General features: G+C 62.3%; 32 pseudogenes; all 32 read left to right on the top strand.

Moving 5' to 3' along the window:
- The first annotated feature begins 772 nt into the window (after window positions 1–772).
- Window positions 773–891, top strand: LOC142876685 (uncharacterized; annotated as a pseudogene).
- A 3,858-nt stretch (window positions 892–4,749) lies between these two features.
- LOC142876684 (uncharacterized) lies at window positions 4,750–4,868 on the top strand (annotated as a pseudogene).
- Window positions 4,869–8,701: 3,833 nt separating this feature from the next.
- Window positions 8,702–8,820, top strand: LOC142876683 (uncharacterized; annotated as a pseudogene).
- A 3,856-nt stretch (window positions 8,821–12,676) lies between these two features.
- On the top strand, window positions 12,677–12,795 carry LOC142876681 (uncharacterized; annotated as a pseudogene).
- A 3,859-nt stretch (window positions 12,796–16,654) lies between these two features.
- On the top strand, window positions 16,655–16,773 carry LOC142876680 (uncharacterized; annotated as a pseudogene).
- A 3,892-nt stretch (window positions 16,774–20,665) lies between these two features.
- On the top strand, window positions 20,666–20,784 carry LOC142876679 (uncharacterized; annotated as a pseudogene).
- A 3,855-nt stretch (window positions 20,785–24,639) lies between these two features.
- Window positions 24,640–24,758, top strand: LOC142876678 (uncharacterized; annotated as a pseudogene).
- A 3,883-nt stretch (window positions 24,759–28,641) lies between these two features.
- On the top strand, window positions 28,642–28,760 carry LOC142876652 (uncharacterized; annotated as a pseudogene).
- Window positions 28,761–32,600: 3,840 nt separating this feature from the next.
- On the top strand, window positions 32,601–32,719 carry LOC142876677 (uncharacterized; annotated as a pseudogene).
- A 3,847-nt stretch (window positions 32,720–36,566) lies between these two features.
- Window positions 36,567–36,685, top strand: LOC142876651 (uncharacterized; annotated as a pseudogene).
- A 3,851-nt stretch (window positions 36,686–40,536) lies between these two features.
- LOC142876676 (uncharacterized) lies at window positions 40,537–40,655 on the top strand (annotated as a pseudogene).
- Window positions 40,656–44,511: 3,856 nt separating this feature from the next.
- LOC142876675 (uncharacterized) lies at window positions 44,512–44,630 on the top strand (annotated as a pseudogene).
- Window positions 44,631–48,486: 3,856 nt separating this feature from the next.
- Window positions 48,487–48,605, top strand: LOC142876674 (uncharacterized; annotated as a pseudogene).
- Window positions 48,606–52,448: 3,843 nt separating this feature from the next.
- On the top strand, window positions 52,449–52,567 carry LOC142876673 (uncharacterized; annotated as a pseudogene).
- Window positions 52,568–56,454: 3,887 nt separating this feature from the next.
- LOC142876672 (uncharacterized) lies at window positions 56,455–56,573 on the top strand (annotated as a pseudogene).
- Window positions 56,574–60,480: 3,907 nt separating this feature from the next.
- LOC142876670 (uncharacterized) lies at window positions 60,481–60,599 on the top strand (annotated as a pseudogene).
- A 3,858-nt stretch (window positions 60,600–64,457) lies between these two features.
- Window positions 64,458–64,576, top strand: LOC142876669 (uncharacterized; annotated as a pseudogene).
- A 7,831-nt stretch (window positions 64,577–72,407) lies between these two features.
- On the top strand, window positions 72,408–72,526 carry LOC142876668 (uncharacterized; annotated as a pseudogene).
- Window positions 72,527–76,378: 3,852 nt separating this feature from the next.
- Window positions 76,379–76,497, top strand: LOC142876667 (uncharacterized; annotated as a pseudogene).
- A 3,854-nt stretch (window positions 76,498–80,351) lies between these two features.
- LOC142876666 (uncharacterized) lies at window positions 80,352–80,470 on the top strand (annotated as a pseudogene).
- Window positions 80,471–84,324: 3,854 nt separating this feature from the next.
- LOC142876665 (uncharacterized) lies at window positions 84,325–84,443 on the top strand (annotated as a pseudogene).
- Window positions 84,444–88,299: 3,856 nt separating this feature from the next.
- On the top strand, window positions 88,300–88,418 carry LOC142876664 (uncharacterized; annotated as a pseudogene).
- A 3,894-nt stretch (window positions 88,419–92,312) lies between these two features.
- On the top strand, window positions 92,313–92,431 carry LOC142876663 (uncharacterized; annotated as a pseudogene).
- Window positions 92,432–96,286: 3,855 nt separating this feature from the next.
- LOC142876662 (uncharacterized) lies at window positions 96,287–96,405 on the top strand (annotated as a pseudogene).
- A 3,884-nt stretch (window positions 96,406–100,289) lies between these two features.
- Window positions 100,290–100,408, top strand: LOC142876661 (uncharacterized; annotated as a pseudogene).
- Window positions 100,409–104,323: 3,915 nt separating this feature from the next.
- LOC142876659 (uncharacterized) lies at window positions 104,324–104,442 on the top strand (annotated as a pseudogene).
- A 3,895-nt stretch (window positions 104,443–108,337) lies between these two features.
- LOC142876658 (uncharacterized) lies at window positions 108,338–108,456 on the top strand (annotated as a pseudogene).
- Window positions 108,457–112,315: 3,859 nt separating this feature from the next.
- On the top strand, window positions 112,316–112,434 carry LOC142876710 (uncharacterized; annotated as a pseudogene).
- A 3,859-nt stretch (window positions 112,435–116,293) lies between these two features.
- Window positions 116,294–116,412, top strand: LOC142876657 (uncharacterized; annotated as a pseudogene).
- Window positions 116,413–120,272: 3,860 nt separating this feature from the next.
- Window positions 120,273–120,391, top strand: LOC142876656 (uncharacterized; annotated as a pseudogene).
- A 3,859-nt stretch (window positions 120,392–124,250) lies between these two features.
- Window positions 124,251–124,369, top strand: LOC142876655 (uncharacterized; annotated as a pseudogene).
- Window positions 124,370–128,226: 3,857 nt separating this feature from the next.
- Window positions 128,227–128,345, top strand: LOC142876654 (uncharacterized; annotated as a pseudogene).
- The last annotated feature ends 210 nt before the right edge of the window (window positions 128,346–128,555 follow it).

Raw genomic sequence — 128,555 nt, 5'->3', positions numbered from 1 at the left:
GAGTCCACACGCCAGGGTGGTTGGGGTCCAGTGCAGCCCCGGCCAGGTCCAGGCCCCTTGGACTGGGCCACAGGAGGACAAAGAGGAGGGTCCCGGCCCCCACGGTAGGTAGAGGTGCGGGCAGTTCTCCAAGGGCTTGGGTGTTTTCCAGAGGGAGGAGATGGAGGGGACTGATTTCTTCAGCGCCCCACAAACCACGCCACCCCACCCCACCCATGGGACACATCCCGAGAGAGAGAGAGAGAGAGAGAGAGAGAGAGAGAGAGAGAGAGAGAGAGACGCCCCATACACTGGCTCCCCTCCCCCGTGCGCTGTGCCCCAGCCCTGGCCCGGGGGAATAGGCGGCCGCCGGGCCACAGGGTGGGGGGCGCAGCTGAAAGGGGTTGTGGGGGAGGGCCGCCCCTGGCTGGGGTCAAAGGGCGAGCGCCCCGCCCCTCCCGCCCGTGCGCTGGGGGTGGGGGGCGGGGAGGTGAAGGAGGCCAGGCAAGGAGAGGAGGGGGGCTTGAAGGTCTCCACCTTGGCGGGTCCAGCCGTGGAGGCGCATCTTGTGTGAGTGTGAGTGAGTGAGTGAGTGTGAGTGTGAGTGTGTGTGTATACAGAGACAGCCCCCAACCCCGGCCCGCCCCGCCTGTCACCCCCGTCCCTCGGAGCCCGCGGGACCCGGCCGGCGAACTCAACAGGCCCGACCCGGCGCGGGGCCTGGGGCGGGAGGCGGCGGCGGGGAAGCGCAGAGAGGCTCGGCTTCTTGAGCGGGGCAGGGGCGCCCTCCGCCGTCCACGGCCACACCACCCCGAACGCGCCCGATCCCGTCTGGTCTCGGAAGCTAAGCAGGCTCGGGCCTGGTTAGAACTTGGATGGGAGACCGCCCGGGAATACCGGGTGCCGTAGGCTTCTTCTTTTTTTTTTTGCCTCTGGTTCTGTCGCGTTTCTGGGAGTGCGGGGGCGGCCCGGGGTGGGGGTGACCCCCACCCTCAGCGTCCGCCGCGGTGCCTGGCGCGCCCCAGCCCGCACCGTGGGGCCTCCTCTTGTCCCGAGCCGCGACACCGCCGCCACGCGGCAGCATGCGTGGCTTCTGGACAGTCAGGTCTCAGACCAAAGGTCTGCTCTGTGGGAGCCGACACGCTGGAGTAAACCTTGAGAGTCTGAGAGGGGAGGGAGTTCCAGAAGAAGGCCAGGATGTCATTTTGAGGGAGTATGTGACCAGAACTCGTCCCGTTGCTTTTGGGGTTCTATGGGCTACACGTAGGAATCTTTGGTGGTGGCACCTGATGTTGGGGGATCCGGAGTCACACCCAGACCTGCTCCACAGGCCTCCTTTTACTTTTCTCTTCGGATTCATTTTTTTTTTTTTTTTTTGAGACAGAGTCTCGGTTTGTTGCCCAGGCTAGAGTGAGTGCCGTGGCGTCAGCCTAGCTCACAGCAACTTCAAACTCCTGGGCTCCAGTGATCCTTCTGCCTCAGCCTCCCGGGTAGCTGGGACTGCAGGCATGCGCCACCATGCCCCGCTAATTTTTATATATATATCAGTTGGCCAATTAATTCCTTTCTATTTATAGTAGAGACGGGGTCTCGCTCTTGCTCAGGCTGGTTTTGAACTCCTGACCTTGAGCAATCCGCCCGCCTCGGCCTCCCAAGAGCTAGGATTACAGGCGTGAGCCACAGCGCCCGGCCGGATTCATTATTTTTAAAAAGTGTCTCTTATCTCTATTATTGCATTTTCTTTTCTCTCTCTTTTCAAGCAGATGATGGGAGTCCAAGTATTAAGGTGACATGTGTTGCCCGTGCCCCCCTCCCCCCCCCGTGTTCTTATTCATTTACCTCTCATGTTGCTCCAGCATATTGTGGGGGCACCAATGTTAAGGTCGGGTGCGTTGCCCTCTCCCAGCCTCCCCCCTCGGGTCAGAGCTTCAAGTGCGCCCATCCCCCAGTCGGTGCGTACCCACCCCATTCCTAATGGATGTGTATGCCCATCCCCTCCCCCCACCCGCCCGACACCCACCCGAAGAAGGTGATTCCTCTGTGTCCACTTAGGTGTCCATCGGTTCGTACCCATTTGCTGGTGAGCGCGAGCACGTGGTGCTCGTGTGTCCATTCTTGGGATACTTGGCTTACTGGAACGGGTTCCAGCTCTGGCCAGGAGAACCACGAGAGGTGCCCCCTCACCGCTGCTCCTCATAGCCGAATAGCACTCCGTGGTGTCCACGCGCCACATTTTATTTACCCACTCGTGGGTCGATGGGCACTCGGGTGGCTTCCAGGTCTTTGCGATTGTGACTTGTGCCCTGACACTAACCCTAACCCTTACCCAGCCCGTCTCCTCCACGGCCCCTGCCTGACTGACTCCTTCCTGCCCGGCCTATCACCTGTCACCGTCCTCTGCCCCTGCCTGACACGCTCCTCCCCGCCCGGGCCGTCACCGTCCTCGGCCCCTGCCTGACGGGGCTCCTCCGTCGCCTGGGCCTTCCAAGGGCTTGGTGTGGACGCTGGTTCCAGGACGCCCTCCCAGGAACCCGGTAGCAGGGCGGCCGCAGCGTCTCGCGCAACCCAACCGTCCGCCGGCTGGCCGCCATCGCTAAGTGGCCTGCGGGGGACGTGCTCCCGCTGTGCCGTGGGGGCCCAGCCTGGTGTCTTCTCTGAGGCCCCGCGGCTGCCGCTCCCCGCAAGGGGATAGCCGCGGAGGTGGGGACCGCCTCCTCATGGGGACGTACACCCAGCTCTCCACGTCGGATTCCGGGGCTCTCTGTCCTGCCAGAAGGCCCAGCTGGCCTGCGGGTCCTTAGAGTGGCAAAAACATCCGAAAACTGAGATTGAGGGTCCGGTGGGTGTCTGCACTTTTGTGCTGGGCACCCCAGGGAGGCCCGGTGGCTGGCTGGACAACGCGGTCTGCTGGGCTGGGGGGGGGGTTTGGAGGAGCAACTGATGCCCTTTGCACTTTGGGTAGCAAGTGTCTGAGGTGTCTCTGGGCCCTGTGCCATGTGGGGGCGGGGGCGGGGGCGGGGTGGGAGGAGGAGGAGGAGGAGGAGGAGGAGGAGGAGGAGGTGGGAAGGGCCGTGGCCTGCAGTCGTGTTCCCCGGGGTGGCACAGCATGTGGCTTCTTCCACAGGCTGCTTGGCCTGGGCTCCCTGCACCTGGGCCTTTGGAGGACTGGCCCTGTGCTTGCCAACACTTCCTGCAGGGACCCAGAGCTGGGAGGTTGCATCTCTCAGCCCTGGGTCGGGCAGAGCCCCAGCGGGCCATGCCCACAACCTCTCTCAGCAGGGGTCCCCCAGAAGGCTCCTTTGGGACCAGGATTCTCTTGCGGGTGACTCTTTAAGGTCTGGCCCCTGGATGGAGGGGCACCAGGAGTAGAGGAGCAGGAAGGGGAAGGGGGTGGCCATGCGAGGGGACACTTTCAGGCCAAGTCCCAGCTTCAGTCTGATCCTCCTGGGAACCCCGGGGTGGACATCACACCTCCTGGTTGCCCCGCTCTGAGACAAGGAGCCGGGCTTCGCATTCCCACAGCAGCCAGTCGTGGGCTGAGGACACCTGGGGCGTTGGGAACTCCCTGGCTTCTCCTTGGTTTAACATCTGGAGCTGCTTGTGAATTGTGCCGCCACACACACCCGAGTGCAGGTGTCTTCTGCACAGACTGCGGGCCTCGCTCTTCTGAATGCCGCTAGCTCGCGACCCACCCACGGGAGAACCTGGTCAGGGTACTTTCTCTCAGGGGCAGACTCTGATCCGGGCGGGCTACCGGTGTCTCTGTTTGCTCCTTTCTTTCTTCCACTTCGGGAAAGGCTTCCTTACTGGGTGTGGAAATCTCCTATGCCTTTCCTCGCCTATTCTGTCAGCTCTAAAATTCTCTTTCGGTTGCCACCCTCACAGATGGATTAGGAAACTCTTTGCGGTGCACTCATTAGTGAAATGACCTCAATGACGCTGGAATCCAATATCTAATCGCCGATTTTTAGCGAGTCCACACGCCAGGGTGGTTGGGGTCCAGTGCAGCCCCGGCCAGGTCCAGGCCCCTTGGACTGGGCCACAGGAGGACAAAGAGGAGGGTCCCGGCCCCCACGGTAGGTAGAGGTGCGGGCAGTTCTCCAAGGGCTTGGGTGTTTTCCAGAGGGAGGAGATGGAGGGGACTGATTTCTTCAGCGCCCCACAAACCACGCCACCCCACCCCACCCATGGGACACATCCCGAGAGAGAGAGAGAGAGAGAGAGAGAGAGAGAGAGAGAGAGAGAGAGAGAGAGAGAGAGAGAGAGAGAGAGAGACGCCCCATACACTGGCTCCCCTCCCCCGTGCGCTGTGCCCCAGCCCTGGCCCGGGGGAATAGGCGGCCGCCGGGCCACAGGGTGGGGGGCGCAGCTGAAAGGGGTTGTGGGGGAGGGCCGCCCCTGGCTGGGGTCAAAGGGCGAGCGCCCCGCCCCTCCCGCCCGTGCGAGCTGGGGGTGGGGGGCGGGGAGGTGAAGGAGGCCAGGCAAGGAGAGGAGGGGGGCTTGAAGGTCTCCACCTTGGCGGGTCCAGCCGTGGAGGCGCATCTTGTGTGAGTGTGAGTGAGTGAGTGAGTGTGAGTGTGAGTGTGTGTGTATACAGAGACAGCCCCCAACCCCGGCCCGCCCCGCCTGTCACCCCCGTCCCTCGGAGCCCGCGGGACCCGGCCGGCGAACTCAACAGGCCCGACCCGGCGCGGGGCCTGGGGCGGGAGGCGGCGGCGGGGAAGCGCAGAGAGGCTCGGCTTCTTGAGCGGGGCAGGGGCGCCCTCCGCCGTCCACGGCCACACCACCCCGAACGCGCCCGATCCCGTCTGGTCTCGGAAGCTAAGCAGGCTCGGGCCTGGTTAGAACTTGGATGGGAGACCGCCCGGGAATACCGGGTGCCGTAGGCTTCTTCTTTTTTTTTTTGCCTCTGGTTCTGTCGCGTTTCTGGGAGTGCGGGGGCGGCCCGGGGTGGGGGTGACCCCCACCCTCAGCGTCCGCCGCGGTGCCTGGCGCGCCCCAGCCCGCACCGTGGGGCCTCCTCTTGTCCCGAGCCGCGACACCGCCGCCACGCGGCAGCATGCGTGGCTTCTGGACAGTCAGGTCTCAGACCAAAGGTCTGCTCTGTGGGAGCCGACACGCTGGAGGAAACCTTGAGAGTCTGAGAGGGGAGGGAGTTCCAGAAGAAGGCCAGGATGTCATTTTGAGGGAGTATGTGACCAGAACTCGTCCCGTTGCTTTTGGGGTTCTATGGGCTACACGTAGGAATCTTTGGTGGTGGCACCTGATGTTGGGGGATCCGGAGTCACACCCAGACCTGCTCCACAGGCCTCCTTTTACTTTTCTCTTCGGATTCATTTTTTTTTTTTTTTTTTGAGACAGAGTCTCGGTTTGTTGCCCAGGCTAGAGTGAGTGCCGTGGCGTCAGCCTAGCTCACAGCAACTTCAAACTCCTGGGCTCCAGTGATCCTTCTGCCTCAGCCTCCCGGGTAGCTGGGACTGCAGGCATGCGCCACCATGCCCCGCTAATTTTTATATATATATCAGTTGGCCAATTAATTCCTTTCTATTTATAGTAGAGACGGGGTCTCGCTCTTGCTCAGGCTGGTTTTGAACTCCTGACCTTGAGCAATCCGCCCGCCTCGGCCTCCCAAGAGCTAGGATTACAGGCGTGAGCCACAGCGCCCGGCCGGATTCATTATTTTTAAAAAGTGTCTCTTATCTCTATTATTGCATTTTCTTTTCTCTCTCTTTTCAAGCAGATGATGGGAGTCCAAGTATTAAGGTGACATGTGTTGCCCGTGCCCCCCTCCCCCCCCGTGTTCTTATTCATTTACCTCTCATGTTGCTCCAGCATATTGTGGGGGCACCAATGTTAAGGTCGGGTGCGTTGCCCTCTCCCAGCCTCCCCCCTCGGGTCAGAGCTTCAAGTGCGCCCATCCCCCAGTCGGTGCGTACCCACCCCATTCCTAATGGATGTGTATGCCCATCCCCTCCCCCCACCCGCCCGACACCCACCCGAAGAAGGTGATTCCTCTGTGTCCACTTAGGTGTCCATCGGTTCGTACCCATTTGCTGGTGAGCGCGAGCACGTGGTGCTCGTGTGTCCATTCTTGGGATACTTGGCTTACTGGAACGGGTTCCAGCTCTGGCCAGGAGAACCACGAGAGGTGCCCCCTCACCGCTGCTCCTCATAGCCGAATAGCACTCCGTGGTGTCCACGCGCCACATTTTATTTACCCACTCGTGGGTCGATGGGCACTCGGGTGGCTTCCAGGTCTTTGCGATTGTGACTTGTGCCCTGACACTAACCCTAACCCTTACCCAGCCCGTCTCCTCCACGGCCCCTGCCTGACTGACTCCTTCCCGCCCGGCCTATCACCTGTCACCGTCCTCTGCCCCTGCCTGACACGCTCCTCCCCGCCCGGGCCGTCACCGTCCTCGGCCCCTGCCTGACGGGGCTCCTCCGTCGCCTGGGCCTTCCAAGGGCTTGGTGTGGACGCTGGTTCCAGGACGCCCTCCCAGGAACCCGGTAGCAGGGCGGCCGCAGCGTCTCGCGCAACCCAACCGTCCGCCGGCTGGCCGCCATCGCTAAGTGGCCTGCGGGGGACGTGCTCCCGCTGTGCCGTGGGGGCCCAGCCTGGTGTCTTCTCTGAGGCCCCGCGGCTGCCGCTCCCCGCAAGGGGATAGCCGCGGAGGTGGGGACCGCCTCCTCATGGGGACGTACACCCAGCTCTCCACGTCGGATTCCGGGGCTCTCTGTCCTGCCAGAAGGCCCAGCTGGCCTGCGGGTCCTTAGAGTGGCAAAAACATCCGAAAACTGAGATTGAGGGTCCGGTGGGTGTCTGCACTTTTGTGCTGGGCACCCCAGGGAGGCCCGGTGGCTGGCTGGACAACGCGGTCTGCTGGGCTGGGGGGGGGGTTTGGAGGAGCAACTGATGCCCTTTGCACTTTGGGTAGCAAGTGTCTGAGGTGTCTCTGGGCCCTGTGCCATGTGGGGGCGGGGGCGGGGGCGGGGTGGGAGGAGGAGGAGGAGGAGGTGGGAAGGGCCGTGGCCTGCAGTCGTGTTCCCCGGGGTGGCACAGCATGTGGCTTCTTCCACAGGCTGCTTGGCCTGGGCTCCCTGCACCTGGGCCTTTGGAGGACTGGCCCTGTGCTTGCCAACACTTCCTGCAGGGACCCAGAGCTGGGAGGTTGCATCTCTCAGCCCTGGGTCGGGCAGAGCCCCAGCGGGCCATGCCCACAACCTCTCTCAGCAGGGGTCCCCCAGAAGGCTCCTTTGGGACCAGGATTCTCTTGCGGGTGACTCTTTAAGGTCTGGCCCCTGGATGGAGGGGCACCAGGAGTAGAGGAGCAGGAAGGGGAAGGGGGTGGCCATGCGAGGGGACACTTTCAGGCCAAGTCCCAGCTTCAGTCTGATCCTCCTGGGAACCCCGGGGTGGACATCACACCTCCTGGTTGCCCCGCTCTGAGACAAGGAGCCGGGCTTCGCATTCCCACAGCAGCCAGTCGTGGGCTGAGGACACCTGGGGCGTTGGGAACTCCCTGGCTTCTCCTTGGTTTAACATCTGGAGCTGCTTGTGAATTGTGCCGCCACACACACCCGAGTGCAGGTGTCTTCTGCACAGACTGCGGGCCTCGCTCTTCTGAATGCCGCTAGCTCGCGACCCACCCACGGGAGAACCTGGTCAGGGTACTTTCTCTCAGGGGCAGACTCTGATCCGGGCGGGCTACCGGTGTCTCTGTTTGCTCCTTTCTTTCTTCCACTTCGGGAAAGGCTTCCTTACTGGGTGTGGAAATCTCCTATGCCTTTCCTCGCCTATTCTGTCAGCTCTAAAATTCTCTTTCGGTTGCCACCCTCACAGATGGATTAGGAAACTCTTTGCGGTGCACTCATTAGTGAAATGACCTCAATGACGCTGGAATCCAATATCTAATCGCCGATTTTTAGCGAGTCCACACGCCAGGGTGGTTGGGGTCCAGTGCAGCCCCGGCCAGGTCCAGGCCCCTTGGACTGGGCCACAGGAGGACAAAGAGGAGGGTCCCGGCCCCCACGGTAGGTAGAGGTGCGGGCAGTTCTCCAAGGGCTTGGGTGTTTTCCAGAGGGAGGAGATGGAGGGGACTGATTTCTTCAGCGCCCCACAAACCACGCCACCCCACCCCACCCATGGGACACATCCCGAGAGAGAGAGAGAGAGAGAGAGAGAGAGAGAGAGAGAGAGAGAGAGAGAGAGAGAGAGAGAGAGAGACGCCCCATACACTGGCTCCCCTCCCCCGTGCGCTGTGCCCCAGCCCTGGCCCGGGGGAATAGGCGGCCGCCGGGCCACAGGGTGGGGGGCGCAGCTGAAAGGGGTTGTGGGGGAGGGCCGCCCCTGGCTGGGGTCAAAGGGCGAGCGCCCCGCCCCTCCCGCCCGTGCGAGCTGGGGGTGGGGGGCGGGGAGGTGAAGGAGGCCAGGCAAGGAGAGGAGGGGGGCTTGAAGGTCTCCACCTTGGCGGGTCCAGCCGTGGAGGCGCATCTTGTGTGAGTGTGAGTGAGTGAGTGAGTGTGAGTGTGAGTGTGTGTGTATACAGAGACAGCCCCCAACCCCGGCCCGCCCCGCCTGTCACCCCCGTCCCTCGGAGCCCGCGGGACCCGGCCGGCGAACTCAACAGGCCCGACCCGGCGCGGGGCCTGGGGCGGGAGGCGGCGGCGGGGAAGCGCAGAGAGGCTCGGCTTCTTGAGCGGGGCAGGGGCGCCCTCCGCCGTCCACGGCCACACCACCCCGAACGCGCCCGATCCCGTCTGGTCTCGGAAGCTAAGCAGGCTCGGGCCTGGTTAGAACTTGGATGGGAGACCGCCCGGGAATACCGGGTGCCGTAGGCTTCTTCTTTTTTTTTTTGCCTCTGGTTCTGTCGCGTTTCTGGGAGTGCGGGGGCGGCCCGGGGTGGGGGTGACCCCCACCCTCAGCGTCCGCCGCGGTGCCTGGCGCGCCCCAGCCCGCACCGTGGGGCCTCCTCTTGTCCCGAGCCGCGACACCGCCGCCACGCGGCAGCATGCGTGGCTTCTGGACAGTCAGGTCTCAGACCAAAGGTCTGCTCTGTGGGAGCCGACACGCTGGAGGAAACCTTGAGAGTCTGAGAGGGGAGGGAGTTCCAGAAGAAGGCCAGGATGTCATTTTGAGGGAGTATGTGACCAGAACTCGTCCCGTTGCTTTTGGGGTTCTATGGGCTACACGTAGGAATCTTTGGTGGTGGCACCTGATGTTGGGGGATCCGGAGTCACACCCAGACCTGCTCCACAGGCCTCCTTTTACTTTTCTCTTCGGATTCATTTTTTTTTTTTTTTTTTTGAGACAGAGTCTCGGTTTGTTGCCCAGGCTAGAGTGAGTGCCGTGGCGTCAGCCTAGCTCACAGCAACTTCAAACTCCTGGGCTCCAGTGATCCTTCTGCCTCAGCCTCCCGGGTAGCTGGGACTGCAGGCATGCGCCACCATGCCCCGCTAATTTTTATATATATATCAGTTGGCCAATTAATTCCTTTCTATTTATAGTAGAGACGGGGTCTCGCTCTTGCTCAGGCTGGTTTTGAACTCCTGACCTTGAGCAATCCGCCCGCCTCGGCCTCCCAAGAGCTAGGATTACAGGCGTGAGCCACAGCGCCCGGCCGGATTCATTATTTTTAAAAAGTGTCTCTTATCTCTATTATTGCATTTTCTTTTCTCTCTCTTTTCAAGCAGATGATGGGAGTCCAAGTATTAAGGTGACATGTGTTGCCCGTGCCCCCCTCCCCCCCCCCGTGTTCTTATTCATTTACCTCTCATGTTGCTCCAGCATATTGTGGGGGCACCAATGTTAAGGTCGGGTGCGTTGCCCTCTCCCAGCCTCCCCCCTCGGGTCAGAGCTTCAAGTGCGCCCATCCCCCAGTCGGTGCGTACCCACCCCATTCCTAATGGATGTGTATGCCCATCCCCTCCCCCCACCCGCCCGACACCCACCCGAAGAAGGTGATTCCTCTGTGTCCACTTAGGTGTCCATCGGTTCGTACCCATTTGCTGGTGAGCGCGAGCACGTGGTGCTCGTGTGTCCATTCTTGGGATACTTGGCTTACTGGAACGGGTTCCAGCTCTGGCCAGGAGAACCACGAGAGGTGCCCCCTCACCGCTGCTCCTCATAGCCGAATAGCACTCCGTGGTGTCCACGCGCCACATTTTATTTACCCACTCGTGGGTCGATGGGCACTCGGGTGGCTTCCAGGTCTTTGCGATTGTGACTTGTGCCCTGACACTAACCCTAACCCTTACCCAGCCCGTCTCCTCCACGGCCCCTGCCTGACTGACTCCTTCCCGCCCGGCCTATCACCTGTCACCGTCCTCTGCCCCTGCCTGACACGCTCCTCCCCGCCCGGGCCGTCACCGTCCTCGGCCCCTGCCTGACGGGGCTCCTCCGTCGCCTGGGCCTTCCAAGGGCTTGGTGTGGACGCTGGTTCCAGGACGCCCTCCCAGGAACCCGGTAGCAGGGCGGCCGCAGCGTCTCGCGCAACCCAACCGTCCGCCGGCTGGCCGCCATCGCTAAGTGGCCTGCGGGGGACGTGCTCCCGCTGTGCCGTGGGGGCCCAGCCTGGTGTCTTCTCTGAGGCCCCGCGGCTGCCGCTCCCCGCAAGGGGATAGCCGCGGAGGTGGGGACCGCCTCCTCATGGGGACGTACACCCAGCTCTCCACGTCGGATTCCGGGGCTCTCTGTCCTGCCAGAAGGCCCAGCTGGCCTGCGGGTCCTTAGAGTGGCAAAAACATCCGAAAACTGAGATTGAGGGTCCGGTGGGTGTCTGCACTTTTGTGCTGGGCACCCCAGGGAGGCCCGGGGGCTGGCTGGACAACGCGGTCTGCTGGGCTGGCGGGGGGGTTTGGAGGAGCAACTGATGCCCTTTGCACTTTGGGTAGCAAGTGTCTGAGGTGTCTCTGGGCCCTGTGCCATGTGGGGGCGGGGGCGGGGGCGGGGTGGGAGGAGGAGGAGGAGGAGGAGGAGGAGGAGGAGGAGGTGGGAAGGGCCGTGGCCTGCAGTCGTGTTCCCCGGGGTGGCACAGCATGTGGCTTCTTCCACAGGCTGCTTGGCCTGGGCTCCCTGCACCTGGGCCTTTGGAGGACTGGCCCTGTGCTTGCCAACACTTCCTGCAGGGACCCAGAGCTGGGAGGTTGCATCTCTCAGCCCTGGGTCGGGCAGAGCCCCAGCGGGCCATGCCCACAACCTCTCTCAGCAGGGGTCCCCCAGAAGGCTCCTTTGGGACCAGGATTCTCTTGCGGGTGACTCTTTAAGGTCTGGCCCCTGGATGGAGGGGCACCAGGAGTAGAGGAGCAGGAAGGGGAAGGGGGTGGCCATGCGAGGGGACACTTTCAGGCCAAGTCCCAGCTTCAGTCTGATCCTCCTGGGAACCCCGGGGTGGACATCACACCTCCTGGTTGCCCCGCTCTGAGACAAGGAGCCGGGCTTCGCATTCCCACAGCAGCCAGTCGTGGGCTGAGGACACCTGGGGCGTTGGGAACTCCCTGGCTTCTCCTTGGTTTAACATCTGGAGCTGCTTGTGAATTGTGCCGCCACACACACCCGAGTGCAGGTGTCTTCTGCACAGACTGCGGGCCTCGCTCTTCTGAATGCCGCTAGCTCGCGACCCACCCACGGGAGAACCTGGTCAGGGTACTTTCTCTCAGGGGCAGACTCTGATCCGGGCGGGCTACCGGTGTCTCTGTTTGCTCCTTTCTTTCTTCCACTTCGGGAAAGGCTTCCTTACTGGGTGTGGAAATCTCCTATGCCTTTCCTCGCCTATTCTGTCAGCTCTAAAATTCTCTTTCGGTTGCCACCCTCACAGATGGATTAGGAAACTCTTTGCGGTGCACTCATTAGTGAAATGACCTCAATGACGCTGGAATCCAATATCTAATCGCCGATTTTTAGCGAGTCCACACGCCAGGGTGGTTGGGGTCCAGTGCAGCCCCGGCCAGGTCCAGGCCCCTTGGACTGGGCCACAGGAGGACAAAGAGGAGGGTCCCGGCCCCCACGGTAGGTAGAGGTGCGGGCAGTTCTCCAAGGGCTTGGGTGTTTTCCAGAGGGAGGAGATGGAGGGGACTGATTTCTTCAGCGCCCCACAAACCACGCCACCCCACCCCACCCATGGGACACATCCCGAGAGAGAGAGAGAGAGAGAGAGAGAGAGAGAGAGAGAGAGAGAGAGAGAGAGAGAGAGAGAGAGAGAGACGCCCCATACACTGGCTCCCCTCCCCCGTGCGCTGTGCCCCAGCCCTGGCCCGGGGGAATAGGCGGCCGCCGGGCCACAGGGTGGGGGGCGCAGCTGAAAGGGGTTGTGGGGGAGGGCCGCCCCTGGCTGGGGTCAAAGGGCGAGCGCCCCGCCCCTCCCGCCCGTGCGAGCTGGGGGTGGGGGGCGGGGAGGTGAAGGAGGCCAGGCAAGGAGAGGAGGGGGGCTTGAAGGTCTCCACCTTGGCGGGTCCAGCCGTGGAGGCGCATCTTGTGTGAGTGTGAGTGAGTGAGTGAGTGTGAGTGTGAGTGTGTGTGTATACAGAGACAGCCCCCAACCCCGGCCCGCCCCGCCTGTCACCCCCGTCCCTCGGAGCCCGCGGGACCCGGCCGGCGAACTCAACAGGCCCGACCCGGCGCGGGGCCTGGGGCGGGAGGCGGCGGCGGGGAAGCGCAGAGAGGCTCGGCTTCTTGAGCGGGGCAGGGGCGCCCTCCGCCGTCCACGGCCACACCACCCCGAACGCGCCCGATCCCGTCTGGTCTCGGAAGCTAAGCAGGCTCGGGCCTGGTTAGAACTTGGATGGGAGACCGCCCGGGAATACCGGGTGCCGTAGGCTTCTTCTTTTTTTTTTTTGCCTCTGGTTCTGTCGCGTTTCTGGGAGTGCGGGGGCGGCCCGGGGTGGGGGTGACCCCCACCCTCAGCGTCCGCCGCGGTGCCTGGCGCGCCCCAGCCCGCACCGTGGGGCCTCCTCTTGTCCCGAGCCGCGACACCGCCGCCACGCGGCAGCATGCGTGGCTTCTGGACAGTCAGGTCTCAGACCAAAGGTCTGCTCTGTGGGAGCCGACACGCTGGAGGAAACCTTGAGAGTCTGAGAGGGGAGGGAGTTCCAGAAGAAGGCCAGGATGTCATTTTGAGGGAGTATGTGACCAGAACTCGTCCCGTTGCTTTTGGGGTTCTATGGGCTACACGTAGGAATCTTTGGTGGTGGCACCTGATGTTGGGGGATCCGGAGTCACACCCAGACCTGCTCCACAGGCCTCCTTTTACTTTTCTCTTCGGATTCATTTTTTTTTTTTTTTTTTGAGACAGAGTCTCGGTTTGTTGCCCAGGCTAGAGTGAGTGCCGTGGCGTCAGCCTAGCTCACAGCAACTTCAAACTCCTGGGCTCCAGTGATCCTTCTGCCTCAGCCTCCCGGGTAGCTGGGACTGCAGGCATGCGCCACCATGCCCCGCTAATTTTTATATATATATCAGTTGGCCAATTAATTCCTTTCTATTTATAGTAGAGACGGGGTCTCGCTCTTGCTCAGGCTGGTTTTGAACTCCTGACCTTGAGCAATCCGCCCGCCTCGGCCTCCCAAGAGCTAGGATTACAGGCGTGAGCCACAGCGCCCGGCCGGATTCATTATTTTTAAAAAGTGTCTCTTATCTCTATTATTGCATTTTCTTTTCTCTCTCTTTTCAAGCAGATGATGGGAGTCCAAGTATTAAGGTGACATGTGTTGCCCGTGCCCCCCTCCCCCCCCCGTGTTCTTATTCATTTACCTCTCATGTTGCTCCAGCATATTGTGGGGGCACCAATGTTAAGGTCGGGTGCGTTGCCCTCTCCCAGCCTCCCCCCTCGGGTCAGAGCTTCAAGTGCGCCCATCCCCCAGTCGGTGCGTACCCACCCCATTCCTAATGGATGTGTATGCCCATCCCCTCCCCCCACCCGCCCGACACCCACCCGAAGAAGGTGATTCCTCTGTGTCCACTTAGGTGTCCATCGGTTCGTACCCATTTGCTGGTGAGCGCGAGCACGTGGTGCTCGTGTGTCCATTCTTGGGATACTTGGCTTACTGGAACGGGTTCCAGCTCTGGCCAGGAGAACCACGAGAGGTGCCCCCTCACCGCTGCTCCTCATAGCCGAATAGCACTCCGTGGTGTCCACGCGCCACATTTTATTTACCCACTCGTGGGTCGATGGGCACTCGGGTGGCTTCCAGGTCTTTGCGATTGTGACTTGTGCCCTGACACTAACCCTAACCCTTACCCAGCCCGTCTCCTCCACGGCCCCTGCCTGACTGACTCCTTCCCGCCCGGCCTATCACCTGTCACCGTCCTCTGCCCCTGCCTGACACGCTCCTCCCCGCCCGGGCCGTCACCGTCCTCGGCCCCTGCCTGACGGGGCTCCTCCGTCGCCTGGGCCTTCCAAGGGCTTGGTGTGGACGCTGGTTCCAGGACGCCCTCCCAGGAACCCGGTAGCAGGGCGGCCGCAGCGTCTCGCGCAACCCAACCGTCCGCCGGCTGGCCGCCATCGCTAAGTGGCCTGCGGGGGACGTGCTCCCGCTGTGCCGTGGGGGCCCAGCCTGGTGTCTTCTCTGAGGCCCCGCGGCTGCCGCTCCCCGCAAGGGGATAGCCGCGGAGGTGGGGACCGCCTCCTCATGGGGACGTACACCCAGCTCTCCACGTCGGATTCCGGGGCTCTCTGTCCTGCCAGAAGGCCCAGCTGGCCTGCGGGTCCTTAGAGTGGCAAAAACATCCAAAAACTGAGATTGAGGGTCCGGTGGGTGTCTGCACTTTTGTGCTGGGCACCCCAGGGAGGCCCGGGGGCTGGCTGGACAACGCGGTCTGCTGGGCTGGCGGGGGGGTTTGGAGGAGCAACTGATGCCCTTTGCACTTTGGGTAGCAAGTGTCTGAGGTGTCTCTGGGCCCTGTGCCATGTGGGGGCGGGGGCGGGGGCGGGGTGGGAGGAGGAGGAGGAGGAGGAGGAGGAGGAGGAGGAGGTGGGAAGGGCCGTGGCCTGCAGTCGTGTTCCCCGGGGTGGCACAGCATGTGGCTTCTTCCACAGGCTGCTTGGCCTGGGCTCCCTGCACCTGGGCCTTTGGAGGACTGGCCCTGTGCTTGCCAACACTTCCTGCAGGGACCCAGAGCTGGGAGGTTGCATCTCTCAGCCCTGGGTCGGGCAGAGCCCCAGCGGGCCATGCCCACAACCTCTCTCAGCAGGGGTCCCCCAGAAGGCTCCTTTGGGACCAGGATTCTCTTGCGGGTGACTCTTTAAGGTCTGGCCCCTGGATGGAGGGGCACCAGGAGTAGAGGAGCAGGAAGGGGAAGGGGGTGGCCATGCGAGGGGACACTTTCAGGCCAAGTCCCAGCTTCAGTCTGATCCTCCTGGGAACCCCGGGGTGGACATCACACCTCCTGGTTGCCCCGCTCTGAGACAAGGAGCCGGGCTTCGCATTCCCACAGCAGCCAGTCGTGGGCTGAGGACACCTGGGGCGTTGGGAACTCCCTGGCTTCTCCTTGGTTTAACATCTGGAGCTGCTTGTGAATTGTGCCGCCACACACACCCGAGTGCAGGTGTCTTCTGCACAGACTGCGGGCCTCGCTCTTCTGAATGCCGCTAGCTCGCGACCCACCCACGGGAGAACCTGGTCAGGGTACTTTCTCTCAGGGGCAGACTCTGATCCGGGCGGGCTACCGGTGTCTCTGTTTGCTCCTTTCTTTCTTCCACTTCGGGAAAGGCTTCCTTACTGGGTGTGGAAATCTCCTATGCCTTTCCTCGCCTATTCTGTCAGCTCTAAAATTCTCTTTCGGTTGCCACCCTCACAGATGGATTAGGAAACTCTTTGCGGTGCACTCATTAGTGAAATGACCTCAATGACGCTGGAATCCAATATCTAATCGCCGATTTTTAGCGAGTCCACACGCCAGGGTGGTTGGGGTCCAGTGCAGCCCCGGCCAGGTCCAGGCCCCTTGGACTGGGCCACAGGAGGACAAAGAGGAGGGTCCCGGCCCCCACGGTAGGTAGAGGTGCGGGCAGTTCTCCAAGGGCTTGGGTGTTTTCCAGAGGGAGGAGATGGAGGGGACTGATTTCTTCAGCGCCCCACAAACCACGCCACCCCACCCCACCCATGGGACACATCCCGAGAGAGAGAGAGAGAGAGAGAGAGAGAGAGAGAGAGAGAGAGAGAGAGAGAGAGAGAGAGAGAGAGAGAGAGACGCCCCATACACTGGCTCCCCTCCCCCGTGCGCTGTGCCCCAGCCCTGGCCCGGGGGAATAGGCGGCCGCCGGGCCACAGGGTGGGGGGCGCAGCTGAAAGGGGTTGTGGGGGAGGGCCGCCCCTGGCTGGGGTCAAAGGGCGAGCGCCCCGCCCCTCCCGCCCGTGCGAGCTGGGGGTGGGGGGCGGGGAGGTGAAGGAGGCCAGGCAAGGAGAGGAGGGGGGCTTGAAGGTCTCCACCTTGGCGGGTCCAGCCGTGGAGGCGCATCTTGTGTGAGTGTGAGTGAGTGAGTGAGTGTGAGTGTGAGTGTGTGTGTATACAGAGACAGCCCCCAACCCCGGCCCGCCCCGCCTGTCACCCCCGTCCCTCGGAGCCCGCGGGACCCGGCCGGCGAACTCAACAGGCCCGACCCGGCGCGGGGCCTGGGGCGGGAGGCGGCGGCGGGGAAGCGCAGAGAGGCTCGGCTTCTTGAGCGGGGCAGGGGCGCCCTCCGCCGTCCACGGCCACACCACCCCGAACGCGCCCGATCCCGTCTGGTCTCGGAAGCTAAGCAGGCTCGGGCCTGGTTAGAACTTGGATGGGAGACCGCCCGGGAATACCGGGTGCCGTAGGCTTCTTCTTTTTTTTTTTGCCTCTGGTTCTGTCGCGTTTCTGGGAGTGCGGGGGCGGCCCGGGGTGGGGGTGACCCCCACCCTCAGCGTCCGCCGCGGTGCCTGGCGCGCCCCAGCCCGCACCGTGGGGCCTCCTCTTGTCCCGAGCCGCGACACCGCCGCCACGCGGCAGCATGCGTGGCTTCTGGACAGTCAGGTCTCAGACCAAAGGTCTGCTCTGTGGGAGCCGACACGCTGGAGGAAACCTTGAGAGTCTGAGAGGGGAGGGAGTTCCAGAAGAAGGCCAGGATGTCATTTTGAGGGAGTATGTGACCAGAACTCGTCCCGTTGCTTTTGGGGTTCTATGGGCTACACGTAGGAATCTTTGGTGGTGGCACCTGATGTTGGGGGATCCGGAGTCACACCCAGACCTGCTCCACAGGCCTCCTTTTACTTTTCTCTTCGGATTCATTTTTTTTTTTTTTTTGAGACAGAGTCTCGGTTTGTTGCCCAGGCTAGAGTGAGTGCCGTGGCGTCAGCCTAGCTCACAGCAACTTCAAACTCCTGGGCTCCAGTGATCCTTCTGCCTCAGCCTCCCGGGTAGCTGGGACTGCAGGCATGCGCCACCATGCCCCGCTAATTTTTATATATATATCAGTTGGCCAATTAATTCCTTTCTATTTATAGTAGAGACGGGGTCTCGCTCTTGCTCAGGCTGGTTTTGAACTCCTGACCTTGAGCAATCCGCCCGCCTCGGCCTCCCAAGAGCTAGGATTACAGGCGTGAGCCACAGCGCCCGGCCGGATTCATTATTTTTAAAAAGTGTCTCTTATCTCTATTATTGCATTTTCTTTTCTCTCTCTTTTCAAGCAGATGATGGGAGTCCAAGTATTAAGGTGACATGTGTTGCCCGTGCCCCCCTCCCCCCCCCCGTGTTCTTATTCATTTACCTCTCATGTTGCTCCAGCATATTGTGGGGGCACCAATGTTAAGGTCGGGTGCGTTGCCCTCTCCCAGCCTCCCCCCTCGGGTCAGAGCTTCAAGTGCGCCCATCCCCCAGTCGGTGCGTCAGAGCTTCAAGTGCGCCCATCCCCCAGTCGGTGCGTACCCACCCCATTCCTAATGGATGTGTATGCCCATCCCCTCCCCCCACCCGCCCGACACCCACCCGAAGAAGGTGATTCCTCTGTGTCCACTTAGGTGTCCATCGGTTCGTACCCATTTGCTGGTGAGCGCGAGCACGTGGTGCTCGTGTGTCCATTCTTGGGATACTTGGCTTACTGGAACGGGTTCCAGCTCTGGCCAGGAGAACCACGAGAGGTGCCCCCTCACCGCTGCTCCTCATAGCCGAATAGCACTCCGTGGTGTCCACGCGCCACATTTTATTTACCCACTCGTGGGTCGATGGGCACTCGGGTGGCTTCCAGGTCTTTGCGATTGTGACTTGTGCCCTGACACTAACCCTAACCCTTACCCAGCCCGTCTCCTCCACGGCCCCTGCCTGACTGACTCCTTCCCGCCCGGCCTATCACCTGTCACCGTCCTCTGCCCCTGCCTGACACGCTCCTCCCCGCCCGGGCCGTCACCGTCCTCGGCCCCTGCCTGACGGGGCTCCTCCGTCGCCTGGGCCTTCCAAGGGCTTGGTGTGGACGCTGGTTCCAGGACGCCCTCCCAGGAACCCGGTAGCAGGGCGGCCGCAGCGTCTCGCGCAACCCAACCGTCCGCCGGCTGGCCGCCATCGCTAAGTGGCCTGCGGGGGACGTGCTCCCGCTGTGCCGTGGGGGCCCAGCCTGGTGTCTTCTCTGAGGCCCCGCGGCTGCCGCTCCCCGCAAGGGGATAGCCGCGGAGGTGGGGACCGCCTCCTCATGGGGACGTACACCCAGCTCTCCACGTCGGATTCCGGGGCTCTCTGTCCTGCCAGAAGGCCCAGCTGGCCTGCGGGTCCTTAGAGTGGCAAAAACATCCGAAAACTGAGATTGAGGGTCCGGTGGGTGTCTGCACTTTTGTGCTGGGCACCCCAGGGAGGCCCGGTGGCTGGCTGGACAACGCGGTCTGCTGGGCTGGGGGGGGGGTTTGGAGGAGCAACTGATGCCCTTTGCACTTTGGGTAGCAAGTGTCTGAGGTGTCTCTGGGCCCTGTGCCATGTGGGGGCGGGGGCGGGGGCGGGGTGGGAGGAGGAGGAGGAGGAGGAGGAGGAGGAGGAGGAGGTGGGAAGGGCCGTGGCCTGCAGTCGTGTTCCCCGGGGTGGCACAGCATGTGGCTTCTTCCACAGGCTGCTTGGCCTGGGCTCCCTGCACCTGGGCCTTTGGAGGACTGGCCCTGTGCTTGCCAACACTTCCTGCAGGGACCCAGAGCTGGGAGGTTGCATCTCTCAGCCCTGGGTCGGGCAGAGCCCCAGCGGGCCATGCCCACAACCTCTCTCAGCAGGGGTCCCCCAGAAGGCTCCTTTGGGACCAGGATTCTCTTGCGGGTGACTCTTTAAGGTCTGGCCCCTGGATGGAGGGGCACCAGGAGTAGAGGAGCAGGAAGGGGAAGGGGGTGGCCATGCGAGGGGACACTTTCAGGCCAAGTCCCAGCTTCAGTCTGATCCTCCTGGGAACCCCGGGGTGGACATCACACCTCCTGGTTGCCCCGCTCTGAGACAAGGAGCCGGGCTTCGCATTCCCACAGCAGCCAGTCGTGGGCTGAGGACACCTGGGGCGTTGGGAACTCCCTGGCTTCTCCTTGGTTTAACATCTGGAGCTGCTTGTGAATTGTGCCGCCACACACACCCGAGTGCAGGTGTCTTCTGCACAGACTGCGGGCCTCGCTCTTCTGAATGCCGCTAGCTCGCGACCCACCCACGGGAGAACCTGGTCAGGGTACTTTCTCTCAGGGGCAGACTCTGATCCGGGCGGGCTACCGGTGTCTCTGTTTGCTCCTTTCTTTCTTCCACTTCGGGAAAGGCTTCCTTACTGGGTGTGGAAATCTCCTATGCCTTTCCTCGCCTATTCTGTCAGCTCTAAAATTCTCTTTCGGTTGCCACCCTCACAGATGGATTAGGAAACTCTTTGCGGTGCACTCATTAGTGAAATGACCTCAATGACGCTGGAATCCAATATCTAATCGCCGATTTTTAGCGAGTCCACACGCCAGGGTGGTTGGGGTCCAGTGCAGCCCCGGCCAGGTCCAGGCCCCTTGGACTGGGCCACAGGAGGACAAAGAGGAGGGTCCCGGCCCCCACGGTAGGTAGAGGTGCGGGCAGTTCTCCAAGGGCTTGGGTGTTTTCCAGAGGGAGGAGATGGAGGGGACTGATTTCTTCAGCGCCCCACAAACCACGCCACCCCACCCCACCCATGGGACACATCCCGAGAGAGAGAGAGAGAGAGAGAGAGAGAGAGAGAGAGAGAGAGAGAGAGAGAGAGAGAGAGAGAGAGAGAGACGCCCCATACACTGGCTCCCCTCCCCCGTGCGCTGTGCCCCAGCCCTGGCCCGGGGGAATAGGCGGCCGCCGGGCCACAGGGTGGGGGGCGCAGCTGAAAGGGGTTGTGGGGGAGGGCCGCCCCTGGCTGGGGTCAAAGGGCGAGCGCCCCGCCCCTCCCGCCCGTGCGAGCTGGGGGTGGGGGGCGGGGAGGTGAAGGAGGCCAGGCAAGGAGAGGAGGGGGGCTTGAAGGTCTCCACCTTGGCGGGTCCAGCCGTGGAGGCGCATCTTGTGTGAGTGTGAGTGAGTGAGTGAGTGTGAGTGTGAGTGTGTGTGTATACAGAGACAGCCCCCAACCCCGGCCCGCCCCGCCTGTCACCCCCGTCCCTCGGAGCCCGCGGGACCCGGCCGGCGAACTCAACAGGCCCGACCCGGCGCGGGGCCTGGGGCGGGAGGCGGCGGCGGGGAAGCGCAGAGAGGCTCGGCTTCTTGAGCGGGGCAGGGGCGCCCTCCGCCGTCCACGGCCACACCACCCCGAACGCGCCCGATCCCGTCTGGTCTCGGAAGCTAAGCAGGCTCGGGCCTGGTTAGAACTTGGATGGGAGACCGCCCGGGAATACCGGGTGCCGTAGGCTTCTTCTTTTTTTTTTTGCCTCTGGTTCTGTCGCGTTTCTGGGAGTGCGGGGGCGGCCCGGGGTGGGGGTGACCCCCACCCTCAGCGTCCGCCGCGGTGCCTGGCGCGCCCCAGCCCGCACCGTGGGGCCTCCTCTTGTCCCGAGCCGCGACACCGCCGCCACGCGGCAGCATGCGTGGCTTCTGGACAGTCAGGTCTCAGACCAAAGGTCTGCTCTGTGGGAGCCGACACGCTGGAGGAAACCTTGAGAGTCTGAGAGGGGAGGGAGTTCCAGAAGAAGGCCAGGATGTCATTTTGAGGGAGTATGTGACCAGAACTCGTCCCGTTGCTTTTGGGGTTCTATGGGCTACACGTAGGAATCTTTGGTGGTGGCACCTGATGTTGGGGGATCCGGAGTCACACCCAGACCTGCTCCACAGGCCTCCTTTTACTTTTCTCTTCGGATTCATTTTTTTTTTTTTTTTTGAGACAGAGTCTCGGTTTGTTGCCCAGGCTAGAGTGAGTGCCGTGGCGTCAGCCTAGCTCACAGCAACTTCAAACTCCTGGGCTCCAGTGATCCTTCTGCCTCAGCCTCCCGGGTAGCTGGGACTGCAGGCATGCGCCACCATGCCCCGCTAATTTTTATATATATATCAGTTGGCCAATTAATTCCTTTCTATTTATAGTAGAGACGGGGTCTCGCTCTTGCTCAGGCTGGTTTTGAACTCCTGACCTTGAGCAATCCGCCCGCCTCGGCCTCCCAAGAGCTAGGATTACAGGCGTGAGCCACAGCGCCCGGCCGGATTCATTATTTTTAAAAAGTGTCTCTTATCTCTATTATTGCATTTTCTTTTCTCTCTCTTTTCAAGCAGATGATGGGAGTCCAAGTATTAAGGTGACATGTGTTGCCCGTGCCCCCCTCCCCCCCCCGTGTTCTTATTCATTTACCTCTCATGTTGCTCCAGCATATTGTGGGGGCACCAATGTTAAGGTCGGGTGCGTTGCCCTCTCCCAGCCTCCCCCCTCGGGTCAGAGCTTCAAGTGCGCCCATCCCCCAGTCGGTGCGTACCCACCCCATTCCTAATGGATGTGTATGCCCATCCCCTCCCCCCACCCGCCCGACACCCACCCGAAGAAGGTGATTCCTCTGTGTCCACTTAGGTGTCCATCGGTTCGTACCCATTTGCTGGTGAGCGCGAGCACGTGGTGCTCGTGTGTCCATTCTTGGGATACTTGGCTTACTGGAACGGGTTCCAGCTCTGGCCAGGAGAACCACGAGAGGTGCCCCCTCACCGCTGCTCCTCATAGCCGAATAGCACTCCGTGGTGTCCACGCGCCACATTTTATTTACCCACTCGTGGGTCGATGGGCACTCGGGTGGCTTCCAGGTCTTTGCGATTGTGACTTGTGCCCTGACACTAACCCTAACCCTTACCCAGCCCGTCTCCTCCACGGCCCCTGCCTGACTGACTCCTTCCCGCCCGGCCTATCACCTGTCACCGTCCTCTGCCCCTGCCTGACACGCTCCTCCCCGCCCGGGCCGTCACCGTCCTCGGCCCCTGCCTGACGGGGCTCCTCCGTCGCCTGGGCCTTCCAAGGGCTTGGTGTGGACGCTGGTTCCAGGACGCCCTCCCAGGAACCCGGTAGCAGGGCGGCCGCAGCGTCTCGCGCAACCCAACCGTCCGCCGGCTGGCCGCCATCGCTAAGTGGCCTGCGGGGGACGTGCTCCCGCTGTGCCGTGGGGGCCCAGCCTGGTGTCTTCTCTGAGGCCCCGCGGCTGCCGCTCCCCGCAAGGGGATAGCCGCGGAGGTGGGGACCGCCTCCTCATGGGGACGTACACCCAGCTCTCCACGTCGGATTCCGGGGCTCTCTGTCCTGCCAGAAGGCCCAGCTGGCCTGCGGGTCCTTAGAGTGGCAAAAACATCCGAAAACTGAGATTGAGGGTCCGGTGGGTGTCTGCACTTTTGTGCTGGGCACCCCAGGGAGGCCCGGGGGCTGGCTGGACAACGCGGTCTGCTGGGCTGGGGGGGGGGTTTGGAGGAGCAACTGATGCCCTTTGCACTTTGGGTAGCAAGTGTCTGAGGTGTCTCTGGGCCCTGTGCCATGTGGGGGCGGGGGCGGGGGCGGGGTGGGAGGAGGAGGAGGAGGAGGAGGAGGAGGAGGAGGAGGTGGGAAGGGCCGTGGCCTGCAGTCGTGTTCCCCGGGGTGGCACAGCATGTGGCTTCTTCCACAGGCTGCTTGGCCTGGGCTCCCTGCACCTGGGCCTTTGGAGGACTGGCCCTGTGCTTGCCAACACTTCCTGCAGGGACCCAGAGCTGGGAGGTTGCATCTCTCAGCCCTGGGTCGGGCAGAGCCCCAGCGGGCCATGCCCACAACCTCTCTCAGCAGGGGTCCCCCAGAAGGCTCCTTTGGGACCAGGATTCTCTTGCGGGTGACTCTTTAAGGTCTGGCCCCTGGATGGAGGGGCACCAGGAGTAGAGGAGCAGGAAGGGGAAGGGGGTGGCCATGCGAGGGGACACTTTCAGGCCAAGTCCCAGCTTCAGTCTGATCCTCCTGGGAACCCCGGGGTGGACATCACACCTCCTGGTTGCCCCGCTCTGAGACAAGGAGCCGGGCTTCGCATTCCCACAGCAGCCAGTCGTGGGCTGAGGACACCTGGGGCGTTGGGAACTCCCTGGCTTCTCCTTGGTTTAACATCTGGAGCTGCTTGTGAATTGTGCCGCCACACACACCCGAGTGCAGGTGTCTTCCGCACAGACTGCGGGCCTCGCTCTTCTGAATGCCGCTAGCTCGCGACCCACCCACGGGAGAACCTGGTCAGGGTACTTTCTCTCAGGGGCAGACTCTGATCCGGGCGGGCTACCGGTGTCTCTGTTTGCTCCTTTCTTTCTTCCACTTCGGGAAAGGCTTCCTTACTGGGTGTGGAAATCTCCTATGCCTTTCCTCGCCTATTCTGTCAGCTCTAAAATTCTCTTTCGGTTGCCACCCTCACAGATGGATTAGGAAACTCTTTGCGGTGCACTCATTAGTGAAATGACCTCAATGACGCTGGAATCCAATATCTAATCGCCGATTTTTAGCGAGTCCACACGCCAGGGTGGTTGGGGTCCAGTGCAGCCCCGGCCAGGTCCAGGCCCCTTGGACTGGGCCACAGGAGGACAAAGAGGAGGGTCCCGGCCCCCACGGTAGGTAGAGGTGCGGGCAGTTCTCCAAGGGCTTGGGTGTTTTCCAGAGGGAGGAGATGGAGGGGACTGATTTCTTCAGCGCCCCACAAACCACGCCACCCCACCCCACCCATGGGACACATCCCGAGAGAGAGAGAGAGAGAGAGAGAGAGAGAGAGAGAGAGAGAGAGAGAGAGAGAGAGAGAGAGAGAGAGAGACGCCCCATACACTGGCTCCCCTCCCCCGTGCGCTGTGCCCCAGCCCTGGCCCGGGGGAATAGGCGGCCGCCGGGCCACAGGGTGGGGGGCGCAGCTGAAAGGGGTTGTGGGGGAGGGCCGCCCCTGGCTGGGGTCAAAGGGCGAGCGCCCCGCCCCTCCCGCCCGTGCGAGCTGGGGGTGGGGGGCGGGGAGGTGAAGGAGGCCAGGCAAGGAGAGGAGGGGGGCTTGAAGGTCTCCACCTTGGCGGGTCCAGCCGTGGAGGCGCATCTTGTGTGAGTGTGAGTGAGTGAGTGAGTGTGAGTGTGAGTGTGTGTGTATACAGAGACAGCCCCCAACCCCGGCCCGCCCCGCCTGTCACCCCCGTCCCTCGGAGCCCGCGGGACCCGGCCGGCGAACTCAACAGGCCCGACCCGGCGCGGGGCCTGGGGCGGGAGGCGGCGGCGGGGAAGCGCAGAGAGGCTCGGCTTCTTGAGCGGGGCAGGGGCGCCCTCCGCCGTCCACGGCCACACCACCCCGAACGCGCCCGATCCCGTCTGGTCTCGGAAGCTAAGCAGGCTCGGGCCTGGTTAGAACTTGGATGGGAGACCGCCCGGGAATACCGGGTGCCGTAGGCTTCTTCTTTTTTTTTTTGCCTCTGGTTCTGTCGCGTTTCTGGGAGTGCGGGGGCGGCCCGGGGTGGGGGTGACCCCCACCCTCAGCGTCCGCCGCGGTGCCTGGCGCGCCCCAGCCCGCACCGTGGGGCCTCCTCTTGTCCCGAGCCGCGACACCGCCGCCACGCGGCAGCATGCGTGGCTTCTGGACAGTCAGGTCTCAGACCAAAGGTCTGCTCTGTGGGAGCCGACACGCTGGAGGAAACCTTGAGAGTCTGAGAGGGGAGGGAGTTCCAGAAGAAGGCCAGGATGTCATTTTGAGGGAGTATGTGACCAGAACTCGTCCCGTTGCTTTTGGGGTTCTATGGGCTACACGTAGGAATCTTTGGTGGTGGCACCTGATGTTGGGGGATCCGGAGTCACACCCAGACCTGCTCCACAGGCCTCCTTTTACTTTTCTCTTCGGATTCATTTTTTTTTTTTTTTTTGAGACAGAGTCTCGGTTTGTTGCCCAGGCTAGAGTGAGTGCCGTGGCGTCAGCCTAGCTCACAGCAACTTCAAACTCCTGGGCTCCAGTGATCCTTCTGCCTCAGCCTCCCGGGTAGCTGGGACTGCAGGCATGCGCCACCATGCCCCGCTAATTTTTATATATATATCAGTTGGCCAATTAATTCCTTTCTATTTATAGTAGAGACGGGGTCTCGCTCTTGCTCAGGCTGGTTTTGAACTCCTGACCTTGAGCAATCCGCCCGCCTCGGCCTCCCAAGAGCTAGGATTACAGGCGTGAGCCACAGCGCCCGGCCGGATTCATTATTTTTAAAAAGTGTCTCTTATCTCTATTATTGCATTTTCTTTTCTCTCTCTTTTCAAGCAGATGATGGGAGTCCAAGTATTAAGGTGACATGTGTTGCCCGTGCCCCACTCCCCCCCCCCGTGTTCTTATTCATTTACCTCTCATGTTGCTCCAGCATATTGTGGGGGCACCAATGTTAAGGTCGGGTGCGTTGCCCTCTCCCAGCCTCCCCCCTCGGGTCAGAGCTTCAAGTGCGCCCATCCCCCAGTCGGTGCGTCAGAGCTTCAAGTGCGCCCATCCCCCAGTCGGTGCGTACCCACCCCATTCCTAATGGATGTGTATGCCCATCCCCTCCCCCCACCCGCCCGACACCCACCCGAAGAAGGTGATTCCTCTGTGTCCACTTAGGTGTCCATCGGTTCGTACCCATTTGCTGGTGAGCGCGAGCACGTGGTGCTCGTGTGTCCATTCTTGGGATACTTGGCTTACTGGAACGGGTTCCAGCTCTGGCCAGGAGAACCACGAGAGGTGCCCCCTCACCGCTGCTCCTCATAGCCGAATAGCACTCCGTGGTGTCCACGCGCCACATTTTATTTACCCACTCGTGGGTCGATGGGCACTCGGGTGGCTTCCAGGTCTTTGCGATTGTGACTTGTGCCCTGACACTAACCCTAACCCTTACCCAGCCCGTCTCCTCCACGGCCCCTGCCTGACTGACTCCTTCCCGCCCGGCCTATCACCTGTCACCGTCCTCTGCCCCTGCCTGACACGCTCCTCCCCGCCCGGGCCGTCACCGTCCTCGGCCCCTGCCTGACGGGGCTCCTCCGTCGCCTGGGCCTTCCAAGGGCTTGGTGTGGACGCTGGTTCCAGGACGCCCTCCCAGGAACCCGGTAGCAGGGCGGCCGCAGCGTCTCGCGCAACCCAACCGTCCGCCGGCTGGCCGCCATCGCTAAGTGGCCTGCGGGGGACGTGCTCCCGCTGTGCCGTGGGGGCCCAGCCTGGTGTCTTCTCTGAGGCCCCGCGGCTGCCGCTCCCCGCAAGGGGATAGCCGCGGAGGTGGGGACCGCCTCCTCATGGGGACGTACACCCAGCTCTCCACGTCGGATTCCGGGGCTCTCTGTCCTGCCAGAAGGCCCAGCTGGCCTGCGGGTCCTTAGAGTGGCAAAAACATCCGAAAACTGAGATTGAGGGTCCGGTGGGTGTCTGCACTTTTGTGCTGGGCACCCCAGGGAGGCCCGGTGGCTGGCTGGACAACGCGGTCTGCTGGGCTGGGGGGGGGGTTTGGAGGAGCAACTGATGCCCTTTGCACTTTGGGTAGCAAGTGTCTGAGGTGTCTCTGGGCCCTGTGCCATGTGGGGGCGGGGGCGGGGGCGGGGTGGGAGGAGGAGGAGGAGGAGGAGGAGGAGGAGGAGGAGGTGGGAAGGGCCGTGGCCTGCAGTCGTGTTCCCCGGGGTGGCACAGCATGTGGCTTCTTCCACAGGCTGCTTGGCCTGGGCTCCCTGCACCTGGGCCTTTGGAGGACTGGCCCTGTGCTTGCCAACACTTCCTGCAGGGACCCAGAGCTGGGAGGTTGCATCTCTCAGCCCTGGGTCGGGCAGAGCCCCAGCGGGCCATGCCCACAACCTCTCTCAGCAGGGGTCCCCCAGAAGGCTCCTTTGGGACCAGGATTCTCTTGCGGGTGACTCTTTAAGGTCTGGCCCCTGGATGGAGGGGCACCAGGAGTAGAGGAGCAGGAAGGGGAAGGGGGTGGCCATGCGAGGGGACACTTTCAGGCCAAGTCCCAGCTTCAGTCTGATCCTCCTGGGAACCCCGGGGTGGACATCACACCTCCTGGTTGCCCCGCTCTGAGACAAGGAGCCGGGCTTCGCATTCCCACAGCAGCCAGTCGTGGGCTGAGGACACCTGGGGCGTTGGGAACTCCCTGGCTTCTCCTTGGTTTAACATCTGGAGCTGCTTGTGAATTGTGCCGCCACACACACCCGAGTGCAGGTGTCTTCTGCACAGACTGCGGGCCTCGCTCTTCTGAATGCCGCTAGCTCGCGACCCACCCACGGGAGAACCTGGTCAGGGTACTTTCTCTCAGGGGCAGACTCTGATCCGGGCGGGCTACCGGTGTCTCTGTTTGCTCCTTTCTTTCTTCCACTTCGGGAAAGGCTTCCTTACTGGGTGTGGAAATCTCCTATGCCTTTCCTCGCCTATTCTGTCAGCTCTAAAATTCTCTTTCGGTTGCCACCCTCACAGATGGATTAGGAAACTCTTTGCGGTGCACTCATTAGTGAAATGACCTCAATGACGCTGGAATCCAATATCTAATCGCCGATTTTTAGCGAGTCCACACGCCAGGGTGGTTGGGGTCCAGTGCAGCCCCGGCCAGGTCCAGGCCCCTTGGACTGGGCCACAGGAGGACAAAGAGGAGGGTCCCGGCCCCCACGGTAGGTAGAGGTGCGGGCAGTTCTCCAAGGGCTTGGGTGTTTTCCAGAGGGAGGAGATGGAGGGGACTGATTTCTTCAGCGCCCCACAAACCACGCCACCCCACCCCACCCATGGGACACATCCCGAGAGAGAGAGAGAGAGAGAGAGAGAGAGAGAGAGAGAGAGAGAGAGAGAGAGAGAGAGAGACGCCCCATACACTGGCTCCCCTCCCCCGTGCGCTGTGCCCCAGCCCTGGCCCGGGGGAATAGGCGGCCGCCGGGCCACAGGGTGGGGGGCGCAGCTGAAAGGGGTTGTGGGGGAGGGCCGCCCCTGGCTGGGGTCAAAGGGCGAGCGCCCCGCCCCTCCCGCCCGTGCGAGCTGGGGGTGGGGGGCGGGGAGGTGAAGGAGGCCAGGCAAGGAGAGGAGGGGGGCTTGAAGGTCTCCACCTTGGCGGGTCCAGCCGTGGAGGCGCATCTTGTGTGAGTGTGAGTGAGTGAGTGAGTGTGAGTGTGAGTGTGTGTGTATACAGAGACAGCCCCCAACCCCGGCCCGCCCCGCCTGTCACCCCCGTCCCTCGGAGCCCGCGGGACCCGGCCGGCGAACTCAACAGGCCCGACCCGGCGCGGGGCCTGGGGCGGGAGGCGGCGGCGGGGAAGCGCAGAGAGGCTCGGCTTCTTGAGCGGGGCAGGGGCGCCCTCCGCCGTCCACGGCCACACCATCCCGAACGCGCCCGATCCCGTCTGGTCTCGGAAGCTAAGCAGGCTCGGGCCTGGTTAGAACTTGGATGGGAGACCGCCCGGGAATACCGGGTGCCGTAGGCTTCTTCTTTTTTTTTTTGCCTCTGGTTCTGTCGCGTTTCTGGGAGTGCGGGGGCGGCCCGGGGTGGGGGTGACCCCCACCCTCAGCGTCCGCCGCGGTGCCTGGCGCGCCCCAGCCCGCACCGTGGGGCCTCCTCTTGTCCCGAGCCGCGACACCGCCGCCACGCGGCAGCATGCGTGGCTTCTGGACAGTCAGGTCTCAGACCAAAGGTCTGCTCTGTGGGAGCCGACACGCTGGAGGAAACCTTGAGAGTCTGAGAGGGGAGGGAGTTCCAGAAGAAGGCCAGGATGTCATTTTGAGGGAGTATGTGACCAGAACTCGTCCCGTTGCTTTTGGGGTTCTATGGGCTACACGTAGGAATCTTTGGTGGTGGCACCTGATGTTGGGGGATCCGGAGTCACACCCAGACCTGCTCCACAGGCCTCCTTTTACTTTTCTCTTCGGATTCATTTTTTTTTTTTTTTTTTGAGACAGAGTCTCGGTTTGTTGCCCAGGCTAGAGTGAGTGCCGTGGCGTCAGCCTAGCTCACAGCAACTTCAAACTCCTGGGCTCCAGTGATCCTTCTGCCTCAGCCTCCCGGGTAGCTGGGACTGCAGGCATGCGCCACCATGCCCCGCTAATTTTTATATATATATCAGTTGGCCAATTAATTCCTTTCTATTTATAGTAGAGACGGGGTCTCGCTCTTGCTCAGGCTGGTTTTGAACTCCTGACCTTGAGCAATCCGCCCGCCTCGGCCTCCCAAGAGCTAGGATTACAGGCGTGAGCCACAGCGCCCGGCCGGATTCATTATTTTTAAAAAGTGTCTCTTATCTCTATTATTGCATTTTCTTTTCTCTCTCTTTTCAAGCAGATGATGGGAGTCCAAGTATTAAGGTGACATGTGTTGCCCGTGCACCCCTCCCCCCCCCGTGTTCTTATTCATTTACCTCTCATGTTGCTCCAGCATATTGTGGGGGCACCAATGTTAAGGTCGGGTGCGTTGCCCTCTCCCAGCCTCCCCCCTCGGGTCAGAGCTTCAAGTGCGCCCATCCCCCAGTCGGTGCGTACCCACCCCATTCCTAATGGATGTGTATGCCCATCCCCTCCCCCCACCCGCCCGACACCCACCCGAAGAAGGTGATTCCTCTGTGTCCACTTAGGTGTCCATCGGTTCGTACCCATTTGCTGGTGAGCGCGAGCACGTGGTGCTCGTGTGTCCATTCTTGGGATACTTGGCTTACTGGAACGGGTTCCAGCTCTGGCCAGGAGAACCACGAGAGGTGCCCCCTCACCGCTGCTCCTCATAGCCGAATAGCACTCCGTGGTGTCCACGCGCCACATTTTATTTACCCACTCGTGGGTCGATGGGCACTCGGGTGGCTTCCAGGTCTTTGCGATTGTGACTTGTGCCCTGACACTAACCCTAACCCTTACCCAGCCCGTCTCCTCCACGGCCCCTGCCTGACTGACTCCTTCCCGCCCGGCCTATCACCTGTCACCGTCCTCTGCCCCTGCCTGACACGCTCCTCCCCGCCCGGGCCGTCACCGTCCTCGGCCCCTGCCTGACGGGGCTCCTCCGTCGCCTGGGCCTTCCAAGGGCTTGGTGTGGACGCTGGTTCCAGGACGCCCTCCCAGGAACCCGGTAGCAGGGCGGCCGCAGCGTCTCGCGCAACCCAACCGTCCGCCGGCTGGCCGCCATCGCTAAGTGGCCTGCGGGGGACGTGCTCCCGCTGTGCCGTGGGGGCCCAGCCTGGTGTCTTCTCTGAGGCCCCGCGGCTGCCGCTCCCCGCAAGGGGATAGCCGCGGAGGTGGGGACCGCCTCCTCATGGGGACGTACACCCAGCTCTCCACGTCGGATTCCGGGGCTCTCTGTCCTGCCAGAAGGCCCAGCTGGCCTGCGGGTCCTTAGAGTGGCAAAAACATCCGAAAACTGAGATTGAGGGTCCGGTGGGTGTCTGCACTTTTGTGCTGGGCACCCCAGGGAGGCCCGGTGGCTGGCTGGACAACGCGGTCTGCTGGGCTGGGGGGGGGGTTTGGAGGAGCAACTGATGCCCTTTGCACTTTGGGTAGCAAGTGTCTGAGGTGTCTCTGGGCCCTGTGCCATGTGGGGGCGGGGGCGGGGGCGGGGTGGGAGGAGGAGGAGGAGGAGGAGGAGGAGGAGGAGGAGGTGGGAAGGGCCGTGGCCTGCAGTCGTGTTCCCCGGGGTGGCACAGCATGTGGCTTCTTCCACAGGCTGCTTGGCCTGGGCTCCCTGCACCTGGGCCTTTGGAGGACTGGCCCTGTGCTTGCCAACACTTCCTGCAGGGACCCAGAGCTGGGAGGTTGCATCTCTCAGCCCTGGGTCGGGCAGAGCCCCAGCGGGCCATGCCCACAACCTCTCTCAGCAGGGGTCCCCCAGAAGGCTCCTTTGGGACCAGGATTCTCTTGCGGGTGACTCTTTAAGGTCTGGCCCCTGGATGGAGGGGCACCAGGAGTAGAGGAGCAGGAAGGGGAAGGGGGTGGCCATGCGAGGGGACACTTTCAGGCCAAGTCCCAGCTTCAGTCTGATCCTCCTGGGAACCCCGGGGTGGACATCACACCTCCTGGTTGCCCCGCTCTGAGACAAGGAGCCGGGCTTCGCATTCCCACAGCAGCCAGTCGTGGGCTGAGGACACCTGGGGCGTTGGGAACTCCCTGGCTTCTCCTTGGTTTAACATCTGGAGCTGCTTGTGAATTGTGCCGCCACACACACCCGAGTGCAGGTGTCTTCCGCACAGACTGCGGGCCTCGCTCTTCTGAATGCCGCTAGCTCGCGACCCACCCACGGGAGAACCTGGTCAGGGTACTTTCTCTCAGGGGCAGACTCTGATCCGGGCGGGCTACCGGTGTCTCTGTTTGCTCCTTTCTTTCTTCCACTTCGGGAAAGGCTTCCTTACTGGGTGTGGAAATCTCCTATGCCTTTCCTCGCCTATTCTGTCAGCTCTAAAATTCTCTTTCGGTTGCCACCCTCACAGATGGATTAGGAAACTCTTTGCGGTGCACTCATTAGTGAAATGACCTCAATGACGCTGGAATCCAATATCTAATCGCCGATTTTTAGCGAGTCCACACGCCAGGGTGGTTGGGGTCCAGTGCAGCCCCGGCCAGGTCCAGGCCCCTTGGACTGGGCCACAGGAGGACAAAGAGGAGGGTCCCGGCCCCCACGGTAGGTAGAGGTGCGGGCAGTTCTCCAAGGGCTTGGGTGTTTTCCAGAGGGAGGAGATGGAGGGGACTGATTTCTTCAGCGCCCCACAAACCACGCCACCCCACCCCACCCATGGGACACATCCCGAGAGAGAGAGAGAGAGAGAGAGAGAGAGAGAGAGAGAGAGAGAGAGAGAGAGAGACGCCCCATACACTGGCTCCCCTCCCCCGTGCGCTGTGCCCCAGCCCTGGCCCGGGGGAATAGGCGGCCGCCGGGCCACAGGGTGGGGGGCGCAGCTGAAAGGGGTTGTGGGGGAGGGCCGCCCCTGGCTGGGGTCAAAGGGCGAGCGCCCCGCCCCTCCCGCCCGTGCGAGCTGGGGGTGGGGGGCGGGGAGGTGAAGGAGGCCAGGCAAGGAGAGGAGGGGGGCTTGAAGGTCTCCACCTTGGCGGGTCCAGCCGTGGAGGCGCATCTTGTGTGAGTGTGAGTGAGTGAGTGAGTGTGAGTGTGAGTGTGTGTGTATACAGAGACAGCCCCCAACCCCGGCCCGCCCCGCCTGTCACCCCCGTCCCTCGGAGCCCGCGGGACCCGGCCGGCGAACTCAACAGGCCCGACCCGGCGCGGGGCCTGGGGCGGGAGGCGGCGGCGGGGAAGCGCAGAGAGGCTCGGCTTCTTGAGCGGGGCAGGGGCGCCCTCCGCCGTCCACGGCCACACCACCCCGAACGCGCCCGATCCCGTCTGGTCTCGGAAGCTAAGCAGGCTCGGGCCTGGTTAGAACTTGGATGGGAGACCGCCCGGGAATACCGGGTGCCGTAGGCTTCTTCTTTTTTTTTTTGCCTCTGGTTCTGTCGCGTTTCTGGGAGTGCGGGGGCGGCCCGGGGTGGGGGTGACCCCCACCCTCAGCGTCCGCCGCGGTGCCTGGCGCGCCCCAGCCCGCACCGTGGGGCCTCCTCTTGTCCCGAGCCGCGACACCGCCGCCACGCGGCAGCATGCGTGGCTTCTGGACAGTCAGGTCTCAGACCAAAGGTCTGCTCTGTGGGAGCCGACACGCTGGAGGAAACCTTGAGAGTCTGAGAGGGGAGGGAGTTCCAGAAGAAGGCCAGGATGTCATTTTGAGGGAGTATGTGACCAGAACTCGTCCCGTTGCTTTTGGGGTTCTATGGGCTACACGTAGGAATCTTTGGTGGTGGCACCTGATGTTGGGGGATCCGGAGTCACACCCAGACCTGCTCCACAGGCCTCCTTTTACTTTTCTCTTCGGATTCATTTTTTTTTTTTTTTTTTGAGACAGAGTCTCGGTTTGTTGCCCAGGCTAGAGTGAGTGCCGTGGCGTCAGCCTAGCTCACAGCAACTTCAAACTCCTGGGCTCCAGTGATCCTTCTGCCTCAGCCTCCCGGGTAGCTGGGACTGCAGGCATGCGCCACCATGCCCCGCTAATTTTTATATATATATCAGTTGGCCAATTAATTCCTTTCTATTTATAGTAGAGACGGGGTCTCGCTCTTGCTCAGGCTGGTTTTGAACTCCTGACCTTGAGCAATCCGCCCGCCTCGGCCTCCCAAGAGCTAGGATTACAGGCGTGAGCCACAGCGCCCGGCCGGATTCATTATTTTTAAAAAGTGTCTCTTATCTCTATTATTGCATTTTCTTTTCTCTCTCTTTTCAAGCAGATGATGGGAGTCCAAGTATTAAGGTGACATGTGTTGCCCGTGCACCCCTCCCCCCCCCGTGTTCTTATTCATTTACCTCTCATGTTGCTCCAGCATATTGTGGGGGTACCAATGTTAAGGTCGGGTGCGTTGCCCTCTCCCAGCCTCCCCCCTCGGGTCAGAGCTTCAAGTGCGCCCATCCCCCAGTCGGTGCGTACCCACCCCATTCCTAATGGATGTGTATGCCCATCCCCTCCCCCCACCCGCCCGACACCCACCCGAAGAAGGTGATTCCTCTGTGTCCACTTAGGTGTCCATCGGTTCGTACCCATTTGCTGGTGAGCGCGAGCACGTGGTGCTCGTGTGTCCATTCTTGGGATACTTGGCTTACTGGAACGGGTTCCAGCTCTGGCCAGGAGAACCACGAGAGGTGCCCCCTCACCGCTGCTCCTCATAGCCGAATAGCACTCCGTGGTGTCCACGCGCCACATTTTATTTACCCACTCGTGGGTCGATGGGCACTCGGGTGGCTTCCAGGTCTTTGCGATTGTGACTTGTGCCCTGACACTAACCCTAACCCTTACCCAGCCCGTCTCCTCCACGGCCCCTGCCTGACTGACTCCTTCCCGCCCGGCCTATCACCTGTCACCGTCCTCTGCCCCTGCCTGACACGCTCCTCCCCGCCCGGGCCGTCACCGTCCTCGGCCCCTGCCTGACGGGGCTCCTCCGTCGCCTGGGCCTTCCAAGGGCTTGGTGTGGACGCTGGTTCCAGGACGCCCTCCCAGGAACCCGGTAGCAGGGCGGCCGCAGCGTCTCGCGCAACCCAACCGTCCGCCGGCTGGCCGCCATCGCTAAGTGGCCTGCGGGGGACGTGCTCCCGCTGTGCCGTGGAGGCCCAGCCTGGTGTCTTCTCTGAGGCCCCGCGGCTGCCGCTCCCCGCAAGGGGATAGCCGCGGAGGTGGGGACCGCCTCCTCATGGGGACGTACACCCAGCTCTCCACGTCGGATTCCGGGGCTCTCTGTCCTGCCAGAAGGCCCAGCTGGCCTGCGGGTCCTTAGAGTGGCAAAAACATCCGAAAACTGAGATTGAGGGTCCGGTGGGTGTCTGCACTTTTGTGCTGGGCACCCCAGGGAGGCCCGGTGGCTGGCTGGACAACGCGGTCTGCTGGGCTGGGGGGGGGGTTTGGAGGAGCAACTGATGCCCTTTGCACTTTGGGTAGCAAGTGTCTGAGGTGTCTCTGGGCCCTGTGCCATGTGGGGGCGGGGGCGGGGGCGGGGTGGGAGGAGGAGGAGGAGGAGGAGGAGGAGGAGGAGGAGGAGGTGGGAAGGGCCGTGGCCTGCAGTCGTGTTCCCCGGGGTGGCACAGCATGTGGCTTCTTCCACAGGCTGCTTGGCCTGGGCTCCCTGCACCTGGGCCTTTGGAGGACTGGCCCTGTGCTTGCCAACACTTCCTGCAGGGACCCAGAGCTGGGAGGTTGCATCTCTCAGCCCTGGGTCGGGCAGAGCCCCAGCGGGCCATGCCCACAACCTCTCTCAGCAGGGGTCCCCCAGAAGGCTCCTTTGGGACCAGGATTCTCTTGCGGGTGACTCTTTAAGGTCTGGCCCCTGGATGGAGGGGCACCAGGAGTAGAGGAGCAGGAAGGGGAAGGGGGTGGCCATGCGAGGGGACACTTTCAGGCCAAGTCCCAGCTTCAGTCTGATCCTCCTGGGAACCCCGGGGTGGACATCACACCTCCTGGTTGCCCCGCTCTGAGACAAGGAGCCGGGCTTCGCATTCCCACAGCAGCCAGTCGTGGGCTGAGGACACCTGGGGCGTTGGGAACTCCCTGGCTTCTCCTTGGTTTAACATCTGGAGCTGCTTGTGAATTGTGCCGCCACACACACCCGAGTGCAGGTGTCTTCTGCACAGACTGCGGGCCTCGCTCTTCTGAATGCCGCTAGCTCGCGACCCACCCACGGGAGAACCTGGTCAGGGTACTTTCTCTCAGGGGCAGACTCTGATCCGGGCGGGCTACCGGTGTCTCTGTTTGCTCCTTTCTTTCTTCCACTTCGGGAAAGGCTTCCTTACTGGGTGTGGAAATCTCCTATGCCTTTCCTCGCCTATTCTGTCAGCTCTAAAATTCTCTTTCGGTTGCCACCCTCACAGATGGATTAGGAAACTCTTTGCGGTGCACTCATTAGTGAAATGACCTCAATGACGCTGGAATCCAATATCTAATCGCCGATTTTTAGCGAGTCCACACGCCAGGGTGGTTGGGGTCCAGTGCAGCCCCGGCCAGGTCCAGGCCCCTTGGACTGGGCCACAGGAGGACAAAGAGGAGGGTCCCGGCCCCCACGGTAGGTAGAGGTGCGGGCAGTTCTCCAAGGGCTTGGGTGTTTTCCAGAGGGAGGAGATGGAGGGGACTGATTTCTTCAGCGCCCCACAAACCACGCCACCCCACCCCACCCATGGGACACATCCCGAGAGAGAGAGAGAGAGAGAGAGAGAGAGAGAGAGAGAGAGAGAGAGAGAGAGAGAGAGACGCCCCATACACTGGCTCCCCTCCCCCGTGCGCTGTGCCCCAGCCCTGGCCCGGGGGAATAGGCGGCCGCCGGGCCACAGGGTGGGGGGCGCAGCTGAAAGGGGTTGTGGGGGAGGGCCGCCCCTGGCTGGGGTCAAAGGGCGAGCGCCCCGCCCCTCCCGCCCGTGCGAGCTGGGGGTGGGGGGCGGGGAGGTGAAGGAGGCCAGGCAAGGAGAGGAGGGGGGCTTGAAGGTCTCCACCTTGGCGGGTCCAGCCGTGGAGGCGCATCTTGTGTGAGTGTGAGTGAGTGAGTGAGTGTGAGTGTGAGTGTGTGTGTATACAGAGACAGCCCCCAACCCCGGCCCGCCCCGCCTGTCACCCCCGTCCCTCGGAGCCCGCGGGACCCGGCCGGCGAACTCAACAGGCCCGACCCGGCGCGGGGCCTGGGGCGGGAGGCGGCGGCGGGGAAGCGCAGAGAGGCTCGGCTTCTTGAGCGGGGCAGGGGCGCCCTCCGCCGTCCACGGCCACACCATCCCGAACGCGCCCGATCCCGTCTGGTCTCGGAAGCTAAGCAGGCTCGGGCCTGGTTAGAACTTGGATGGGAGACCGCCCGGGAATACCGGGTGCCGTAGGCTTCTTCTTTTTTTTTTTGCCTCTGGTTCTGTCGCGTTTCTGGGAGTGCGGGGGCGGCCCGGGGTGGGGGTGACCCCCACCCTCAGCGTCCGCCGCGGTGCCTGGCGCGCCCCAGCCCGCACCGTGGGGCCTCCTCTTGTCCCGAGCCGCGACACCGCCGCCACGCGGCAGCATGCGTGGCTTCTGGACAGTCAGGTCTCAGACCAAAGGTCTGCTCTGTGGGAGCCGACACGCTGGAGGAAACCTTGAGAGTCTGAGAGGGGAGGGAGTTCCAGAAGAAGGCCAGGATGTCATTTTGAGGGAGTATGTGACCAGAACTCGTCCCGTTGCTTTTGGGGTTCTATGGGCTACACGTAGGAATCTTTGGTGGTGGCACCTGATGTTGGGGGATCCGGAGTCACACCCAGACCTGCTCCACAGGCCTCCTTTTACTTTTCTCTTCGGATTCATTTTTTTTTTTTTTTTTTTGAGACAGAGTCTCGGTTTGTTGCCCAGGCTAGAGTGAGTGCCGTGGCGTCAGCCTAGCTCACAGCAACTTCAAACTCCTGGGCTCCAGTGATCCTTCTGCCTCAGCCTCCCGGGTAGCTGGGACTGCAGGCATGCGCCACCATGCCCCGCTAATTTTTATATATATATCAGTTGGCCAATTAATTCCTTTCTATTTATAGTAGAGACGGGGTCTCGCTCTTGCTCAGGCTGGTTTTGAACTCCTGACCTTGAGCAATCCGCCCGCCTCGGCCTCCCAAGAGCTAGGATTACAGGCGTGAGCCACAGCGCCCGGCCGGATTCATTATTTTTAAAAAGTGTCTCTTATCTCTATTATTGCATTTTCTTTTCTCTCTCTTTTCAAGCAGATGATGGGAGTCCAAGTATTAAGGTGACATGTGTTGCCCGTGCACCCCTCCCCCCCCCGTGTTCTTATTCATTTACCTCTCATGTTGCTCCAGCATATTGTGGGGGCACCAATGTTAAGGTCGGGTGCGTTGCCCTCTCCCAGCCTCCCCCCTCGGGTCAGAGCTTCAAGTGCGCCCATCCCCCAGTCGGTGCGTACCCACCCCATTCCTAATGGATGTGTATGCCCATCCCCTCCCCCCACCCGCCCGACACCCACCCGAAGAAGGTGATTCCTCTGTGTCCACTTAGGTGTCCATCGGTTCGTACCCATTTGCTGGTGAGCGCGAGCACGTGGTGCTCGTGTGTCCATTCTTGGGATACTTGGCTTACTGGAACGGGTTCCAGCTCTGGCCAGGAGAACCACGAGAGGTGCCCCCTCACCGCTGCTCCTCATAGCCGAATAGCACTCCGTGGTGTCCACGCGCCACATTTTATTTACCCACTCGTGGGTCGATGGGCACTCGGGTGGCTTCCAGGTCTTTGCGATTGTGACTTGTGCCCTGACACTAACCCTAACCCTTACCCAGCCCGTCTCCTCCACGGCCCCTGCCTGACTGACTCCTTCCCGCCCGGCCTATCACCTGTCACCGTCCTCTGCCCCTGCCTGACACGCTCCTCCCCGCCCGGGCCGTCACCGTCCTCGGCCCCTGCCTGACGGGGCTCCTCCGTCGCCTGGGCCTTCCAAGGGCTTGGTGTGGACGCTGGTTCCAGGACGCCCTCCCAGGAACCCGGTAGCAGGGCGGCCGCAGCGTCTCGCGCAACCCAACCGTCCGCCGGCTGGCCGCCATCGCTAAGTGGCCTGCGGGGGACGTGCTCCCGCTGTGCCGTGGGGGCCCAGCCTGGTGTCTTCTCTGAGGCCCCGCGGCTGCCGCTCCCCGCAAGGGGATAGCCGCGGAGGTGGGGACCGCCTCCTCATGGGGACGTACACCCAGCTCTCCACGTCGGATTCCGGGGCTCTCTGTCCTGCCAGAAGGCCCAGCTGGCCTGCGGGTCCTTAGAGTGGCAAAAACATCCGAAAACTGAGATTGAGGGTCCGGTGGGTGTCTGCACTTTTGTGCTGGGCACCCCAGGGAGGCCCGGTGGCTGGCTGGACAACGCGGTCTGCTGGGCTGGGGGGGGGGTTTGGAGGAGCAACTGATGCCCTTTGCACTTTGGGTAGCAAGTGTCTGAGGTGTCTCTGGGCCCTGTGCCATGTGGGGGCGGGGGCGGGGGCGGGGTGGGAGGAGGAGGAGGAGGAGGAGGAGGAGGAGGAGGAGGTGGGAAGGGCCGTGGCCTGCAGTCGTGTTCCCCGGGGTGGCACAGCATGTGGCTTCTTCCACAGGCTGCTTGGCCTGGGCTCCCTGCACCTGGGCCTTTGGAGGACTGGCCCTGTGCTTGCCAACACTTCCTGCAGGGACCCAGAGCTGGGAGGTTGCATCTCTCAGCCCTGGGTCGGGCAGAGCCCCAGCGGGCCATGCCCACAACCTCTCTCAGCAGGGGTCCCCCAGAAGGCTCCTTTGGGACCAGGATTCTCTTGCGGGTGACTCTTTAAGGTCTGGCCCCTGGATGGAGGGGCACCAGGAGTAGAGGAGCAGGAAGGGGAAGGGGGTGGCCATGCGAGGGGACACTTTCAGGCCAAGTCCCAGCTTCAGTCTGATCCTCCTGGGAACCCCGGGGTGGACATCACACCTCCTGGTTGCCCCGCTCTGAGACAAGGAGCCGGGCTTCGCATTCCCACAGCAGCCAGTCGTGGGCTGAGGACACCTGGGGCGTTGGGAACTCCCTGGCTTCTCCTTGGTTTAACATCTGGAGCTGCTTGTGAATTGTGCCGCCACACACACCCGAGTGCAGGTGTCTTCCGCACAGACTGCGGGCCTCGCTCTTCTGAATGCCGCTAGCTCGCGACCCACCCACGGGAGAACCTGGTCAGGGTACTTTCTCTCAGGGGCAGACTCTGATCCGGGCGGGCTACCGGTGTCTCTGTTTGCTCCTTTCTTTCTTCCACTTCGGGAAAGGCTTCCTTACTGGGTGTGGAAATCTCCTATGCCTTTCCTCGCCTATTCTGTCAGCTCTAAAATTCTCTTTCGGTTGCCACCCTCACAGATGGATTAGGAAACTCTTTGCGGTGCACTCATTAGTGAAATGACCTCAATGACGCTGGAATCCAATATCTAATCGCCGATTTTTAGCGAGTCCACACGCCAGGGTGGTTGGGGTCCAGTGCAGCCCCGGCCAGGTCCAGGCCCCTTGGACTGGGCCACAGGAGGACAAAGAGGAGGGTCCCGGCCCCCACGGTAGGTAGAGGTGCGGGCAGTTCTCCAAGGGCTTGGGTGTTTTCCAGAGGGAGGAGATGGAGGGGACTGATTTCTTCAGCGCCCCACAAACCACGCCACCCCACCCCACCCATGGGACACATCCCGAGAGAGAGAGAGAGAGAGAGAGAGAGAGAGAGAGAGAGAGAGAGAGAGAGAGAGAGAGAGAGAGACGCCCCATACACTGGCTCCCCTCCCCCGTGCGCTGTGCCCCAGCCCTGGCCCGGGGGAATAGGCGGCCGCCGGGCCACAGGGTGGGGGGCGCAGCTGAAAGGGGTTGTGGGGGAGGGCCGCCCCTGGCTGGGGTCAAAGGGCGAGCGCCCCGCCCCTCCCGCCCGTGCGAGCTGGGGGTGGGGGGCGGGGAGGTGAAGGAGGCCAGGCAAGGAGAGGAGGGGGGCTTGAAGGTCTCCACCTTGGCGGGTCCAGCCGTGGAGGCGCATCTTGTGTGAGTGTGAGTGAGTGAGTGAGTGTGAGTGTGAGTGTGTGTGTATACAGAGACAGCCCCCAACCCCGGCCCGCCCCGCCTGTCACCCCCGTCCCTCGGAGCCCGCGGGACCCGGCCGGCGAACTCAACAGGCCCGACCCGGCGCGGGGCCTGGGGCGGGAGGCGGCGGCGGGGAAGCGCAGAGAGGCTCGGCTTCTTGAGCGGGGCAGGGGCGCCCTCCGCCGTCCACGGCCACACCACCCCGAACGCGCCCGATCCCGTCTGGTCTCGGAAGCTAAGCAGGCTCGGGCCTGGTTAGAACTTGGATGGGAGACCGCCCGGGAATACCGGGTGCCGTAGGCTTCTTCTTTTTTTTTTTGCCTCTGGTTCTGTCGCGTTTCTGGGAGTGCGGGGGCGGCCCGGGGTGGGGGTGACCCCCACCCTCAGCGTCCGCCGCGGTGCCTGGCGCGCCCCAGCCCGCACCGTGGGGCCTCCTCTTGTCCCGAGCCGCGACACCGCCGCCACGCGGCAGCATGCGTGGCTTCTGGACAGTCAGGTCTCAGACCAAAGGTCTGCTCTGTGGGAGCCGACACGCTGGAGGAAACCTTGAGAGTCTGAGAGGGGAGGGAGTTCCAGAAGAAGGCCAGGATGTCATTTTGAGGGAGTATGTGACCAGAACTCGTCCCGTTGCTTTTGGGGTTCTATGGGCTACACGTAGGAATCTTTGGTGGTGGCACCTGATGTTGGGGGATCCGGAGTCACACCCAGACCTGCTCCACAGGCCTCCTTTTACTTTTCTCTTCGGATTCATTTTTTTTTTTTTTTTTTTGAGACAGAGTCTCGGTTTGGTGCCCAGGCTAGAGTGAGTGCCGTGGCGTCAGCCTAGCTCACAGCAACTTCAAACTCCTGGGCTCCAGTGATCCTTCTGCCTCAGCCTCCCGGGTAGCTGGGACTGCAGGCATGCGCCACCATGCCCCGCTAATTTTTATATATATATCAGTTGGCCAATTAATTCCTTTCTATTTATAGTAGAGACGGGGTCTCGCTCTTGCTCAGGCTGGTTTTGAACTCCTGACCTTGAGCAATCCGCCCGCCTCGGCCTCCCAAGAGCTAGGATTACAGGCGTGAGCCACAGCGCCCGGCCGGATTCATTATTTTTAAAAAGTGTCTCTTATCTCTATTATTGCATTTTCTTTTCTCTCTCTTTTCAAGCAGATGATGGGAGTCCAAGTATTAAGGTGACATGTGTTGCCCGTGCCCCCCTCCCCCCCCGTGTTCTTATTCATTTACCTCTCATGTTGCTCCAGCATATTGTGGGGGCACCAATGTTAAGGTCGGGTGCGTTGCCCTCTCCCAGCCTCCCCCCTCGGGTCAGAGCTTCAAGTGCGCCCATCCCCCAGTCGGTGCGTACCCACCCCATTCCTAATGGATGTGTATGCCCATCCCCTCCCCCCACCCGCCCGACACCCACCCGAAGAAGGTGATTCCTCTGTGTCCACTTAGGTGTCCATCGGTTCGTACCCATTTGCTGGTGAGCGCGAGCACGTGGTGCTCGTGTGTCCATTCTTGGGATACTTGGCTTACTGGAACGGGTTCCAGCTCTGGCCAGGAGAACCACGAGAGGTGCCCCCTCACCGCTGCTCCTCATAGCCGAATAGCACTCCGTGGTGTCCACGCGCCACATTTTATTTACCCACTCGTGGGTCGATGGGCACTCGGGTGGCTTCCAGGTCTTTGCGATTGTGACTTGTGCCCTGACACTAACCCTAACCCTTACCCAGCCCGTCTCCTCCACGGCCCCTGCCTGACTGACTCCTTCCCGCCCGGCCTATCACCTGTCACCGTCCTCTGCCCCTGCCTGACACGCTCCTCCCCGCCCGGGCCGTCACCGTCCTCGGCCCCTGCCTGACGGGGCTCCTCCGTCGCCTGGGCCTTCCAAGGGCTTGGTGTGGACGCTGGTTCCAGGACGCCCTCCCAGGAACCCGGTAGCAGGGCGGCCGCAGCGTCTCGCGCAACCCAACCGTCCGCCGGCTGGCCGCCATCGCTAAGTGGCCTGCGGGGGACGTGCTCCCGCTGTGCCGTGGGGGCCCAGCCTGGTGTCTTCTCTGAGGCCCCGCGGCTGCCGCTCCCCGCAAGGGGATAGCCGCGGAGGTGGGGACCGCCTCCTCATGGGGACGTACACCCAGCTCTCCACGTCGGATTCCGGGGCTCTCTGTCCTGCCAGAAGGCCCAGCTGGCCTGCGGGTCCTTAGAGTGGCAAAAACATCCGAAAACTGAGATTGAGGGTCCGGTGGGTGTCTGCACTTTTGTGCTGGGCACCCCAGGGAGGCCCGGTGGCTGGCTGGACAACGCGGTCTGCTGGGCTGGGGGGGGGGTTTGGAGGAGCAACTGATGCCCTTTGCACTTTGGGTAGCAAGTGTCTGAGGTGTCTCTGGGCCCTGTGCCATGTGGGGGCGGGGGCGGGGGCGGGGTGGGAGGAGGAGGAGGAGGAGGAGGAGGAGGAGGAGGAGGAGGTGGGAAGGGCCGTGGCCTGCAGTCGTGTTCCCCGGGGTGGCACAGCATGTGGCTTCTTCCACAGGCTGCTTGGCCTGGGCTCCCTGCACCTGGGCCTTTGGAGGACTGGCCCTGTGCTTGCCAACACTTCCTGCAGGGACCCAGAGCTGGGAGGTTGCATCTCTCAGCCCTGGGTCGGGCAGAGCCCCAGCGGGCCATGCCCACAACCTCTCTCAGCAGGGGTCCCCCAGAAGGCTCCTTTGGGACCAGGATTCTCTTGCGGGTGACTCTTTAAGGTCTGGCCCCTGGATGGAGGGGCACCAGGAGTAGAGGAGCAGGAAGGGGAAGGGGGTGGCCATGCGAGGGGACACTTTCAGGCCAAGTCCCAGCTTCAGTCTGATCCTCCTGGGAACCCCGGGGTGGACATCACACCTCCTGGTTGCCCCGCTCTGAGACAAGGAGCCGGGCTTCGCATTCCCACAGCAGCCAGTCGTGGGCTGAGGACACCTGGGGCGTTGGGAACTCCCTGGCTTCTCCTTGGTTTAACATCTGGAGCTGCTTGTGAATTGTGCCGCCACACACACCCGAGTGCAGGTGTCTTCCGCACAGACTGCGGGCCTCGCTCTTCTGAATGCCGCTAGCTCGCGACCCACCCACGGGAGAACCTGGTCAGGGTACTTTCTCTCAGGGGCAGACTCTGATCCGGGCGGGCTACCGGTGTCTCTGTTTGCTCCTTTCTTTCTTCCACTTCGGGAAAGGCTTCCTTACTGGGTGTGGAAATCTCCTATGCCTTTCCTCGCCTATTCTGTCAGCTCTAAAATTCTCTTTCGGTTGCCACCCTCACAGATGGATTAGGAAACTCTTTGCGGTGCACTCATTAGTGAAATGACCTCAATGACGCTGGAATCCAATATCTAATCGCCGATTTTTAGCGAGTCCACACGCCAGGGTGGTTGGGGTCCAGTGCAGCCCCGGCCAGGTCCAGGCCCCTTGGACTGGGCCACAGGAGGACAAAGAGGAGGGTCCCGGCCCCCACGGTAGGTAGAGGTGCGGGCAGTTCTCCAAGGGCTTGGGTGTTTTCCAGAGGGAGGAGATGGAGGGGACTGATTTCTTCAGCGCCCCACAAACCACGCCACCCCACCCCACCCATGGGACACATCCCGAGAGAGAGAGAGAGAGAGAGAGAGAGAGAGAGAGAGAGAGAGAGAGAGAGAGAGAGAGAGAGAGACGCCCCATACACTGGCTCCCCTCCCCCGTGCGCTGTGCCCCAGCCCTGGCCCGGGGGAATAGGCGGCCGCCGGGCCACAGGGTGGGGGGCGCAGCTGAAAGGGGTTGTGGGGGAGGGCCGCCCCTGGCTGGGGTCAAAGGGCGAGCGCCCCGCCCCTCCCGCCCGTGCGAGCTGGGGGTGGGGGGCGGGGAGGTGAAGGAGGCCAGGCAAGGAGAGGAGGGGGGCTTGAAGGTCTCCACCTTGGCGGGTCCAGCCGTGGAGGCGCATCTTGTGTGAGTGTGAGTGAGTGAGTGAGTGTGAGTGTGAGTGTGTGTGTATACAGAGACAGCCCCCAACCCCGGCCCGCCCCGCCTGTCACCCCCGTCCCTCGGAGCCCGCGGGACCCGGCCGGCGAACTCAACAGGCCCGACCCGGCGCGGGGCCTGGGGCGGGGGGAGGAGGCGGCGGGGAAGCGCAGAGAGGCTCGGCTTCTTGAGCGGGGCAGGGGCGCCCTCCGCCGTCCACGGCCACACCACCCCGAACGCGCCCGATCCCGTCTGGTCTCGGAAGCTAAGCAGGCTCGGGCCTGGTTAGAACTTGGATGGGAGACCGCCCGGGAATACCGGGTGCCGTAGGCTTCTTCTTTTTTTTTTTGCCTCTGGTTCTGTCGCGTTTCTGGGAGTGCGGGGGCGGCCCGGGGTGGGGGTGACCCCCACCCTCAGCGTCCGCCGCGGTGCCTGGCGCGCCCCAGCCCGCACCGTGGGGCCTCCTCTTGTCCCGAGCCGCGACACCGCCGCCACGCGGCAGCATGCGTGGCTTCTGGACAGTCAGGTCTCAGACCAAAGGTCTGCTCTGTGGGAGCCGACACGCTGGAGGAAACCTTGAGAGTCTGAGAGGGGAGGGAGTTCCAGAAGAAGGCCAGGATGTCATTTTGAGGGAGTATGTGACCAGAACTCGTCCCGTTGCTTTTGGGGTTCTATGGGCTACACGTAGGAATCTTTGGTGGTGGCACCTGATGTTGGGGGATCCGGAGTCACACCCAGACCTGCTCCACAGGCCTCCTTTTACTTTTCTCTTCGGATTCATTTTTTTTTTTTTTTTTTTGAGACAGAGTCTCGGTTTGGTGCCCAGGCTAGAGTGAGTGCCGTGGCGTCAGCCTAGCTCACAGCAACTTCAAACTCCTGGGCTCCAGTGATCCTTCTGCCTCAGCCTCCCGGGTAGCTGGGACTGCAGGCATGCGCCACCATGCCCCGCTAATTTTTATATATATATCAGTTGGCCAATTAATTCCTTTCTATTTATAGTAGAGACGGGGTCTCGCTCTTGCTCAGGCTGGTTTTGAACTCCTGACCTTGAGCAATCCGCCCGCCTCGGCCTCCCAAGAGCTAGGATTACAGGCGTGAGCCACAGCGCCCGGCCGGATTCATTATTTTTAAAAAGTGTCTCTTATCTCTATTATTGCATTTTCTTTTCTCTCTCTTTTCAAGCAGATGATGGGAGTCCAAGTATTAAGGTGACATGTGTTGCCCGTGCCCCCCTCCCCCCCCGTGTTCTTATTCATTTACCTCTCATGTTGCTCCAGCATATTGTGGGGGCACCAATGTTAAGGTCGGGTGCGTTGCCCTCTCCCAGCCTCCCCCCTCGGGTCAGAGCTTCAAGTGCGCCCATCCCCCAGTCGGTGCGTACCCACCCCATTCCTAATGGATGTGTATGCCCATCCCCTCCCCCCACCCGCCCGACACCCACCCGAAGAAGGTGATTCCTCTGTGTCCACTTAGGTGTCCATCGGTTCGTACCCATTTGCTGGTGAGCGCGAGCACGTGGTGCTCGTGTGTCCATTCTTGGGATACTTGGCTTACTGGAACGGGTTCCAGCTCTGGCCAGGAGAACCACGAGAGGTGCCCCCTCACCGCTGCTCCTCATAGCCGAATAGCACTCCGTGGTGTCCACGCGCCACATTTTATTTACCCACTCGTGGGTCGATGGGCACTCGGGTGGCTTCCAGGTCTTTGCGATTGTGACTTGTGCCCTGACACTAACCCTAACCCTTACCCAGCCCGTCTCCTCCACGGCCCCTGCCTGACTGACTCCTTCCCGCCCGGCCTATCACCTGTCACCGTCCTCTGCCCCTGCCTGACACGCTCCTCCCCGCCCGGGCCGTCACCGTCCTCGGCCCCTGCCTGACGGGGCTCCTCCGTCGCCTGGGCCTTCCAAGGGCTTGGTGTGGACGCTGGTTCCAGGACGCCCTCCCAGGAACCCGGTAGCAGGGCGGCCGCAGCGTCTCGCGCAACCCAACCGTCCGCCGGCTGGCCGCCATCGCTAAGTGGCCTGCGGGGGACGTGCTCCCGCTGTGCCGTGGGGGCCCAGCCTGGTGTCTTCTCTGAGGCCCCGCGGCTGCCGCTCCCCGCAAGGGGATAGCCGCGGAGGTGGGGACCGCCTCCTCATGGGGACGTACACCCAGCTCTCCACGTCGGATTCCGGGGCTCTCTGTCCTGCCAGAAGGCCCAGCTGGCCTGCGGGTCCTTAGAGTGGCAAAAACATCCGAAAACTGAGATTGAGGGTCCGGTGGGTGTCTGCACTTTTGTGCTGGGCACCCCAGGGAGGCCCGGTGGCTGGCTGGACAACGCGGTCTGCTGGGCTGGGGGGGGGGTTTGGAGGAGCAACTGATGCCCTTTGCACTTTGGGTAGCAAGTGTCTGAGGTGTCTCTGGGCCCTGTGCCATGTGGGGGCGGGGGCGGGGGCGGGGTGGGAGGAGGAGGAGGAGGAGGAGGAGGAGGAGGAGGAGGAGGTGGGAAGGGCCGTGGCCTGCAGTCGTGTTCCCCGGGGTGGCACAGCATGTGGCTTCTTCCACAGGCTGCTTGGCCTGGGCTCCCTGCACCTGGGCCTTTGGAGGACTGGCCCTGTGCTTGCCAACACTTCCTGCAGGGACCCAGAGCTGGGAGGTTGCATCTCTCAGCCCTGGGTCGGGCAGAGCCCCAGCGGGCCATGCCCACAACCTCTCTCAGCAGGGGTCCCCCAGAAGGCTCCTTTGGGACCAGGATTCTCTTGCGGGTGACTCTTTAAGGTCTGGCCCCTGGATGGAGGGGCACCAGGAGTAGAGGAGCAGGAAGGGGAAGGGGGTGGCCATGCGAGGGGACACTTTCAGGCCAAGTCCCAGCTTCAGTCTGATCCTCCTGGGAACCCCGGGGTGGACATCACACCTCCTGGTTGCCCCGCTCTGAGACAAGGAGCCGGGCTTCGCATTCCCACAGCAGCCAGTCGTGGGCTGAGGACACCTGGGGCGTTGGGAACTCCCTGGCTTCTCCTTGGTTTAACATCTGGAGCTGCTTGTGAATTGTGCCGCCACACACACCCGAGTGCAGGTGTCTTCCGCACAGACTGCGGGCCTCGCTCTTCTGAATGCCGCTAGCTCGCGACCCACCCACGGGAGAACCTGGTCAGGGTACTTTCTCTCAGGGGCAGACTCTGATCCGGGCGGGCTACCGGTGTCTCTGTTTGCTCCTTTCTTTCTTCCACTTCGGGAAAGGCTTCCTTACTGGGTGTGGAAATCTCCTATGCCTTTCCTCGCCTATTCTGTCAGCTCTAAAATTCTCTTTCGGTTGCCACCCTCACAGATGGATTAGGAAACTCTTTGCGGTGCACTCATTAGTGAAATGACCTCAATGACGCTGGAATCCAATATCTAATCGCCGATTTTTAGCGAGTCCACACGCCAGGGTGGTTGGGGTCCAGTGCAGCCCCGGCCAGGTCCAGGCCCCTTGGACTGGGCCACAGGAGGACAAAGAGGAGGGTCCCGGCCCCCACGGTAGGTAGAGGTGCGGGCAGTTCTCCAAGGGCTTGGGTGTTTTCCAGAGGGAGGAGATGGAGGGGACTGATTTCTTCAGCGCCCCACAAACCACGCCACCCCACCCCACCCATGGGACACATCCCGAGAGAGAGAGAGAGAGAGAGAGAGAGAGAGAGAGAGAGAGAGAGAGAGAGAGAGAGAGAGAGAGACGCCCCATACACTGGCTCCCCTCCCCCGTGCGCTGTGCCCCAGCCCTGGCCCGGGGGAATAGGCGGCCGCCGGGCCACAGGGTGGGGGGCGCAGCTGAAAGGGGTTGTGGGGGAGGGCCGCCCCTGGCTGGGGTCAAAGGGCGAGCGCCCCGCCCCTCCCGCCCGTGCGAGCTGGGGGTGGGGGGCGGGGAGGTGAAGGAGGCCAGGCAAGGAGAGGAGGGGGGCTTGAAGGTCTCCACCTTGGCGGGTCCAGCCGTGGAGGCGCATCTTGTGTGAGTGTGAGTGAGTGAGTGAGTGTGAGTGTGAGTGTGTGTGTATACAGAGACAGCCCCCAACCCCGGCCCGCCCCGCCTGTCACCCCCGTCCCTCGGAGCCCGCGGGACCCGGCCGGCGAACTCAACAGGCCCGACCCGGCGCGGGGCCTGGGGCGGGGGGAGGAGGCGGCGGGGAAGCGCAGAGAGGCTCGGCTTCTTGAGCGGGGCAGGGGCGCCCTCCGCCGTCCACGGCCACACCACCCCGAACGCGCCCGATCCCGTCTGGTCTCGGAAGCTAAGCAGGCTCGGGCCTGGTTAGAACTTGGATGGGAGACCGCCCGGGAATACCGGGTGCCGTAGGCTTCTTCTTTTTTTTTTTGCCTCTGGTTCTGTCGCGTTTCTGGGAGTGCGGGGGCGGCCCGGGGTGGGGGTGACCCCCACCCTCAGCGTCCGCCGCGGTGCCTGGCGCGCCCCAGCCCGCACCGTGGGGCCTCCTCTTGTCCCGAGCCGCGACACCGCCGCCACGCGGCAGCATGCGTGGCTTCTGGACAGTCAGGTCTCAGACCAAAGGTCTGCTCTGTGGGAGCCGACACGCTGGAGGAAACCTTGAGAGTCTGAGAGGGGAGGGAGTTCCAGAAGAAGGCCAGGATGTCATTTTGAGGGAGTATGTGACCAGAACTCGTCCCGTTGCTTTTGGGGTTCTATGGGCTACACGTAGGAATCTTTGGTGGTGGCACCTGATGTTGGGGGATCCGGAGTCACACCCAGACCTGCTCCACAGGCCTCCTTTTACTTTTCTCTTCGGATTCATTTTTTTTTTTTTTTTTTTGAGACAGAGTCTCGGTTTGGTGCCCAGGCTAGAGTGAGTGCCGTGGCGTCAGCCTAGCTCACAGCAACTTCAAACTCCTGGGCTCCAGTGATCCTTCTGCCTCAGCCTCCCGGGTAGCTGGGACTGCAGGCATGCGCCACCATGCCCCGCTAATTTTTATATATATATCAGTTGGCCAATTAATTCCTTTCTATTTATAGTAGAGACGGGGTCTCGCTCTTGCTCAGGCTGGTTTTGAACTCCTGACCTTGAGCAATCCGCCCGCCTCGGCCTCCCAAGAGCTAGGATTACAGGCGTGAGCCACAGCGCCCGGCCGGATTCATTATTTTTAAAAAGTGTCTCTTATCTCTATTATTGCATTTTCTTTTCTCTCTCTTTTCAAGCAGATGATGGGAGTCCAAGTATTAAGGTGACATGTGTTGCCCGTGCCCCCCTCCCCCCCCGTGTTCTTATTCATTTACCTCTCATGTTGCTCCAGCATATTGTGGGGGCACCAATGTTAAGGTCGGGTGCGTTGCCCTCTCCCAGCCTCCCCCCTCGGGTCAGAGCTTCAAGTGCGCCCATCCCCCAGTCGGTGCGTACCCACCCCATTCCTAATGGATGTGTATGCCCATCCCCTCCCCCCACCCGCCCGACACCCACCCGAAGAAGGTGATTCCTCTGTGTCCACTTAGGTGTCCATCGGTTCGTACCCATTTGCTGGTGAGCGCGAGCACGTGGTGCTCGTGTGTCCATTCTTGGGATACTTGGCTTACTGGAACGGGTTCCAGCTCTGGCCAGGAGAACCACGAGAGGTGCCCCCTCACCGCTGCTCCTCATAGCCGAATAGCACTCCGTGGTGTCCACGCGCCACATTTTATTTACCCACTCGTGGGTCGATGGGCACTCGGGTGGCTTCCAGGTCTTTGCGATTGTGACTTGTGCCCTGACACTAACCCTAACCCTTACCCAGCCCGTCTCCTCCACGGCCCCTGCCTGACTGACTCCTTCCCGCCCGGCCTATCACCTGTCACCGTCCTCTGCCCCTGCCTGACACGCTCCTCCCCGCCCGGGCCGTCACCGTCCTCGGCCCCTGCCTGACGGGGCTCCTCCGTCGCCTGGGCCTTCCAAGGGCTTGGTGTGGACGCTGGTTCCAGGACGCCCTCCCAGGAACCCGGTAGCAGGGCGGCCGCAGCGTCTCGCGCAACCCAACCGTCCGCCGGCTGGCCGCCATCGCTAAGTGGCCTGCGGGGGACGTGCTCCCGCTGTGCCGTGGGGGCCCAGCCTGGTGTCTTCTCTGAGGCCCCGCGGCTGCCGCTCCCCGCAAGGGGATAGCCGCGGAGGTGGGGACCGCCTCCTCATGGGGACGTACACCCAGCTCTCCACGTCGGATTCCGGGGCTCTCTGTCCTGCCAGAAGGCCCAGCTGGCCTGCGGGTCCTTAGAGTGGCAAAAACATCCGAAAACTGAGATTGAGGGTCCGGTGGGTGTCTGCACTTTTGTGCTGGGCACCCCAGGGAGGCCCGGTGGCTGGCTGGACAACGCGGTCTGCTGGGCTGGGGGGGGGGTTTGGAGGAGCAACTGATGCCCTTTGCACTTTGGGTAGCAAGTGTCTGAGGTGTCTCTGGGCCCTGTGCCATGTGGGGGCGGGGGCGGGGGCGGGGTGGGAGGAGGAGGAGGAGGAGGAGGAGGAGGAGGAGGAGGAGGTGGGAAGGGCCGTGGCCTGCAGTCGTGTTCCCCGGGGTGGCACAGCATGTGGCTTCTTCCACAGGCTGCTTGGCCTGGGCTCCCTGCACCTGGGCCTTTGGAGGACTGGCCCTGTGCTTGCCAACACTTCCTGCAGGGACCCAGAGCTGGGAGGTTGCATCTCTCAGCCCTGGGTCGGGCAGAGCCCCAGCGGGCCATGCCCACAACCTCTCTCAGCAGGGGTCCCCCAGAAGGCTCCTTTGGGACCAGGATTCTCTTGCGGGTGACTCTTTAAGGTCTGGCCCCTGGATGGAGGGGCACCAGGAGTAGAGGAGCAGGAAGGGGAAGGGGGTGGCCATGCGAGGGGACACTTTCAGGCCAAGTCCCAGCTTCAGTCTGATCCTCCTGGGAACCCCGGGGTGGACATCACACCTCCTGGTTGCCCCGCTCTGAGACAAGGAGCCGGGCTTCGCATTCCCACAGCAGCCAGTCGTGGGCTGAGGACACCTGGGGCGTTGGGAACTCCCTGGCTTCTCCTTGGTTTAACATCTGGAGCTGCTTGTGAATTGTGCCGCCACACACACCCGAGTGCAGGTGTCTTCCGCACAGACTGCGGGCCTCGCTCTTCTGAATGCCGCTAGCTCGCGACCCACCCACGGGAGAACCTGGTCAGGGTACTTTCTCTCAGGGGCAGACTCTGATCCGGGCGGGCTACCGGTGTCTCTGTTTGCTCCTTTCTTTCTTCCACTTCGGGAAAGGCTTCCTTACTGGGTGTGGAAATCTCCTATGCCTTTCCTCGCCTATTCTGTCAGCTCTAAAATTCTCTTTCGGTTGCCACCCTCACAGATGGATTAGGAAACTCTTTGCGGTGCACTCATTAGTGAAATGACCTCAATGACGCTGGAATCCAATATCTAATCGCCGATTTTTAGCGAGTCCACACGCCAGGGTGGTTGGGGTCCAGTGCAGCCCCGGCCAGGTCCAGGCCCCTTGGACTGGGCCACAGGAGGACAAAGAGGAGGGTCCCGGCCCCCACGGTAGGTAGAGGTGCGGGCAGTTCTCCAAGGGCTTGGGTGTTTTCCAGAGGGAGGAGATGGAGGGGACTGATTTCTTCAGCGCCCCACAAACCACGCCACCCCACCCCACCCATGGGACACATCCCGAGAGAGAGAGAGAGAGAGAGAGAGAGAGAGAGAGAGAGAGAGAGAGAGAGAGAGACGCCCCATACACTGGCTCCCCTCCCCCGTGCGCTGTGCCCCAGCCCTGGCCCGGGGGAATAGGCGGCCGCCGGGCCACAGGGTGGGGGGCGCAGCTGAAAGGGGTTGTGGGGGAGGGCCGCCCCTGGCTGGGGTCAAAGGGCGAGCGCCCCGCCCCTCCCGCCCGTGCGAGCTGGGGGTGGGGGGCGGGGAGGTGAAGGAGGCCAGGCAAGGAGAGGAGGGGGGCTTGAAGGTCTCCACCTTGGCGGGTCCAGCCGTGGAGGCGCATCTTGTGTGAGTGTGAGTGAGTGAGTGAGTGTGAGTGTGAGTGTGTGTGTATACAGAGACAGCCCCCAACCCCGGCCCGCCCCGCCTGTCACCCCCGTCCCTCGGAGCCCGCGGGACCCGGCCGGCGAACTCAACAGGCCCGACCCGGCGCGGGGCCTGGGGCGGGAGGCGGCGGCGGGGAAGCGCAGAGAGGCTCGGCTTCTTGAGCGGGGCAGGGGCGCCCTCCGCCGTCCACGGCCACACCACCCCGAACGCGCCCGATCCCGTCTGGTCTCGGAAGCTAAGCAGGCTCGGGCCTGGTTAGAACTTGGATGGGAGACCGCCCGGGAATACCGGGTGCCGTAGGCTTCTTCTTTTTTTTTTTGCCTCTGGTTCTGTCGCGTTTCTGGGAGTGCGGGGGCGGCCCGGGGTGGGGGTGACCCCCACCCTCAGCGTCCGCCGCGGTGCCTGGCGCGCCCCAGCCCGCACCGTGGGGCCTCCTCTTGTCCCGAGCCGCGACACCGCCGCCACGCGGCAGCATGCGTGGCTTCTGGACAGTCAGGTCTCAGACCAAAGGTCTGCTCTGTGGGAGCCGACACGCTGGAGGAAACCTTGAGAGTCTGAGAGGGGAGGGAGTTCCAGAAGAAGGCCAGGATGTCATTTTGAGGGAGTATGTGACCAGAACTCGTCCCGTTGCTTTTGGGGTTCTATGGGCTACACGTAGGAATCTTTGGTGGTGGCACCTGATGTTGGGGGATCCGGAGTCACACCCAGACCTGCTCCACAGGCCTCCTTTTACTTTTCTCTTCGGATTCATTTTTTTTTTTTTTTTTTGAGACAGAGTCTCGGTTTGTTGCCCAGGCTAGAGTGAGTGCCGTGGCGTCAGCCTAGCTCACAGCAACTTCAAACTCCTGGGCTCCAGTGATCCTTCTGCCTCAGCCTCCCGGGTAGCTGGGACTGCAGGCATGCGCCACCATGCCCCGCTAATTTTTATATATATATCAGTTGGCCAATTAATTCCTTTCTATTTATAGTAGAGACGGGGTCTCGCTCTTGCTCAGGCTGGTTTTGAACTCCTGACCTTGAGCAATCCGCCCGCCTCGGCCTCCCAAGAGCTAGGATTACAGGCGTGAGCCACAGCGCCCGGCCGGATTCATTATTTTTAAAAAGTGTCTCTTATCTCTATTATTGCATTTTCTTTTCTCTCTCTTTTCAAGCAGATGATGGGAGTCCAAGTATTAAGGTGACATGTGTTGCCCGTGCCCCCCTCCCCCCCCCCGTGTTCTTATTCATTTACCTCTCATGTTGCTCCAGCATATTGTGGGGGCACCAATGTTAAGGTCGGGTGCGTTGCCCTCTCCCAGCCTCCCCCCTCGGGTCAGAGCTTCAAGTGCGCCCATCCCCCAGTCGGTGCGTCAGAGCTTCAAGTGCGCCCATCCCCCAGTCGGTGCGTACCCACCCCATTCCTAATGGATGTGTATGCCCATCCCCTCCCCCCACCCGCCCGACACCCACCCGAAGAAGGTGATTCCTCTGTGTCCACTTAGGTGTCCATCGGTTCGTACCCATTTGCTGGTGAGCGCGAGCACGTGGTGCTCGTGTGTCCATTCTTGGGATACTTGGCTTACTGGAACGGGTTCCAGCTCTGGCCAGGAGAACCACGAGAGGTGCCCCCTCACCGCTGCTCCTCATAGCCGAATAGCACTCCGTGGTGTCCACGCGCCACATTTTATTTACCCACTCGTGGGTCGATGGGCACTCGGGTGGCTTCCAGGTCTTTGCGATTGTGACTTGTGCCCTGACACTAACCCTAACCCTTACCCAGCCCGTCTCCTCCACGGCCCCTGCCTGACTGACTCCTTCCCGCCCGGCCTATCACCTGTCACCGTCCTCTGCCCCTGCCTGACACGCTCCTCCCCGCCCGGGCCGTCACCGTCCTCGGCCCCTGCCTGACGGGGCTCCTCCGTCGCCTGGGCCTTCCAAGGGCTTGGTGTGGACGCTGGTTCCAGGACGCCCTCCCAGGAACCCGGTAGCAGGGCGGCCGCAGCGTCTCGCGCAACCCAACCGTCCGCCGGCTGGCCGCCATCGCTAAGTGGCCTGCGGGGGACGTGCTCCCGCTGTGCCGTGGGGGCCCAGCCTGGTGTCTTCTCTGAGGCCCCGCGGCTGCCGCTCCCCGCAAGGGGATAGCCGCGGAGGTGGGGACCGCCTCCTCATGGGGACGTACACCCAGCTCTCCACGTCGGATTCCGGGGCTCTCTGTCCTGCCAGAAGGCCCAGCTGGCCTGCGGGTCCTTAGAGTGGCAAAAACATCCGAAAACTGAGATTGAGGGTCCGGTGGGTGTCTGCACTTTTGTGCTGGGCACCCCAGGGAGGCCCGGTGGCTGGCTGGACAACGCGGTCTGCTGGGCTGGGGGGGGGGTTTGGAGGAGCAACTGATGCCCTTTGCACTTTGGGTAGCAAGTGTCTGAGGTGTCTCTGGGCCCTGTGCCATGTGGGGGCGGGGGCGGGGGCGGGGTGGGAGGAGGAGGAGGAGGAGGAGGAGGAGGAGGAGGAGGAGGTGGGAAGGGCCGTGGCCTGCAGTCGTGTTCCCCGGGGTGGCACAGCATGTGGCTTCTTCCACAGGCTGCTTGGCCTGGGCTCCCTGCACCTGGGCCTTTGGAGGACTGGCCCTGTGCTTGCCAACACTTCCTGCAGGGACCCAGAGCTGGGAGGTTGCATCTCTCAGCCCTGGGTCAGGCAGAGCCCCAGCGGGCCATGCCCACAACCTCTCTCAGCAGGGGTCCCCCAGAAGGCTCCTTTGGGACCAGGATTCTCTTGCGGGTGACTCTTTAAGGTCTGGCCCCTGGATGGAGGGGCACCAGGAGTAGAGGAGCAGGAAGGGGAAGGGGGTGGCCATGCGAGGGGACACTTTCAGGCCAAGTCCCAGCTTCAGTCTGATCCTCCTGGGAACCCCGGGGTGGACATCACACCTCCTGGTTGCCCCGCTCTGAGACAAGGAGCCGGGCTTCGCATTCCCACAGCAGCCAGTCGTGGGCTGAGGACACCTGGGGCGTTGGGAACTCCCTGGCTTCTCCTTGGTTTAACATCTGGAGCTGCTTGTGAATTGTGCCGCCACACACACCCGAGTGCAGGTGTCTTCCGCACAGACTGCGGGCCTCGCTCTTCTGAATGCCGCTAGCTCGCGACCCACCCACGGGAGAACCTGGTCAGGGTACTTTCTCTCAGGGGCAGACTCTGATCCGGGCGGGCTACCGGTGTCTCTGTTTGCTCCTTTCTTTCTTCCACTTCGGGAAAGGCTTCCTTACTGGGTGTGGAAATCTCCTATGCCTTTCCTCGCCTATTCTGTCAGCTCTAAAATTCTCTTTCGGTTGCCACCCTCACAGATGGATTAGGAAACTCTTTGCGGTGCACTCATTAGTGAAATGACCTCAATGACGCTGGAATCCAATATCTAATCGCCGATTTTTAGCGAGTCCACACGCCAGGGTGGTTGGGGTCCAGTGCAGCCCCGGCCAGGTCCAGGCCCCTTGGACTGGGCCACAGGAGGACAAAGAGGAGGGTCCCGGCCCCCACGGTAGGTAGAGGTGCGGGCAGTTCTCCAAGGGCTTGGGTGTTTTCCAGAGGGAGGAGATGGAGGGGACTGATTTCTTCAGCGCCCCACAAACCACGCCACCCCACCCCACCCATGGGACACATCCCGAGAGAGAGAGAGAGAGAGAGAGAGAGAGAGAGAGAGAGAGAGAGAGAGAGAGAGAGAGAGACGCCCCATACACTGGCTCCCCTCCCCCGTGCGCTGTGCCCCAGCCCTGGCCCGGGGGAATAGGCGGCCGCCGGGCCACAGGGTGGGGGGCGCAGCTGAAAGGGGTTGTGGGGGAGGGCCGCCCCTGGCTGGGGTCAAAGGGCGAGCGCCCCGCCCCTCCCGCCCGTGCGAGCTGGGGGTGGGGGGCGGGGAGGTGAAGGAGGCCAGGCAAGGAGAGGAGGGGGGCTTGAAGGTCTCCACCTTGGCGGGTCCAGCCGTGGAGGCGCATCTTGTGTGAGTGTGAGTGAGTGAGTGAGTGTGAGTGTGAGTGTGTGTGTATACAGAGACAGCCCCCAACCCCGGCCCGCCCCGCCTGTCACCCCCGTCCCTCGGAGCCCGCGGGACCCGGCCGGCGAACTCAACAGGCCCGACCCGGCGCGGGGCCTGGGGCGGGAGGCGGCGGCGGGGAAGCGCAGAGAGGCTCGGCTTCTTGAGCGGGGCAGGGGCGCCCTCCGCCGTCCACGGCCACACCACCCCGAACGCGCCCGATCCCGTCTGGTCTCGGAAGCTAAGCAGGCTCGGGCCTGGTTAGAACTTGGATGGGAGACCGCCCGGGAATACCGGGTGCCGTAGGCTTCTTCTTTTTTTTTTTGCCTCTGGTTCTGTCGCGTTTCTGGGAGTGCGGGGGCGGCCCGGGGTGGGGGTGACCCCCACCCTCAGCGTCCGCCGCGGTGCCTGGCGCGCCCCAGCCCGCACCGTGGGGCCTCCTCTTGTCCCGAGCCGCGACACCGCCGCCACGCGGCAGCATGCGTGGCTTCTGGACAGTCAGGTCTCAGACCAAAGGTCTGCTCTGTGGGAGCCGACACGCTGGAGGAAACCTTGAGAGTCTGAGAGGGGAGGGAGTTCCAGAAGAAGGCCAGGATGTCATTTTGAGGGAGTATGTGACCAGAACTCGTCCCGTTGCTTTTGGGGTTCTATGGGCTACACGTAGGAATCTTTGGTGGTGGCACCTGATGTTGGGGGATCCGGAGTCACACCCAGACCTGCTCCACAGGCCTCCTTTTACTTTTCTCTTCGGATTCATTTTTTTTTTTTTTTTTTTGAGACAGAGTCTCGGTTTGGTGCCCAGGCTAGAGTGAGTGCCGTGGCGTCAGCCTAGCTCACAGCAACTTCAAACTCCTGGGCTCCAGTGATCCTTCTGCCTCAGCCTCCCGGGTAGCTGGGACTGCAGGCATGCGCCACCATGCCCCGCTAATTTTTATATATATATCAGTTGGCCAATTAATTCCTTTCTATTTATAGTAGAGACGGGGTCTCGCTCTTGCTCAGGCTGGTTTTGAACTCCTGACCTTGAGCAATCCGCCCGCCTCGGCCTCCCAAGAGCTAGGATTACAGGCGTGAGCCACAGCGCCCGGCCGGATTCATTATTTTTAAAAAGTGTCTCTTATCTCTATTATTGCATTTTCTTTTCTCTCTCTTTTCAAGCAGATGATGGGAGTCCAAGTATTAAGGTGACATGTGTTGCCCGTGCCCCCCTCCCCCCCCCCCCGTGTTCTTATTCATTTACCTCTCATGTTGCTCCAGCATATTGTGGGGGCACCAATGTTAAGGTCGGGTGCGTTGCCCTCTCCCAGCCTCCCCCCTCGGGTCAGAGCTTCAAGTGCGCCCATCCCCCAGTCGGTGCGTCAGAGCTTCAAGTGCGCCCATCCCCCAGTCGGTGCGTACCCACCCCATTCCTAATGGATGTGTATGCCCATCCCCCTCCCCCCACCCGCCCGACACCCACCCGAAGAAGGTGATTCCTCTGTGTCCACTTAGGTGTCCATCGGTTCGTACCCATTTGCTGGTGAGCGCGAGCACGTGGTGCTCGTGTGTCCATTCTTGGGATACTTGGCTTACTGGAACGGGTTCCAGCTCTGGCCAGGAGAACCACGAGAGGTGCCCCCTCACCGCTGCTCCTCATAGCCGAATAGCACTCCGTGGTGTCCACGCGCCACATTTTATTTACCCACTCGTGGGTCGATGGGCACTCGGGTGGCTTCCAGGTCTTTGCGATTGTGACTTGTGCCCTGACACTAACCCTAACCCTTACCCAGCCCGTCTCCTCCACGGCCCCTGCCTGACTGACTCCTTCCCGCCCGGCCTATCACCTGTCACCGTCCTCTGCCCCTGCCTGACACGCTCCTCCCCGCCCGGGCCGTCACCGTCCTCGGCCCCTGCCTGACGGGGCTCCTCCGTCGCCTGGGCCTTCCAAGGGCTTGGTGTGGACGCTGGTTCCAGGACGCCCTCCCAGGAACCCGGTAGCAGGGCGGCCGCAGCGTCTCGCGCAACCCAACCGTCCGCCGGCTGGCCGCCATCGCTAAGTGGCCTGCGGGGGACGTGCTCCCGCTGTGCCGTGGGGGCCCAGCCTGGTGTCTTCTCTGAGGCCCCGCGGCTGCCGCTCCCCGCAAGGGGATAGCCGCGGAGGTGGGGACCGCCTCCTCATGGGGACGTACACCCAGCTCTCCACGTCGGATTCCGGGGCTCTCTGTCCTGCCAGAAGGCCCAGCTGGCCTGCGGGTCCTTAGAGTGGCAAAAACATCCGAAAACTGAGATTGAGGGTCCGGTGGGTGTCTGCACTTTTGTGCTGGGCACCCCAGGGAGGCCCGGTGGCTGGCTGGACAACGCGGTCTGCTGGGCTGGGGGGGGGGTTTGGAGGAGCAACTGATGCCCTTTGCACTTTGGGTAGCAAGTGTCTGAGGTGTCTCTGGGCCCTGTGCCATGTGGGGGCGGGGGCGGGGGCGGGGTGGGAGGAGGAGGAGGAGGAGGAGGAGGAGGAGGAGGAGGAGGTGGGAAGGGCCGTGGCCTGCAGTCGTGTTCCCCGGGGTGGCACAGCATGTGGCTTCTTCCACAGGCTGCTTGGCCTGGGCTCCCTGCACCTGGGCCTTTGGAGGACTGGCCCTGTGCTTGCCAACACTTCCTGCAGGGACCCAGAGCTGGGAGGTTGCATCTCTCAGCCCTGGGTCGGGCAGAGCCCCAGCGGGCCATGCCCACAACCTCTCTCAGCAGGGGTCCCCCAGAAGGCTCCTTTGGGACCAGGATTCTCTTGCGGGTGACTCTTTAAGGTCTGGCCCCTGGATGGAGGGGCACCAGGAGTAGAGGAGCAGGAAGGGGAAGGGGGTGGCCATGCGAGGGGACACTTTCAGGCCAAGTCCCAGCTTCAGTCTGATCCTCCTGGGAACCCCGGGGTGGACATCACACCTCCTGGTTGCCCCGCTCTGAGACAAGGAGCCGGGCTTCGCATTCCCACAGCAGCCAGTCGTGGGCTGAGGACACCTGGGGCGTTGGGAACTCCCTGGCTTCTCCTTGGTTTAACATCTGGAGCTGCTTGTGAATTGTGCCGCCACACACAACCCGAGTGCAGGTGTCTTCCGCACAGACTGCGGGCCTCGCTCTTCTGAATGCCGCTAGCTCGCGACCCACCCACGGGAGAACCTGGTCAGGGTACTTTCTCTCAGGGGCAGACTCTGATCCGGGCGGGCTACCGGTGTCTCTGTTTGCTCCTTTCTTTCTTCCACTTCGGGAAAGGCTTCCTTACTGGGTGTGGAAATCTCCTATGCCTTTCCTCGCCTATTCTGTCAGCTCTAAAATTCTCTTTCGGTTGCCACCCTCACAGATGGATTAGGAAACTCTTTGCGGTGCACTCATTAGTGAAATGACCTCAATGACGCTGGAATCCAATATCTAATCGCCGATTTTTAGCGAGTCCACACGCCAGGGTGGTTGGGGTCCAGTGCAGCCCCGGCCAGGTCCAGGCCCCTTGGACTGGGCCACAGGAGGACAAAGAGGAGGGTCCCGGCCCCCACGGTAGGTAGAGGTGCGGGCAGTTCTCCAAGGGCTTGGGTGTTTTCCAGAGGGAGGAGATGGAGGGGACTGATTTCTTCAGCGCCCCACAAACCACGCCACCCCACCCCACCCATGGGACACATCCCGAGAGAGAGAGAGAGAGAGAGAGAGAGAGAGAGAGAGAGAGAGAGAGAGAGAGAGAGAGAGAGAGAGAGAGAGACACCCCATACACTGGCTCCCCTCCCCCGTGCGCTGTGCCCCAGCCCTGGCCCGGGGGAATAGGCGGCCGCCGGGCCACAGGGTGGGGGGCGCAGCTGAAAGGGGTTGTGGGGGAGGGCCGCCCCTGGCTGGGGTCAAAGGGCGAGCGCCCCGCCCCTCCCGCCCGTGCGAGCTGGGGGTGGGGGGCGGGGAGGTGAAGGAGGCCAGGCAAGGAGAGGAGGGGGGCTTGAAGGTCTCCACCTTGGCGGGTCCAGCCGTGGAGGCGCATCTTGTGTGAGTGTGAGTGAGTGAGTGAGTGTGAGTGTGAGTGTGTGTGTATACAGAGACAGCCCCCAACCCCGGCCCACCCCGCCTGTCACCCCCGTCCCTCGGAGCCCGCGGGACCCGGCCGGCGAACTCAACAGGCCCGACCCGGCGCGGGGCCTGGGGCGGGGGGAGGAGGCGGCGGGGAAGCGCAGAGAGGCTCGGCTTCTTGAGCGGGGCAGGGGCGCCCTCCGCCGTCCACGGCCACACCACCCCGAACGCGCCCGATCCCGTCTGGTCTCGGAAGCTAAGCAGGCTCGGGCCTGGTTAGAACTTGGATGGGAGACCGCCCGGGAATACCGGGTGCCGTAGGCTTCTTCTTTTTTTTTTTGCCTCTGGTTCTGTCGCGTTTCTGGGAGTGCGGGGGCGGCCCGGGGTGGGGGTGACCCCCACCCTCAGCGTCCGCCGCGGTGCCTGGCGCGCCCCAGCCCGCACCGTGGGGCCTCCTCTTGTCCCGAGCCGCGACACCGCCGCCACGCGGCAGCATGCGTGGCTTCTGGACAGTCAGGTCTCAGACCAAAGGTCTGCTCTGTGGGAGCCGACACGCTGGAGGAAACCTTGAGAGTCTGAGAGGGGAGGGAGTTCCAGAAGAAGGCCAGGATGTCATTTTGAGGGAGTATGTGACCAGAACTCGTCCCGTTGCTTTTGGGGTTCTATGGGCTACACGTAGGAATCTTTGGTGGTGGCACCTGATGTTGGGGGATCCGGAGTCACACCCAGACCTGCTCCACAGGCCTCCTTTTACTTTTCTCTTCGGATTCATTTTTTTTTTTTTTTTTTTGAGACAGAGTCTCGGTTTGGTGCCCAGGCTAGAGTGAGTGCCGTGGCGTCAGCCTAGCTCACAGCAACTTCAAACTCCTGGGCTCCAGTGATCCTTCTGCCTCAGCCTCCCGGGTAGCTGGGACTGCAGGCATGCGCCACCATGCCCCGCTAATTTTTATATATATATCAGTTGGCCAATTAATTCCTTTCTATTTATAGTAGAGACGGGGTCTCGCTCTTGCTCAGGCTGGTTTTGAACTCCTGACCTTGAGCAATCCGCCCGCCTCGGCCTCCCAAGAGCTAGGATTACAGGCGTGAGCCACAGCGCCCGGCCGGATTCATTATTTTTAAAAAGTGTCTCTTATCTCTATTATTGCATTTTCTTTTCTCTCTCTTTTCAAGCAGATGATGGGAGTCCAAGTATTAAGGTGACATGTGTTGCCCGTGCCCCCCTCCCCCCCCCCGTGTTCTTATTCATTTACCTCTCATGTTGCTCCAGCATATTGTGGGGGCACCAATGTTAAGGTCGGGTGCGTTGCCCTCTCCCAGCCTCCCCCCTCGGGTCAGAGCTTCAAGTGCGCCCATCCCCCAGTCGGTGCGTACCCACCCCATTCCTAATGGATGTGTATGCCCATCCCCTCCCCCCACCCGCCCGACACCCACCCGAAGAAGGTGATTCCTCTGTGTCCACTTAGGTGTCCATCGGTTCGTACCCATTTGCTGGTGAGCGCGAGCACGTGGTGCTCGTGTGTCCATTCTTGGGATACTTGGCTTACTGGAACGGGTTCCAGCTCTGGCCAGGAGAACCACGAGAGGTGCCCCCTCACCGCTGCTCCTCATAGCCGAATAGCACTCCGTGGTGTCCACGCGCCACATTTTATTTACCCACTCGTGGGTCGATGGGCACTCGGGTGGCTTCCAGGTCTTTGCGATTGTGACTTGTGCCCTGACACTAACCCTAACCCTTACCCAGCCCGTCTCCTCCACGGCCCCTGCCTGACTGACTCCTTCCCGCCCGGCCTATCACCTGTCACCGTCCTCTGCCCCTGCCTGACACGCTCCTCCCCGCCCGGGCCGTCACCGTCCTCGGCCCCTGCCTGACGGGGCTCCTCCGTCGCCTGGGCCTTCCAAGGGCTTGGTGTGGACGCTGGTTCCAGGACGCCCTCCCAGGAACCCGGTAGCAGGGCGGCCGCAGCGTCTCGCGCAACCCAACCGTCCGCCGGCTGGCCGCCATCGCTAAGTGGCCTGCGGGGGACGTGCTCCCGCTGTGCCGTGGGGGCCCAGCCTGGTGTCTTCTCTGAGGCCCCGCGGCTGCCGCTCCCCGCAAGGGGATAGCCGCGGAGGTGGGGACCGCCTCCTCATGGGGACGTACACCCAGCTCTCCACGTCGGATTCCGGGGCTCTCTGTCCTGCCAGAAGGCCCAGCTGGCCTGCGGGTCCTTAGAGTGGCAAAAACATCCGAAAACTGAGATTGAGGGTCCGGTGGGTGTCTGCACTTTTGTGCTGGGCACCCCAGGGAGGCCCGGTGGCTGGCTGGACAACGCGGTCTGCTGGGCTGGGGGGGGGGTTTGGAGGAGCAACTGATGCCCTTTGCACTTTGGGTAGCAAGTGTCTGAGGTGTCTCTGGGCCCTGTGCCATGTGGGGGCGGGGGCGGGGGCGGGGTGGGAGGAGGAGGAGGAGGAGGAGGAGGAGGAGGAGGAGGAGGTGGGAAGGGCCGTGGCCTGCAGTCGTGTTCCCCGGGGTGGCACAGCATGTGGCTTCTTCCACAGGCTGCTTGGCCTGGGCTCCCTGCACCTGGGCCTTTGGAGGACTGGCCCTGTGCTTGCCAACACTTCCTGCAGGGACCCAGAGCTGGGAGGTTGCATCTCTCAGCCCTGGGTCGGGCAGAGCCCCAGCGGGCCATGCCCACAACCTCTCTCAGCAGGGGTCCCCCAGAAGGCTCCTTTGGGACCAGGATTCTCTTGCGGGTGACTCTTTAAGGTCTGGCCCCTGGATGGAGGGGCACCAGGAGTAGAGGAGCAGGAAGGGGAAGGGGGTGGCCATGCGAGGGGACACTTTCAGGCCAAGTCCCAGCTTCAGTCTGATCCTCCTGGGAACCCCGGGGTGGACATCACACCTCCTGGTTGCCCCGCTCTGAGACAAGGAGCCGGGCTTCGCATTCCCACAGCAGCCAGTCGTGGGCTGAGGACACCTGGGGCGTTGGGAACTCCCTGGCTTCTCCTTGGTTTAACATCTGGAGCTGCTTGTGAATTGTGCCGCCACACACACCCGAGTGCAGGTGTCTTCCGCACAGACTGCGGGCCTCGCTCTTCTGAATGCCGCTAGCTCGCGACCCACCCACGGGAGAACCTGGTCAGGGTACTTTCTCTCAGGGGCAGACTCTGATCCGGGCGGGCTACCGGTGTCTCTGTTTGCTCCTTTCTTTCTTCCACTTCGGGAAAGGCTTCCTTACTGGGTGTGGAAATCTCCTATGCCTTTCCTCGCCTATTCTGTCAGCTCTAAAATTCTCTTTCGGTTGCCACCCTCACAGATGGATTAGGAAACTCTTTGCGGTGCACTCATTAGTGAAATGACCTCAATGACGCTGGAATCCAATATCTAATCGCCGATTTTTAGCGAGTCCACACGCCAGGGTGGTTGGGGTCCAGTGCAGCCCCGGCCAGGTCCAGGCCCCTTGGACTGGGCCACAGGAGGACAAAGAGGAGGGTCCCGGCCCCCACGGTAGGTAGAGGTGCGGGCAGTTCTCCAAGGGCTTGGGTGTTTTCCAGAGGGAGGAGATGGAGGGGACTGATTTCTTCAGCGCCCCACAAACCACGCCACCCCACCCCACCCATGGGACACATCCCGAGAGAGAGAGAGAGAGAGAGAGAGAGAGAGAGAGAGAGAGAGAGAGAGAGAGAGAGAGAGAGAGACGCCCCATACACTGGCTCCCCTCCCCCGTGCGCTGTGCCCCAGCCCTGGCCCGGGGGAATAGGCGGCCGCCGGGCCACAGGGTGGGGGGCGCAGCTGAAAGGGGTTGTGGGGGAGGGCCGCCCCTGGCTGGGGTCAAAGGGCGAGCGCCCCGCCCCTCCCGCCCGTGCGAGCTGGGGGTGGGGGGCGGGGAGGTGAAGGAGGCCAGGCAAGGAGAGGAGGGGGGCTTGAAGGTCTCCACCTTGGCGGGTCCAGCCGTGGAGGCGCATCTTGTGTGAGTGTGAGTGAGTGAGTGAGTGTGAGTGTGAGTGTGTGTGTATACAGAGACAGCCCCCAACCCCGGCCCGCCCCGCCTGTCACCCCCGTCCCTCGGAGCCCGCGGGACCCGGCCGGCGAACTCAACAGGCCCGACCCGGCGCGGGGCCTGGGGCGGGGGGAGGAGGCGGCGGGGAAGCGCAGAGAGGCTCGGCTTCTTGAGCGGGGCAGGGGCGCCCTCCGCCGTCCACGGCCACACCACCCCGAACGCGCCCGATCCCGTCTGGTCTCGGAAGCTAAGCAGGCTCGGGCCTGGTTAGAACTTGGATGGGAGACCGCCCGGGAATACCGGGTGCCGTAGGCTTCTTCTTTTTTTTTTTGCCTCTGGTTCTGTCGCGTTTCTGGGAGTGCGGGGGCGGCCCGGGGTGGGGGTGACCCCCACCCTCAGCGTCCGCCGCGGTGCCTGGCGCGCCCCAGCCCGCACCGTGGGGCCTCCTCTTGTCCCGAGCCGCGACACCGCCGCCACGCGGCAGCATGCGTGGCTTCTGGACAGTCAGGTCTCAGACCAAAGGTCTGCTCTGTGGGAGCCGACACGCTGGAGGAAACCTTGAGAGTCTGAGAGGGGAGGGAGTTCCAGAAGAAGGCCAGGATGTCATTTTGAGGGAGTATGTGACCAGAACTCGTCCCGTTGCTTTTGGGGTTCTATGGGCTACACGTAGGAATCTTTGGTGGTGGCACCTGATGTTGGGGGATCCGGAGTCACACCCAGACCTGCTCCACAGGCCTCCTTTTACTTTTCTCTTCGGATTCATTTTTTTTTTTTTTTTTTTGAGACAGAGTCTCGGTTTGGTGCCCAGGCTAGAGTGAGTGCCGTGGCGTCAGCCTAGCTCACAGCAACTTCAAACTCCTGGGCTCCAGTGATCCTTCTGCCTCAGCCTCCCGGGTAGCTGGGACTGCAGGCATGCGCCACCATGCCCCGCTAATTTTTATATATATATCAGTTGGCCAATTAATTCCTTTCTATTTATAGTAGAGACGGGGTCTCGCTCTTGCTCAGGCTGGTTTTGAACTCCTGACCTTGAGCAATCCGCCCGCCTCGGCCTCCCAAGAGCTAGGATTACAGGCGTGAGCCACAGCGCCCGGCCGGATTCATTATTTTTAAAAAGTGTCTCTTATCTCTATTATTGCATTTTCTTTTCTCTCTCTTTTCAAGCAGATGATGGGAGTCCAAGTATTAAGGTGACATGTGTTGCCCGTGCCCCCCTCACCCCCCGTGTTCTTATTCATTTACCTCTCATGTTGCTCCAGCATATTGTGGGGGCACCAATGTTAAGGTCGGGTGCGTTGCCCTCTCCCAGCCTCCCCCCTCGGGTCAGAGCTTCAAGTGCGCCCATCCCCCAGTCGGTGCGTACCCACCCCATTCCTAATGGATGTGTATGCCCATCCCCTCCCCCCACCCGCCCGACACCCACCCGAAGAAGGTGATTCCTCTGTGTCCACTTAGGTGTCCATCGGTTCGTACCCATTTGCTGGTGAGCGCGAGCACGTGGTGCTCGTGTGTCCATTCTTGGGATACTTGGCTTACTGGAACGGGTTCCAGCTCTGGCCAGGAGAACCACGAGAGGTGCCCCCTCACCGCTGCTCCTCATAGCCGAATAGCACTCCGTGGTGTCCACGCGCCACATTTTATTTACCCACTCGTGGGTCGATGGGCACTCGGGTGGCTTCCAGGTCTTTGCGATTGTGACTTGTGCCCTGACACTAACCCTAACCCTTACCCAGCCCGTCTCCTCCACGGCCCCTGCCTGACTGACTCCTTCCCGCCCGGCCTATCACCTGTCACCGTCCTCTGCCCCTGCCTGACACGCTCCTCCCCGCCCGGGCCGTCACCGTCCTCGGCCCCTGCCTGACGGGGCTCCTCCGTCGCCTGGGCCTTCCAAGGGCTTGGTGTGGACGCTGGTTCCAGGACGCCCTCCCAGGAACCCGGTAGCAGGGCGGCCGCAGCGTCTCGCGCAACCCAACCGTCCGCCGGCTGGCCGCCATCGCTAAGTGGCCTGCGGGGGACGTGCTCCCGCTGTGCCGTGGGGGCCCAGCCTGGTGTCTTCTCTGAGGCCCCGCGGCTGCCGCTCCCCGCAAGGGGATAGCCGCGGAGGTGGGGACCGCCTCCTCATGGGGACGTACACCCAGCTCTCCACGTCGGATTCCGGGGCTCTCTGTCCTGCCAGAAGGCCCAGCTGGCCTGCGGGTCCTTAGAGTGGCAAAAACATCCGAAAACTGAGATTGAGGGTCCGGTGGGTGTCTGCACTTTTGTGCTGGGCACCCCAGGGAGGCCCGGTGGCTGGCTGGACAACGCGGTCTGCTGGGCTGGGGGGGGGGTTTGGAGGAGCAACTGATGCCCTTTGCACTTTGGGTAGCAAGTGTCTGAGGTGTCTCTGGGCCCTGTGCCATGTGGGGGCGGGGGCGGGGGCGGGGTGGGAGGAGGAGGAGGAGGAGGAGGAGGAGGAGGAGGAGGAGGAGGTGGGAAGGGCCGTGGCCTGCAGTCGTGTTCCCCGGGGTGGCACAGCATGTGGCTTCTTCCACAGGCTGCTTGGCCTGGGCTCCCTGCACCTGGGCCTTTGGAGGACTGGCCCTGTGCTTGCCAACACTTCCTGCAGGGACCCAGAGCTGGGAGGTTGCATCTCTCAGCCCTGGGTCGGGCAGAGCCCCAGCGGGCCATGCCCACAACCTCTCTCAGCAGGGGTCCCCCAGAAGGCTCCTTTGGGACCAGGATTCTCTTGCGGGTGACTCTTTAAGGTCTGGCCCCTGGATGGAGGGGCACCAGGAGTAGAGGAGCAGGAAGGGGAAGGGGGTGGCCATGCGAGGGGACACTTTCAGGCCAAGTCCCAGCTTCAGTCTGATCCTCCTGGGAACCCCGGGGTGGACATCACACCTCCTGGTTGCCCCGCTCTGAGACAAGGAGCCGGGCTTCGCATTCCCACAGCAGCCAGTCGTGGGCTGAGGACACCTGGGGCGTTGGGAACTCCCTGGCTTCTCCTTGGTTTAACATCTGGAGCTGCTTGTGAATTGTGCCGCCACACACACCCGAGTGCAGGTGTCTTCCGCACAGACTGCGGGCCTCGCTCTTCTGAATGCCGCTAGCTCGCGACCCACCCACGGGAGAACCTGGTCAGGGTACTTTCTCTCAGGGGCAGACTCTGATCCGGGCGGGCTACCGGTGTCTCTGTTTGCTCCTTTCTTTCTTCCACTTCGGGAAAGGCTTCCTTACTGGGTGTGGAAATCTCCTATGCCTTTCCTCGCCTATTCTGTCAGCTCTAAAATTCTCTTTCGGTTGCCACCCTCACAGATGGATTAGGAAACTCTTTGCGGTGCACTCATTAGTGAAATGACCTCAATGACGCTGGAATCCAATATCTAATCGCCGATTTTTAGCGAGTCCACACGCCAGGGTGGTTGGGGTCCAGTGCAGCCCCGGCCAGGTCCAGGCCCCTTGGACTGGGCCACAGGAGGACAAAGAGGAGGGTCCCGGCCCCCACGGTAGGTAGAGGTGCGGGCAGTTCTCCAAGGGCTTGGGTGTTTTCCAGAGGGAGGAGATGGAGGGGACTGATTTCTTCAGCGCCCCACAAACCACGCCACCCCACCCCACCCATGGGACACATCCCGAGAGAGAGAGAGAGAGAGAGAGAGAGAGAGAGAGAGAGAGAGAGAGAGAGAGAGAGAGAGAGAGAGAGAGAGACGCCCCATACACTGGCTCCCCTCCCCCGTGCGCTGTGCCCCAGCCCTGGCCCGGGGGAATAGGCGGCCGCCGGGCCACAGGGTGGGGGGCGCAGCTGAAAGGGGTTGTGGGGGAGGGCCGCCCCTGGCTGGGGTCAAAGGGCGAGCGCCCCGCCCCTCCCGCCCGTGCGAGCTGGGGGTGGGGGGCGGGGAGGTGAAGGAGGCCAGGCAAGGAGAGGAGGGGGGCTTGAAGGTCTCCACCTTGGCGGGTCCAGCCGTGGAGGCGCATCTTGTGTGAGTGTGAGTGAGTGAGTGAGTGTGAGTGTGAGTGTGTGTGTATACAGAGACAGCCCCCAACCCCGGCCCGCCCCGCCTGTCACCCCCGTCCCTCGGAGCCCGCGGGACCCGGCCGGCGAACTCAACAGGCCCGACCCGGCGCGGGGCCTGGGGCGGGAGGCGGCGGCGGGGAAGCGCAGAGAGGCTCGGCTTCTTGAGCGGGGCAGGGGCGCCCTCCGCCGTCCACGGCCACACCACCCCGAACGCGCCCGATCCCGTCTGGTCTCGGAAGCTAAGCACCTGGTTAGAACTTGGATGGGAGACCGCCCGGGAATACCGGGTGCCGTAGGCTTCTTCTTTTTTTTTTTGCCTCTGGTTCTGTCGCGTTTCTGGGAGTGCGGGGGCGGCCCGGGGTGGGGGTGACCCCCACCCTCAGCGTCCGCCGCGGTGCCTGGCGCGCCCCAGCCCGCACCGTGGGGCCTCCTCTTGTCCCGAGCCGCGACACCGCCGCCACGCGGCAGCATGCGTGGCTTCTGGACAGTCAGGTCTCAGACCAAAGGTCTGCTCTGTGGGAGCCGACACGCTGGAGGAAACCTTGAGAGTCTGAGAGGGGAGGGAGTTCCAGAAGAAGGCCAGGATGTCATTTTGAGGGAGTATGTGACCAGAACTCGTCCCGTTGCTTTTGGGGTTCTATGGGCTACACGTAGGAATCTTTGGTGGTGGCACCTGATGTTGGGGGATCCGGAGTCACACCCAGACCTGCTCCACAGGCCTCCTTTTACTTTTCTCTTCGGATTCATTTTTTTTTTTTTTTTTTTGAGACAGAGTCTCGGTTTGGTGCCCAGGCTAGAGTGAGTGCCGTGGCGTCAGCCTAGCTCACAGCAACTTCAAACTCCTGGGCTCCAGTGATCCTTCTGCCTCAGCCTCCCGGGTAGCTGGGACTGCAGGCATGCGCCACCATGCCCCGCTAATTTTTATATATATATCAGTTGGCCAATTAATTCCTTTCTATTTATAGTAGAGACGGGGTCTCGCTCTTGCTCAGGCTGGTTTTGAACTCCTGACCTTGAGCAATCCGCCCGCCTCGGCCTCCCAAGAGCTAGGATTACAGGCGTGAGCCACAGCGCCCGGCCGGATTCATTATTTTTAAAAAGTGTCTCTTATCTCTATTATTGCATTTTCTTTTCTCTCTCTTTTCAAGCAGATGATGGGAGTCCAAGTATTAAGGTGACATGTGTTGCCCGTGCCCCCCTCCCCCCCCGTGTTCTTATTCATTTACCTCTCATGTTGCTCCAGCATATTGTGGGGGCACCAATGTTAAGGTCGGGTGCGTTGCCCTCTCCCAGCCTCCCCCCTCGGGTCAGAGCTTCAAGTGCGCCCATCCCCCAGTCGGTGCGTACCCACCCCATTCCTAATGGATGTGTATGCCCATCACCTCCCCCCACCCGCCCGACACCCACCCGAAGAAGGTGATTCCTCTGTGTCCACTTAGGTGTCCATCGGTTCGTACCCATTTGCTGGTGAGCGCGAGCACGTGGTGCTCGTGTGTCCATTCTTGGGATACTTGGCTTACTGGAACGGGTTCCAGCTCTGGCCAGGAGAACCACGAGAGGTGCCCCCTCACCGCTGCTCCTCATAGCCGAATAGCACTCCGTGGTGTCCACGCGCCACATTTTATTTACCCACTCGTGGGTCGATGGGCACTCGGGTGGCTTCCAGGTCTTTGCGATTGTGACTTGTGCCCTGACACTAACCCTAACCCTTACCCAGCCCGTCTCCTCCACGGCCCCTGCCTGACTGACTCCTTCCCGCCCGGCCTATCACCTGTCACCGTCCTCTGCCCCTGCCTGACACGCTCCTCCCCGCCCGGGCCGTCACCGTCCTCGGCCCCTGCCTGACGGGGCTCCTCCGTCGCCTGGGCCTTCCAAGGGCTTGGTGTGGACGCTGGTTCCAGGACGCCCTCCCAGGAACCCGGTAGCAGGGCGGCCGCAGCGTCTCGCGCAACCCAACCGTCCGCCGGCTGGCCGCCATCGCTAAGTGGCCTGCGGGGGACGTGCTCCCGCTGTGCCGTGGGGGCCCAGCCTGGTGTCTTCTCTGAGGCCCCGCGGCTGCCGCTCCCCGCAAGGGGATAGCCGCGGAGGTGGGGACCGCCTCCTCATGGGGACGTACACCCAGCTCTCCACGTCGGATTCCGGGGCTCTCTGTCCTGCCAGAAGGCCCAGCTGGCCTGCGGGTCCTTAGAGTGGCAAAAACATCCGAAAACTGAGATTGAGGGTCCGGTGGGTGTCTGCACTTTTGTGCTGGGCACCCCAGGGAGGCCCGGTGGCTGGCTGGACAACGCGGTCTGCTGGGCTGGGGGGGGGGTTTGGAGGAGCAACTGATGCCCTTTGCACTTTGGGTAGCAAGTGTCTGAGGTGTCTCTGGGCCCTGTGCCATGTGGGGGCGGGGGCGGGGGCGGGGTGGGAGGAGGAGGAGGAGGAGGAGGAGGAGGAGGAGGAGGAGGAGGTGGGAAGGGCCGTGGCCTGCAGTCGTGTTCCCCGGGGTGGCACAGCATGTGGCTTCTTCCACAGGCTGCTTGGCCTGGGCTCCCTGCACCTGGGCCTTTGGAGGACTGGCCCTGTGCTTGCCAACACTTCCTGCAGGGACCCAGAGCTGGGAGGTTGCATCTCTCAGCCCTGGGTCGGGCAGAGCCCCAGCGGGCCATGCCCACAACCTCTCTCAGCAGGGGTCCCCCAGAAGGCTCCTTTGGGACCAGGATTCTCTTGCGGGTGACTCTTTAAGGTCTGGCCCCTGGATGGAGGGGCACCAGGAGTAGAGGAGCAGGAAGGGGAAGGGGGTGGCCATGCGAGGGGACACTTTCAGGCCAAGTCCCAGCTTCAGTCTGATCCTCCTGGGAACCCCGGGGTGGACATCACACCTCCTGGTTGCCCCGCTCTGAGACAAGGAGCCGGGCTTCGCATTCCCACAGCAGCCAGTCGTGGGCTGAGGACACCTGGGGCGTTGGGAACTCCCTGGCTTCTCCTTGGTTTAACATCTGGAGCTGCTTGTGAATTGTGCCGCCACACACACCCGAGTGCAGGTGTCTTCCGCACAGACTGCGGGCCTCGCTCTTCTGAATGCCGCTAGCTCGCGACCCACCCACGGGAGAACCTGGTCAGGGTACTTTCTCTCAGGGGCAGACTCTGATCCGGGCGGGCTACCGGTGTCTCTGTTTGCTCCTTTCTTTCTTCCACTTCGGGAAAGGCTTCCTTACTGGGTGTGGAAATCTCCTATGCCTTTCCTCGCCTATTCTGTCAGCTCTAAAATTCTCTTTCGGTTGCCACCCTCACAGATGGATTAGGAAACTCTTTGCGGTGCACTCATTAGTGAAATGACCTCAATGACGCTGGAATCCAATATCTAATCGCCGATTTTTAGCGAGTCCACACGCCAGGGTGGTTGGGGTCCAGTGCAGCCCCGGCCAGGTCCAGGCCCCTTGGACTGGGCCACAGGAGGACAAAGAGGAGGGTCCCGGCCCCCACGGTAGGTAGAGGTGCGGGCAGTTCTCCAAGGGCTTGGGTGTTTTCCAGAGGGAGGAGATGGAGGGGACTGATTTCTTCAGCGCCCCACAAACCACGCCACCCCACCCCACCCATGGGACACATCCCGAGAGAGAGAGAGAGAGAGAGAGAGAGAGAGAGAGAGAGAGAGAGAGAGAGAGAGAGAGAGAGAGACGCCCCATACACTGGCTCCCCTCCCCCGTGCGCTGTGCCCCAGCCCTGGCCCGGGGGAATAGGCGGCCGCCGGGCCACAGGGTGGGGGGCGCAGCTGAAAGGGGTTGTGGGGGAGGGCCGCCCCTGGCTGGGGTCAAAGGGCGAGCGCCCCGCCCCTCCCGCCCGTGCGAGCTGGGGGTGGGGGGCGGGGAGGTGAAGGAGGCCAGGCAAGGAGAGGAGGGGGGCTTGAAGGTCTCCACCTTGGCGGGTCCAGCCGTGGAGGCGCATCTTGTGTGAGTGTGAGTGAGTGAGTGAGTGTGAGTGTGAGTGTGTGTGTATACAGAGACAGCCCCCAACCCCGGCCCGCCCCGCCTGTCACCCCCGTCCCTCGGAGCCCGCGGGACCCGGCCGGCGAACTCAACAGGCCCGACCCGGCGCGGGGCCTGGGGCGGGAGGCGGCGGCGGGGAAGCGCAGAGAGGCTCGGCTTCTTGAGCGGGGCAGGGGCGCCCTCCGCCGTCCACGGCCACACCACCCCGAACGCGCCCGATCCCGTCTGGTCTCGGAAGCTAAGCAGGCTCGGGCCTGGTTAGAACTTGGATGGGAGACCGCCCGGGAATACCGGGTGCCGTAGGCTTCTTCTTTTTTTTTTTGCCTCTGGTTCTGTCGCGTTTCTGGGAGTGCGGGGGCGGCCCGGGGTGGGGGTGACCCCCACCCTCAGCGTCCGCCGCGGTGCCTGGCGCGCCCCAGCCCGCACCGTGGGGCCTCCTCTTGTCCCGAGCCGCGACACCGCCGCCACGCGGCAGCATGCGTGGCTTCTGGACAGTCAGGTCTCAGACCAAAGGTCTGCTCTGTGGGAGCCGACACGCTGGAGGAAACCTTGAGAGTCTGAGAGGGGAGGGAGTTCCAGAAGAAGGCCAGGATGTCATTTTGAGGGAGTATGTGACCAGAACTCGTCCCGTTGCTTTTGGGGTTCTATGGGCTACACGTAGGAATCTTTGGTGGTGGCACCTGATGTTGGGGGATCCGGAGTCACACCCAGACCTGCTCCACAGGCCTCCTTTTACTTTTCTCTTCGGATTCATTTTTTTTTTTTTTTTTTTGAGACAGAGTCTCGGTTTGGTGCCCAGGCTAGAGTGAGTGCCGTGGCGTCAGCCTAGCTCACAGCAACTTCAAACTCCTGGGCTCCAGTGATCCTTCTGCCTCAGCCTCCCGGGTAGCTGGGACTGCAGGCATGCGCCACCATGCCCCGCTAATTTTTATATATATATCAGTTGGCCAATTAATTCCTTTCTATTTATAGTAGAGACGGGGTCTCGCTCTTGCTCAGGCTGGTTTTGAACTCCTGACCTTGAGCAATCCGCCCGCCTCGGCCTCCCAAGAGCTAGGATTACAGGCGTGAGCCACAGCGCCCGGCCGGATTCATTATTTTTAAAAAGTGTCTCTTATCTCTATTATTGCATTTTCTTTTCTCTCTCTTTTCAAGCAGATGATGGGAGTCCAAGTATTAAGGTGACATGTGTTGCCCGTGCCCCCCTCCCCCCCCGTGTTCTTATTCATTTACCTCTCATGTTGCTCCAGCATATTGTGGGGGCACCAATGTTAAGGTCGGGTGCGTTGCCCTCTCCCAGCCTCCCCCCTCGGGTCAGAGCTTCAAGTGCGCCCATCCCCCAGTCGGTGCGTACCCACCCCATTCCTAATGGATGTGTATGCCCATCACCTCCCCCCACCCGCCCGACACCCACCCGAAGAAGGTGATTCCTCTGTGTCCACTTAGGTGTCCATCGGTTCGTACCCATTTGCTGGTGAGCGCGAGCACGTGGTGCTCGTGTGTCCATTCTTGGGATACTTGGCTTACTGGAACGGGTTCCAGCTCTGGCCAGGAGAACCACGAGAGGTGCCCCCTCACCGCTGCTCCTCATAGCCGAATAGCACTCCGTGGTGTCCACGCGCCACATTTTATTTACCCACTCGTGGGTCGATGGGCACTCGGGTGGCTTCCAGGTCTTTGCGATTGTGACTTGTGCCCTGACACTAACCCTAACCCTTACCCAGCCCGTCTCCTCCACGGCCCCTGCCTGACTGACTCCTTCCCGCCCGGCCTATCACCTGTCACCGTCCTCTGCCCCTGCCTGACACGCTCCTCCCCGCCCGGGCCGTCACCGTCCTCGGCCCCTGCCTGACGGGGCTCCTCCGTCGCCTGGGCCTTCCAAGGGCTTGGTGTGGACGCTGGTTCCAGGACGCCCTCCCAGGAACCCGGTAGCAGGGCGGCCGCAGCGTCTCGCGCAACCCAACCGTCCGCCGGCTGGCCGCCATCGCTAAGTGGCCTGCGGGGGACGTGCTCCCGCTGTGCCGTGGGGGCCCAGCCTGGTGTCTTCTCTGAGGCCCCGCGGCTGCTGCTCCCCGCAAGGGGATAGCCGCGGAGGTGGGGACCGCCTCCTCATGGGGACGTACACCCAGCTCTCCACGTCGGATTCCGGGGCTCTCTGTCCTGCCAGAAGGCCCAGCTGGCCTGCGGGTCCTTAGAGTGGCAAAAACATCCGAAAACTGAGATTGAGGGTCCGGTGGGTGTCTGCACTTTTGTGCTGGGCACCCCAGGGAGGCCCGGTGGCTGGCTGGACAACGCGGTCTGCTGGGCTGGGGGGGGGGTTTGGAGGAGCAACTGATGCCCTTTGCACTTTGGGTAGCAAGTGTCTGAGGTGTCTCTGGGCCCTGTGCCATGTGGGGGCGGGGGCGGGGGCGGGGTGGGAGGAGGAGGAGGAGGAGGAGGAGGAGGAGGAGGAGGAGGAGGTGGGAAGGGCCGTGGCCTGCAGTCGTGTTCCCCGGGGTGGCACAGCATGTGGCTTCTTCCACAGGCTGCTTGGCCTGGGCTCCCTGCACCTGGGCCTTTGGAGGACTGGCCCTGTGCTTGCCAACACTTCCTGCAGGGACCCAGAGCTGGGAGGTTGCATCTCTCAGCCCTGGGTCGGGCAGAGCCCCAGCGGGCCATGCCCACAACCTCTCTCAGCAGGGGTCCCCCAGAAGGCTCCTTTGGGACCAGGATTCTCTTGCGGGTGACTCTTTAAGGTCTGGCCCCTGGATGGAGGGGCACCAGGAGTAGAGGAGCAGGAAGGGGAAGGGGGTGGCCATGCGAGGGGACACTTTCAGGCCAAGTCCCAGCTTCAGTCTGATCCTCCTGGGAACCCCGGGGTGGACATCACACCTCCTGGTTGCCCCGCTCTGAGACAAGGAGCCGGGCTTCGCATTCCCACAGCAGCCAGTCGTGGGCTGAGGACACCTGGGGCGTTGGGAACTCCCTGGCTTCTCCTTGGTTTAACATCTGGAGCTGCTTGTGAATTGTGCCGCCACACACACCCGAGTGCAGGTGTCTTCCGCACAGACTGCGGGCCTCGCTCTTCTGAATGCCGCTAGCTCGCGACCCACCCACGGGAGAACCTGGTCAGGGTACTTTCTCTCAGGGGCAGACTCTGATCCGGGCGGGCTACCGGTGTCTCTGTTTGCTCCTTTCTTTCTTCCACTTCGGGAAAGGCTTCCTTACTGGGTGTGGAAATCTCCTATGCCTTTCCTCGCCTATTCTGTCAGCTCTAAAATTCTCTTTCGGTTGCCACCCTCACAGATGGATTAGGAAACTCTTTGCGGTGCACTCATTAGTGAAATGACCTCAATGACGCTGGAATCCAATATCTAATCGCCGATTTTTAGCGAGTCCACACGCCAGGGTGGTTGGGGTCCAGTGCAGCCCCGGCCAGGTCCAGGCCCCTTGGACTGGGCCACAGGAGGACAAAGAGGAGGGTCCCGGCCCCCACGGTAGGTAGAGGTGCGGGCAGTTCTCCAAGGGCTTGGGTGTTTTCCAGAGGGAGGAGATGGAGGGGACTGATTTCTTCAGCGCCCCACAAACCACGCCACCCCACCCCACCCATGGGACACATCCCGAGAGAGAGAGAGAGAGAGAGAGAGAGAGAGAGAGAGAGAGAGAGAGAGAGAGAGAGAGAGACGCCCCATACACTGGCTCCCCTCCCCCGTGCGCTGTGCCCCAGCCCTGGCCCGGGGGAATAGGCGGCCGCCGGGCCACAGGGTGGGGGGCGCAGCTGAAAGGGGTTGTGGGGGAGGGCCGCCCCTGGCTGGGGTCAAAGGGCGAGCGCCCCGCCCCTCCCGCCCGTGCGAGCTGGGGGTGGGGGGCGGGGAGGTGAAGGAGGCCAGGCAAGGAGAGGAGGGGGGCTTGAAGGTCTCCACCTTGGCGGGTCCAGCCGTGGAGGCGCATCTTGTGTGAGTGTGAGTGAGTGAGTGAGTGTGAGTGTGAGTGTGTGTGTATACAGAGACAGCCCCCAACCCCGGCCCGCCCCGCCTGTCACCCCCGTCCCTCGGAGCCCGCGGGACCCGGCCGGCGAACTCAACAGGCCCGACCCGGCGCGGGGCCTGGGGCGGGAGGCGGCGGCGGGGAAGCGCAGAGAGGCTCGGCTTCTTGAGCGGGGCAGGGGCGCCCTCCGCCGTCCACGGCCACACCACCCCGAACGCGCCCGATCCCGTCTGGTCTCGGAAGCTAAGCAGGCTCGGGCCTGGTTAGAACTTGGATGGGAGACCGCCCGGGAATACCGGGTGCCGTAGGCTTCTTCTTTTTTTTTTTGCCTCTGGTTCTGTCGCGTTTCTGGGAGTGCGGGGGCGGCCCGGGGTGGGGGTGACCCCCACCCTCAGCGTCCGCCGCGGTGCCTGGCGCGCCCCAGCCCGCACCGTGGGGCCTCCTCTTGTCCCGAGCCGCGACACCGCCGCCACGCGGCAGCATGCGTGGCTTCTGGACAGTCAGGTCTCAGACCAAAGGTCTGCTCTGTGGGAGCCGACACGCTGGAGGAAACCTTGAGAGTCTGAGAGGGGAGGGAGTTCCAGAAGAAGGCCAGGATGTCATTTTGAGGGAGTATGTGACCAGAACTCGTCCCGTTGCTTTTGGGGTTCTATGGGCTACACGTAGGAATCTTTGGTGGTGGCACCTGATGTTGGGGGATCCGGAGTCACACCCAGACCTGCTCCACAGGCCTCCTTTTACTTTTCTCTTCGGATTCATTTTTTTTTTTTTTTTTTTGAGACAGAGTCTCGGTTTGGTGCCCAGGCTAGAGTGAGTGCCGTGGCGTCAGCCTAGCTCACAGCAACTTCAAACTCCTGGGCTCCAGTGATCCTTCTGCCTCAGCCTCCCGGGTAGCTGGGACTGCAGGCATGCGCCACCATGCCCCGCTAATTTTTATATATATATCAGTTGGCCAATTAATTCCTTTCTATTTATAGTAGAGACGGGGTCTCGCTCTTGCTCAGGCTGGTTTTGAACTCCTGACCTTGAGCAATCCGCCCGCCTCGGCCTCCCAAGAGCTAGGATTACAGGCGTGAGCCACAGCGCCCGGCCGGATTCATTATTTTTAAAAAGTGTCTCTTATCTCTATTATTGCATTTTCTTTTCTCTCTCTTTTCAAGCAGATGATGGGAGTCCAAGTATTAAGGTGACATGTGTTGCCCGTGCCCCCCTCCCCCCCCGTGTTCTTATTCATTTACCTCTCATGTTGCTCCAGCATATTGTGGGGGCACCAATGTTAAGGTCGGGTGCGTTGCCCTCTCCCAGCCTCCCCCCTCGGGTCAGAGCTTCAAGTGCGCCCATCCCCCAGTCGGTGCGTACCCACCCCATTCCTAATGGATGTGTATGCCCATCCCCTCCCCCCACCCGCCCGACACCCACCCGAAGAAGGTGATTCCTCTGTGTCCACTTAGGTGTCCATCGGTTCGTACCCATTTGCTGGTGAGCGCGAGCACGTGGTGCTCGTGTGTCCATTCTTGGGATACTTGGCTTACTGGAACGGGTTCCAGCTCTGGCCAGGAGAACCACGAGAGGTGCCCCCTCACCGCTGCTCCTCATAGCCGAATAGCACTCCGTGGTGTCCACGCGCCACATTTTATTTACCCACTCGTGGGTCGATGGGCACTCGGGTGGCTTCCAGGTCTTTGCGATTGTGACTTGTGCCCTGACACTAACCCTAACCCTTACCCAGCCCGTCTCCTCCACGGCCCCTGCCTGACTGACTCCTTCCCGCCCGGCCTATCACCTGTCACCGTCCTCTGCCCCTGCCTGACACGCTCCTCCCCGCCCGGGCCGTCACCGTCCTCGGCCCCTGCCTGACGGGGCTCCTCCGTCGCCTGGGCCTTCCAAGGGCTTGGTGTGGACGCTGGTTCCAGGACGCCCTCCCAGGAACCCGGTAGCAGGGCGGCCGCAGCGTCTCGCGCAACCCAACCGTCCGCCGGCTGGCCGCCATCGCTAAGTGGCCTGCGGGGGACGTGCTCCCGCTGTGCCGTGGGGGCCCAGCCTGGTGTCTTCTCTGAGGCCCCGCGGCTGCCGCTCCCCGCAAGGGGATAGCCGCGGAGGTGGGGACCGCCTCCTCATGGGGACGTACACCCAGCTCTCCACGTCGGATTCCGGGGCTCTCTGTCCTGCCAGAAGGCCCAGCTGGCCTGCGGGTCCTTAGAGTGGCAAAAACATCCGAAAACTGAGATTGAGGGTCCGGTGGGTGTCTGCACTTTTGTGCTGGGCACCCCAGGGAGGCCCGGTGGCTGGCTGGACAACGCGGTCTGCTGGGCTGGGGGGGGGGTTTGGAGGAGCAACTGATGCCCTTTGCACTTTGGGTAGCAAGTGTCTGAGGTGTCTCTGGGCCCTGTGCCATGTGGGGGCGGGGGCGGGGGCGGGGTGGGAGGAGGAGGAGGAGGAGGAGGAGGAGGAGGAGGAGGAGGTGGGAAGGGCCGTGGCCTGCAGTCGTGTTCCCCGGGGTGGCACAGCATGTGGCTTCTTCCACAGGCTGCTTGGCCTGGGCTCCCTGCACCTGGGCCTTTGGAGGACTGGCCCTGTGCTTGCCAACACTTCCTGCAGGGACCCAGAGCTGGGAGGTTGCATCTCTCAGCCCTGGGTCGGGCAGAGCCCCAGCGGGCCATGCCCACAACCTCTCTCAGCAGGGGTCCCCCAGAAGGCTCCTTTGGGACCAGGATTCTCTTGCGGGTGACTCTTTAAGGTCTGGCCCCTGGATGGAGGGGCACCAGGAGTAGAGGAGCAGGAAGGGGAAGGGGGTGGCCATGCGAGGGGACACTTTCAGGCCAAGTCCCAGCTTCAGTCTGATCCTCCTGGGAACCCCGGGGTGGACATCACACCTCCTGGTTGCCCCGCTCTGAGACAAGGAGCCGGGCTTCGCATTCCCACAGCAGCCAGTCGTGGGCTGAGGACACCTGGGGCGTTGGGAACTCCCTGGCTTCTCCTTGGTTTAACATCTGGAGCTGCTTGTGAATTGTGCCGCCACACACACCCGAGTGCAGGTGTCTTCCGCACAGACTGCGGGCCTCGCTCTTCTGAATGCCGCTAGCTCGCGACCCACCCACGGGAGAACCTGGTCAGGGTACTTTCTCTCAGGGGCAGACTCTGATCCGGGCGGGCTACCGGTGTCTCTGTTTGCTCCTTTCTTTCTTCCACTTCGGGAAAGGCTTCCTTACTGGGTGTGGAAATCTCCTATGCCTTTCCTCGCCTATTCTGTCAGCTCTAAAATTCTCTTTCGGTTGCCACCCTCACAGATGGATTAGGAAACTCTTTGCGGTGCACTCATTAGTGAAATGACCTCAATGACGCTGGAATCCAATATCTAATCGCCGATTTTTAGCGAGTCCACACGCCAGGGTGGTTGGGGTCCAGTGCAGCCCCGGCCAGGTCCAGGCCCCTTGGACTGGGCCACAGGAGGACAAAGAGGAGGGTCCCGGCCCCCACGGTAGGTAGAGGTGCGGGCAGTTCTCCAAGGGCTTGGGTGTTTTCCAGAGGGAGGAGATGGAGGGGACTGATTTCTTCAGCGCCCCACAAACCACGCCACCCCACCCCACCCATGGGACACATCCCGAGAGAGAGAGAGAGAGAGAGAGAGAGAGAGAGAGAGAGAGAGAGAGAGAGAGAGAGAGAGAGACGCCCCATACACTGGCTCCCCTCCCCCGTGCGCTGTGCCCCAGCCCTGGCCCGGGGGAATAGGCGGCCGCCGGGCCACAGGGTGGGGGGCGCAGCTGAAAGGGGTTGTGGGGGAGGGCCGCCCCTGGCTGGGGTCAAAGGGCGAGCGCCCCGCCCCTCCCGCCCGTGCGAGCTGGGGGTGGGGGGCGGGGAGGTGAAGGAGGCCAGGCAAGGAGAGGAGGGGGGCTTGAAGGTCTCCACCTTGGCGGGTCCAGCCGTGGAGGCGCATCTTGTGTGAGTGTGAGTGAGTGAGTGAGTGTGAGTGTGAGTGTGTGTGTATACAGAGACAGCCCCCAACCCCGGCCCGCCCCGCCTGTCACCCCCGTCCCTCGGAGCCCGCGGGACCCGGCCGGCGAACTCAACAGGCCCGACCCGGCGCGGGGCCTGGGGCGGGGGGAGGAGGCGGCGGGGAAGCGCAGAGAGGCTCGGCTTCTTGAGCGGGGCAGGGGCGCCCTCCGCCGTCCACGGCCACACCACCCCGAACGCGCCCGATCCCGTCTGGTCTCGGAAGCTAAGCAGGCTCGGGCCTGGTTAGAACTTGGATGGGAGACCGCCCGGGAATACCGGGTGCCGTAGGCTTCTTCTTTTTTTTTTTGCCTCTGGTTCTGTCGCGTTTCTGGGAGTGCGGGGGCGGCCCGGGGTGGGGGTGACCCCCACCCTCAGCGTCCGCCGCGGTGCCTGGCGCGCCCCAGCCCGCACCGTGGGGCCTCCTCTTGTCCCGAGCCGCGACACCGCCGCCACGCGGCAGCATGCGTGGCTTCTGGACAGTCAGGTCTCAGACCAAAGGTCTGCTCTGTGGGAGCCGACACGCTGGAGGAAACCTTGAGAGTCTGAGAGGGGAGGGAGTTCCAGAAGAAGGCCAGGATGTCATTTTGAGGGAGTATGTGACCAGAACTCGTCCCGTTGCTTTTGGGGTTCTATGGGCTACACGTAGGAATCTTTGGTGGTGGCACCTGATGTTGGGGGATCCGGAGTCACACCCAGACCTGCTCCACAGGCCTCCTTTTACTTTTCTCTTCGGATTCATTTTTTTTTTTTTTTTTTTGAGACAGAGTCTCGGTTTGGTGCCCAGGCTAGAGTGAGTGCCGTGGCGTCAGCCTAGCTCACAGCAACTTCAAACTCCTGGGCTCCAGTGATCCTTCTGCCTCAGCCTCCCGGGTAGCTGGGACTGCAGGCATGCGCCACCATGCCCCGCTAATTTTTATATATATATCAGTTGGCCAATTAATTCCTTTCTATTTATAGTAGAGACGGGGTCTCGCTCTTGCTCAGGCTGGTTTTGAACTCCTGACCTTGAGCAATCCGCCCGCCTCGGCCTCCCAAGAGCTAGGATTACAGGCGTGAGCCACAGCGCCCGGCCGGATTCATTATTTTTAAAAAGTGTCTCTTATCTCTATTATTGCATTTTCTTTTCTCTCTCTTTTCAAGCAGATGATGGGAGTCCAAGTATTAAGGTGACATGTGTTGCCCGTGCCCCCCTCCCCCCCCGTGTTCTTATTCATTTACCTCTCATGTTGCTCCAGCATATTGTGGGGGCACCAATGTTAAGGTCGGGTGCGTTGCCCTCTCCCAGCCTCCCCCCTCGGGTCAGAGCTTCAAGTGCGCCCATCCCCCAGTCGGTGCGTACCCACCCCATTCCTAATGGATGTGTATGCCCATCCCCTCCCCCCACCCGCCCGACACCCACCCGAAGAAGGTGATTCCTCTGTGTCCACTTAGGTGTCCATCGGTTCGTACCCATTTGCTGGTGAGCGCGAGCACGTGGTGCTCGTGTGTCCATTCTTGGGATACTTGGCTTACTGGAACGGGTTCCAGCTCTGGCCAGGAGAACCACGAGAGGTGCCCCCTCACCGCTGCTCCTCATAGCCGAATAGCACTCCGTGGTGTCCACGCGCCACATTTTATTTACCCACTCGTGGGTCGATGGGCACTCGGGTGGCTTCCAGGTCTTTGCGATTGTGACTTGTGCCCTGACACTAACCCTAACCCTTACCCAGCCCGTCTCCTCCACGGCCCCTGCCTGACTGACTCCTTCCCGCCCGGCCTATCACCTGTCACCGTCCTCTGCCCCTGCCTGACACGCTCCTCCCCGCCCGGGCCGTCACCGTCCTCGGCCCCTGCCTGACGGGGCTCCTCCGTCGCCTGGGCCTTCCAAGGGCTTGGTGTGGACGCTGGTTCCAGGACGCCCTCCCAGGAACCCGGTAGCAGGGCGGCCGCAGCGTCTCGCGCAACCCAACCGTCCGCCGGCTGGCCGCCATCGCTAAGTGGCCTGCGGGGGACGTGCTCCCGCTGTGCCGTGGGGGCCCAGCCTGGTGTCTTCTCTGAGGCCCCGCGGCTGCCGCTCCCCGCAAGGGGATAGCCGCGGAGGTGGGGACCGCCTCCTCATGGGGACGTACACCCAGCTCTCCACGTCGGATTCCGGGGCTCTCTGTCCTGCCAGAAGGCCCAGCTGGCCTGCGGGTCCTTAGAGTGGCAAAAACATCCGAAAACTGAGATTGAGGGTCCGGTGGGTGTCTGCACTTTTGTGCTGGGCACCCCAGGGAGGCCCGGTGGCTGGCTGGACAACGCGGTCTGCTGGGCTGGGGGGGGGGTTTGGAGGAGCAACTGATGCCCTTTGCACTTTGGGTAGCAAGTGTCTGAGGTGTCTCTGGGCCCTGTGCCATGTGGGGGCGGGGGCGGGGGCGGGGTGGGAGGAGGAGGAGGAGGAGGAGGAGGAGGAGGAGGAGGAGGTGGGAAGGGCCGTGGCCTGCAGTCGTGTTCCCCGGGGTGGCACAGCATGTGGCTTCTTCCACAGGCTGCTTGGCCTGGGCTCCCTGCACCTGGGCCTTTGGAGGACTGGCCCTGTGCTTGCCAACACTTCCTGCAGGGACCCAGAGCTGGGAGGTTGCATCTCTCAGCCCTGGGTCGGGCAGAGCCCCAGCGGGCCATGCCCACAACCTCTCTCAGCAGGGGTCCCCCAGAAGGCTCCTTTGGGACCAGGATTCTCTTGCGGGTGACTCTTTAAGGTCTGGCCCCTGGATGGAGGGGCACCAGGAGTAGAGGAGCAGGAAGGGGAAGGGGGTGGCCATGCGAGGGGACACTTTCAGGCCAAGTCCCAGCTTCAGTCTGATCCTCCTGGGAACCCCGGGGTGGACATCACACCTCCTGGTTGCCCCGCTCTGAGACAAGGAGCCGGGCTTCGCATTCCCACAGCAGCCAGTCGTGGGCTGAGGACACCTGGGGCGTTGGGAACTCCCTGGCTTCTCCTTGGTTTAACATCTGGAGCTGCTTGTGAATTGTGCCGCCACACACACCCGAGTGCAGGTGTCTTCCGCACAGACTGCGGGCCTCGCTCTTCTGAATGCCGCTAGCTCGCGACCCACCCACGGGAGAACCTGGTCAGGGTACTTTCTCTCAGGGGCAGACTCTGATCCGGGCGGGCTACCGGTGTCTCTGTTTGCTCCTTTCTTTCTTCCACTTCGGGAAAGGCTTCCTTACTGGGTGTGGAAATCTCCTATGCCTTTCCTCGCCTATTCTGTCAGCTCTAAAATTCTCTTTCGGTTGCCACCCTCACAGATGGATTAGGAAACTCTTTGCGGTGCACTCATTAGTGAAATGACCTCAATGACGCTGGAATCCAATATCTAATCGCCGATTTTTAGCGAGTCCACACGCCAGGGTGGTTGGGGTCCAGTGCAGCCCCGGCCAGGTCCAGGCCCCTTGGACTGGGCCACAGGAGGACAAAGAGGAGGGTCCCGGCCCCCACGGTAGGTAGAGGTGCGGGCAGTTCTCCAAGGGCTTGGGTGTTTTCCAGAGGGAGGAGATGGAGGGGACTGATTTCTTCAGCGCCCCACAAACCACGCCACCCCACCCCACCCATGGGACACATCCCGAGAGAGAGAGAGAGAGAGAGAGAGAGAGAGAGAGAGAGAGAGAGAGAGAGAGAGAGAGAGAGACGCCCCATACACTGGCTCCCCTCCCCCGTGCGCTGTGCCCCAGCCCTGGCCCGGGGGAATAGGCGGCCGCCGGGCCACAGGGTGGGGGGCGCAGCTGAAAGGGGTTGTGGGGGAGGGCCGCCCCTGGCTGGGGTCAAAGGGCGAGCGCCCCGCCCCTCCCGCCCGTGCGAGCTGGGGGTGGGGGGCGGGGAGGTGAAGGAGGCCAGGCAAGGAGAGGAGGGGGGCTTGAAGGTCTCCACCTTGGCGGGTCCAGCCGTGGAGGCGCATCTTGTGTGAGTGTGAGTGAGTGAGTGAGTGTGAGTGTGAGTGTGTGTGTATACAGAGACAGCCCCCAACCCCGGCCCGCCCCGCCTGTCACCCCCGTCCCTCGGAGCCCGCGGGACCCGGCCGGCGAACTCAACAGGCCCGACCCGGCGCGGGGCCTGGGGCGGGGGGAGGAGGCGGCGGGGAAGCGCAGAGAGGCTCGGCTTCTTGAGCGGGGCAGGGGCGCCCTCCGCCGTCCACGGCCACACCACCCCGAACGCGCCCGATCCCGTCTGGTCTCGGAAGCTAAGCAGGCTCGGGCCTGGTTAGAACTTGGATGGGAGACCGCCCGGGAATACCGGGTGCCGTAGGCTTCTTCTTTTTTTTTTTGCCTCTGGTTCTGTCGCGTTTCTGGGAGTGCGGGGGCGGCCCGGGGTGGGGGTGACCCCCACCCTCAGCGTCCGCCGCGGTGCCTGGCGCGCCCCAGCCCGCACCGTGGGGCCTCCTCTTGTCCCGAGCCGCGACACCGCCGCCACGCGGCAGCATGCGTGGCTTCTGGACAGTCAGGTCTCAGACCAAAGGTCTGCTCTGTGGGAGCCGACACGCTGGAGGAAACCTTGAGAGTCTGAGAGGGGAGGGAGTTCCAGAAGAAGGCCAGGATGTCATTTTGAGGGAGTATGTGACCAGAACTCGTCCCGTTGCTTTTGGGGTTCTATGGGCTACACGTAGGAATCTTTGGTGGTGGCACCTGATGTTGGGGGATCCGGAGTCACACCCAGACCTGCTCCACAGGCCTCCTTTTACTTTTCTCTTCGGATTCATTTTTTTTTTTTTTTTTTTGAGACAGAGTCTCGGTTTGGTGCCCAGGCTAGAGTGAGTGCCGTGGCGTCAGCCTAGCTCACAGCAACTTCAAACTCCTGGGCTCCAGTGATCCTTCTGCCTCAGCCTCCCGGGTAGCTGGGACTGCAGGCATGCGCCACCATGCCCCGCTAATTTTTATATATATATCAGTTGGCCAATTAATTCCTTTCTATTTATAGTAGAGACGGGGTCTCGCTCTTGCTCAGGCTGGTTTTGAACTCCTGACCTTGAGCAATCCGCCCGCCTCGGCCTCCCAAGAGCTAGGATTACAGGCGTGAGCCACAGCGCCCGGCCGGATTCATTATTTTTAAAAAGTGTCTCTTATCTCTATTATTGCATTTTCTTTTCTCTCTCTTTTCAAGCAGATGATGGGAGTCCAAGTATTAAGGTGACATGTGTTGCCCGTGCCCCCCTCCCCCCCCGTGTTCTTATTCATTTACCTCTCATGTTGCTCCAGCATATTGTGGGGGCACCAATGTTAAGGTCGGGTGCGTTGCCCTCTCCCAGCCTCCCCCCTCGGGTCAGAGCTTCAAGTGCGCCCATCCCCCAGTCGGTGCGTACCCACCCCATTCCTAATGGATGTGTATGCCCATCCCCTCCCCCCACCCGCCCGACACCCACCCGAAGAAGGTGATTCCTCTGTGTCCACTTAGGTGTCCATCGGTTCGTACCCATTTGCTGGTGAGCGCGAGCACGTGGTGCTCGTGTGTCCATTCTTGGGATACTTGGCTTACTGGAACGGGTTCCAGCTCTGGCCAGGAGAACCACGAGAGGTGCCCCCTCACCGCTGCTCCTCATAGCCGAATAGCACTCCGTGGTGTCCACGCGCCACATTTTATTTACCCACTCGTGGGTCGATGGGCACTCGGGTGGCTTCCAGGTCTTTGCGATTGTGACTTGTGCCCTGACACTAACCCTAACCCTTACCCAGCCCGTCTCCTCCACGGCCCCTGCCTGACTGACTCCTTCCCGCCCGGCCTATCACCTGTCACCGTCCTCTGCCCCTGCCTGACACGCTCCTCCCCGCCCGGGCCGTCACCGTCCTCGGCCCCTGCCTGACGGGGCTCCTCCGTCGCCTGGGCCTTCCAAGGGCTTGGTGTGGACGCTGGTTCCAGGACGCCCTCCCAGGAACCCGGTAGCAGGGCGGCCGCAGCGTCTCGCGCAACCCAACCGTCCGCCGGCTGGCCGCCATCGCTAAGTGGCCTGCGGGGGACGTGCTCCCGCTGTGCCGTGGGGGCCCAGCCTGGTGTCTTCTCTGAGGCCCCGCGGCTGCCGCTCCCCGCAAGGGGATAGCCGCGGAGGTGGGGACCGCCTCCTCATGGGGACGTACACCCAGCTCTCCACGTCGGATTCCGGGGCTCTCTGTCCTGCCAGAAGGCCCAGCTGGCCTGCGGGTCCTTAGAGTGGCAAAAACATCCGAAAACTGAGATTGAGGGTCCGGTGGGTGTCTGCACTTTTGTGCTGGGCACCCCAGGGAGGCCCGGTGGCTGGCTGGACAACGCGGTCTGCTGGGCTGGGGGGGGGGTTTGGAGGAGCAACTGATGCCCTTTGCACTTTGGGTAGCAAGTGTCTGAGGTGTCTCTGGGCCCTGTGCCATGTGGGGGCGGGGGCGGGGGCGGGGTGGGAGGAGGAGGAGGAGGAGGAGGAGGAGGAGGAGGAGGAGGTGGGAAGGGCCGTGGCCTGCAGTCGTGTTCCCCGGGGTGGCACAGCATGTGGCTTCTTCCACAGGCTGCTTGGCCTGGGCTCCCTGCACCTGGGCCTTTGGAGGACTGGCCCTGTGCTTGCCAACACTTCCTGCAGGGACCCAGAGCTGGGAGGTTGCATCTCTCAGCCCTGGGTCGGGCAGAGCCCCAGCGGGCCATGCCCACAACCTCTCTCAGCAGGGGTCCCCCAGAAGGCTCCTTTGGGACCAGGATTCTCTTGCGGGTGACTCTTTAAGGTCTGGCCCCTGGATGGAGGGGCACCAGGAGTAGAGGAGCAGGAAGGGGAAGGGGGTGGCCATGCGAGGGGACACTTTCAGGCCAAGTCCCAGCTTCAGTCTGATCCTCCTGGGAACCCCGGGGTGGACATCACACCTCCTGGTTGCCCCGCTCTGAGACAAGGAGCCGGGCTTCGCATTCCCACAGCAGCCAGTCGTGGGCTGAGGACACCTGGGGCGTTGGGAACTCCCTGGCTTCTCCTTGGTTTAACATCTGGAGCTGCTTGTGAATTGTGCCGCCACACACACCCGAGTGCAGGTGTCTTCCGCACAGACTGCGGGCCTCGCTCTTCTGAATGCCGCTAGCTCGCGACCCACCCACGGGAGAACCTGGTCAGGGTACTTTCTCTCAGGGGCAGACTCTGATCCGGGCGGGCTACCGGTGTCTCTGTTTGCTCCTTTCTTTCTTCCACTTCGGGAAAGGCTTCCTTACTGGGTGTGGAAATCTCCTATGCCTTTCCTCGCCTATTCTGTCAGCTCTAAAATTCTCTTTCGGTTGCCACCCTCACAGATGGATTAGGAAACTCTTTGCGGTGCACTCATTAGTGAAATGACCTCAATGACGCTGGAATCCAATATCTAATCGCCGATTTTTAGCGAGTCCACACGCCAGGGTGGTTGGGGTCCAGTGCAGCCCCGGCCAGGTCCAGGCCCCTTGGACTGGGCCACAGGAGGACAAAGAGGAGGGTCCCGGCCCCCACGGTAGGTAGAGGTGCGGGCAGTTCTCCAAGGGCTTGGGTGTTTTCCAGAGGGAGGAGATGGAGGGGACTGATTTCTTCAGCGCCCCACAAACCACGCCACCCCACCCCACCCATGGGACACATCCCGAGAGAGAGAGAGAGAGAGAGAGAGAGAGAGAGAGAGAGAGAGAGAGAGAGAGAGAGAGAGAGAGACGCCCCATACACTGGCTCCCCTCCCCCGTGCGCTGTGCCCCAGCCCTGGCCCGGGGGAATAGGCGGCCGCCGGGCCACAGGGTGGGGGGCGCAGCTGAAAGGGGTTGTGGGGGAGGGCCGCCCCTGGCTGGGGTCAAAGGGCGAGCGCCCCGCCCCTCCCGCCCGTGCGAGCTGGGGGTGGGGGGCGGGGAGGTGAAGGAGGCCAGGCAAGGAGAGGAGGGGGGCTTGAAGGTCTCCACCTTGGCGGGTCCAGCCGTGGAGGCGCATCTTGTGTGAGTGTGAGTGAGTGAGTGAGTGTGAGTGTGAGTGTGTGTGTATACAGAGACAGCCCCCAACCCCGGCCCGCCCCGCCTGTCACCCCCGTCCCTCGGAGCCCGCGGGACCCGGCCGGCGAACTCAACAGGCCCGACCCGGCGCGGGGCCTGGGGCGGGGGGAGGAGGCGGCGGGGAAGCGCAGAGAGGCTCGGCTTCTTGAGCGGGGCAGGGGCGCCCTCCGCCGTCCACGGCCACACCACCCCGAACGCGCCCGATCCCGTCTGGTCTCGGAAGCTAAGCAGGCTCGGGCCTGGTTAGAACTTGGATGGGAGACCGCCCGGGAATACCGGGTGCCGTAGGCTTCTTCTTTTTTTTTTTGCCTCTGGTTCTGTCGCGTTTCTGGGAGTGCGGGGGCGGCCCGGGGTGGGGGTGACCCCCACCCTCAGCGTCCGCCGCGGTGCCTGGCGCGCCCCAGCCCGCACCGTGGGGCCTCCTCTTGTCCCGAGCCGCGACACCGCCGCCACGCGGCAGCATGCGTGGCTTCTGGACAGTCAGGTCTCAGACCAAAGGTCTGCTCTGTGGGAGCCGACACGCTGGAGGAAACCTTGAGAGTCTGAGAGGGGAGGGAGTTCCAGAAGAAGGCCAGGATGTCATTTTGAGGGAGTATGTGACCAGAACTCGTCCCGTTGCTTTTGGGGTTCTATGGGCTACACGTAGGAATCTTTGGTGGTGGCACCTGATGTTGGGGGATCCGGAGTCACACCCAGACCTGCTCCACAGGCCTCCTTTTACTTTTCTCTTCGGATTCATTTTTTTTTTTTTTTTTTTGAGACAGAGTCTCGGTTTGGTGCCCAGGCTAGAGTGAGTGCCGTGGCGTCAGCCTAGCTCACAGCAACTTCAAACTCCTGGGCTCCAGTGATCCTTCTGCCTCAGCCTCCCGGGTAGCTGGGACTGCAGGCATGCGCCACCATGCCCCGCTAATTTTTATATATATATCAGTTGGCCAATTAATTCCTTTCTATTTATAGTAGAGACGGGGTCTCGCTCTTGCTCAGGCTGGTTTTGAACTCCTGACCTTGAGCAATCCGCCCGCCTCGGCCTCCCAAGAGCTAGGATTACAGGCGTGAGCCACAGCGCCCGGCCGGATTCATTATTTTTAAAAAGTGTCTCTTATCTCTATTATTGCATTTTCTTTTCTCTCTCTTTTCAAGCAGATGATGGGAGTCCAAGTATTAAGGTGACATGTGTTGCCCGTGCCCCCCTCCCCCCCCCCGTGTTCTTATTCATTTACCTCTCATGTTGCTCCAGCATATTGTGGGGGCACCAATGTTAAGGTCGGGTGCGTTGCCCTCTCCCAGCCTCCCCCCTCGGGTCAGAGCTTCAAGTGCGCCCATCCCCCAGTCGGTGCGTCAGAGCTTCAAGTGCGCCCATCCCCCAGTGGGTGCGTACCCACCCCATTCCTAATGGATGTGTATGCCCATCTCCTCCCCCCACCCGCCCGACACCCACCCGAAGAAGGTGATTCCTCTGTGTCCACTTAGGTGTCCATCGGTTCGTACCCATTTGCTGGTGAGCGCGAGCACGTGGTGCTCGTGTGTCCATTCTTGGGATACTTGGCTTACTGGAACGGGTTCCAGCTCTGGCCAGGAGAACCACGAGAGGTGCCCCCTCACCGCTGCTCCTCATAGCCGAATAGCACTCCGTGGTGTCCACGCGCCACATTTTATTTACCCACTCGTGGGTCGATGGGCACTCGGGTGGCTTCCAGGTCTTTGCGATTGTGACTTGTGCCCTGACACTAACCCTAACCCTTACCCAGCCCGTCTCCTCCACGGCCCCTGCCTGACTGACTCCTTCCCGCCCGGCCTATCACCTGTCACCGTCCTCTGCCCCTGCCTGACACGCTCCTCCCCGCCCGGGCCGTCACCGTCCTCGGCCCCTGCCTGACGGGGCTCCTCCGTCGCCTGGGCCTTCCAAGGGCTTGGTGTGGACGCTGGTTCCAGGACGCCCTCCCAGGAACCCGGTAGCAGGGCGGCCGCAGCGTCTCGCGCAACCCAACCGTCCGCCGGCTGGCCGCCATCGCTAAGTGGCCTGCGGGGGACGTGCTCCCGCTGTGCCGTGGGGGCCCAGCCTGGTGTCTTCTCTGAGGCCCCGCGGCTGCCGCTCCCCGCAAGGGGATAGCCGCGGAGGTGGGGACCGCCTCCTCATGGGGACGTACACCCAGCTCTCCACGTCGGATTCCGGGGCTCTCTGTCCTGCCAGAAGGCCCAGCTGGCCTGCGGGTCCTTAGAGTGGCAAAAACATCCGAAAACTGAGATTGAGGGTCCGGTGGGTGTCTGCACTTTTGTGCTGGGCACCCCAGGGAGGCCCGGTGGCTGGCTGGACAACGCGGTCTGCTGGGCTGGGGGGGGGTTTGGAGGAGCAACTGATGCCCTTTGCACTTTGGGTAGCAAGTGTCTGAGGTGTCTCTGGGCCCTGTGCCATGTGGGGGCGGGGGCGGGGGCGGGGTGGGAGGAGGAGGAGGAGGAGGAGGAGGAGGAGGAGGAGGAGGAGGTGGGAAGGGCCGTGGCCTGCAGTCGTGTTCCCCGGGGTGGCACAGCATGTGGCTTCTTCCACAGGCTGCTTGGCCTGGGCTCCCTGCACCTGGGCCTTTGGAGGACTGGCCCTGTGCTTGCCAACACTTCCTGCAGGGACCCAGAGCTGGGAGGTTGCATCTCTCAGCCCTGGGTCGGGCAGAGCCCCAGCGGGCCATGCCCACAACCTCTCTCAGCAGGGGTCCCCCAGAAGGCTCCTTTGGGACCAGGATTCTCTTGCGGGTGACTCTTTAAGGTCTGGCCCCTGGATGGAGGGGCACCAGGAGTAGAGGAGCAGGAAGGGGAAGGGGGTGGCCATGCAAGGGGACACTTTCAGGCCAAGTCCCAGCTTCAGTCTGATCCTCCTGGGAACCCCGGGGTGGACATCACACCTCCTGGTTGCCCCGCTCTGAGACAAGGAGCCGGGCTTCGCATTCCCACAGCAGCCAGTCGTGGGCTGAGGACACCTGGGGCGTTGGGAACTCCCTGGCTTCTCCTTGGTTTAACATCTGGAGCTGCTTGTGAATTGTGCCGCCACACACACCCGAGTGCAGGTGTCTTCCGCACAGACTGCGGGCCTCGCTCTTCTGAATGCCGCTAGCTCGCGACCCACCCACGGGAGAACCTGGTCAGGGTACTTTCTCTCAGGGGCAGACTCTGATCCGGGCGGGCTACCGGTGTCTCTGTTTGCTCCTTTCTTTCTTCCACTTCGGGAAAGGCTTCCTTACTGGGTGTGGAAATCTCCTATGCCTTTCCTCGCCTATTCTGTCAGCTCTAAAATTCTCTTTCGGTTGCCACCCTCACAGATGGATTAGGAAACTCTTTGCGGTGCACTCATTAGTGAAATGACCTCAATGACGCTGGAATCCAATATCTAATCGCCGATTTTTAGCGAGTCCACACGCCAGGGTGGTTGGGGTCCAGTGCAGCCCCGGCCAGGTCCAGGCCCCTTGGACTGGGCCACAGGAGGACAAAGAGGAGGGTCCCGGCCCCCACGGTAGGTAGAGGTGCGGGCAGTTCTCCAAGGGCTTGGGTGTTTTCCAGAGGGAGGAGATGGAGGGGACTGATTTCTTCAGCGCCCCACAAACCACGCCACCCCACCCCACCCATGGGACACATCCCGAGAGAGAGAGAGAGAGAGAGAGAGAGAGAGAGAGAGAGAGAGAGAGAGAGAGAGAGAGAGAGAGACGCCCCATACACTGGCTCCCCTCCCCCGTGCGCTGTGCCCCAGCCCTGGCCCGGGGGAATGGGCGGCCGCCGGGCCACAGGGTGGGGGGCGCAGCTGAAAGGGGTTGTGGGGGAGGGCCGCCCCTGGCTGGGGTCAAAGGGCGAGCGCCCCGCCCCTCCCGCCCGTGCGAGCTGGGGGTGGGGGGCGGGGAGGTGAAGGAGGCCAGGCAAGGAGAGGAGGGGGGCTTGAAGGTCTCCACCTTGGCGGGTCCAGCCGTGGAGGCGCATCTTGTGTGAGTGTGAGTGAGTGAGTGAGTGTGAGTGTGAGTGTGTGTGTATACAGAGACAGCCCCCAACCCCGGCCCGCCCCGCCTGTCACCCCCGTCCCTCGGAGCCCGCGGGACCCGGCCGGCGAACTCAACAGGCCCGACCCGGCGCGGGGCCTGGGGCGGGAGGCGGCGGCGGGGAAGCGCAGAGAGGCTCGGCTTCTTGAGCGGGGCAGGGGCGCCCTCCGCCGTCCACGGCCACACCACCCCGAACGCGCCCGATCCCGTCTGGTCTCGGAAGCTAAGCAGGCTCGGGCCTGGTTAGAACTTGGATGGGAGACCGCCCGGGAATACCGGGTGCCGTAGGCTTCTTCTTTTTTTTTTTGCCTCTGGTTCTGTCGCGTTTCTGGGAGTGCGGGGGCGGCCCGGGGTGGGGGTGACCCCCACCCTCAGCGTCCGCCGCGGTGCCTGGCGCGCCCCAGCCCGCACCGTGGGGCCTCCTCTTGTCCCGAGCCGCGACACCGCCGCCACGCGGCAGCATGCGTGGCTTCTGGACAGTCAGGTCTCAGACCAAAGGTCTGCTCTGTGGGAGCCGACACGCTGGAGGAAACCTTGAGAGTCTGAGAGGGGAGGGAGTTCCAGAAGAAGGCCAGGATGTCATTTTGAGGGAGTATGTGACCAGAACTCGTCCCGTTGCTTTTGGGGTTCTATGGGCTACACGTAGGAATCTTTGGTGGTGGCACCTGATGTTGGGGGATCCGGAGTCACACCCAGACCTGCTCCACAGGCCTCCTTTTACTTTTCTCTTCGGATTCATTTTTTTTTTTTTTTTTTTTGAGACAGAGTCTCGGTTTGGTGCCCAGGCTAGAGTGAGTGCCGTGGCGTCAGCCTAGCTCACAGCAACTTCAAACTCCTGGGCTCCAGTGATCCTTCTGCCTCAGCCTCCCGGGTAGCTGGGACTGCAGGCATGCGCCACCATGCCCCGCTAATTTTTATATATATATCAGTTGGCCAATTAATTCCTTTCTATTTATAGTAGAGACGGGGTCTCGCTCTTGCTCAGGCTGGTTTTGAACTCCTGACCTTGAGCAATCCGCCCGCCTCGGCCTCCCAAGAGCTAGGATTACAGGCGTGAGCCACAGCGCCCGGCCGGATTCATTATTTTTAAAAAGTGTCTCTTATCTCTATTATTGCATTTTCTTTTCTCTCTCTTTTCAAGCAGATGATGGGAGTCCAAGTATTAAGGTGACATGTGTTGCCCGTGCCCCCCTCCCCCCCCGTGTTCTTATTCATTTACCTCTCATGTTGCTCCAGCATATTGTGGGGGCACCAATGTTAAGGTCGGGTGCGTTGCCCTCTCCCAGCCTCCCCCCTCGGGTCAGAGCTTCAAGTGCGCCCATCCCCCAGTCGGTGCGTACCCACCCCATTCCTAATGGATGTGTATGCCCATCCCCTCCCCCCACCCGCCCGACACCCACCCGAAGAAGGTGATTCCTCTGTGTCCACTTAGGTGTCCATCGGTTCGTACCCATTTGCTGGTGAGCGCGAGCACGTGGTGCTCGTGTGTCCATTCTTGGGATACTTGGCTTACTGGAACGGGTTCCAGCTCTGGCCAGGAGAACCACGAGAGGTGCCCCCTCACCGCTGCTCCTCATAGCCGAATAGCACTCCGTGGTGTCCACGCGCCACATTTTATTTACCCACTCGTGGGTCGATGGGCACTCGGGTGGCTTCCAGGTCTTTGCGATTGTGACTTGTGCCCTGACACTAACCCTAACCCTTACCCAGCCCGTCTCCTCCACGGCCCCTGCCTGACTGACTCCTTCCCGCCCGGCCTATCACCTGTCACCGTCCTCTGCCCCTGCCTGACACGCTCCTCCCCGCCCGGGCCGTCACCGTCCTCGGCCCCTGCCTGACGGGGCTCCTCCGTCGCCTGGGCCTTCCAAGGGCTTGGTGTGGACGCTGGTTCCAGGACGCCCTCCCAGGAACCCGGTAGCAGGGCGGCCGCAGCGTCTCGCGCAACCCAACCGTCCGCCGGCTGGCCGCCATCGCTAAGTGGCCTGCGGGGGACGTGCTCCCGCTGTGCCGTGGGGGCCCAGCCTGGTGTCTTCTCTGAGGCCCCGCGGCTGCCGCTCCCCGCAAGGGGATAGCCGCGGAGGTGGGGACCGCCTCCTCATGGGGACGTACACCCAGCTCTCCACGTCGGATTCCGGGGCTCTCTGTCCTGCCAGAAGGCCCAGCTGGCCTGCGGGTCCTTAGAGTGGCAAAAACATCCGAAAACTGAGATTGAGGGTCCGGTGGGTGTCTGCACTTTTGTGCTGGGCACCCCAGGGAGGCCCGGTGGCTGGCTGGACAACGCGGTCTGCTGGGCTGGGGGGGGGGTTTGGAGGAGCAACTGATGCCCTTTGCACTTTGGGTAGCAAGTGTCTGAGGTGTCTCTGGGCCCTGTGCCATGTGGGGGCGGGGGCGGGGGCGGGGTGGGAGGAGGAGGAGGAGGAGGAGGAGGAGGGAGGAGGAGGAGGTGGGAAGGGCCGTGGCCTGCAGTCGTGTTCCCCGGGGTGGCACAGCATGTGGCTTCTTCCACAGGCTGCTTGGCCTGGGCTCCCTGCACCTGGGCCTTTGGAGGACTGGCCCTGTGCTTGCCAACACTTCCTGCAGGGACCCAGAGCTGGGAGGTTGCATCTCTCAGCCCTGGGTCGGGCAGAGCCCCAGCGGGCCATGCCCACAACCTCTCTCAGCAGGGGTCCCCCAGAAGGCTCCTTTGGGACCAGGATTCTCTTGCGGGTGACTCTTTAAGGTCTGGCCCCTGGATGGAGGGGCACCAGGAGTAGAGGAGCAGGAAGGGGAAGGGGGTGGCCATGCGAGGGGACACTTTCAGGCCAAGTCCCAGCTTCAGTCTGATCCTCCTGGGAACCCCGGGGTGGACATCACACCTCCTGGTTGCCCCGCTCTGAGACAAGGAGCCGGGCTTCGCATTCCCACAGCAGCCAGTCGTGGGCTGAGGACACCTGGGGCGTTGGGAACTCCCTGGCTTCTCCTTGGTTTAACATCTGGAGCTGCTTGTGAATTGTGCCGCCACACACACCCGAGTGCAGGTGTCTTCCGCACAGACTGCGGGCCTCGCTCTTCTGAATGCCGCTAGCTCGCGACCCACCCACGGGAGAACCTGGTCAGGGTACTTTCTCTCAGGGGCAGACTCTGATCCGGGCGGGCTACCGGTGTCTCTGTTTGCTCCTTTCTTTCTTCCACTTCGGGAAAGGCTTCCTTACTGGGTGTGGAAATCTCCTATGCCTTTCCTCGCCTATTCTGTCAGCTCTAAAATTCTCTTTCGGTTGCCACCCTCACAGATGGATTAGGAAACTCTTTGCGGTGCACTCATTAGTGAAATGACCTCAATGACGCTGGAATCCAATATCTAATCGCCGATTTTTAGCGAGTCCACACGCCAGGGTGGTTGGGGTCCAGTGCAGCCCCGGCCAGGTCCAGGCCCCTTGGACTGGGCCACAGGAGGACAAAGAGGAGGGTCCCGGCCCCCACGGTAGGTAGAGGTGCGGGCAGTTCTCCAAGGGCTTGGGTGTTTTCCAGAGGGAGGAGATGGAGGGGACTGATTTCTTCAGCGCCCCACAAACCACGCCACCCCACCCCACCCATGGGACACATCCCGAGAGAGAGAGAGAGAGAGAGAGAGAGAGAGAGAGAGAGAGAGAGAGAGAGAGAGAGAGAGAGAGACGCCCCATACACTGGCTCCCCTCCCCCGTGCGCTGTGCCCCAGCCCTGGCCCGGGGGAATAGGCGGCCGCCGGGCCACAGGGTGGGGGGCGCAGCTGAAAGGGGTTGTGGGGGAGGGCCGCCCCTGGCTGGGGTCAAAGGGCGAGCGCCCCGCCCCTCCCGCCCGTGCGAGCTGGGGGTGGGGGGCGGGGAGGTGAAGGAGGCCAGGCAAGGAGAGGAGGGGGGCTTGAAGGTCTCCACCTTGGCGGGTCCAGCCGTGGAGGCGCATCTTGTGTGAGTGTGAGTGAGTGAGTGAGTGTGAGTGTGAGTGTGTGTGTATACAGAGACAGCCCCCAACCCCGGCCCGCCCCGCCTGTCACCCCCGTCCCTCGGAGCCCGCGGGACCCGGCCGGCGAACTCAACAGGCCCGACCCGGCGCGGGGCCTGGGGCGGGAGGCGGCGGCGGGGAAGCGCAGAGAGGCTCGGCTTCTTGAGCGGGGCAGGGGCGCCCTCCGCCGTCCACGGCCACACCACCCCGAACGCGCCCGATCCCGTCTGGTCTCGGAAGCTAAGCAGGCTCGGGCCTGGTTAGAACTTGGATGGGAGACCGCCCGGGAATACCGGGTGCCGTAGGCTTCTTCTTTTTTTTTTTGCCTCTGGTTCTGTCGCGTTTCTGGGAGTGCGGGGGCGGCCCGGGGTGGGGGTGACCCCCACCCTCAGCGTCCGCCGCGGTGCCTGGCGCGCCCCAGCCCGCACCGTGGGGCCTCCTCTTGTCCCGAGCCGCGACACCGCCGCCACGCGGCAGCATGCGTGGCTTCTGGACAGTCAGGTCTCAGACCAAAGGTCTGCTCTGTGGGAGCCGACACGCTGGAGGAAACCTTGAGAGTCTGAGAGGGGAGGGAGTTCCAGAAGAAGGCCAGGATGTCATTTTGAGGGAGTATGTGACCAGAACTCGTCCCGTTGCTTTTGGGGTTCTATGGGCTACACGTAGGAATCTTTGGTGGTGGCACCTGATGTTGGGGGATCCGGAGTCACACCCAGACCTGCTCCACAGGCCTCCTTTTACTTTTCTCTTCGGATTCATTTTTTTTTTTTTTTTTTGAGACAGAGTCTCGGTTTGGTGCCCAGGCTAGAGTGAGTGCCGTGGCGTCAGCCTAGCTCACAGCAACTTCAAACTCCTGGGCTCCAGTGATCCTTCTGCCTCAGCCTCCCGGGTAGCTGGGACTGCAGGCATGCGCCACCATGCCCCGCTAATTTTTATATATATATCAGTTGGCCAATTAATTCCTTTCTATTTATAGTAGAGACGGGGTCTCGCTCTTGCTCAGGCTGGTTTTGAACTCCTGACCTTGAGCAATCCGCCCGCCTCGGCCTCCCAAGAGCTAGGATTACAGGCGTGAGCCACAGCGCCCGGCCGGATTCATTATTTTTAAAAAGTGTCTCTTATCTCTATTATTGCATTTTCTTTTCTCTCTCTTTTCAAGCAGATGATGGGAGTCCAAGTATTAAGGTGACATGTGTTGCCCGTGCCCCCCTCCCCCCCCCGTGTTCTTATTCATTTACCTCTCATGTTGCTCCAGCATATTGTGGGGGCACCAATGTTAAGGTCGGGTGCGTTGCCCTCTCCCAGCCTCCCCCCTCGGGTTAGAGCTTCAAGTGCGCCCATCCCCCAGTCGGTGCGTCAGAGCTTCAAGTGCGCCCATCCCCCAGTCGGTGCGTACCCACCCCATTCCTAATGGATGTGTATGCCCATCCCCTCCCCCCACCCGCCCGACACCCACCCGAAGAAGGTGATTCCTCTGTGTCCACTTAGGTGTCCATCGGTTCGTACCCATTTGCTGGTGAGCGCGAGCACGTGGTGCTCGTGTGTCCATTCTTGGGATACTTGGCTTACTGGAACGGGTTCCAGCTCTGGCCAGGAGAACCACGAGAGGTGCCCCCTCACCGCTGCTCCTCATAGCCGAATAGCACTCCGTGGTGTCCACGCGCCACATTTTATTTACCCACTCGTGGGTCGATGGGCACTCGGGTGGCTTCCAGGTCTTTGCGATTGTGACTTGTGCCCTGACACTAACCCTAACCCTTACCCAGCCCGTCTCCTCCACGGCCCCTGCCTGACTGACTCCTTCCCGCCCGGCCTATCACCTGTCACCGTCCTCTGCCCCTGCCTGACACGCTCCTCCCCGCCCGGGCCGTCACCGTCCTCGGCCCCTGCCTGACGGGGCTCCTCCGTCGCCTGGGCCTTCCAAGGGCTTGGTGTGGACGCTGGTTCCAGGACGCCCTCCCAGGAACCCGGTAGCAGGGCGGCCGCAGCGTCTCGCGCAACCCAACCGTCCGCCGGCTGGCCGCCATCGCTAAGTGGCCTGCGGGGGACGTGCTCCCGCTGTGCCGTGGGGGCCCAGCCTGGTGTCTTCTCTGAGGCCCCGCGGCTGCCGCTCCCCGCAAGGGGATAGCCGCGGAGGTGGGGACCGCCTCCTCATGGGGACGTACACCCAGCTCTCCACGTCGGATTCCGGGGCTCTCTGTCCTGCCAGAAGGCCCAGCTGGCCTGCGGGTCCTTAGAGTGGCAAAAACATCCGAAAACTGAGATTGAGGGTCCGGTGGGTGTCTGCACTTTTGTGCTGGGCACCCCAGGGAGGCCCGGTGGCTGGCTGGACAACGCGGTCTGCTGGGCTGGGGGGGGGGTTTGGAGGAGCAACTGATGCCCTTTGCACTTTGGGTAGCAAGTGTCTGAGGTGTCTCTGGGCCCTGTGCCATGTGGGGGCGGGGGCGGGGGCGGGGTGGGAGGAGGAGGAGGAGGAGGAGGAGGAGGAGGAGGAGGAGGTGGGAAGGGCCGTGGCCTGCAGTCGTGTTCCCCGGGGTGGCACAGCATGTGGCTTCTTCCACAGGCTGCTTGGCCTGGGCTCCCTGCACCTGGGCCTTTGGAGGACTGGCCCTGTGCTTGCCAACACTTCCTGCAGGGACCCAGAGCTGGGAGGTTGCATCTCTCAGCCCTGGGTCGGGCAGAGCCCCAGCGGGCCATGCCCACAACCTCTCTCAGCAGGGGTCCCCCAGAAGGCTCCTTTGGGACCAGGATTCTCTTGCGGGTGACTCTTTAAGGTCTGGCCCCTGGATGGAGGGGCACCAGGAGTAGAGGAGCAGGAAGGGGAAGGGGGTGGCCATGCGAGGGGACACTTTCAGGCCAAGTCCCAGCTTCAGTCTGATCCTCCTGGGAACCCCGGGGTGGACATCACACCTCCTGGTTGCCCCGCTCTGAGACAAGGAGCCGGGCTTCGCATTCCCACAGCAGCCAGTCGTGGGCTGAGGACACCTGGGGCGTTGGGAACTCCCTGGCTTCTCCTTGGTTTAACATCTGGAGCTGCTTGTGAATTGTGCCGCCACACACACCCGAGTGCAGGTGTCTTCCGCACAGACTGCGGGCCTCGCTCTTCTGAATGCCGCTAGCTCGCGACCCACCCACGGGAGAACCTGGTCAGGGTACTTTCTCTCAGGGGCAGACTCTGATCCGGGCGGGCTACCGGTGTCTCTGTTTGCTCCTTTCTTTCTTCCACTTCGGGAAAGGCTTCCTTACTGGGTGTGGAAATCTCCTATGCCTTTCCTCGCCTATTCTGTCAGCTCTAAAATTCTCTTTCGGTTGCCACCCTCACAGATGGATTAGGAAACTCTTTGCGGTGCACTCATTAGTGAAATGACCTCAATGACGCTGGAATCCAATATCTAATCGCCGATTTTTAGCGAGTCCACACGCCAGGGTGGTTGGGGTCCAGTGCAGCCCCGGCCAGGTCCAGGCCCCTTGGACTGGGCCACAGGAGGACAAAGAGGAGGGTCCCGGCCCCCACGGTAGGTAGAGGTGCGGGCAGTTCTCCAAGGGCTTGGGTGTTTTCCAGAGGGAGGAGATGGAGGGGACTGATTTCTTCAGCGCCCCACAAACCACGCCACCCCACCCCACCCATGGGACACATCCCGAGAGAGAGAGAGAGAGAGAGAGAGAGAGAGAGAGAGAGAGAGAGAGAGAGAGAGAGAGACGCCCCATACACTGGCTCCCCTCCCCCGTGCGCTGTGCCCCAGCCCTGGCCCGGGGGAATAGGCGGCCGCCGGGCCACAGGGTGGGGGGCGCAGCTGAAAGGGGTTGTGGGGGAGGGCCGCCCCTGGCTGGGGTCAAAGGGCGAGCGCCCCGCCCCTCCCGCCCGTGCGAGCTGGGGGTGGGGGGCGGGGAGGTGAAGGAGGCCAGGCAAGGAGAGGAGGGGGGCTTGAAGGTCTCCACCTTGGCGGGTCCAGCCGTGGAGGCGCATCTTGTGTGAGTGTGAGTGAGTGAGTGAGTGTGAGTGTGAGTGTGTGTGTATACAGAGACAGCCCCCAACCCCGGCCCGCCCCGCCTGTCACCCCCGTCCCTCGGAGCCCGCGGGACCCGGCCGGCGAACTCAACAGGCCCGACCCGGCGCGGGGCCTGGGGCGGGAGGCGGCGGCGGGGAAGCGCAGAGAGGCTCGGCTTCTTGAGCGGGGCAGGGGCGCCCTCCGCCGTCCACGGCCACACCACCCCGAACGCGCCCGATCCCGTCTGGTCTCGGAAGCTAAGCAGGCTCGGGCCTGGTTAGAACTTGGATGGGAGACCGCCCGGGAATACCGGGTGCCGTAGGCTTCTTCTTTTTTTTTTTGCCTCTGGTTCTGTCGCGTTTCTGGGAGTGCGGGGGCGGCCCGGGGTGGGGGTGACCCCCACCCTCAGCGTCCGCCGCGGTGCCTGGCGCGCCCCAGCCCGCACCGTGGGGCCTCCTCTTGTCCCGAGCCGCGACACCGCCGCCACGCGGCAGCATGCGTGGCTTCTGGACAGTCAGGTCTCAGACCAAAGGTCTGCTCTGTGGGAGCCGACACGCTGGAGGAAACCTTGAGAGTCTGAGAGGGGAGGGAGTTCCAGAAGAAGGCCAGGATGTCATTTTGAGGGAGTATGTGACCAGAACTCGTCCCGTTGCTTTTGGGGTTCTATGGGCTACACGTAGGAATCTTTGGTGGTGGCACCTGATGTTGGGGGATCCGGAGTCACACCCAGACCTGCTCCACAGGCCTCCTTTTACTTTTCTCTTCGGATTCATTTTTTTTTTTTTTTTTTTGAGACAGAGTCTCGGTTTGGTGCCCAGGCTAGAGTGAGTGCCGTGGCGTCAGCCTAGCTCACAGCAACTTCAAACTCCTGGGCTCCAGTGATCCTTCTGCCTCAGCCTCCCGGGTAGCTGGGACTGCAGGCATGCGCCACCATGCCCCGCTAATTTTTATATATATATCAGTTGGCCAATTAATTCCTTTCTATTTATAGTAGAGACGGGGTCTCGCTCTTGCTCAGGCTGGTTTTGAACTCCTGACCTTGAGCAATCCGCCCGCCTCGGCCTCCCAAGAGCTAGGATTACAGGCGTGAGCCACAGCGCCCGGCCGGATTCATTATTTTTAAAAAGTGTCTCTTATCTCTATTATTGCATTTTCTTTTCTCTCTCTTTTCAAGCAGATGATGGGAGTCCAAGTATTAAGGTGACATGTGTTGCCCGTGCCCCCCTCCCCCCCCCCCGTGTTCTTATTCATTTACCTCTCATGTTGCTCCAGCATATTGTGGGGGCACCAATGTTAAGGTCGGGTGCGTTGCCCTCTCCCAGCCTCCCCCCTCGGGTCAGAGCTTCAAGTGCGCCCATCCCCCAGTCGGTGCGTCAGAGCTTCAAGTGCGCCCATCCCCCAGTCGGTGCGTACCCACCCCATTCCTAATGGATGTGTATGCCCATCCCCTCCCCCCACCCGCCCGACACCCACCCGAAGAAGGTGATTCCTCTGTGTCCACTTAGGTGTCCATCGGTTCGTACCCATTTGCTGGTGAGCGCGAGCACGTGGTGCTCGTGTGTCCATTCTTGGGATACTTGGCTTACTGGAACGGGTTCCAGCTCTGGCCAGGAGAACCACGAGAGGTGCCCCCTCACCGCTGCTCCTCATAGCCGAATAGCACTCCGTGGTGTCCACGCGCCACATTTTATTTACCCACTCGTGGGTCGATGGGCACTCGGGTGGCTTCCAGGTCTTTGCGATTGTGACTTGTGCCCTGACACTAACCCTAACCCTTACCCAGCCCGTCTCCTCCACGGCCCCTGCCTGACTGACTCCTTCCCGCCCGGCCTATCACCTGTCACCGTCCTCTGCCCCTGCCTGACACGCTCCTCCCCGCCCGGGCCGTCACCGTCCTCGGCCCCTGCCTGACGGGGCTCCTCCGTCGCCTGGGCCTTCCAAGGGCTTGGTGTGGACGCTGGTTCCAGGACGCCCTCCCAGGAACCCGGTAGCAGGGCGGCCGCAGCGTCTCGCGCAACCCAACCGTCCGCCGGCTGGCCGCCATCGCTAAGTGGCCTGCGGGGGACGTGCTCCCGCTGTGCCGTGGGGGCCCAGCCTGGTGTCTTCTCTGAGGCCCCGCGGCTGCCGCTCCCCGCAAGGGGATAGCCGCGGAGGTGGGGACCGCCTCCTCATGGGGACGTACACCCAGCTCTCCACGTCGGATTCCGGGGCTCTCTGTCCTGCCAGAAGGCCCAGCTGGCCTGCGGGTCCTTAGAGTGGCAAAAACATCCGAAAACTGAGATTGAGGGTCCGGTGGGTGTCTGCACTTTTGTGCTGGGCACCCCAGGGAGGCCCGGTGGCTGGCTGGACAACGCGGTCTGCTGGGCTGGGGGGGGGGTTTGGAGGAGCAACTGATGCCCTTTGCACTTTGGGTAGCAAGTGTCTGAGGTGTCTCTGGGCCCTGTGCCATGTGGGGGCGGGGGCGGGGGCGGGGTGGGAGGAGGAGGAGGAGGAGGAGGAGGAGGAGGAGGAGGAGGTGGGAAGGGCCGTGGCCTGCAGTCGTGTTCCCCGGGGTGGCACAGCATGTGGCTTCTTCCACAGGCTGCTTGGCCTGGGCTCCCTGCACCTGGGCCTTTGGAGGACTGGCCCTGTGCTTGCCAACACTTCCTGCAGGGACCCAGAGCTGGGAGGTTGCATCTCTCAGCCCTGGGTCGGGCAGAGCCCCAGCGGGCCATGCCCACAACCTCTCTCAGCAGGGGTCCCCCAGAAGGCTCCTTTGGGACCAGGATTCTCTTGCGGGTGACTCTTTAAGGTCTGGCCCCTGGATGGAGGGGCACCAGGAGTAGAGGAGCAGGAAGGGGAAGGGGGTGGCCATGCGAGGGGACACTTTCAGGCCAAGTCCCAGCTTCAGTCTGATCCTCCTGGGAACCCCGGGGTGGACATCACACCTCCTGGTTGCCCCGCTCTGAGACAAGGAGCCGGGCTTCGCATTCCCACAGCAGCCAGTCGTGGGCTGAGGACACCTGGGGCGTTGGGAACTCCCTGGCTTCTCCTTGGTTTAACATCTGGAGCTGCTTGTGAATTGTGCCGCCACACACACCCGAGTGCAGGTGTCTTCCGCACAGACTGCGGGCCTCGCTCTTCTGAATGCCGCTAGCTCGCGACCCACCCACGGGAGAACCTGGTCAGGGTACTTTCTCTCAGGGGCAGACTCTGATCCGGGCGGGCTACCGGTGTCTCTGTTTGCTCCTTTCTTTCTTCCACTTCGGGAAAGGCTTCCTTACTGGGTGTGGAAATCTCCTATGCCTTTCCTCGCCTATTCTGTCAGCTCTAAAATTCTCTTTCGGTTGCCACCCTCACAGATGGATTAGGAAACTCTTTGCGGTGCACTCATTAGTGAAATGACCTCAATGACGCTGGAATCCAATATCTAATCGCCGATTTTTAGCGAGTCCACACGCCAGGGTGGTTGGGGTCCAGTGCAGCCCCGGCCAGGTCCAGGCCCCTTGGACTGGGCCACAGGAGGACAAAGAGGAGGGTCCCGGCCCCCACGGTAGGTAGAGGTGCGGGCAGTTCTCCAAGGGCTTGGGTGTTTTCCAGAGGGAGGAGATGGAGGGGACTGATTTCTTCAGCGCCCCACAAACCACGCCACCCCACCCCACCCATGGGACACATCCCGAGAGAGAGAGAGAGAGAGAGAGAGAGAGAGAGAGAGAGAGAGAGAGAGAGAGAGAGAGAGAGAGAGAGAGAGAGAGAGACGCCCCATACACTGGCTCCCCTCCCCCGTGCGCTGTGCCCCAGCCCTGGCCCGGGGGAATAGGCGAATAGGCGGCCGCCGGGCCACAGGGTGGGGGGCGCAGCTGAAAGGGGTTGTGGGGGAGGGCCGCCCCTGGCTGGGGTCAAAGGGCGAGCGCCCCGCCCCTCCCGCCCGTGCGAGCTGGGGGTGGGGGGCGGGGAGGTGAAGGAGGCCAGGCAAGGAGAGGAGGGGGGCTTGAAGGTCTCCACCTTGGCGGGTCCAGCCGTGGAGGCGCATCTTGTGTGAGTGTGAGTGAGTGAGTGAGTGTGAGTGTGAGTGTGTGTGTATACAGAGACAGCCCCCAACCCCGGCCCGCCCCGCCTGTCACCCCCGTCCCTCGGAGCCCGCGGGACCCGGCCGGCGAACTCAACAGGCCCGACCCGGCGCGGGGCCTGGGGCGGGAGGCGGCGGCGGGGAAGCGCAGAGAGGCTCGGCTTCTTGAGCGGGGCAGGGGCGCCCTCCGCCGTCCACGGCCACACCACCCCGAACGCGCCCGATCCCGTCTGGTCTCGGAAGCTAAGCAGGCTCGGGCCTGGTTAGAACTTGGATGGGAGACCGCCCGGGAATACCGGGTGCCGTAGGCTTCTTCTTTTTTTTTTTGCCTCTGGTTCTGTCGCGTTTCTGGGAGTGCGGGGGCGGCCCGGGGTGGGGGTGACCCCCACCCTCAGCGTCCGCCGCGGTGCCTGGCGCGCCCCAGCCCGCACCGTGGGGCCTCCTCTTGTCCCGAGCCGCGACACCGCCGCCACGCGGCAGCATGCGTGGCTTCTGGACAGTCAGGTCTCAGACCAAAGGTCTGCTCTGTGGGAGCCGACACGCTGGAGGAAACCTTGAGAGTCTGAGAGGGGAGGGAGTTCCAGAAGAAGGCCAGGATGTCATTTTGAGGGAGTATGTGACCAGAACTCGTCCCGTTGCTTTTGGGGTTCTATGGGCTACACGTAGGAATCTTTGGTGGTGGCACCTGATGTTGGGGGATCCGGAGTCACACCCAGACCTGCTCCACAGGCCTCCTTTTACTTTTCTCTTCGGATTCATTTTTTTTTTTTTTTTTTTTGAGACAGAGTCTCGGTTTGGTGCCCAGGCTAGAGTGAGTGCCGTGGCGTCAGCCTAGCTCACAGCAACTTCAAACTCCTGGGCTCCAGTGATCCTTCTGCCTCAGCCTCCCGGGTAGCTGGGACTGCAGGCATGCGCCACCATGCCCCGCTAATTTTTATATATATATCAGTTGGCCAATTAATTCCTTTCTATTTATAGTAGAGACGGGGTCTCGCTCTTGCTCAGGCTGGTTTTGAACTCCTGACCTTGAGCAATCCGCCCGCCTCGGCCTCCCAAGAGCTAGGATTACAGGCGTGAGCCACAGCGCCCGGCCGGATTCATTATTTTTAAAAAGTGTCTCTTATCTCTATTATTGCATTTTCTTTTCTCTCTCTTTTCAAGCAGATGATGGGAGTCCAAGTATTAAGGTGACATGTGTTGCCCGTGCCCCCCTCCCCCCCCCCCCGTGTTCTTATTCATTTACCTCTCATGTTGCTCCAGCATATTGTGGGGGCACCAATGTTAAGGTCGGGTGCGTTGCCCTCTCCCAGCCTCCCCCCTCGGGTCAGAGCTTCAAGTGCGCCCATCCCCCAGTCGGTGCGTCAGAGCTTCAAGTGCGCCCATCCCCCAGTCGGTGCGTACCCACCCCATTCCTAATGGATGTGTATGCCCATCCCCTCCCCCCACCCGCCCGACACCCACCCGAAGAAGGTGATTCCTCTGTGTCCACTTAGGTGTCCATCGGTTCGTACCCATTTGCTGGTGAGCGCGAGCACGTGGTGCTCGTGTGTCCATTCTTGGGATACTTGGCTTACTGGAACGGGTTCCAGCTCTGGCCAGGAGAACCACGAGAGGTGCCCCCTCACCGCTGCTCCTCATAGCCGAATAGCACTCCGTGGTGTCCACGCGCCACATTTTATTTACCCACTCGTGGGTCGATGGGCACTCGGGTGGCTTCCAGGTCTTTGCGATTGTGACTTGTGCCCTGACACTAACCCTAACCCTTACCCAGCCCGTCTCCTCCACGGCCCCTGCCTGACTGACTCCTTCCCGCCCGGCCTATCACCTGTCACCGTCCTCTGCCCCTGCCTGACACGCTCCTCCCCGCCCGGGCCGTCACCGTCCTCGGCCCCTGCCTGACGGGGCTCCTCCGTCGCCTGGGCCTTCCAAGGGCTTGGTGTGGACGCTGGTTCCAGGACGCCCTCCCAGGAACCCGGTAGCAGGGCGGCCGCAGCGTCTCGCGCAACCCAACCGTCCGCCGGCTGGCCGCCATCGCTAAGTGGCCTGCGGGGGACGTGCTCCCGCTGTGCCGTGGGGGCCCAGCCTGGTGTCTTCTCTGAGGCCCCGCGGCTGCCGCTCCCCGCAAGGGGATAGCCGCGGAGGTGGGGACCGCCTCCTCATGGGGACGTACACCCAGCTCTCCACGTCGGATTCCGGGGCTCTCTGTCCTGCCAGAAGGCCCAGCTGGCCTGCGGGTCCTTAGAGTGGCAAAAACATCCGAAAACTGAGATTGAGGGTCCGGTGGGTGTCTGCACTTTTGTGCTGGGCACCCCAGGGAGGCCCGGTGGCTGGCTGGACAACGCGGTCTGCTGGGCTGGGGGGGGGGTTTGGAGGAGCAACTGATGCCCTTTGCACTTTGGGTAGCAAGTGTCTGAGGTGTCTCTGGGCCCTGTGCCATGTGGGGGCGGGGGCGGGGGCGGGGTGGGAGGAGGAGGAGGAGGAGGAGGAGGAGGAGGAGGAGGAGGTGGGAAGGGCCGTGGCCTGCAGTCGTGTTCCCCGGGGTGGCACAGCATGTGGCTTCTTCCACAGGCTGCTTGGCCTGGGCTCCCTGCACCTGGGCCTTTGGAGGACTGGCCCTGTGCTTGCCAACACTTCCTGCAGGGACCCAGAGCTGGGAGGTTGCATCTCTCAGCCCTGGGTCGGGCAGAGCCCCAGCGGGCCATGCCCACAACCTCTCTCAGCAGGGGTCCCCCAGAAGGCTCCTTTGGGACCAGGATTCTCTTGCGGGTGACTCTTTAAGGTCTGGCCCCTGGATGGAGGGGCACCAGGAGTAGAGGAGCAGGAAGGGGAAGGGGGTGGCCATGCGAGGGGACACTTTCAGGCCAAGTCCCAGCTTCAGTCTGATCCTCCTGGGAACCCCGGGGTGGACATCACACCTCCTGGTTGCCCCGCTCTGAGACAAGGAGCCGGGCTTCGCATTCCCACAGCAGCCAGTCGTGGGCTGAGGACACCTGGGGCGTTGGGAACTCCCTGGCTTCTCCTTGGTTTAACATCTGGAGCTGCTTGTGAATTGTGCCGCCACACACACCCGAGTGCAGGTGTCTTCCGCACAGACTGCGGGCCTCGCTCTTCTGAATGCCGCTAGCTCGCGACCCACCCACGGGAGAACCTGGTCAGGGTACTTTCTCTCAGGGGCAGACTCTGATCCGGGCGGGCTACCGGTGTCTCTGTTTGCTCCTTTCTTTCTTCCACTTCGGGAAAGGCTTCCTTACTGGGTGTGGAAATCTCCTATGCCTTTCCTCGCCTATTCTGTCAGCTCTAAAATTCTCTTTCGGTTGCCACCCTCACAGATGGATTAGGAAACTCTTTGCGGTGCACTCATTAGTGAAATGACCTCAATGACGCTGGAATCCAATATCTAATCGCCGATTTTTAGCGAGTCCACACGCCAGGGTGGTTGGGGTCCAGTGCAGCCCCGGCCAGGTCCAGGCCCCTTGGACTGGGCCACAGGAGGACAAAGAGGAGGGTCCCGGCCCCCACGGTAGGTAGAGGTGCGGGCAGTTCTCCAAGGGCTTGGGTGTTTTCCAGAGGGAGGAGATGGAGGGGACTGATTTCTTCAGCGCCCCACAAACCACGCCACCCCACCCCACCCATGGGACACATCCCGAGAGAGAGAGAGAGAGAGAGAGAGAGAGAGAGAGAGAGAGAGAGAGAGAGAGAGAGAGAGAGAGACGCCCCATACACTGGCTCCCCTCCCCCGTGCGCTGTGCCCCAGCCCTGGCCCGGGGGAATAGGCGGCCGCCGGGCCACAGGGTGGGGGGCGCAGCTGAAAGGGGTTGTGGGGGAGGGCCGCCCCTGGCTGGGGTCAAAGGGCGAGCGCCCCGCCCCTCCCGCCCGTGCGAGCTGGGGGTGGGGGGCGGGGAGGTGAAGGAGGCCAGGCAAGGAGAGGAGGGGGGCTTGAAGGTCTCCACCTTGGCGGGTCCAGCCGTGGAGGCGCATCTTGTGTGAGTGTGAGTGAGTGAGTGAGTGTGAGTGTGAGTGTGTGTGTATACAGAGACAGCCCCCAACCCCGGCCCGCCCCGCCTGTCACCCCCGTCCCTCGGAGCCCGCGGGACCCGGCCGGCGAACTCAACAGGCCCGACCCGGCGCGGGGCCTGGGGCGGGAGGCGGCGGCGGGGAAGCGCAGAGAGGCTCGGCTTCTTGAGCGGGGCAGGGGCGCCCTCCGCCGTCCACGGCCACACCACCCCGAACGCGCCCGATCCCGTCTGGTCTCGGAAGCTAAGCAGGCTCGGGCCTGGTTAGAACTTGGATGGGAGACCGCCCGGGAATACCGGGTGCCGTAGGCTTCTTCTTTTTTTTTTTGCCTCTGGTTCTGTCGCGTTTCTGGGAGTGCGGGGGCGGCCCGGGGTGGGGGTGACCCCCACCCTCAGCGTCCGCCGCGGTGCCTGGCGCGCCCCAGCCCGCACCGTGGGGCCTCCTCTTGTCCCGAGCCGCGACACCGCCGCCACGCGGCAGCATGCGTGGCTTCTGGACAGTCAGGTCTCAGACCAAAGGTCTGCTCTGTGGGAGCCGACACGCTGGAGGAAACCTTGAGAGTCTGAGAGGGGAGGGAGTTCCAGAAGAAGGCCAGGATGTCATTTTGAGGGAGTATGTGACCAGAACTCGTCCCGTTGCTTTTGGGGTTCTATGGGCTACACGTAGGAATCTTTGGTGGTGGCACCTGATGTTGGGGGATCCGGAGTCACACCCAGACCTGCTCCACAGGCCTCCTTTTACTTTTCTCTTCGGATTCATTTTTTTTTTTTTTTTTTTGAGACAGAGTCTCGGTTTGGTGCCCAGGCTAGAGTGAGTGCCGTGGCGTCAGCCTAGCTCACAGCAACTTCAAACTCCTGGGCTCCAGTGATCCTTCTGCCTCAGCCTCCCGGGTAGCTGGGACTGCAGGCATGCGCCACCATGCCCCGCTAATTTTTATATATATATCAGTTGGCCAATTAATTCCTTTCTATTTATAGTAGAGACGGGGTCTCGCTCTTGCTCAGGCTGGTTTTGAACTCCTGACCTTGAGCAATCCGCCCGCCTCGGCCTCCCAAGAGCTAGGATTACAGGCGTGAGCCACAGCGCCCGGCCGGATTCATTATTTTTAAAAAGTGTCTCTTATCTCTATTATTGCATTTTCTTTTCTCTCTCTTTTCAAGCAGATGATGGGAGTCCAAGTATTAAGGTGACATGTGTTGCCCGTGCCCCCCTCCCCCCCCCGTGTTCTTATTCATTTACCTCTCATGTTGCTCCAGCATATTGTGGGGGCACCAATGTTAAGGTCGGGTGCGTTGCCCTCTCCCAGCCTCCCCCCTCGGGTCAGAGCTTCAAGTGCGCCCATCCCCCAGTCGGTGCGTACCCACCCCATTCCTAATGGATGTGTATGCCCATCACCTCCCCCCACCCGCCCGACACCCACCCGAAGAAGGTGATTCCTCTGTGTCCACTTAGGTGTCCATCGGTTCGTACCCATTTGCTGGTGAGCGCGAGCACGTGGTGCTCGTGTGTCCATTCTTGGGATACTTGGCTTACTGGAACGGGTTCCAGCTCTGGCCAGGAGAACCACGAGAGGTGCCCCCTCACCGCTGCTCCTCATAGCCGAATAGCACTCCGTGGTGTCCACGCGCCACATTTTATTTACCCACTCGTGGGTCGATGGGCACTCGGGTGGCTTCCAGGTCTTTGCGATTGTGACTTGTGCCCTGACACTAACCCTAACCCTTACCCAGCCCGTCTCCTCCACGGCCCCTGCCTGACTGACTCCTTCCCGCCCGGCCTATCACCTGTCACCGTCCTCTGCCCCTGCCTGACACGCTCCTCCCCGCCCGGGCCGTCACCGTCCTCGGCCCCTGCCTGACGGGGCTCCTCCGTCGCCTGGGCCTTCCAAGGGCTTGGTGTGGACGCTGGTTCCAGGACGCCCTCCCAGGAACCCGGTAGCAGGGCGGCCGCAGCGTCTCGCGCAACCCAACCGTCCGCCGGCTGGCCGCCATCGCTAAGTGGCCTGCGGGGGACGTGCTCCCGCTGTGCCGTGGGGGCCCAGCCTGGTGTCTTCTCTGAGGCCCCGCGGCTGCCGCTCCCCGCAAGGGGATAGCCGCGGAGGTGGGGACCGCCTCCTCATGGGGACGTACACCCAGCTCTCCACGTCGGATTCCGGGGCTCTCTGTCCTGCCAGAAGGCCCAGCTGGCCTGCGGGTCCTTAGAGTGGCAAAAACATCCGAAAACTGAGATTGAGGGTCCGGTGGGTGTCTGCACTTTTGTGCTGGGCACCCCAGGGAGGCCCGGTGGCTGGCTGGACAACGCGGTCTGCTGGGCTGGGGGGGGGGTTTGGAGGAGCAACTGATGCCCTTTGCACTTTGGGTAGCAAGTGTCTGAGGTGTCTCTGGGCCCTGTGCCATGTGGGGGCGGGGGCGGGGGCGGGGTGGGAGGAGGAGGAGGAGGAGGAGGAGGAGGAGGAGGAGGAGGAGGTGGGAAGGGCCGTGGCCTGCAGTCGTGTTCCCCGGGGTGGCACAGCATGTGGCTTCTTCCACAGGCTGCTTGGCCTGGGCTCCCTGCACCTGGGCCTTTGGAGGACTGGCCCTGTGCTTGCCAACACTTCCTGCAGGGACCCAGAGCTGGGAGGTTGCATCTCTCAGCCCTGGGTCGGGCAGAGCCCCAGCGGGCCATGCCCACAACCTCTCTCAGCAGGGGTCCCCCAGAAGGCTCCTTTGGGACCAGGATTCTCTTGCGGGTGACTCTTTAAGGTCTGGCCCCTGGATGGAGGGGCACCAGGAGTAGAGGAGCAGGAAGGGGAAGGGGGTGGCCATGCGAGGGGACACTTTCAGGCCAAGTCCCAGCTTCAGTCTGATCCTCCTGGGAACCCCGGGGTGGACATCACACCTCCTGGTTGCCCCGCTCTGAGACAAGGAGCCGGGCTTCGCATTCCCACAGCAGCCAGTCGTGGGCTGAGGACACCTGGGGCGTTGGGAACTCCCTGGCTTCTCCTTGGTTTAACATCTGGAGCTGCTTGTGAATTGTGCCGCCACACACACCCGAGTGCAGGTGTCTTCCGCACAGACTGCGGGCCTCGCTCTTCTGAATGCCGCTAGCTCGCGACCCACCCACGGGAGAACCTGGTCAGGGTACTTTCTCTCAGGGGCAGACTCTGATCCGGGCGGGCTACCGGTGTCTCTGTTTGCTCCTTTCTTTCTTCCACTTCGGGAAAGGCTTCCTTACTGGGTGTGGAAATCTCCTATGCCTTTCCTCGCCTATTCTGTCAGCTCTAAAATTCTCTTTCGGTTGCCACCCTCACAGATGGATTAGGAAACTCTTTGCGGTGCACTCATTAGTGAAATGACCTCAATGACGCTGGAATCCAATATCTAATCGCCGATTTTTAGCGAGTCCACACGCCAGGGTGGTTGGGGTCCAGTGCAGCCCCGGCCAGGTCCAGGCCCCTTGGACTGGGCCACAGGAGGACAAAGAGGAGGGTCCCGGCCCCCACGGTAGGTAGAGGTGCGGGCAGTTCTCCAAGGGCTTGGGTGTTTTCCAGAGGGAGGAGATGGAGGGGACTGATTTCTTCAGCGCCCCACAAACCACGCCACCCCACCCCACCCATGGGACACATCCCGAGAGAGAGAGAGAGAGAGAGAGAGAGAGAGAGAGAGAGAGAGAGAGAGAGAGAGAGAGAGAGAGAGACGCCCCATACACTGGCTCCCCTCCCCCGTGCGCTGTGCCCCAGCCCTGGCCCGGGGGAATAGGCGGCCGCCGGGCCACAGGGTGGGGGGCGCAGCTGAAAGGGGTTGTGGGGGAGGGCCGCCCCTGGCTGGGGTCAAAGGGCGAGCGCCCCGCCCCTCCCGCCCGTGCGAGCTGGGGGTGGGGGGCGGGGAGGTGAAGGAGGCCAGGCAAGGAGAGGAGGGGGGCTTGAAGGTCTCCACCTTGGCGGGTCCAGCCGTGGAGGCGCATCTTGTGTGAGTGTGAGTGAGTGAGTGAGTGTGAGTGTGAGTGTGTGTGTATACAGAGACAGCCCCCAACCCCGGCCCGCCCCGCCTGTCACCCCCGTCCCTCGGAGCCCGCGGGACCCGGCCGGCGAACTCAACAGGCCCGACCCGGCGCGGGGCCTGGGGCGGGAGGCGGCGGCGGGGAAGCGCAGAGAGGCTCGGCTTCTTGAGCGGGGCAGGGGCGCCCTCCGCCGTCCACGGCCACACCACCCCGAACGCGCCCGATCCCGTCTGGTCTCGGAAGCTAAGCAGGCTCGGGCCTGGTTAGAACTTGGATGGGAGACCGCCCAGGAATACCGGGTGCCGTAGGCTTCTTCTTTTTTTTTTTGCCTCTGGTTCTGTCGCGTTTCTGGGAGTGCGGGGGCGGCCCGGGGTGGGGGTGACCCCCACCCTCAGCGTCCGCCGCGGTGCCTGGCGCGCCCCAGCCCGCACCGTGGGGCCTCCTCTTGTCCCGAGCCGCGACACCGCCGCCACGCGGCAGCATGCGTGGCTTCTGGACAGTCAGGTCTCAGACCAAAGGTCTGCTCTGTGGGAGCCGACACGCTGGAGGAAACCTTGAGAGTCTGAGAGGGGAGGGAGTTCCAGAAGAAGGCCAGGATGTCATTTTGAGGGAGTATGTGACCAGAACTCGTCCCGTTGCTTTTGGGGTTCTATGGGCTACACGTAGGAATCTTTGGTGGTGGCACCTGATGTTGGGGGATCCGGAGTCACACCCAGACCTGCTCCACAGGCCTCCTTTTACTTTTCTCTTCGGATTCATTTTTTTTTTTTTTTTTTTGAGACAGAGTCTCGGTTTGGTGCCCAGGCTAGAGTGAGTGCCGTGGCGTCAGCCTAGCTCACAGCAACTTCAAACTCCTGGGCTCCAGTGATCCTTCTGCCTCAGCCTCCCGGGTAGCTGGGACTGCAGGCATGCGCCACCATGCCCCGCTAATTTTTATATATATATCAGTTGGCCAATTAATTCCTTTCTATTTATAGTAGAGACGGGGTCTCGCTCTTGCTCAGGCTGGTTTTGAACTCCTGACCTTGAGCAATCCGCCCGCCTCGGCCTCCCAAGAGCTAGGATTACAGGCGTGAGCCACAGCGCCCGGCCGGATTCATTATTTTTAAAAAGTGTCTCTTATCTCTATTATTGCATTTTCTTTTCTCTCTCTTTTCAAGCAGATGATGGGAGTCCAAGTATTAAGGTGACATGTGTTGCCCGTGCCCCCCTCCCCCCCCGTGTTCTTATTCATTTACCTCTCATGTTGCTCCAGCATATTGTGGGGGCACCAATGTTAAGGTCGGGTGCGTTGCCCTCTCCCAGCCTCCCCCCTCGGGTCAGAGCTTCAAGTGCGCCCATCCCCCAGTCGGTGCGTACCCACCCCATTCCTAATGGATGTGTATGCCCATCCCCTCCCCCCACCCGCCCGACACCCACCCGAAGAAGGTGATTCCTCTGTGTCCACTTAGGTGTCCATCGGTTCGTACCCATTTGCTGGTGAGCGCGAGCACGTGGTGCTCGTGTGTCCATTCTTGGGATACTTGGCTTACTGGAACGGGTTCCAGCTCTGGCCAGGAGAACCACGAGAGGTGCCCCCTCACCGCTGCTCCTCATAGCCGAATAGCACTCCGTGGTGTCCACGCGCCACATTTTATTTACCCACTCGTGGGTCGATGGGCACTCGGGTGGCTTCCAGGTCTTTGCGATTGTGACTTGTGCCCTGACACTAACCCTAACCCTTACCCAGCCCGTCTCCTCCACGGCCCCTGCCTGACTGACTCCTTCCCGCCCGGCCTATCACCTGTCACCGTCCTCTGCCCCTGCCTGACACGCTCCTCCCCGCCCGGGCCGTCACCATCCTCGGCCCCTGCCTGACGGGGCTCCTCCGTCGCCTGGGCCTTCCAAGGGCTTGGTGTGGACGCTGGTTCCAGGACGCCCTCCCAGGAACCCGGTAGCAGGGCGGCCGCAGCGTCTCGCGCAACCCAACCGTCCGCCGGCTGGCCGCCATCGCTAAGTGGCCTGCGGGGGACGTGCTCCCGCTGTGCCGTGGGGGCCCAGCCTGGTGTCTTCTCTGAGGCCCCGCGGCTGCCGCTCCCCGCAAGGGGATAGCCGCGGAGGTGGGGACCGCCTCCTCATGGGGACGTACACCCAGCTCTCCACGTCGGATTCCGGGGCTCTCTGTCCTGCCAGAAGGCCCAGCTGGCCTGCGGGTCCTTAGAGTGGCAAAAACATCCGAAAACTGAGATTGAGGGTCCGGTGGGTGTCTGCACTTTTGTGCTGGGCACCCCAGGGAGGCCCGGTGGCTGGCTGGACAACGCGGTCTGCTGGGCTGGGGGGGGGGTTTGGAGGAGCAACTGATGCCCTTTGCACTTTGGGTAGCAAGTGTCTGAGGTGTCTCTGGGCCCTGTGCCATGTGGGGGCGGGGGCGGGGGCGGGGTGGGAGGAGGAGGAGGAGGAGGAGGAGGAGGAGGAGGAGGAGGTGGGAAGGGCCGTGGCCTGCAGTCGTGTTCCCCGGGGTGGCACAGCATGTGGCTTCTTCCACAGGCTGCTTGGCCTGGGCTCCCTGCACCTGGGCCTTTGGAGGACTGGCCCTGTGCTTGCCAACACTTCCTGCAGGGACCCAGAGCTGGGAGGTTGCATCTCTCAGCCCTGGGTCGGGCAGAGCCCCAGCGGGCCATGCCCACAACCTCTCTCAGCAGGGGTCCCCCAGAAGGCTCCTTTGGGACCAGGATTCTCTTGCGGGTGACTCTTTAAGGTCTGGCCCCTGGATGGAGGGGCACCAGGAGTAGAGGAGCAGGAAGGGGAAGGGGGTGGCCATGCGAGGGGACACTTTCAGGCCAAGTCCCAGCTTCAGTCTGATCCTCCTGGGAACCCCGGGGTGGACATCACACCTCCTGGTTGCCCCGCTCTGAGACAAGGAGCCGGGCTTCGCATTCCCACAGCAGCCAGTCGTGGGCTGAGGACACCTGGGGCGTTGGGAACTCCCTGGCTTCTCCTTGGTTTAACATCTGGAGCTGCTTGTGAATTGTGCCGCCACACACACCCGAGTGCAGGTGTCTTCCGCACAGACTGCGGGCCTCGCTCTTCTGAATGCCGCTAGCTCGCGACCCACCCACGGGAGAACCTGGTCAGGGTACTTTCTCTCAGGGGCAGACTCTGATCCGGGCGGGCTACCGGTGTCTCTGTTTGCTCCTTTCTTTCTTCCACTTCGGGAAAGGCTTCCTTACTGGGTGTGGAAATCTCCTATGCCTTTCCTCGCCTATTCTGTCAGCTCTAAAATTCTCTTTCGGTTGCCACCCTCACAGATGGATTAGGAAACTCTTTGCGGTGCACTCATTAGTGAAATGACCTCAATGACGCTGGAATCCAATATCTAATCGCCGATTTTTAGCGAGTCCACACGCCAGGGTGGTTGGGGTCCAGTGCAGCCCCGGCCAGGTCCAGGCCCCTTGGACTGGGCCACAGGAGGACAAAGAGGAGGGTCCCGGCCCCCACGGTAGGTAGAGGTGCGGGCAGTTCTCCAAGGGCTTGGGTGTTTTCCAGAGGGAGGAGATGGAGGGGACTGATTTCTTCAGCGCCCCACAAACCACGCCACCCCACCCCACCCATGGGACACATCCCGAGAGAGAGAGAGAGAGAGAGAGAGAGAGAGAGAGAGAGAGAGAGAGAGAGAGAGAGAGAGAGAGAGAGAGACGCCCCATACACTGGCTCCCCTCCCCCGTGCGCTGTGCCCCAGCCCTGGCCCGGGGGAATAGGCGGCCGCCGGGCCACAGGGTGGGGGGCGCAGCTGAAAGGGGTTGTGGGGGAGGGCCGCCCCTGGCTGGGGTCAAAGGGCGAGCGCCCCGCCCCTCCCGCCCGTGCGAGCTGGGGGTGGGGGGCGGGGAGGTGAAGGAGGCCAGGCAAGGAGAGGAGGGGGGCTTGAAGGTCTCCACCTTGGCGGGTCCAGCCGTGGAGGCGCATCTTGTGTGAGTGTGAGTGAGTGAGTGAGTGTGAGTGTGAGTGTGTGTGTATACAGAGACAGCCCCCAACCCCGGCCCGCCCCGCCTGTCACCCCCGTCCCTCGGAGCCCGCGGGACCCGGCCGGCGAACTCAACAGGCCCGACCCGGCGCGGGGCCTGGGGCGGGAGGCGGCGGCGGGGAAGCGCAGAGAGGCTCGGCTTCTTGAGCGGGGCAGGGGCGCCCTCCGCCGTCCACGGCCACACCACCCCGAACGCGCCCGATCCCGTCTGGTCTCGGAAGCTAAGCAGGCTCGGGCCTGGTTAGAACTTGGATGGGAGACCGCCCGGGAATACCGGGTGCCGTAGGCTTCTTCTTTTTTTTTTTGCCTCTGGTTCTGTCGCGTTTCTGGGAGTGCGGGGGCGGCCCGGGGTGGGGGTGACCCCCACCCTCAGCGTCCGCCGCGGTGCCTGGCGCGCCCCAGCCCGCACCGTGGGGCCTCCTCTTGTCCCGAGCCGCGACACCGCCGCCACGCGGCAGCATGCGTGGCTTCTGGACAGTCAGGTCTCAGACCAAAGGTCTGCTCTGTGGGAGCCGACACGCTGGAGGAAACCTTGAGAGTCTGAGAGGGGAGGGAGTTCCAGAAGAAGGCCAGGATGTCATTTTGAGGGAGTATGTGACCAGAACTCGTCCCGTTGCTTTTGGGGTTCTATGGGCTACACGTAGGAATCTTTGGTGGTGGCACCTGATGTTGGGGGATCCGGAGTCACACCCAGACCTGCTCCACAGGCCTCCTTTTACTTTTCTCTTCGGATTCATTTTTTTTTTTTTTTTTTTGAGACAGAGTCTCGGTTTGGTGCCCAGGCTAGAGTGAGTGCCGTGGCGTCAGCCTAGCTCACAGCAACTTCAAACTCCTGGGCTCCAGTGATCCTTCTGCCTCAGCCTCCCGGGTAGCTGGGACTGCAGGCATGCGCCACCATGCCCCGCTAATTTTTATATATATATCAGTTGGCCAATTAATTCCTTTCTATTTATAGTAGAGACGGGGTCTCGCTCTTGCTCAGGCTGGTTTTGAACTCCTGACCTTGAGCAATCCGCCCGCCTCGGCCTCCCAAGAGCTAGGATTACAGGCGTGAGCCACAGCGCCCGGCCGGATTCATTATTTTTAAAAAGTGTCTCTTATCTCTATTATTGCATTTTCTTTTCTCTCTCTTTTCAAGCAGATGATGGGAGTCCAAGTATTAAGGTGACATGTGTTGCCCGTGCCCCCCTCCCCCCCCGTGTTCTTATTCATTTACCTCTCATGTTGCTCCAGCATATTGTGGGGGCACCAATGTTAAGGTCGGGTGCGTTGCCCTCTCCCAGCCTCCCCCCTCGGGTCAGAGCTTCAAGTGCGCCCATCCCCCAGTCGGTGCGTACCCACCCCATTCCTAATGGATGTGTATGCCCATCACCTCCCCCCACCCGCCCGACACCCACCCGAAGAAGGTGATTCCTCTGTGTCCACTTAGGTGTCCATCGGTTCGTACCCATTTGCTGGTGAGCGCGAGCACGTGGTGCTCGTGTGTCCATTCTTGGGATACTTGGCTTACTGGAACGGGTTCCAGCTCTGGCCAGGAGAACCACGAGAGGTGCCCCCTCACCGCTGCTCCTCATAGCCGAATAGCACTCCGTGGTGTCCACGCGCCACATTTTATTTACCCACTCGTGGGTCGATGGGCACTCGGGTGGCTTCCAGGTCTTTGCGATTGTGACTTGTGCCCTGACACTAACCCTAACCCTTACCCAGCCCGTCTCCTCCACGGCCCCTGCCTGACTGACTCCTTCCCGCCCGGCCTATCACCTGTCACCGTCCTCTGCCCCTGCCTGACACGCTCCTCCCCGCCCGGGCCGTCACCGTCCTCGGCCCCTGCCTGACGGGGCTCCTCCGTCGCCTGGGCCTTCCAAGGGCTTGGTGTGGACGCTGGTTCCAGGACGCCCTCCCAGGAACCCGGTAGCAGGGCGGCCGCAGCGTCTCGCGCAACCCAACCGTCCGCCGGCTGGCCGCCATCGCTAAGTGGCCTGCGGGGGACGTGCTCCCGCTGTGCCGTGGGGGCCCAGCCTGGTGTCTTCTCTGAGGCCCCGCGGCTGCCGCTCCCCGCAAGGGGATAGCCGCGGAGGTGGGGACCGCCTCCTCATGGGGACGTACACCCAGCTCTCCACGTCGGATTCCGGGGCTCTCTGTCCTGCCAGAAGGCCCAGCTGGCCTGCGGGTCCTTAGAGTGGCAAAAACATCCGAAAACTGAGATTGAGGGTCCGGTGGGTGTCTGCACTTTTGTGCTGGGCACCCCAGGGAGGCCCGGTGGCTGGCTGGACAACGCGGTCTGCTGGGCTGGGGGGGGGGTTTGGAGGAGCAACTGATGCCCTTTGCACTTTGGGTAGCAAGTGTCTGAGGTGTCTCTGGGCCCTGTGCCATGTGGGGGCGGGGGCGGGGGCGGGGTGGGAGGAGGAGGAGGAGGAGGAGGAGGAGGAGGAGGAGGAGGAGGTGGGAAGGGCCGTGGCCTGCAGTCGTGTTCCCCGGGGTGGCACAGCATGTGGCTTCTTCCACAGGCTGCTTGGCCTGGGCTCCCTGCACCTGGGCCTTTGGAGGACTGGCCCTGTGCTTGCCAACACTTCCTGCAGGGACCCAGAGCTGGGAGGTTGCATCTCTCAGCCCTGGGTCGGGCAGAGCCCCAGCGGGCCATGCCCACAACCTCTCTCAGCAGGGGTCCCCCAGAAGGCTCCTTTGGGACCAGGATTCTCTTGCGGGTGACTCTTTAAGGTCTGGCCCCTGGATGGAGGGGCACCAGGAGTAGAGGAGCAGGAAGGGGAAGGGGGTGGCCATGCGAGGGGACACTTTCAGGCCAAGTCCCAGCTTCAGTCTGATCCTCCTGGGAACCCCGGGGTGGACATCACACCTCCTGGTTGCCCCGCTCTGAGACAAGGAGCCGGGCTTCGCATTCCCACAGCAGCCAGTCGTGGGCTGAGGACACCTGGGGCGTTGGGAACTCCCTGGCTTCTCCTTGGTTTAACATCTGGAGCTGCTTGTGAATTGTGCCGCCACACACACCCGAGTGCAGGTGTCTTCCGCACAGACTGCGGGCCTCGCTCTTCTGAATGCCGCTAGCTCGCGACCCACCCACGGGAGAACCTGGTCAGGGTACTTTCTCTCAGGGGCAGACTCTGATCCGGGCGGGCTACCGGTGTCTCTGTTTGCTCCTTTCTTTCTTCCACTTCGGGAAAGGCTTCCTTACTGGGTGTGGAAATCTCCTATGCCTTTCCTCGCCTATTCTGTCAGCTCTAAAATTCTCTTTCGGTTGCCACCCTCACAGATGGATTAGGAAACTCTTTGCGGTGCACTCATTAGTGAAATGACCTCAATGACGCTGGAATCCAATATCTAATCGCCGATTTTTAGCGAGTCCACACGCCAGGGTGGTTGGGGTCCAGTGCAGCCCCGGCCAGGTCCAGGCCCCTTGGACTGGGCCACAGGAGGACAAAGAGGAGGGTCCCGGCCCCCACGGTAGGTAGAGGTGCGGGCAGTTCTCCAAGGGCTTGGGTGTTTTCCAGAGGGAGGAGATGGAGGGGACTGATTTCTTCAGCGCCCCACAAACCACGCCACCCCACCCCACCCATGGGACACATCCCGAGAGAGAGAGAGAGAGAGAGAGAGAGAGAGAGAGAGAGAGAGAGAGAGAGAGAGAGAGAGAGAGAGAGACGCCCCATACACTGGCTCCCCTCCCCCGTGCGCTGTGCCCCAGCCCTGGCCCGGGGGAATAGGCGGCCGCCGGGCCACAGGGTGGGGGGCGCAGCTGAAAGGGGTTGTGGGGGAGGGCCGCCCCTGGCTGGGGTCAAAGGGCGAGCGCCCCGCCCCTCCCGCCCGTGCGAGCTGGGGGTGGGGGGCGGGGAGGTGAAGGAGGCCAGGCAAGGAGAGGAGGGGGGCTTGAAGGTCTCCACCTTGGCGGGTCCAGCCGTGGAGGCGCATCTTGTGTGAGTGTGAGTGAGTGAGTGAGTGTGAGTGTGAGTGTGTGTGTATACAGAGACAGCCCCCAACCCCGGCCCGCCCCGCCTGTCACCCCCGTCCCTCGGAGCCCGCGGGACCCGGCCGGCGAACTCAACAGGCCCGACCCGGCGCGGGGCCTGGGGCGGGAGGCGGCGGCGGGGAAGCGCAGAGAGGCTCGGCTTCTTGAGCGGGGCAGGGGCGCCCTCCGCCGTCCACGGCCACACCACCCCGAACGCGCCCGATCCCGTCTGGTCTCGGAAGCTAAGCAGGCTCGGGCCTGGTTAGAACTTGGATGGGAGACCGCCCGGGAATACCGGGTGCCGTAGGCTTCTTCTTTTTTTTTTTGCCTCTGGTTCTGTCGCGTTTCTGGGAGTGCGGGGGCGGCCCGGGGTGGGGGTGACCCCCACCCTCAGCGTCCGCCGCGGTGCCTGGCGCGCCCCAGCCCGCACCGTGGGGCCTCCTCTTGTCCCGAGCCGCGACACCGCCGCCACGCGGCAGCATGCGTGGCTTCTGGACAGTCAGGTCTCAGACCAAAGGTCTGCTCTGTGGGAGCCGACACGCTGGAGGAAACCTTGAGAGTCTGAGAGGGGAGGGAGTTCCAGAAGAAGGCCAGGATGTCATTTTGAGGGAGTATGTGACCAGAACTCGTCCCGTTGCTTTTGGGGTTCTATGGGCTACACGTAGGAATCTTTGGTGGTGGCACCTGATGTTGGGGGATCCGGAGTCACACCCAGACCTGCTCCACAGGCCTCCTTTTACTTTTCTCTTCGGATTCATTTTTTTTTTTTTTTTTTTGAGACAGAGTCTCGGTTTGGTGCCCAGGCTAGAGTGAGTGCCGTGGCGTCAGCCTAGCTCACAGCAACTTCAAACTCCTGGGCTCCAGTGATCCTTCTGCCTCAGCCTCCCGGGTAGCTGGGACTGCAGGCATGCGCCACCATGCCCCGCTAATTTTTATATATATATCAGTTGGCCAATTAATTCCTTTCTATTTATAGTAGAGACGGGGTCTCGCTCTTGCTCAGGCTGGTTTTGAACTCCTGACCTTGAGCAATCCGCCCGCCTCGGCCTCCCAAGAGCTAGGATTACAGGCGTGAGCCACAGCGCCCGGCCGGATTCATTATTTTTAAAAAGTGTCTCTTATCTCTATTATTGCATTTTCTTTTCTCTCTCTTTTCAAGCAGATGATGGGAGTCCAAGTATTAAGGTGACATGTGTTGCCCGTGCCCCCCTCCCCCCCCGTGTTCTTATTCATTTACCTCTCATGTTGCTCCAGCATATTGTGGGGGCACCAATGTTAAGGTCGGGTGCGTTGCCCTCTCCCAGCCTCCCCCCTCGGGTCAGAGCTTCAAGTGCGCCCATCCCCCAGTCGGTGCGTACCCACCCCATTCCTAATGGATGTGTATGCCCATCACCTCCCCCCACCCGCCCGACACCCACCCGAAGAAGGTGATTCCTCTGTGTCCACTTAGGTGTCCATCGGTTCGTACCCATTTGCTGGTGAGCGCGAGCACGTGGTGCTCGTGTGTCCATTCTTGGGATACTTGGCTTACTGGAACGGGTTCCAGCTCTGGCCAGGAGAACCACGAGAGGTGCCCCCTCACCGCTGCTCCTCATAGCCGAATAGCACTCCGTGGTGTCCACGCGCCACATTTTATTTACCCACTCGTGGGTCGATGGGCACTCGGGTGGCTTCCAGGTCTTTGCGATTGTGACTTGTGCCCTGACACTAACCCTAACCCTTACCCAGCCCGTCTCCTCCACGGCCCCTGCCTGACTGACTCCTTCCCGCCCGGCCTATCACCTGTCACCGTCCTCTGCCCCTGCCTGACACGCTCCTCCCCGCCCGGGCCGTCACCGTCCTCGGCCCCTGCCTGACGGGGCTCCTCCGTCGCCTGGGCCTTCCAAGGGCTTGGTGTGGACGCTGGTTCCAGGACGCCCTCCCAGGAACCCGGTAGCAGGGCGGCCGCAGCGTCTCGCGCAACCCAACCGTCCGCCGGCTGGCCGCCATCGCTAAGTGGCCTGCGGGGGACGTGCTCCCGCTGTGCCGTGGGGGCCCAGCCTGGTGTCTTCTCTGAGGCCCCGCGGCTGCCGCTCCCCGCAAGGGGATAGCCGCGGAGGTGGGGACCGCCTCCTCATGGGGACGTACACCCAGCTCTCCACGTCGGATTCCGGGGCTCTCTGTCCTGCCAGAAGGCCCAGCTGGCCTGCGGGTCCTTAGAGTGGCAAAAACATCCGAAAACTGAGATTGAGGGTCCGGTGGGTGTCTGCACTTTTGTGCTGGGCACCCCAGGGAGGCCCGGTGGCTGGCTGGACAACGCGGTCTGCTGGGCTGGGGGGGGGGTTTGGAGGAGCAACTGATGCCCTTTGCACTTTGGGTAGCAAGTGTCTGAGGTGTCTCTGGGCCCTGTGCCATGTGGGGGCGGGGGCGGGGGCGGGGTGGGAGGAGGAGGAGGAGGAGGAGGAGGAGGAGGAGGAGGAGGAGGTGGGAAGGGCCGTGGCCTGCAGTCGTGTTCCCCGGGGTGGCACAGCATGTGGCTTCTTCCACAGGCTGCTTGGCCTGGGCTCCCTGCACCTGGGCCTTTGGAGGACTGGCCCTGTGCTTGCCAACACTTCCTGCAGGGACCCAGAGCTGGGAGGTTGCATCTCTCAGCCCTGGGTCGGGCAGAGCCCCAGCGGGCCATGCCCACAACCTCTCTCAGCAGGGGTCCCCCAGAAGGCTCCTTTGGGACCAGGATTCTCTTGCGGGTGACTCTTTAAGGTCTGGCCCCTGGATGGAGGGGCACCAGGAGTAGAGGAGCAGGAAGGGGAAGGGGGTGGCCATGCGAGGGGACACTTTCAGGCCAAGTCCCAGCTTCAGTCTGATCCTCCTGGGAACCCCGGGGTGGACATCACACCTCCTGGTTGCCCCGCTCTGAGACAAGGAGCCGGGCTTCGCATTCCCACAGCAGCCAGTCGTGGGCTGAGGACACCTGGGGCGTTGGGAACTCCCTGGCTTCTCCTTGGTTTAACATCTGGAGCTGCTTGTGAATTGTGCCGCCACACACACCCGAGTGCAGGTGTCTTCCGCACAGACTGCGGGCCTCGCTCTTCTGAATGCCGCTAGCTCGCGACCCACCCACGGGAGAACCTGGTCAGGGTACTTTCTCTCAGGGGCAGACTCTGATCCGGGCGGGCTACCGGTGTCTCTGTTTGCTCCTTTCTTTCTTCCACTTCGGGAAAGGCTTCCTTACTGGGTGTGGAAATCTCCTATGCCTTTCCTCGCCTATTCTGTCAGCTCTAAAATTCTCTTTCGGTTGCCACCCTCACAGATGGATTAGGAAACTCTTTGCGGTGCACTCATTAGTGAAATGACCTCAATGACGCTGGAATCCAATATCTAATCGCCGATTTTTAGCGAGTCCACACGCCAGGGTGGTTGGGGTCCAGTGCAGCCCCGGCCAGGTCCAGGCCCCTTGGACTGGGCCACAGGAGGACAAAGAGGAGGGTCCCGGCCCCCACGGTAGGTAGAGGTGCGGGCAGTTCTCCAAGGGCTTGGGTGTTTTCCAGAGGGAGGAGATGGAGGGGACTGATTTCTTCAGCGCCCCACAAACCACGCCACCCCACCCCACCCATGGGACACATCCCGAGAGAGAGAGAGAGAGAGAGAGAGAGAGAGAGAGAGAGAGAGAGAGAGAGAGAGAGAGAGAGAGACGCCCCATACACTGGCTCCCCTCCCCCGTGCGCTGTGCCCCAGCCCTGGCCCGGGGGAATAGGCGGCCGCCGGGCCACAGGGTGGGGGGCGCAGCTGAAAGGGGTTGTGGGGGAGGGCCGCCCCTGGCTGGGGTCAAAGGGCGAGCGCCCCGCCCCTCCCGCCCGTGCGAGCTGGGGGTGGGGGGCGGGGAGGTGAAGGAGGCCAGGCAAGGAGAGGAGGGGGGCTTGAAGGTCTCCACCTTGGCGGGTCCAGCCGTGGAGGCGCATCTTGTGTGAGTGTGAGTGAGTGAGTGAGTGTGAGTGTGAGTGTGTGTGTATACAGAGACAGCCCCCAACCCCGGCCCGCCCCGCCTGTCACCCCCGTCCCTCGGAGCCCGCGGGACCCGGCCGGCGAACTCAACAGGCCCGACCCGGCGCGGGGCCTGGGGCGGGGGGAGGAGGCGGCGGGGAAGCGCAGAGAGGCTCGGCTTCTTGAGCGGGGCAGGGGCGCCCTCCGCCGTCCACGGCCACACCACCCCGAACGCGCCCGATCCCGTCTGGTCTCGGAAGCTAAGCAGGCTCGGGCCTGGTTAGAACTTGGATGGGAGACCGCCCGGGAATACCGGGTGCCGTAGGCTTCTTCTTTTTTTTTTTGCCTCTGGTTCTGTCGCGTTTCTGGGAGTGCGGGGGCGGCCCGGGGTGGGGGTGACCCCCACCCTCAGCGTCCGCCGCGGTGCCTGGCGCGCCCCAGCCCGCACCGTGGGGCCTCCTCTTGTCCCGAGCCGCGACACCGCCGCCACGCGGCAGCATGCGTGGCTTCTGGACAGTCAGGTCTCAGACCAAAGGTCTGCTCTGTGGGAGCCGACACGCTGGAGGAAACCTTGAGAGTCTGAGAGGGGAGGGAGTTCCAGAAGAAGGCCAGGATGTCATTTTGAGGGAGTATGTGACCAGAACTCGTCCCGTTGCTTTTGGGGTTCTATGGGCTACACGTAGGAATCTTTGGTGGTGGCACCTGATGTTGGGGGATCCGGAGTCACACCCAGACCTGCTCCACAGGCCTCCTTTTACTTTTCTCTTCGGATTCATTTTTTTTTTTTTTTTTTTGAGACAGAGTCTCGGTTTGGTGCCCAGGCTAGAGTGAGTGCCGTGGCGTCAGCCTAGCTCACAGCAACTTCAAACTCCTGGGCTCCAGTGATCCTTCTGCCTCAGCCTCCCGGGTAGCTGGGACTGCAGGCATGCGCCACCATGCCCCGCTAATTTTTATATATATATCAGTTGGCCAATTAATTCCTTTCTATTTATAGTAGAGACGGGGTCTCGCTCTTGCTCAGGCTGGTTTTGAACTCCTGACCTTGAGCAATCCGCCCGCCTCGGCCTCCCAAGAGCTAGGATTACAGGCGTGAGCCACAGCGCCCGGCCGGATTCATTATTTTTAAAAAGTGTCTCTTATCTCTATTATTGCATTTTCTTTTCTCTCTCTTTTCAAGCAGATGATGGGAGTCCAAGTATTAAGGTGACATGTGTTGCCCGTGCCCCCCTCACCCCCCGTGTTCTTATTCATTTACCTCTCATGTTGCTCCAGCATATTGTGGGGGCACCAATGTTAAGGTCGGGTGCGTTGCCCTCTCCCAGCCTCCCCCCTCGGGTCAGAGCTTCAAGTGCGCCCATCCCCCAGTCGGTGCGTACCCACCCCATTCCTAATGGATGTGTATGCCCATCCCCTCCCCCCACCCGCCCGACACCCACCCGAAGAAGGTGATTCCTCTGTGTCCACTTAGGTGTCCATCGGTTCGTACCCATTTGCTGGTGAGCGCGAGCACGTGGTGCTCGTGTGTCCATTCTTGGGATACTTGGCTTACTGGAACGGGTTCCAGCTCTGGCCAGGAGAACCACGAGAGGTGCCCCCTCACCGCTGCTCCTCATAGCCGAATAGCACTCCGTGGTGTCCACGCGCCACATTTTATTTACCCACTCGTGGGTCGATGGGCACTCGGGTGGCTTCCAGGTCTTTGCGATTGTGACTTGTGCCCTGACACTAACCCTAACCCTTACCCAGCCCGTCTCCTCCACGGCCCCTGCCTGACTGACTCCTTCCCGCCCGGCCTATCACCTGTCACCGTCCTCTGCCCCTGCCTGACACGCTCCTCCCCGCCCGGGCCGTCACCGTCCTCGGCCCCTGCCTGACGGGGCTCCTCCGTCGCCTGGGCCTTCCAAGGGCTTGGTGTGGACGCTGGTTCCAGGACGCCCTCCCAGGAACCCGGTAGCAGGGCGGCCGCAGCGTCTCGCGCAACCCAACCGTCCGCCGGCTGGCCGCCATCGCTAAGTGGCCTGCGGGGGACGTGCTCCCGCTGTGCCGTGGGGGCCCAGCCTGGTGTCTTCTCTGAGGCCCCGCGGCTGCCGCTCCCCGCAAGGGGATAGCCGCGGAGGTGGGGACCGCCTCCTCATGGGGACGTACACCCAGCTCTCCACGTCGGATTCCGGGGCTCTCTGTCCTGCCAGAAGGCCCAGCTGGCCTGCGGGTCCTTAGAGTGGCAAAAACATCCGAAAACTGAGATTGAGGGTCCGGTGGGTGTCTGCACTTTTGTGCTGGGCACCCCAGGGAGGCCCGGTGGCTGGCTGGACAACGCGGTCTGCTGGGCTGGGGGGGGGGTTTGGAGGAGCAACTGATGCCCTTTGCACTTTGGGTAGCAAGTGTCTGAGGTGTCTCTGGGCCCTGTGCCATGTGGGGGCGGGGGCGGGGGCGGGGTGGGAGGAGGAGGAGGAGGAGGAGGAGGAGGAGGAGGAGGAGGTGGGAAGGGCCGTGGCCTGCAGTCGTGTTCCCCGGGGTGGCACAGCATGTGGCTTCTTCCACAGGCTGCTTGGCCTGGGCTCCCTGCACCTGGGCCTTTGGAGGACTGGCCCTGTGCTTGCCAACACTTCCTGCAGGGACCCAGAGCTGGGAGGTTGCATCTCTCAGCCCTGGGTCGGGCAGAGCCCCAGCGGGCCATGCCCACAACCTCTCTCAGCAGGGGTCCCCCAGAAGGCTCCTTTGGGACCAGGATTCTCTTGCGGGTGACTCTTTAAGGTCTGGCCCCTGGATGGAGGGGCACCAGGAGTAGAGGAGCAGGAAGGGGAAGGGGGTGGCCATGCGAGGGGACACTTTCAGGCCAAGTCCCAGCTTCAGTCTGATCCTCCTGGGAACCCCGGGGTGGACATCACACCTCCTGGTTGCCCCGCTCTGAGACAAGGAGCCGGGCTTCGCATTCCCACAGCAGCCAGTCGTGGGCTGAGGACACCTGGGGCGTTGGGAACTCCCTGGCTTCTCCTTGGTTTAACATCTGGAGCTGCTTGTGAATTGTGCCGCCACACACACCCGAGTGCAGGTGTCTTCCGCACAGACTGCGGGCCTCGCTCTTCTGAATGCCGCTAGCTCGCGACCCACCCACGGGAGAACCTGGTCAGGGTACTTTCTCTCAGGGGCAGACTCTGATCCGGGCGGGCTACCGGTGTCTCTGTTTGCTCCTTTCTTTCTTCCACTTCGGGAAAGGCTTCCTTACTGGGTGTGGAAATCTCCTATGCCTTTCCTCGCCTATTCTGTCAGCTCTAAAATTCTCTTTCGGTTGCCACCCTCACAGATGGATTAGGAAACTCTTTGCGGTGCACTCATTAGTGAAATGACCTCAATGACGCTGGAATCCAATATCTAATCGCCGATTTTTAGCGAGTCCACACGCCAGGGTGGTTGGGGTCCAGTGCAGCCCCGGCCAGGTCCAGGCCCCTTGGACTGGGCCACAGGAGGACAAAGAGGAGGGTCCCGGCCCCCACGGTAGGTAGAGGTGCGGGCAGTTCTCCAAGGGCTTGGGTGTTTTCCCAGAGGGAGGAGATGGAGGGGACTGATTTCTTCAGCGCCCCACAAACCACGCCCCCACCCCACCCACCCATGGGACACATCCCGAGAGAGAGAGAGAGAGAGAGAGAGAGAGAGAGAGAGAGAGAGAGAGGAGAGAGAGAGAGAGAGAGACGCCCCATACACTGGCTCCCCTCCCCCGTGCGCTGTGCCCCAGCCCTGGCCCGGGGGAATAGGCGGCCGCCGGGCCACAGGGTGGGGGGCGCAGCTGAAAAGGGGTTGTGGGGGAGGGCCGCCCCTGGCTGGGGTCAAAGGGCGAGCGCCCCGCCCCTCCCGCCCGTGCGAGCTGGGGGTGGGGGGCGGGGAGGTGAAGGAGGCCAGGCAAGGAGAGGAGGGGGCTTGAAGGTCTCCACCTTGGCGGGTCCAGCCGTGGAGGCGCATCTTGTGTGAGTGTGAGTGAGTGAGTGAGTGTGAGTGTGAGTGTGTGTGTATACAGAGACAGCCCCCAACCCCGGCCCGCCCCGCCTGTCACCCCCGTCCCTCGGAGCCCGCGGGACCCGGCCGGCGAACTCAACAGGCCCGACCCGGCGCGGGGCCTGGGGCGGGAGGCGGCGGCGGGGAAGCGCAGAGAGGCTCGGCTTCTTGAGCGGGGCAGGGGCGCCCTCCGCCGTCCACGGCCACACCACCCCGAACGCGCCCGATCCCGTCTGGTCTCGGAAGCTAAGCAGGCTCGGGCCTGGTTAGAACTTGGATGGGAGACCGCCCGGGAATACCGGGTGCCGTAGGCTTCTTCTTTTTTTTTTTGCCTCTGGTTCTGTCGCGTTTCTGGGAGTGCGGGGGCGGCCCGGGGTGGGGGTGACCCCCACCCTCAGCGTCCGCCGCGGTGCCTGGCGCGCCCCAGCCCGCACCGTGGGGCCTCCTCTGTGTCCCGAGCCGCGACAACCGCCGCCACGCGGCAGCATGCGTGGCTTCTGGACAGTCAGGTCTCAGACCAAAGG

The sequence above is a fragment of the Microcebus murinus genome, chromosome 15 (assembly GCF_040939455.1).
Source record: "Microcebus murinus isolate Inina chromosome 15, M.murinus_Inina_mat1.0, whole genome shotgun sequence".
Taxonomy (NCBI): Eukaryota; Metazoa; Chordata; class Mammalia; order Primates; family Cheirogaleidae; genus Microcebus; species Microcebus murinus.
This window is presented reverse-complemented; position numbering and strand designations above follow the sequence as displayed.